The 144179-nt window shown below is 35.8% G+C and overlaps 5 protein-coding genes and 3 pseudogenes across 7 annotated transcripts; 2 read left to right on the forward strand and 6 right to left on the reverse strand.

Annotated features, from left to right (window-relative positions):
- Nucleotides 1–22812: 22812 nt before the first annotated feature.
- On the reverse strand, nt 22813–23611 carry LOC113273697 (annotated as a pseudogene).
- Nucleotides 23612–28902: 5291 nt separating this feature from the next.
- On the reverse strand, nt 28903–31274 carry LOC113272283 (annotated as a pseudogene).
- A 5682-nt stretch (nt 31275–36956) lies between these two features.
- Nucleotides 36957–37917, reverse strand: LOC113273698 (60S ribosomal protein L10-like). The gene is made up of 3 exons (XM_026523335.1): nt 37399–37917; nt 37182–37262; nt 36957–37096 (listed from the first exon to the last, which is right to left on the reverse strand). The coding sequence occupies exons 1-3, from the start codon at nt 37566–37568 to the stop codon at nt 37078–37080; spliced, it is 270 nt and encodes an 89-aa protein (XP_026379120.1). The 5' UTR covers nt 37569–37917; the 3' UTR covers nt 36957–37077.
- An 809-nt stretch (nt 37918–38726) lies between these two features.
- LOC113272284 lies at nt 38727–46124 on the reverse strand (annotated as a pseudogene).
- Nucleotides 46125–72684: 26560 nt separating this feature from the next.
- On the reverse strand, nt 72685–78023 carry LOC113275072 (uncharacterized protein C57A7.06-like). 2 transcript variants are annotated; one of them, XM_026524508.1, is made up of 11 exons: nt 77715–78023; nt 77508–77628; nt 76907–77385; nt 76330–76551; nt 75862–76194; nt 75285–75650; nt 74947–75030; nt 74454–74825; nt 74203–74334; nt 73725–73923; nt 72685–73008 (listed from the first exon to the last, which is right to left on the reverse strand). In XM_026524508.1, the coding sequence occupies exons 2-10, from the start codon at nt 77545–77547 to the stop codon at nt 73741–73743; spliced, it is 2211 nt and encodes a 736-aa protein (XP_026380293.1). In that variant the 5' UTR covers nt 77548–77628; nt 77715–78023; the 3' UTR covers nt 72685–73008; nt 73725–73740. The 2 variants fall into 2 exon arrangements, with proteins under 2 accessions (XP_026380293.1, XP_026380294.1); XM_026524509.1 differs by lacking the exon at nt 73725–73923.
- A 19990-nt stretch (nt 78024–98013) lies between these two features.
- Nucleotides 98014–104325, forward strand: LOC113275073 (LRR receptor-like serine/threonine-protein kinase ERL1). The gene is made up of 27 exons (XM_026524510.1): nt 98014–98429; nt 98693–98831; nt 98950–99021; nt 99119–99190; nt 99296–99367; nt 99469–99540; nt 99725–99796; nt 99899–99970; nt 100068–100139; nt 100225–100293; nt 100427–100498; nt 100602–100673; nt 100764–100835; nt 100917–100988; nt 101074–101145; nt 101226–101297; nt 101396–101467; nt 101546–101617; nt 101695–101766; nt 101872–101943; nt 102045–102116; nt 102196–102267; nt 102350–102423; nt 102517–102648; nt 102728–103066; nt 103180–103550; nt 103654–104325. The coding sequence occupies exons 1-27, from the start codon at nt 98333–98335 to the stop codon at nt 104011–104013; spliced, it is 2949 nt and encodes a 982-aa protein (XP_026380295.1). The 5' UTR covers nt 98014–98332; the 3' UTR covers nt 104014–104325.
- Nucleotides 104326–121035: 16710 nt separating this feature from the next.
- On the forward strand, nt 121036–123099 carry LOC113275074 (guard cell S-type anion channel SLAC1-like). The gene is made up of 3 exons (XM_026524511.1): nt 121036–121605; nt 121738–122543; nt 122627–123099. The coding sequence occupies exons 1-3, from the start codon at nt 121060–121062 to the stop codon at nt 123030–123032; spliced, it is 1758 nt and encodes a 585-aa protein (XP_026380296.1). The 5' UTR covers nt 121036–121059; the 3' UTR covers nt 123033–123099.
- An 88-nt stretch (nt 123100–123187) lies between these two features.
- On the reverse strand, nt 123188–128846 carry LOC113275075. Of its 2 annotated transcripts, none has more exons than XM_026524513.1 (17): nt 128354–128846; nt 127378–127536; nt 127019–127160; nt 126635–126743; nt 126462–126512; nt 126245–126342; nt 126077–126155; nt 125916–125978; nt 125722–125808; nt 125484–125542; nt 124852–124930; nt 124696–124761; nt 124532–124594; nt 124337–124411; nt 124181–124216; nt 123952–124055; nt 123188–123798 (listed from the first exon to the last, which is right to left on the reverse strand). In XM_026524513.1, the coding sequence occupies exons 1-17, from the start codon at nt 128571–128573 to the stop codon at nt 123780–123782; spliced, it is 1509 nt and encodes a 502-aa protein (XP_026380298.1). In that variant the 5' UTR covers nt 128574–128846; the 3' UTR covers nt 123188–123779. The 2 variants fall into 2 exon arrangements, with proteins under 2 accessions (XP_026380298.1, XP_026380297.1); XM_026524512.1 differs by having other exon boundaries at nt 124181–124225; nt 128354–128840.
- Between the last annotated feature and the right edge of the window lie 15333 nt (nt 128847–144179).

Genomic DNA, 144179 nt, shown 5'->3' on the forward strand with positions numbered 1-144179 from the left:
ACACTAAATTACTTGTCAAAGGTAAGAGTGTTCATGTCTCTGAGGATGATCAGTCTGAGGATGATTTTTCGATGAAGATCTTGACAAATCAGTCTCCTTGATCACAAGACAGTTTAGGGATCTTCTGTTGAAGAGAAGTAAACGGTTTTCAAGAGAAACCTAAGTTATCAGACAAACCTCACGGTCGCGTACCTCCTAAAAACAGGGATGCTGACGAGGCTGATGACGAGGACATGCCTCAGTGCTTTAAGTGTAAGGGTTTTGGCCATTTTTCTAACGAAATCCCAAATCGTAGAAAATACACTGGGAACAAAGGTCCATCTGTCACACTTGATGAAATATCTGAAACCTATGATTCCGATGAAGATAGGAAATCAAGTGTAGGTCTTCTTTGTGAAAACATCGATTTTGATACTTGTAGCAATACATATATCAACCTCAATGGGTTCGGAGAAGAGGGAAACCCAATCAAGATGGAAGATTCACTGAATCCGATAACGGGAAACCCTATCAGTGATGTTTCAGGATCAACTGTATGTCTAGCTGCTTGCACATCTCAGATGCCTGAATATTATCCAAGATTGACGTGCTCGTTTTGTTCGATGAAGGGACACGAACTATCAAGGTGTTACAAATACAAGTACCAAATAAGGCACGCCAGCAAACTTCAACGAAGAGCAGATCGATTAGTAAGAAAGCTGAAACTTTCTCAGAAGACCGTCGAGGTATGTAGGATCTTCTAAGAAGTTGGTTTCCAAGGATAGAATAAGACCATTTGAAAAGAAAATATGGTCAAATCGTTTTGATAGACAGATATCAAAGGGTTCCTCCCATGAGGAAAAATATGGACAAATCGTTATTCATCGCAACACAACTTGATTGTGTTGTTGGGAAAATCTTGTCTCATGTGCCTGTTCGAAAAGAGACAAGATTGAGTGCTGATCCAGGCTTCAGAAAAGTTTTTCCTTCTTTTCTTAGATTTGTTATTTTTTTGTCTATCAAATAAAAGAAGGGGTTATTATCGAAAATTCTACTCTTTATAGGGTTTTAGAGTTGGGCGTATACGAACCTGTCAATAGGTTTCGAACCCTACATTCTTTTTTTCCTTTTAACATCTTTTATAAGACTGCTTGTTGAGTTAAGTGATTCCATCACACAAATCCAATTGTTCATAATTGTTCTCAAAGCACTATGTCATCAGATGGAAAGGATGTCAACATAATTGTTAAGTCTTCAATCAAGGAAAAAGAGAAATCTCATGTTTCTAAGTCCCTGAAAAGAAAAAGAAGGAATACAAGAAAACCCAGGGATGTTCCTTCTAACTCTCAGAAGTTTTCCGATGTTCTTGATGAGTTAAAAGGAAATAAGAAGGGAGATTTATGAAATAAAGACGTTCGTGTCTAAATCTTTGGAAAACCCTAATTCGACCTCTTCAGCCAAGACAATTCGTGGGTATTGACACTTATCTCCGTGAACCTTATGTCCCGATGGTTGTCGATAACAAGGAGTTCGAGAATGATAAATAATTTCTCAAAGGAATTGTTGCCTAGTATGTCTTCTTTTTGGATTAGTTGGAAGAATAACTACTAGCTTTGAATAGCGAAGATTGTGACTACACATAGTTATTTTTGTTTTCATCTTCTTATGTTATTTTTTAGGTTTATTGGTTTTAAAATTCTAAAAATATTTGGAGGATGATATTATTACAGTATTAATTTGTTTTGAAGTATTGCAATATTTTTATGGGTTATGTATTGTTTGCGTCCGTGAACTTGAAGGTCCCATATTGTGTCAAAAGTAAAGTCGTTCATAAATTGATATTCGTATTGATGAAAGGACGAATGGACTTTTGATAATTACAAAAGTTATGCCTATGCAGTCATTTATTTGATGGAAGATAGGATGAAATCTTTTGTTTGACAAGGATAAAGTATATTATGTCGTTATGCAAATAGTGATGGAAAATAGAATAGATCCTTGTATGTTATCCACGGTATTGATCTTCATTGATCCATTTTGTTATGTTTTACCGTGAAGGCTCTATTGTGTATCTTATGTCGAGCATCTTACAACTATGTCGATTAATATTGGCCTTGTTGGTTGTTCCATGAGATGCTATATGTTGAGCATTCTTGAACTAAATTAATCATCTTGATTGGTTATTTAGTTATTTGCTCCGAAAGTCTTCTTTTGTCGAGCAAAATATTTTGACAATTAAATTGATTGTTTCGGTGATTAGTTTGGTTGTGTATTCTAATTAGATTAATTATAGGTTCTCTTGTAATTAATCTAGTTGAGTTTTTCATATATTCCACAAGTTCTTGTTTTGAGTATATGAACGACTATACTAATCATATTATATTGGTAGATGTAGTTATATGTTCCGTAAGGTTTTTCGTATGTTAAGTATTTGAACGATTAAGGTAGTCATCTCCATGTGGTTATCTTAGTCGTAGCTCCATGATTTTTCTTATGTTGAGCACAATCAATTAAATTGATCACTTTTATGGTTTGATTTAGTTGCGTATTCCGATTAAATTAATCATGGATTTACTTGTGATTAATTTGGTTGAGCTTTGGATATAGAAAATCATTTCCATGGTTTTTGGTGTCCAATTAAAAAATCCTTCTTTTCTTTCGAAATTAAGGTCGCTCTTGTTGTTCTTTCGGAAATGACATCAAATGGGGGAGAGTTCTTTTGAACTTGTGCTTAATGGTAATATCTTGCGGGGTGTGCGGCTGTGGAATTTTATAGAGGTTTTCTTGTATCTTAAAACTCCTTGATGAATGCATTTAGCTCCGGCTTTATGATTGCATCTAAATTAAGTTGGTATGTATTTTTCTTTTAGTCTATGAAATATCTCTTGTGGAAATTTCATTATGATCCCGTTCTTTTACCTTTGCCAATTTTATTGACAAAAGGGGGGAGAAATAATGTAGTTCACACTACAAATACATATGATTTTCGGATCATTGTGTAAGGGGGAGTGGTTTCCATGATCGAGATGGAGTATTGACTAAGGGGGAGTGATACATATCACCATAGTATTGTTGTTAAAGTCGTGATGCAATTGGACTTTGATGTTACATAATGATACTATGACACTGTATAATAATGATCGAAAATCTAGATTTCTCTCATTGTTATAGCTACGGATCTTCAATAACGGTGGTGCTAAACTTACAACCTTTGGGATCATTGGATTACTTGGAAGGACGGAGATTTCAAGGAACGTTGAAGATTAGACTATGAAATAGGAGCCACTAAAGTTTATCTTTTTTGTATTCCATATGTATTAATAGTTTTTCACTAAAATTGACAAAGGAGGAGATTGTTAGAGCATAGCTCGGTCGACCTCGCATGCATTGATATATCAAACATGTTTGTCAATGTTAGTGATCAAAACTATGAGTCTTGATTTCTAGTCTATTATAGCTAAGTCTCGAACTAGGATAGAAAAGTGTAGTTGAGATCAAGGAATTCATGGCGATTCATCATACAACGACGAAGATCTACTCAAGGAACCGTGGAACTTCATCAACAAAAAGGTATGTGGAGACTTGAACTTATCTATCACTCAAAAGTTTATCTATTCTATATCCTACTTCTTATGAGACAAAAAGTCGTATGTTATATAGACTGGATCATACACATTTGACATTTCGAGCTGAGTATTCACTACTTATCTTTTTCTCGAAATCGTGTGTTGGTAAAGCGTTTCGTTTTGATCAAGTTTATCTTCACCTAGTGACTAAAGTCATGAAAAGTCTCAATTACTTTGAGAATTGCTCTTACGTGAAACGTTCTGTGAATAACGGATATATAACGTCCTCTGAGAATGTCTCAATGATTGGAATGAGAGTTTAGATTACATAACCATGTATTCCTTAATCCGAAGTTTTCGAACTTTGTTGAATGAGAGAAACCAGAGGAATTGGCTTTGCCAAGTCCGCGAACTGATGGAAATTCTCTTACCGAGAATTTTTGTTGGGATTTTCCAAAAACTCGTTTACGTGTTTAGTCCGCGAACTCAGTCCGCGAACCTAGTCTGCGAACTGGCGGAAGTCTCTTTGCCGAGATTTCCTGCTGAGTTTGGAAAACTCTGCCGGTTGCCTTAACTCCGCGAACTTGTTTGTGAGCTTAAGTGGTTATGATCTAAAGATGTGCTCTGAACATGTAACCTAAATTACTAAGGAATGTTTTATGCAAACCGTGGCTATAAATTTCATGAGCCGATTCATCGAATCAAATCATCTTTGTTTCAATTGTGTCTTGTGCAGTTACATAAGATCTCATAGCAATTGAACAACTCTCTAACTAGTTCATTTGAGTCAATTGAACTAGTTACGGTGAAGAAGAACTAGGTTAATATGAATTGCTCATATGGTTAACCTTTTGGGTTACTATGTTGAACCAACATACACGTACACGTTTGGGCATGGTTTTCACAAACCCAGTAAACGTCTACCCAAGTGTGTGTGACAAGCTAAGTTTTCGATCTAACGGTTGAGAAATATTAGCTTGAATCTAAATCAGGTTTTCATCTAACGGTGAATATGGATTGCTTTGTAACTAAGGCAAAACCCTGATTTGAAGGCTATATAAAGGAGACATCTAGCATTGTGCAAAACTAATCCCCACACGTTTGTGTGATACTAGTGCGCTCGCTAGAGTCGATTCTCCTTAACCTTTGGTTTTCTTCTCTAAAACCAGGTTAACGACTTAAAGACTTCATTGGGATTGTGAATCTAGACCGATACTACTTTATCGTAGTTGTGTGATCTGATCTTGCATCTTCTATCGTACGAGTACAATCTTTGATTGGCTTGAGATCGTGAGAGTTCTCTGATAGGCAAGATCAATAAGTCACAAACATCTTCGTCTCACTGTTTGTGATTCCTCGACAAACCGCTTGTGTAGTCAAGAAGGATTGTTGAGAGGTGATTGATTAATCTAGGATGTTCTTTGGGAATATAAGACCGGATTATCAATTGGTTCCTGTTCACCTTGATTTTATATCTTAAGACGGAACAAAACCTAGGGTTTTTCTGTGGGAGACAGATTTATCCTTTGATAGACTTTTCTGTGTGAGACATATTTGTTTATTATCAAGTCTGCGATTTTGGGTTGCGGAAATTCTTAGTTGTGGGTGAGATCAGCTAAGGGAATCAAGTGCATAGTGTCTTGCTGGAATCAGAGGCGTAGGAGTACAACTGTACCTTGGATCGGTGGGAGACTGATTGGGGTTCAACTATAGTCCAGTCTGAAGTTAGCTTGTAGTAGGCTAGTGTCTGTAGCGGCTTAATACAGTGTGTATTCAATCTGGACTAGGTTTCGGGGTTTTTCTGCATTTGCGGTTTCCTCGTTAACAAAACTTCTGGTGTCTGTGTTATTTCTTTTCCGCATTATATTTTTTTATATAATTGAAATAATGCAGGTTGTGCGTTTGTGATCATCAATTGGAAATCCGACCTTTGGTTGTTGATTGATATTGATTGATCCTTGGACATTGGTCTTTGGTACCGTCCAAGTATTCCTTGTGTTTGATTAGGACTCGCTGATTTCTATTAGCTTGAGTAATATCAAAAATAAGAGAGAGATATTAACTCCTTGAGATACTTTTATCTAGATTGAGTCTGACTGTCTAGTTGATTCTCTAGCAAAGTATTTCGGAGTTAGTCCATATATATTTCTAAGCGAAATATTGGGTGGTGTTGTTAGACCCCCGCTTTTTCATCTTAGTTTGGTTATGTCGCAAAAAACATTTCCCAATCGAACCCTAATAGTTCGGTTAGTAGCAAAAAACATTTTCCAACCGAACCCTAATAGTTTGGTTAGTTGCAAAAACATTTTCCAACCGAACCTTAGTTCGGTTTATTTCTCAAAGATATTTCGCAACATAATAACAGTCCATTTACATTTCCAAAAACATTTCCTAACCGAACTAAGGGTTCGGTAAAGTCGCAAAAAATATTTCCCAACCGAACCCTAATAGTTCGGTTAGTAGCAAAAAAACTTTTCCCAACCGAACCATAGTTCGATTATTTCGAAAAATATTTCCCAACCGAACCATAGTTCGGTTACGTCGCGAAAAACATTTCCCAACCGAGCTAAGGTTCGGTTACGTCGCAAAAAATATTTCCCAACCGAACCTTTGTTCGATTTTTTTAATTGAATCTTGATTTAATCTTTCACTAATCATTTAGTTTAGTTTAATTTTTTTTTTAGTTTTTTTTTTTTTGATTTAATCTTGTATTAATCACTAATTATGTTAACCTAATGATACAACTAATCATTACACTAACTTAATTGAAATGGGTAATTTTTGTATTAATATAAATATTTAGATAAGGGGTGACCTAGATTTACTTCTAATTTCTTACCCAAAATAAAACAATGGTCCCCCAAAAAAAGGATGGTCCCTAAAAAACCGTTCTTCCTCAAAGAGAAATCACCCAGCAAATCGTCAGTGGTGGAGGAGGTATAACTGAGATCGGGGAAATCAGCCATGGAGGTTATGATTTGAACATGGAGGATGCTGAAAATGGAGGCAGAGATCCAATCAATGGGGCGTACCATCTTCTTACTACTGAATCAATCACTCGTACTGCGAATCAGGTTCCTTCTCAACTTCGATTTTATCTAATTCTCTTCTCAAACTCTAATCTTCTAAATTCTCCTGATTCTTTCCTTTTACTCTGGGTTGCTTTCTCTGTCAATTTCAGTTTTAGGGATTTGAATTCTTTAGGGTTTAAACACAACATCTGTAAGATTTATCTTGTTCATAGTCTTTCTTGTTTGATTGTTTGCGTCAAGAGCACTATTTTATCAACTGTAACTCAATTGCATAATCCCCAGACTATTCTTTATCTCGATTTCTCCCAAGTTGTGACTTGCTCTAGTTATTTTTTCAAGTGCAGTTTACTGTGTTGTAGAATAATTCAATTTCTGGTCATAAACCTAAGCAGCAAGTAGTTACAATTTACTTTGTTTTGATGAGTATTTTGTCTTGGAATTGCCAAGGTTTTGGCAATCCAACTACTAGGAACACTTTATGGAATTTGATCAGAGGTCAAAACCCTGACATGATATTCCTTTGTGAAACTAAAAATGAATCTTCTAAAATGAATCAATATCTTAGAAGATTCAATTATCCTAATTCTTGGGTTTTTCCCTCTGTTGTCCGTGCTGGTGGTATTTCTTTGCTATGTAAGTCTGGTTTTTAATGTGAAATTGTCTCCATAATACTGATAAGATGATAAATGTTTTAATCTAAGATAACCCTAGTAAACCTGAATTTCTATCCACTTTTCTTTATGGCTCTGTGTACCATGAAGAAAAGATGGAACAATGGAAATATATTGGATAAATAGGTGCCAGAATCGACCATCCTTGGGTTATCATTGGTGATCTCAATATCACCATGCATGCCCATGAACAGTCTACCTTCTCCACTCCAACCACTACTGAATATCCTGAAATTCAAGCTATTTTGGATAATGCTGATATTTCAGATTTACGATATATTGGTAATAGGTTTACTTGGAATAATAGACAATCTGGTGTTAATTGTATTTATGCTAGATTAGATAGGGAATTGGTTACATCACTATAGTACTACTCTGGTACACCATATTGATGTTATTGGCAGTGATCACATACCTATTCTTTTGGAGACAAATTTTGTGTCTTACCAAGGAAGAAAGCTCTACAGATACTTCAAATGTTGGAGTAGAGATCCATCTATTAGAGAAGTTATAAAAAAATGCTTACTCTAAAGATGTTAGAGGCTCCACCGCTTTCCAGTTTACTAATAAGTTGAGATTTGTTAAACATGATTTAAAGTTATGGAACATCAGCATTTTGGAAATATTGATCATAAGGTCAGATCCCTTAGTTGTCAACTCAATGATCTTAATAATCAATCACATTCTTCTAGTAATGTTGAGTTGATTAAACAAGTAGAGTTTGACCTAGAACACTGGCAAAAAGTACGAGAGGACTTTTATGCTCAGAAATCTAGACAAGAATTCTTTAATTCTTTTGACAGAAACACTGGGTTTTACCACAGTTATGCCAATAGAAGAAAGCATTTTAATCACATTAGTGCTCTCAAAATGAATAATGGACAGTGGGTTAATGACAGAGCTGATCTTGAAACCCTTTTGGTAAAGCACTTCAGTTCTATAGGAACTAGTTCTAATCCTTATAGAAACCCTGAAATTCTCAATTGTATTGAATTTTGTATTTCTAATAGTGATAATCTAAATCTTCTTAGACCAATTACTAAGCAAGAAATTATTGATACAATTAACCAAATGCCTCCTTGGACTGCTCCAGGGCCCGATGGTTTTTCCCCAGGATTTTATAAGGAAAACATAGATCTCTTAATAGATGATGTTTGGAAAAGTGTAAACAGTTTCTTTGATTCCAAGCATCTCTTAAAAGAGATGAATCATACTTTTCTATCCTTGATCCCCAAAATTAACAATCCTTCAAGTCCTACTGACTTTAGACCTATTTCTTTGTGTAATTCTACTAGAGAATGACCTGTGCCGTAACGGCCCAGGATTATGTTGGTAATAGTGCAAAATGGGATGTTATTTCACTCACTTACTATCTATTTTTGCAATATTTAGTAATAAAGTTTTCAGGAAAAAAAAATTCTCTTTTCCTTACCACCTTAGAGGTGATTTTTCCAGCGATAATCAAACTGCTCAGATTTGCTGAATCTTTATAGATCCGAATATATCTGGGTAGTAGCAGCAGCTTTATTATAGTTTTTTAGTTAGTTCTTCATAGATTAGCTAGATTTAATTTTAAAGTTTATTCATGGTTTATATTTTCACTTGCCGACTGGAAAGGTCTCTGCACTTTCGTGGTGCTTTTATCTTCACATTCATAGTGATTTTTTCAGGCATTAATGGGTGTTTTCGGTTGCCTATGTTGGCTTTGAAGCTCGCTGACAAAGATTTCTGGTCACCGAAATCTCCGTCTCTCAATTTAAGAAGAAAAATTGAGCAAATCACTCATTTGGAGCATCTCTTCCTCATGAGGACAAACAATCTAATGGTTGGATTATATTCCAAAAATAACCATCATTTCTCCGTTTCCATCGGCTCTCTCATATTTGTATTTGATAATCTCTGATATTCCTCTCTTTCTCTTCTCGGAATTCTCGGCATCAACTGATTACATTATGTTTATTTGTTATTTTCTTAAATTTATACTTCAACTCAATGTAACATTGATTCTTTATTAATGATTTCGCTGATGGGGAAAAAAATAATTAAGATTTTTGTTTTTTCTGATGGCCTTTTTTAACACACATAATGAGTCTGTACACACTCATTTCTTTTTACTACTTTACATGGGTTGTTAATATATATCACGACTCTTTGGTGCTTGCCACTTTACATATATATCAATTTTAATATAGAGTCTGACACCCAGAAAAAATCAAAAAACAACTATTGGGCACATTTCGACCGTTATATTTTACATAGCTTATTTTAATTATTGCTCAGACATATTCTTAGAAATGTAGGTAACTATACAGGGAATCAACATTTGTTTTTTGAATCTATGTATAGTTATGATTTCATGAACCATAATCGGCATAGTTATGATTCCATGAATGTTTTATCCTGTTGCAATTCGAATTTAAATAGAAAATTATCACATGAAGTTGGGTAAAATTTCATGTGATTCAGCAAACAGAATATACATTCCATGGTTGCTACATCGATCCATATGGTTGGACGAAAAATGAGCCAATAATGGGATTTTGCTAGGTGATCTCCGTATGACCATGTTACACCAAAAGAGTCATACAACCTGTTTCATAAATTAAGATAGTACATAATAAAGTCACCGATCATTGAATCTTTAGACAAAAATTGAAATTGCAGTTCCATTTAGAATCCTTAAATGACAAATCGGCAACCATAACACCTAGATGAAATCCCCTCCGTTTTTAAGGTGAGCAACATAATACCAAAGCTTCCTTCTTCGTAGCCATCAAATGTCCCAAATTATCCATGACAGCCGTTGGATTGTCTAGGCTTCAAGCCATTCGATTTGACTATTCTACCAAGACTACAAAGAAAACTTTTTCTTTCACCAAAATTACGAACATATCCTATTTTTTTATCCAACTGTTCACCGGCAGGAACCTCCCATTTTCTTCTTGTTGATAGTATCCTGGTATAGATTTTGGCCCAAGTCGATGGTTGTGTCTGGATGGGGATTAACGAAAAATGAGATCCCATGTTTACTCCTATGATGTGTGCCTCACGCCTCATACGTCTTAGCTAAAGCAGGATAGACAAAAAGTCACGGCATTCCCCAATTGGTTTTCAGATCCCACAACCATTACTACTTCTTTACACCTTCTATACCGTTAACGTTGGTTTATTGTCACCTCCACTCTGGCTTCAAGGTACAAACAGCTAAGGTTGAGCAAGGTTACGTCAGTCGAATTCGTGTTTGAACATTGCTATATAACATGGGGAAATGGTACTGCACACGCAGTCATCATGTTTGACTTGGAGTGGAAGGAGGGTTTTCATCTCTAGCATCACTTGCAATGGTGTTGAAAACACTAACTACAACACAAAAATACGTAACTCCTTCATTTGTTGTGGCAGTAAGGTGCCTTTGGAGACACCTGCAAGTGTACAAAGGTCGCAAAGAAATGAGATTAATTTTTTTTGTTAAAAATTGCCAAGTACTCAACTTCGATCTTATTATTTCTTAGCACTCAACTTCTTGGTAGAATTCTCCGCTGACATATAACATTCTTATCATTAAAGAACAATAATCAAATTAAGCTGGATAACCTTGGCGCTTGAGTTGTATTACAATACATTGGTACTTTATTTCATGTATTATTCTGTTATTCATAAGTGAGGGATCGGTTACATGGTTTGAAAAGCGATATCTAAGTTGTGGCATCAAGATGAAAAAAGAAGGGAATAACACTCAGAAACGAAAAACTCAATGCTGAAATAATGCCGGTGAAAAAGAAAGTGCCCAAGTCGGATTTCTTACTGAGTTGCTCCCTTGGAAGATGAACGTCATTCTCTGCCGTTTTCCTAGCGGCCTAAAATTTAGATGTTATGACCAAATGATATATTCTAATTTTATATAAATACTCCAATAATTTTATCAAGGTCCTAAATAATTTGTAGTCTTAATTTAGCTTACAAAATCTGGATACCATAGCAAGCCGGGCAACTATTGCACAATCAGCAAGTAATATGCAATAGATGGCATAGACTAAATACTATTTCTATCAAGTAGCAAGTATTATTCTCTTCCTACCAATACTCATCCCGTCCACTATCGTTCAAAATTATATGCTTCCACAGTTGCAGCAACAATTTCATTAAGCAGGTTCAAAAGTGCGGATCGGGGCTTTGTTATCTAGATTGTATACTCCCATGCCAATCATCATTGTATAAACCCTAGACTAAACAAAAAAATTTAATCAGTTCAACAAAATATACAAAAGACATGACGGTTTTTTCGAGTATAAAAAATTTCAGAAAATCATATGTTCAACTAATTTTTTCTTAGAAACATACTAAAACTTACAACGTAAAATTTGTGAAGCGAAGCCATATAAATGTCTAGCTGCTCAGGTGACGACATCCAGATACATGCATTCTACTACTGGACAGCCACTGATTTCGTAAAACCTGTATCCCGTAACCGACCACGAATCACATTTGAGCATAATGATGGTGCACTACAGTCTGTATGTTTTGCTGGTCAAGTTTTTTTCATAGAATCTGATACAACTCCTGAAAAGAGCTCGCCTAAAATCTCAAGTTTTCTGTCCTCGTTAAAAATAAAAAAATGTTGTCAGTATCCTAAATACAAATGAAGGATGATAACCCATTCGATCAGCTTATCTATAAGAAATGTCCAATTTAAACTTATAAACTGTCAGCTGAACATGAGCTTGCATATCTAAAGGTAGCGTCTTTCTCCATAAAGATATCGCTTAAGAACAATGGGTGCAGAAAATGTAATTGAAACTATGAAGCTGCCACGTCTGTGCTAGCATTTTATTTTAGCAATGTATGAGTATATATTTTCCCGAAAAGAAGCATCGCATATAAATTAAATCCTCTTAGGTTTAACCATTATTCTGGAGCCGAGCATTGATAAGTCCATAGCTGCACACTACAGTTGTTAATTCTTCCGATCCACCGAAGTCATGGCAATCTCTTGCAGAAAATTAAAGTTCATCAAAGTAGAAGAGGAAGTGAGCATAAATTTGTCAAGCAACTTGAGATAAAGAAACAAACAAAAAAAAAAATCAGCTTTCCCAACTGAATACATATAAACATAGCGTTTTTAGGGGCACTCAAAAGGAATTAGGGGCCAACAATAAAACAAAAAAGGTCACACAATCCTAAATTGTGTTCACCCCTTATCTTCCATATTTCGTAATGACAAAATTACCCTTCGATATTCGGTAGTTTGAGCAGGATTCGGGTGATAAAAAAATTTGAGGGATTTTTTTTTTTTTTTTTGCTTTTTCGAACTTTGGTACAACCATAATCGGTAGTAAAGTGTGTTACTTTAACTTCCGAATGTATATTGGTCCCAAAATGAGATTTTTCCAAAATCCTTTAATTTTCGACTTTGGTGCAACCATAATCGGTAGTAAAGTGTGTTACTTTAACTTCCGAACGTATATTTGCCCCAAAATGATATTTTGCCAAAATCCTTAAATTTTCGAACTTTGGTACAACCATAATCGGTAGTAAATTGTGTTACTTTAGCCTCCGAATATATTCATTTTTTGAATCTTAGTACTACCATAATCGGTAGTAAATTTGACTTCCGAATGTTTATTGTCCCCAAAATGAGATTTTGCCAAAATCCTAAAATTTTCGAACTTTGGTATTACCATAATCGGTAGTAAAGTGTGTTACTTTAACCTCCGAATATACTAAATTTTCGAATTTTAGCACTACCATAATCGGTAGTAAATCTAACTTCCGAACGTATATTGGCCCCAAAATGAGATTTTACCAAAATCCTAAAATTTTCGAACTTTGGTACTACCATAATCGGTAGTAAAGTGTGTTACTTTAACCTCCGAATATACTCAATTTTCGAATATTAGTACTACCATAATCGGTAGTAAATTTGATTTCCGAATGTATATTGGCCCCAAAATGTGATTTTGCAAAATCTTAAAATTTTCGAATTTTGGTACTACCATAATCGGTAGTAAACTGTGTTACTTTAACCTCCGAATATATTCAATTTTCGAATATTAGTACTACCATAATCGGTAGTAAATTTGACTTCCGAATGTATATTGGCCCCAAAATATGATTTTGCCAAAATCCTAAAATTTTCGAACTTTGGTACTACCATAATCGGTAGTAAAGTGTGTTACTTTAACCTCTGAATATACTGAATTTTCGAATTTTAGTACTACCATAATCGGAAGTGAATTGTGTTAATAAGTGATGCTTATTATCTGCCGATTGTGTTCATGGCCTCAAATTCAAATTTTCAAAACTTAACAAAAGTTTCAAAATTTTCTACTTTCACAATCGGTAGTTAATGATGTTCATTATCTATCGATTGTGCGTAACTTTTTGTACAGAGAAATTTAATTTTTAGAATCAAGAATAATCGGTAGATATCGATCAATTTACCTACCGATTATGGTTGATGTTCTTAAGAAACGAAGAACATCAACCATAATCGGTAGGTAAAGTAGATTATTATCTACCGATTATGTTTCTGCTAGTGTAAATCCAAGAACATCAACCATAATTGGTAGGTAAAATAGATAGTTATCTACCGATTATGTTTCTGCTACTGTAAATCCAAGAAAATTTTCGGATCAAATTTTTGATTTCAAGTAATCAAATCCTAATTTTGAATCACAACTACTATCATCTATTCGTTTTGTTTGTTGAACTCCTTTTTTTTTGATGTTCTAAGTTTCAACTTTAAGGTTTATGAATTTTGGGTTTTAATTTTAAACAATCAATCATAACATTTGTTTGATCGATGATCTTTGTTTTCAATCAAAATTAAAATGATGGAAAAAAATTTCAATGGGTGGAAAAGAGAAGAAGAAGTGGAATGATATGATTATGAAAATAAAGGATATAGGTTTAGATTTAGTATAAAGGTGAAGGACAATATAGATAATTTTTATTTTTAACACATCCCTTAACCTCCTTCAATGGATGGGAATAAAAAGGTGGCCCCTAATTCCTTTTGAGTGGCCCCTAAAAACGCTAGGCATATAAATACACCTGTGATGCTACACTAAACAAAAAAATTCGACCTCTTCCCTCTTGATAGCACAGTATGAATTGGGATTTATATAAGATAACAAATAGAAAAATGTAGAAGAAAGGTAAGGACGGAGATACATTAACGTGTAAGTACTGTCATTTTTGCCGATCTTATTTCCCAATGTAGAGAAAGATTGGTTTTAAATCATCTTTTTTCATATTGCAAAGAAATATAGAATCCAAAATCAGACATTGAGGAAGGAGCCACAAAAATACAGGATGACCATGCTCAATCAAAAACATGTTCATAGGTCCCAAGAAACACTTCGTATAGTCAACTGTGTTGATCTTCCCAGAATTCGATCCACAGTTTGGTCCATCACAGGTCACCATCATCCCAAAAGTTTACTTATGACACGCAGGGCAGGCTAGATACCGCGAACCATTTTCAATGTGTATTTAGGTAGCAGTCTCTATATGAAATGGCGTGGTGATCAAAATGCATGATATACAAACACTGAGCATATTTAACCTTCGTACCCTGAACTACTGTGCGCATGAATGTTATGAAATACTGCATTGTTTAAGCAGCAAAAATATGAAGAATCAACTTGAACATATAAACTGATCAAAAAAGAATGATTACACGGTTATTGAATTACATCTATCAAATAGTCATTGCTTGTGCAATTTTAAAGGGATAATTGCAGCAAAATGTCACTTATGAACCTCAAACCGAGAAATTTTTTCACATATTTGTGCCAAAACAAACATTCACTTGGAAAATCTAATTTATCTGCAAAAAGATGAATCATAACGGGAACCAAAGATATATGTATACAACAACTGAGAAAACAATGAAACAAACTATTTTTATATAAATAAGTAGACATCTGCACAATATATATGCACCTCATAGTATTCTATGGCATCCAAGTTCCAAGGTGGAGATGAGCTTTTTCATCACTGATTACTATGGCAAAGAAGAGCAAGGTGAAAATAGAGAGTTTTAAAAGTATTGTGAGAGTTTGGAATGATCATACCTCTTCTTTGATGGCTCTACCAATAAAAATTATAGAAAAACAATTGTCAACTGTTAACAACAACTAAATCAAATAAAAATTTAAGAAAAATTTGCAAATAAAAATCGTACATATTCAAACTTACAGAGAAGTGATCGAGTAATACCTTGACAGTGTATGACAACCTCTCTTTGAGGTTTATATAGTTGAACATATCCAGAGGGATTGATTAGCGGCAATACTGGAGCAGTTAATAGGAATTTTCTTTTAATTCGTAACGTATGAACAACTGATGCAGATTAGGTTGAAGGGTAAGTTCCTCTTTGGCAATTGATAAATACGGCATTGAATCGCAGATTTGGAGCTTATCTTTGGTAACTCCACCTTTATGTCACTATGCATGTAACGTATGGAAATTTATGACAGTGAACTCAAATTTTGGACGTTGGATGCAGGCGTCAGAAGGGGATGCATCCTGAGCCACGATTTATCTCCTACACTTTCTTGCATTTTGTGAGCAATGGGAGCCATCGATCGCCTTAGAAGGTCCAAGCAGAGTCTTCAGATGAGCAAAAACACATTTGTTTTTGTAAGATGGATTTACAAAATCATTTGTAAGATTCTTGTAAATAGAATGAAGCCTCTTTTGAGCAAAATGATTAGCCCATATCTGCTTATGTCCTAGGAAGACATATTCAAGATAATGTCATTATTGCTCACGAGTTGGTCCACACTATGAAAAGAAAAAGGAAAAAGGACAAATGGGGTGTCATGGGCCTTAAATTAGATATGTCTAAGGCCTTTGACAGAGTCGAATGATCTTTCCTAAGGGACATACTTAAATCCTTTGGCTTCTCTGAGCATTGGTGTGACTTAATACACCAATGTATCAGCACTACAAGTATTTCCATTATGTTAAATGGTTCGTCGTGCAAAACCTATAGACCAACAAGGGGTCTGAGGCAGGGTGATCCCCTGTCTCCATACCTGTTCATTTTGGTTATGGAATTATTTTCTCGATATCTTCTTCATGCTGAAAATTGTCAACTTATTTATGGTTTGAAAGTATATAAGGAAGCACCGAGTATTAGTCATCTGCTTTTTGCAGATGACTGTTTCATCTTTCCAAAAGCTTCTCACTCTGAAGCTCAAAATCTTTTGAGTCTTATTAAAGATTTTAGTTTAGTTTCAGGACAAGTAATTAACCTCCAGAAATCAGGTTGTTTCTTTAGTAATAATGTGCACCCTGAGCATGCAGTTTCTCTCATTAATGATCTCAAAGTTAAGAAGATAGCTTTAGACGAAAAATACTTAAGTATTCCTCTGTTCATATCGAAATCTAGAACTGATTCCTTCAATCATCTTAATGAACATTTTGATAAAAGAGTTGCTAAATGGAAAGGTAAACAATTTAATCAGGCAGGTAGGTCTGTGATGGTTCAAAATGTGCTAAAAACTTCTCCCATATATCATATGAATACTTTTACTATTCCTGATAATATTATCAATAGTATGGAATCGTCTCAAAGAGACTTCTGGTGGGTAAGTGATCGCTGTCGTATGCGTCAAAAATAATATTACTTTCTTACAACTTAAAATATAAAATATAGCAAGGGTAAGAAAGGATCATTCCCACAGAGAGGACTAGGTTGTCAATATGTTTCGGTTTCTTAGATAAACAAGGGGGGATTTCTGATTTTTATGTAAAGGAAAATAAACTAAAAGCAAATAATGAAATAAACAAGCAAATCAATAAGATGAAGATATTGGTCAAGGATTAGTCTTCATTCACAAACATGAATTTGTAACAGTAACTAGAATTGATATTTAATCTCAACTTTTATCAAAAGTCCTAGGATACCTTGATCGCAAGAATATCCCGTTAATTTCCTCTTGTCATCAACAAACACATTAAAAGATGCGAATGTGAATTCTTCCTAAAAAGCAACCTAAAGTGTAAAAGGACAATTAAGTTTAACTCCTTAAGAGCACTAAGTTCTATGAAATAAGACTAATCAATGCAAACGAACGTGTAAAAGCACTAATCCGTTTTAACAAAGGTTATGACTCACATGTGACTACTAGGATGTATTACTACAAGCAATAATCACAATCATGCTACTTGTAATCAGGAATCTATCACTTTTGCGTATAATAAATCCTAATCTAGCAATGGAGATGAACACAAAATCAAACGATTCGCGACTCGATCAAACAAGTATTCAAATCATAAGACAAGATAAATAGTGAATCATAATCGACAATATGGAGACAAAACTAATTTATTGAATGAAAACCCATAGTTGGAAATCCAACTTATTCCTTAACCAATAATAAAATTAAGTACTCATGGCATAGGAGTTCATAACAAGGAGAAAAAGAAAATTCATGTTTCTAACCCTAGAACCAAAAATAGAAGCCTCCCTTCTGGAGAAATCTAGGTTTAGAGAAAGACTTTTCTATTTATATGCTTCTCCCCTTCCAAAAGGATACTCTTTCCAATATTAGGTCTTCTCAAAACACATCTCCAAGTGGTTTACCAAGCCCATGTGTGAAAGTCTCTTATGGAAAATCTGGGTCCAAAAGTGGGTCTCCGGATTGCTGACGTCATCGCCGGAATCCGGCCATCGTCGGAATCCTGCACCGGAAACTGTCTCTGGCCGCCTTTGTCATCGGAAACTGTCACCAGGCAAATGTGTACTTCCAGCAGCTCATCCCTCCTTCTCTGCAACCCATAGGTTCACAAATGAATTTAAGCCAATTCCTTGTTCTTGCAAAAACATACCCAAAAGCGCGACTCCAAACTCATATATCCCGCGGCCAACTCTTGCGTCCGACTCATACCCCCTTCACGATCCAATGAAACATTAAGATTCCCACTTTCCTTTCCGAAATCCGGCAACCGGAACTAGTACCCTCGTCTTGCCATTCTAGCTGCGTTTTCGCACTGTCTCTGCAATTCTGGTTTAGGACTCTGTCACTTCTCAGGCCATAAACTCTCTAACCTAGTCAGTTTTGTGTATCTGCAAGCTACTCCAGTCCAACTGCACCTAGCATAACCTGCAACAACCACTTCAGCCATACACAACAACTGGACCTGACTTCTCACCCTTTCACAGCTGCAACATCACCTCTGCAAACTCATTGCATTCATTACGGCACTGCACTCCTACACATGCATCTATACTTCACACTACAACACCAATCACCTGCAATAGCTTGGAAACTAACAGAGCCAGCTTCAGTCACTGTACCTGCACAAGCTCAACATATCCACAACCTCCATAACTCAACCATACTGTTCCTTCAACTGCAACATTCATGCATCACACCAGGGAAGCAACACTCTTCCACCAGTTTCAGCTTCTCTTGACTGCAACAACAAATGCAACTCAACCTTCCAATCCCATCACTTGCAAAACACCAGTTTGCATCTCTCAATACTGCTCATAACTGCAGACACCCATCTCTGCCACTGTAATCACCAGAACAGCTTCACTAGCAGCCATTTCAACTTCACCAGAGACCCTCAGTATCACTAGTAACAGCATGGTCTTCTTAATCTTGTTACAACCACCAACCTGCAACTGCATCCACTTCTGAGCTGGCATCAACATCTGCCTGCAACTCGACTATTTCACATAGAAACAACCATCTCGATCTAACCACGACAACTGCATCACTCAACCAATTCCCCAGCTTCCATTCATCCTCTCAGCCCATGTAATCTGCTCTTCAGTCCACATTTCTTGTCCTCTTGCCATCGGAGCAACACCAGTTCATTCTCAGTCCAGATTATGCAACTCAACACCATAACATAACTGCAGCTGCAACCAATTCTCATAATCATCACTACCCATTCTGCAGCAGCACATCTGTTACTCACTATTCCATTGCAGCATTACGTGAGGCCACATCGACCATTCAACTTCTCCATCTGTAATCAACCTGACAGTATCACTTGTAATTGCACTTCACTCCCAGCTGCTCTATTGCAGCCAACGCTTCAAAGCCGTCAGCTACTCAATTCCTTGGCGGCAACAGCTCCAACTGCAATTCAGTTCAGCTCAACTGCACCTCAAACACACAGCGAACATCACCTGTCCCTGCTTAATCCTTCCTCGCCTAAAGTTACAACCATTACCCATAGCAGTTTCAGTACCAGCACAGTCCATTTCCAATTCAGACTCAATCACAGTTCAACCGCCACTGCTCAAGCATCTTATCTCCAGTTCAGACTTCATTTGCAACTTCATTCTGGTAGTGCAAGAATCACCTGCATAACCACCAGAGATTATCATTCTCAGTGAACATCTCTGCCATCAGACTTATCACCTGCAACTGCAACTGCTATTTCACATAGAAACACCATAACAGCTACCATACTTCCTTCAAGGCTCGAGCACCATCTCGCAAATCACCTGCAACATCTTCAGAAACCCAATTTCGAACCCTAATTCCTTCTCAGTTCAAAACCCCCTTTTCTCATTTAATCTTCATATAAATCCACCAGGTTCTTCCTTCAGAATAGAAAATCAACACAAACCCCTTGTTTCAATTCGCACCAGATCCCCTTTTCTCAACTCTAATTTCTTGATTCGATTGAATACAGCAAAACCCTAAGTTTCTTTATCTCAATTTCTTCTCGATTTGAATCACTCAATTCGATCTGATTTTCTCCTCCGCAACAGCTTCTTCTCGAACTCAGACAGCATCTTGTTCTTCCCTGCCCTTCTCAACTTCACAAGTTATCAAATCCCCATTTATCTCTCTTCATCAGCAACAATCAATAGCGCAGTCTCCCTCATTTTTCTTTTCTGAAATTCATGTAAGATGTAATGAAGAAGAAGAAAACGAGATGCACAAATTTTCTCTCTTTTGGTAGATAATGATTAAAACTGATATAGGCACCCAGTACGTCACATAAGGACCACCTCCAATTATTTTGGCTTGTCAGTCTCAAAAAACTGACCGTTCATTCTTCACTCCTTACGCAACATAGCCTGCTCCAAATATAACTCGCATAGTCACGTGTGAGTTGATCTTTTTTTTTTCTTTACACTCCAAATAGATGTTTTCTCATTCTTTTGATCATAATGACTCCATCGCACCTAATAAACTCAAAAGCAAACATAAGATACATAATTTACAAGAAAAGTAGCAAAGAAAGCACAAATACTAGATATAAAATTAGGTGTTTTAGACACCTATCAGTAAGTCCAGTCCGGGGGGAATTTACTTAAGGAGTTGACCAAGAATTTGTACACATAAATATCAGGGAGGTCTTGGATTTTGTAATCTTAAACATGTCAACCTTTCTCTTTTAACTAAGACTGCTTGGAATGTTATTCATAAACCTGATTTGCTTTGTGTTATCATCCTGAAGTGCAAGTACTTTAAAAACTGCCACCCCCTTCATAGTCCTAAAAAGGCTGATGTTTCATGGGTCTGGAGGAGTATTAGTCGAGGTCTAGAGCTCATTAGGCAGAATTCCATATGGAAAGTTAGGAATTGTGAAAATATTAATGCATTTACTGACAATTGGATCCCAAACGTCTGTGAACCTAAGTTTATCTCAAATCCCAATCCTAATTTTCTTGTTTCTGCTTTTATTGATGAAGACACGAAATCTTGGAAACCTGATCTTTTTAACGCTTATTTTACTCAACAGAATGCTAGGAATATTCTAGGTACTAGGATACCATTATCAGGGGATGACATGCTTGTTTGGCCACATACTAAAAATGGCATGTTTTCGGTGAAATCTGCCTATAAAATCATTTCTGACCAACATGAGTTTTTGAATAATTCACAGAATAGTAATCCTTTTTATAAATCTCTGTGGGAACTTCCTATTTTACCTAAAGTTCAAATTTTTGCTTGGAAATGTCATGAAAATATTCTCCCTGCCAAATCTGTACTTCATAGATACTCTAATGGTCATGATTCTTCTTGCAATATGTGCAACTCAGGTATAATTGAATCCCCTGAACATATCAGTATACAATGTGAGTTCTCTAAGTCTGTTTGGTCACTTACTCCTTATGCAGACATTATCGAGCAAGATAGTGCTTCAAATGTTAACTTGCAGGACTGGATTAGTAAATGGCTCTCTAATGACAGTTTAAAATCTAAAGCTGGGGTTGTTTTTACGATTGCTTGGAGTATCTGGAAAGAGAGATGTCTCAACACTTTTCAAGGGAAAAACCTTAATCACTATGTTACTACTAGACTGGCTCTTATGTTAGTTAATGATACAAATACCTACTTAAGTAATTCTGCACCTGAGAATAACCTTAGGACTATTACTGAAGAAGAGGATCTGAATAGTTTCATTAGCCAATTTCCTGAAAACTGCTATATTATCTTTAGTGATGCAGCTTATGACAAGAACTCTAACTTATCAAGAATTGGTTTGATTATGAATGATATTACAGGTGTATTCCTTGGATGCAAACTCAAAGCCGGGAATGTGAGGAATGCTGAGGAGGCGGAAAGTCTGCTTTCCTGGAGGCGGTGAAGTGGGCAAAAGAGAAAGATTTAGAAAAAGTTTGTTTTGTCAGTGATGTTAAAACAGTCATTGACTCCTTCAATTTCAATAATAACCAATTATTTTGGTATAATAACTCAGTCTTAGATGACTGTAAAACAATTATTCCCAGTTTTAGCTTTGTTAAGTTTCAATTCTTGCGTAGAAATCATATTGTACTTGCAGATCTTGCAGCAAAGTTTAGTAGAAGGTCTAGAACCTCTGGAGAATGGATGGGATTTATCCCTTAATTTCTCAATTCTACCATTTAATCCACTCTCTATCAATATATCATTTTTTCTAGAAAAAAAAAACTTAATTCCGCCACCATGGTACGGAGTCGGAGTTGTAAATTTGTAAAGACAAACTGATTTTGGCCGACCGAGTTAAATCGGTCTGGCTGACTGAGTTAATTAGAACCGATTCAGGTTCTGGATTAAATGAGTCAAGATTTGAATTGGTTTTGGCCTGAGCCATGTGCACTGGCGCATCACAGCTTCATTCCATCCATCTTGGCGCTTCACCAGGCCAGGCCATGGATTTCACCTGCAACACAAGCATTGAACCACCACATCTGCAACTGTAGCAGCAATTCCACACAACCCACAGAAGCTGCCTAGACATCTCCTATGTGAGCTCAAATCTCAGCTGCTTCACTTCATCGCAACCACTATCGCTTCTTACTTGCAGTCTTATTCTCTCATTCAATCACACCATTCGTTGCTCCAGTTCAGTTGTAGTGACCACCATTAACTCCATATAACACACCAGAACCCTTGCCTTCAGTTGTAATCACGTCACACCATGACCTGCAACATTCACCACCACCAGTTACACGCCTTGCTACACCAGCTGCAACTTCATATCAGTCATTTGAACACTGCAAATCCATCTCAACTTGCAACTCACTTCAATGTTCAATAAAATACAGCATCGCCTCAATCTCCAACCCATCAGATCAACGATTCTGTATCCATAGGGTGTAGGTAGGGCACGAGAATACGAGATACTCATAATAGCACTTGAAGGAGGTAAGGCACTACTGCCACTGCATCATTCTATTGAGAAAGCATGCATTAATCTTAGTAAACTGGATACTTGGACATCTCTGAAAACAAAATTGACGGGATATGAAAAACAAACCTTAGCACTGACATCGTCTGCAACGATTCTTTTCTCTGACTTCCATTTGACGTAGTCAATTCGGCTGAACTTTGTGAATCCCCTTGAGATAAATACAAAAACAATGGTTAATGATCACATCTACACCAGTAACAGGCCTAAAGATTTGAAGAGCTTTTGCCTCTCTTTACGTGTAAATTTAATTAATAAGCAGATGTCTTATTAATAGGAAAACATACCACTTCCTGCTGACAATGATCGTTTGACGTCCAGGGAACTTGAAGTTGGCACGACGAAGGGATTCCTGGGCATTGTTGTCATTGTTATCCTTGCAGCGAACTGACAAGAGGACCTGACCGATGCTAACTCTGGCACAAGTACCTAGGGGTTTACCAAATGCTCCTCTCATACCAATCTGAAGCCTATCAGCTCCAGCACATGAAAGCATCTTGTTTATACGCAAGACATGGAAAGGATGTACCCTGACTCTCAAATGGAAGGCTCCCTTCCCAGCAAACTTGGTCATGTACTTGTTACAGCTAATACGATCATCCTCCAAAGCTTCACTTGATATATTTTCCTTCTACCAACTCACCAAGTGGATACAAAATGGGAACTCATCAACTCCTTTCTTTTTCATTCCAACATCATAAATTATAATCTTTAGGTCACGTACACCACGACAGTACCTGGATTTTGGGTATGGCTTGTTCTTAATATGCCTGTAACATATATAAACTAATATAAGTACGCAATAAGTGATTGATTGCATAGACAACCCAGTAAATTACTAAATATTTTGTTTTATAATTCATAAGTTGTTGCATGAGGACCAAATATGCATAATGAAAAAGAATGAAAAATACTCATACAAAGAAACATCAGCTGCAAGGTTTTAGAAATCATTACCGACACGTTAAGCACTTATAATAGCAGGCGTTAAGTACCTTAAACAGCATCAGCTCCAACCCATCAGTTCTAGACTGCAACAGCAATACTGCAATCCAATTACCTGCAATTGTACCAGTGCCTCAAACCAGCTTACAGCACTTAAGCTTCAATTATGCATTTCCATCTCCAACTCAGGTTCAAGACTGAGCTTAATATGCTCGGCTTGTACTCAAGAACCACAACTAGTTTACAGCTTCATTACCAACACTTCCAGCCTTTTTCTCGAACTCGGACTGACCAGCCATTGGACCATGACTAATAGAAACAACACCTCCAACGCACAGTCCTTCTCTTTACTGATCTGCAACAACAAACCCCATTTTATGTTCTTCTGATTCTCCAACTCAGTCACAGTTTCACCTAAATCAGCCAGCATCTCAATCATCCTCTCAGCTTCACATTCCAACTCAAACCCCATAAGCAGAACCATTAATCACCACCATAAACAAACCCCAATCTTCTCCTCTCTGATTTCATCTGCGAATTTCTTCATTTCTTACTTAACAACACCAGATTCGAAACTTGGTTTGAAATCGAACCACTCTGTATTCCTGAAATCCGTCAAAACCCTTGAAGTTCATCTCAATCACCAACTCGAATCCTTCCTATAAACCCTAACTGTTTCAAACAGAAACAAACCCATCTTGATTTGCAGCTTCAATTTCAGAATCCTTTTTCCCATCGATCTGAACTATCAATACCTCCATCTCTTCTACAGCATCAGCTCTTTCAGGTGAAGAAAACCCATCACGGCATCTAACTCAAGTTAAATATTGTGCAATATTAGTTCCAAGTTTTTTGCACCACACTCATTGAAAGAAAGTAGTAGTAAAATCATTAATCGACACATTGCGGTCAAAATTATTGCACAGGTCACTGAACTGCCAAGGGATTTGGTTTCTAATAAGATAAACCAAATAAAATAAAATAAAAATAACCATTGAAAAATTAAAACTCTGAAATTTAAGTTATAAATGGTTCTCAAACGCCATATCATAATAAGTCTTACATTCTTAAACTTGGAATAAAATGAAAATAACCATTAAAAAAAAGAACTCTGAAATTTAACTCATAAATGGTCCTTAAACGCCACATCAAAATAACTTCACTACTAAACTCATAGTACTTTTCTTATGCTTAGGGAACAACTTGAAGACAACTATGTATGAGTGCACCATCTGATGACATGATAATGGCCACCACAGTACCCACTGTAACTGTGTAGTATGTGAGTTTTTGTTTCGCGATTGTGGAATACACTCTAGAAAGCCAACTTGATGTGTGCAAATTTAGGATGTCGCTCACATCCTTATAATGATACCTTGTCAGAGAGTGTGCCTTCGTCTTCACAAGGTCTTGGAATAGTTTACCACGGAAGAGTAATCCATACTTGTCACACATATCATAATTATTCAGTGGGCCCAGTACCAAATAAGGAGGAATAGGAAGTTTTAAAGTGCCCTGTCTTCATCCTCGGCAGGAGTCCTGAAATTCGACTTGTATATGGAAGAGTGAGTAGAGTGAGTAGGAATACCACGATGTCGATCTTTGATTCCTGTAATAATAACAAAAAAATGACTTAAAATTCTAATCAAATAACAATAAAAAAACAAAAAAAACAAAATCTGATGCTGACGTTTTGCTTTTGTTTTTCGCACCCAATGGGTAGATTTTCTTTTTTTTTCTCTAATTAATAACACAAAAAAGGAGAGACCACCAGATAATATTAACAAATCCCTAAAAGAACATCAAAAACATGATTGCTATCATATCATTGCTCATTCTATACAAATGGTACCCACTATCAATCTTAAAAACAAAAAGGAAAGTTCTAAACCCCATCCATAAATAATGGTCCCATTCATTAAAAGTTCTAAACTAATATATTTAATGAAGTAAATGAGAGCAAATCACTGTGTAGTTACTCCATTTAGACTTCAAGATGAAGAGGATACCAGCTGCCTGCAATCTGTCAAAATAGAAGAATTTTTCATTTTAAGTTAGATTTAGATCTACACATTTGAAAAAAAAACAAAGAAAAGAGAACGGTGAATAATCTAAGTGATTAAAGAGACGGAGAAGGAAGAATATCACACTTGTTCTGTTGCACAGCTGAAGATAGATGGAGAAGATGAAGAAGATGGGACGGCTGCGGAAGAACAATAAACCAGCCTCAAAAACAAACACAAGTGTTCACCTTCGATTTTAATTTAGGGTTTTTTCTTGTTTTAGTAAGAAACTTTTCAGAAATACAAGATTAATGGTGGTGACTGCTATCGTTTTCGGAAGAAAATTTTGTCCTCATTCTCTTTCACTTTTTGATTGTTTGTTATGGGTGTGGGGGCCTCTCCTAAAACGTTCACCATTAGGTGACCATTACTGAACCAGGTAAGCCAAGGCATAGGTCATGGAGCTATAGTGCATGATAACGTAGAAAACATGTATTTGATTTTTCCGAATCACATGTAGAATTGATGTTTTATTCTGATATATATATCGGGTTGGGTGTAATTATTGGGGCATAATTTTAGAAGGCTATTATTGGGGCGTCACACTCCATTAGAGGGCTTCACTTGAATTCTTAATGTCCATAAAAGTGGTTATGGGATATTCTAACACATATACAAAATGTCTAGATTACCCTTTAACTAGAAGTGATTTTACGTCCAGGTTTGAATTAATTCCAACCGTAGAATTTTATTTGCATGTAATTTTACGTCCAGGTTTGGATAAGTTCCAATCGTAGAAGCTCATTTTACGTCCAGGTTTTTTTAATTCCAACCGTAATCCGATTTTACGTCCCGTTTTCTTTTAATTCCAACCGTAGAAGTGATTTTACGTCCAGGTTTGTATTATTTCCAACCGTAAAAGTGATTTTACGTCCAGGTTTGAATTAATTCCAACCGTAGAATTTTATTTGCATGTAGTTTTACGTCCAGGTTTGAATTAGTTCCAACCGTAGAAGCTCATTTTACGTCCAGGTTCCTTTTAGTTCCAACCGTAGAATCAGATTTTATGTCAAGTTTTCTTTTAATTCCAACCGTAGATGTGATTTTACGTCCAGGTTTGGAATATTTCCAACCGTAGAAGTGATTTTACGTCTAGATTTGGATTATTTCCAACCGTAGATATTTATTTTACGGCAGTTTTTCTTCCCACAAAAACTTTGTCCCAGAATTCACCAAGTATACAACAAAATTCATTAATTTAATTTTTATGTAATTAAATTATATTAAAATTAACTAAATAAGGGTTGTTTAGTCATTACAAAATTATTTGAGATAAGGGTTTTTGATATTACTTATGGGTGACCCGTTTTTGTCCTATTGGGTGATGCCCCGCTAATAGAATGTGACGCCCCAATAATAGCCTTCTAATTTTAAGACTGATAATAAACCTGGTTAGTTTAGGGTCTAGTGTAATTATTTTGGTCCTATGACTATAAAACAAGAAGGACCATTAAAAAGTAATTTTTGGAAACCCCTTGTCCACCTGTTTATGTAGTAGTAATATGACTTTATTCATTAGTGATGATTAATTAAGTTAATTTAGTAATTTAGTTAACTAATGACATATAAAATTTACACTACGCGTGCACAGATGCTGACTCAGCTAACCGAGCAACGGATGGAAAAGCTAACAATGAGAGGCGACACTAATTTCAATCTTTTGGGGGAGGAAACGCCAATTAACGATCTTGGCAAGGGAGGAAACGCAAAATATAGTTAAATTAGTTAGTGTTTGAGTTTGATATAGTGTTATGATTAGAATAGAAATTCATTTACTCTTCTAAGGTTTGGAGGGAAAGAAGAAGTATTTGGAAAAAAAAAAAAACTAGGGTTTTTGATTTCTTAGCAAAAATGAAACTTTATAGTGACAATGAAGACTCTAATAGTGATGAAAAAGTGGGTGCATCAGATAATCTTGATTTGGATCCTACCGATTTGCATTATTTTTTGAATGAAGAAGGGAAAGTCAACCAAAGAATGATTTAAGATATTATTCAAGCACAAGAACAATATCACCGGGAAGATGAATGTGATAATGCTTCCAATCGTCAGGTATGAGTTGTAACGATCTACAAACATGTACTTATATGTCATGATCGCCCAAAAAGAGGAAAAAAATCGGAAATTTAACCCGGGATCGGTTTATGTGATAGCACCACTTAACCCAATTCTGGAAAAATCCCTAATTTAGGAACAATAATTGGTCGTTGTTTATCACCATATGATCCGGTTGTAATAAATTTTTGGCGCGATGGGTACGTGACGGAAATCAATAGTTGTTGGTGATGCACATATGCCGATCCTTCACTTGAATAATTATGTAAAATACACAAAGCTCACAATCAGGTTATTTACGTTTATACGTAATCTGATTATTCATAAGAAAATGAAAATCAGAGGTCTAACAACCACACCCAATGTTTCTCTAGGCAATATGTATGGAAAACACCAAGAGAATTCCAAGAGAATCAACTAGACAGTCAGACTCGATCACGAAAAATTATCCAAGAGTTATATCTCAATTTCTCAAATCAATCTGTAATTGAAAAGATAGGAATCTGTGAGCCTGATTGAATATGAGAAACGACTTGGATGGTACCAAACGACTTGAAGAAAATAACCTTAGGACTATTACTGAAGAAGGAATCTGAATAGTTTCACTAGCCAATTGCCTGAAAACTGCTATATTATCTTTAGTGATGCAGCTTATGACAAGAACTCTAACTTATCTGGAATTAGTTTGATTATGAATGATATTACAGGTGTATTCCTTGGATGCAAACTCAAAGCCGGGAATGTGAGGAATGCTGAGGAGGCGGAAAGTCTGGCTTTCCTGAGGCGGTGAAGTGGGCAAAAGAGAAAGATTTAGAAAAAGTTTGTTTTGTCAGTGATGCTAAAACAGTCATTGACTCTTCAATTTCAATAATAACCAATTATTTTGGTATAATAACTCACTCTTAGATGACTGTAAAACAATTATTCCCAGTTTTAGCTTTGTTAAGTTTCAATTCTTGCGTAGAAATCATATTGTACTTGCAGATCTTGCAGCAAAGTTTAGTAGAAGGTCTAGAACTTCTGGAGAATGGATGGGATTTATCCCTGAATTTCTCAATTCTACCATGTAATCCACTCTCTATCAATATCTCATTTTTTCTAGCAAAAAAAAAAAACTTAATTCCGCCACCATGGTACGGAGTCGGAGTTGTAAATTTGTAAAGCCAAACTGATTTTGGCCGACCGAGTTAAATCGGTCTGGCCGACTGAGTTAATTAGAACCGAGTCAGGGTCTGGATTAAATGAGTCAGGATTTGAATTGGTTTTGGCCTGATCCATGTGCACTGGCACATCACAGCTTCATTCCATCCATATTGGCGCTTCACCAGGCCAGGCCATGGCTTGCACCTGCAACACAAGCATTGAACCACCGCATCTGCAACTGTAGCAGCAATTCCATACAACCCACATAAGCTACCTAGCCATCTCCTATATGAGCTCAAATCTCAGCTGCTTCACTTCATCGCAACCACTACCGCTTCTTACTTGCAGTCTTATTCTCTCATTCAATCACACCATTCGTTGCTCCAGTTCAGCTGTAGTGACCACCATTAACTCCATATAACACACCAGAACCCTTGCCTGCAGTTGTAATCACGTCACACCATGACCTGCAATATTCACCACCACCAGTTACACGCCTTGCTACTCCAGCTGCAACTTCATATCAGTCATTTGAACACTGCAAATCCATCTCAACTTGCAACTCACTTCAATGCTCAATAAAATACAACATCGCCTCAATATCCAACCCATCATCTCAACGATTCTGTATCCATAGGGTGTAGGTAGGGCACGAGAATACGAGATACTCATAATAGCACTTGAAGGAGGTAAGGCACTACTGCCACTGCATCATTCTATTGAGAAATCATGCATTAATCTTAGTAAACTGGATACTTGGACATCTCTGAAAACAAAATTGACGGGATATGGAAAACAAACCTTAGCACTGACACCGTCTGCAACGATTCTTTTCTATGACTTCCATTTGAGTAGTCATTTTGGCTGAACTTTGTGAATCCCCTTAAGATAAATACAAAAACAATGGTTAATGATCACATCTACACCAGTAACAGGCCTAAAGATTTGAAGAGCTTTTGCCTCTCTTTACGTGTAAATTTAATTAATAAGCAGATGTCTTATTAATAGGAAAACATACCACTTCCTGCTGACAATGATCGTTTGACGTCCAGGGAACTTGAAGTTGGCACGACAAAGGGCTTCCTGGGCATTGTTGCCATTGGTATCCTTACAGCGAACTGATATGAGGACCTGACCGATTCTAACTCTGGCACAAGTACCTAGGGGTTTACCAAATGCTCCTCTCATACCAATCTAAAGCCTATCAGGTCCAGCCCATGAAAGCATCTTGTTTATACGCAATACATGGAAAGGATGTACCCTGACTCTTAAATGGAAGGCGCCCTTCCCATCAAACTTGGTCATGTACTTGTTACAGGTAATACGAGTAGCCTCCAAAGCTTCACTTGATACATTTTCCTTCTACCAACTCACCAAGTGGATACAAAAGGGGAACTCATCAACTCCTTTCTTTGTCATCCCAACATCATAAATTATAATCTTTGGGTCACGTACACCACGACAGTACCTGGATTTTGGGTATGGCTTGTTCTTAATATGCCTGTAACATATATAAACCAATATAAGTACGCAATAAGTGATTGATTGCGTAGACAACCCAGTAAATTACTAAATATTTTGTTTTATAATTCATAAGTTGTTGCATGAGGACCAAATATGCATAATGAAAAAGAATGAAAAATACTCATACAAAGAAACATCAGCTGCAAGGTTTTAGAAATCATTACCGACACGTTAAGCACTTATAATAGCAGGTGTTAAGTACCTTAAACAGCATCAGCTCTAACCCATCAGTTCTAGACTGCAACAGCAATACTGCAATCCAATTACCTGCAATTGTACCAGTGCCTCAAACCAGCTTACAGCACTTAAGCTTCAATTATGCATTTCCATCTCCAACTCAGGTTCAAGACTGAGCTTAATATGCTCGGCTTGTACTCAAGAACCACAACTAGTTTACAGCTTCATTACCAACACTTCCAGCCTTTTTCTCGAACTCGGACTGACCAGCCATTGGACCATGACTAATAGAAACAACACCTCCAACGCACAGTCCTTCTCTTTACTGATCTGCAACAAAAAACCCCATTTTATGTTCTTCTGATTCTCCAACTCAGTCACAGTTTCACCTAAATCAGCCAGCATCTCAATCATCCTCTCAGCTTCACATTCCAACTCAAACCCCATAAGCAGAACCATTAATCACCACCATAAACAAACCCCAATCTTCTCCTCTCTGATTTCATCTGCGAATTTCTTCATTTCTTACTTAACAACACCAGATTCGAAACTTGGTTTGAAATCGAACCACTCTGTATTCCTGAAATCCGTCAAAACCCTTGAAGTTCATCTCAATCACCAACTCGAATCCTTCCTATAAACCCTAATTGTTTCAAACAGAAACAAACCCATCTTGATTTGCAGCTTCAATTTCAGAATCCTTTTTCCCATCGATCTGAACTATCAATACCTCCATCTCTTCTACAGCATCAGCTCTTTCAGGTGAAGAAAACCCATCACGACATCTAACTCAATTGAAATCTTGTGCAATATTAGTTCCAAGTTTTTTGCACCACACTCATTGAACGAAAGTAGTAGTACAATCATTAATTGACACATTGCGGTCAAAATTATTGCACAGGTCACTGAACTGCCAAGGGATTTGGTTTCTAATAAGATAAACCAAATAAAATAAAATAAAAATAACCATTGAAAAATTAAAACTCTGAAATTTAAGTCATAAATGGTTCTCAAACGCCATATCATAATAAGTCTTACATTCTTAAACTTGGAATAAAATGAAAATAACCATTAAAAAAAAGAACTCTGAAATTTAACTCATAAATGGTCCTTAAACGCCACATCAAAATAAGCCTTACATTCTTAAACTTAAACTCATAGTACTTTTCTTATGCTTAGGGAACAACTTGAAGACAACTATGTATGAGTGCACCATCTGATGACAGTGATAATGGCCACCACAGTACCCACTGTAACTGTGTAGTATGTGAGTTTTTGTTTCGCGATTGTGGAATACACTCTAGAAAGCCAACTTGATGTGTGCAAATTTAGGATGTCGCTCACATCCTTATAATGATACCTTGTCAGAGAGTGTGCCTTCGTCTTCACAAGGTCTTGGAATAGTTTTACCACGGAAGAGTAATCCATACTTGTCACACATATCATAATTATTCAGTGGGTCCAGTACCAAATAAGGAGGAATAGGAAGTTTTAAAGTGCCCTAGTCTTCATCCTCGGCAGGAGTCCTGAAATTCGACTTGTATATGGAAGAGTGAGTAGGAGGGAATACCACGATGTCGATCTTTGATTCCTGTAATAATAACAAAAAAAAAAGCCAACTTGATGTGTGCAAATTTAGGATGTCGCTCACATCCTTATAATGATACCTTGTCAGAGAGTGTGCCTTCGTCTTCACAAGGTCTTGGAATAGTTTTACCACGGAAGAGTAATCCATACTTGTCACACATATCATAATTATTCAGTGGGTCCAGTACCAAATAAGGAGGAATAGGAAGTTTTAAAGTGCCCTAGTCTTCATCCTCGGCAGGAGTCCTGAAATTCGACTTGTATATGGAAGAGTGAGTAGGAGGGAATACCACGATGTCGATCTTTGATTCCTGTAATAATAACAAAAAAATGACTTAAAATTCTAATCAAATAACAATAAAAAAACAAAAAAAACAAAATCTGATGCTGACGTTTTGCTTTTGTTTTTCGCACCCAATGGGTAGATTTTCTTTTTTTTTTCTCTAATTAATAACACAAAAAAGGAGAGACCACCAGATAATATTAACAAATCCCTAAAAGAACATCAAAAACATGATTGCTATCATATCATTGCTCATTCTATACAAATGGTACCAACTATCAATCTTAAAAAACAAAAAGGAAAGTTCTAAACCCCATCCATAAATAATGGTCCCATTCATTAAAAGTTCTAAACTAATATATTTAATGAAGTAAATGAGAGCAAATCACTGTGTAGTTACCTCCATTTAGACTTCAAGATGAAGAGGATACCAGCTGCCTGCAATCTGTCAAAATAGAAGAATTTTTCATTTTAAGTTAGATTTAGATCTACACATTTGAAAAAAAAACAAAGAAAAGAGAACGGTGAATAATCTAAGTGATTAAAGAGACGGAGAAGGAAGAATATCACACTTGTTCTGTTGCACAGCTGAAGATAGATGGAGAAGATGAAGAAGATGGGACGGCTGCGGAAGAACAATAAACCAGCCTCAAAAACAAACACAAGTGTTCACCTTCGATTTTAATTTAGGGTTTTTTCTTGTTTTAGTAAGAAACTTTTCAGAAATACAAGATTAATGGTGGTGATTGCTATCGTTTTCGGAAGAAAATTTTGTCCTCATTCTCTTTCACTTTTTGATTGTTTGTTATGGGTGTGGGGGCCTCTCCTAAAACGTTCACCATTAGGTGACCATTACTGAACCAGGTAAGCCAAGGCATAGGTCATGGAGCTATAGTGCATGATAACGTAGAAAACATGTATTTGATTTTTCCGAATCACATGTAGAATTGATGTTTTATTCTGATATATATATCGGGTTGGGTGTAATTATTGGGGCATAATTTTAGAAGGCTATTATTGGGGCGTCACACTCCATTAGAGGGCTTCACTTGAATTCTTAATGTCCATAAAAGTGGTTATGGGATATTCTAACACATATACAAAATATCTAGATTACCCTTTAACTAGAAGTGATTTTACGTCCAGGTTTGAATTAATTCCAACCGTAGAATTTTATTTGCATGTAATTTTACGTCCAGGTTTGGATAAGTTCCAATCGTAGAAGCTCATTTTACGTCCAGGTTTCTTTTAATTCCAACCGTAGAATCCGATTTTACGTCCCGTTTTCTTTTAATTCCAACCGTAGAAGTGATTTTACGTCCAGGTTTGTATTATTTCCAACCGTAAAAGTGATTTTACGTCCAGGTTTGAATTAATTCCAACCGTAGAATTTTATTTGCATGTAGTTTTACGTCCAGGTTTGAATTAGTTCCAACCGTAGAAGCTCATTTTACGTCCAGGTTCCTTTTAGTTCCAACCGTAGAATCAGATTTTATGTCAAGTTTTCTTTTAATTCCAACCGTAGATGTGATTTTACGTCCAGGTTTGGAATATTTCCAACCGTAGAAGTGATTTTACGTCTAGATTTGGATTATTTCCAACCGTAGATATTTATTTTACGGCCAGTTTTTCTTCCCACAAAAACTTTGTCCCAGAATTCACCAAGTATACAACAAAATTCATTAATTTCATTTTTATGTAATTAAATTATATTAAAATTAACTAAATAAGGGTTGTTTAGTCATTACAAAATTATTTGAGATAAGGGTTTTTGATATTACTTATGGGTGACCCGTTTTTGTCCTATTGGGTGATGCCCCGCTAATAGAATGTGACGCCCCAATAATAGCCTTCTAATTTTAAGACTGATAATAAACCTGGTTAGTTTAGGGTCTAGTGTAATTATTTTGGTCCTATGACTATAAAACAAGAAGGACCATTAAAAAGTAATTTTTGGAAACCCCTTGTCCACCTGTTTATGTTAGTAACTAATATGACTTTATTCATTAGTGATGATTAATTAAGTTAATTTAGTAATTTAGTTAACTAATATGACATATAAAATTTACACTACGCGTGCACAGATGCTGACTCAGCTAACCGAGCAACGGATGGAAAAGCTAACAATGAGAGGCGACACTAATTTCAATCTTTTGGGGGAGGAAACGCCAATTAACGATCTTGGCAAGGGAGGAAACGCAAAATATAGTTAAATTAGTTAGTGTTTGAGTTTGATATAGTGTTATGATTAGAATAGAAATTCATTTACTCTTCTAAGGTTTGGAGGGAAAGAAGAAGTATTTGGAAAAAAGAAAAAACTAGGGTTTTTGATTTTCTTAGCAAAAATGAAACTTTATAGTGACAATGAAGACTCTAATAGTGATGAAAAAGTGGGTGCATCAGATAATCTTGATTTGGATCCTACCGATTTGCATTATTTTTTGAATGAAGAAGGGAAAGTCAACCAAAGAATGATTTAAGATATTATTCAAGCACAAGAACAATATCACCGGGAAGATGAATGTGATAATGCTTCCAATCGTCAGGTATGAGTTGTAACGATCTACAAACATGTACTTATATGTCATGATCGCCCAAAAAGAGGAAAAAAATCGGAAATTTAACCCGGGATCGGTTTATGTGATAGCACCACTTAACCCAATTCTGGAAAAATCCCTAATTTAGGAACAATAATTGGTCGTTGTTTATCACCATATGATCCGGTTGTAATAAATTTTTGGCGCGATGGGTACGTGACGGAAATCAATAGTTGTTGGTGATGCACATATGCCGATCCTTCACTTGAATAATTATGTAAAATACACAAAGCTCACAATCAGGTTATTTACGTTTATACGTAATCTGATTATTCATAAGAAAATGAAAATCAGAGGTCTAACAACCACACCCAATGTTTCTCTAGGCAATATGTATGGAAAACACCAAGAGAATTCCAAGAGAATCAACTAGACAGTCAGACTCGATCACGAAAAATTATCCAAGAGTTATATCTCAATTTCTCAAATCAATCTGTAATTGAAAAGATAGGAATCTGTGAGCCTGATTGAATATGAGAAACGACTTGGATGGTACCAAACGACTTGAAGAAAATAACCTTAGGACTATTACTGAAGAAGAAAATCTGAATAGTTTCACTAGCCAATTGCCTGAAAACTGCTATATTATCTTTAGTGATGCAGCTTATAACAAGAACTCTAACTTATCTGGAATTAGTTTGATTATGAATGATATTACAGGTGTATTCCTTGGATGCAAACTCAAAGCCGGGAATGTGAGGAATGCTGAGGAGGCGGAAAGTCTGGCTTTCCTGAAGGCGGTGAAGTGGGCAAAAGAGAAAGATTTAGAAAAAGTTTGTTTTGTCAGTGATGCTAAAACAGTCATTGACTTCTTCAATTTCAATAATAACCAATTATTTTGGTATAATAACTCACTCTTAGATGACTGTAAAACAATTATTCCCAGTTTTAGCTTTGTTAAGTTTCAATTCTTGCGTAGAAATCATATTGTACTTGCAGATCTTGCAGCAAAGTTTAGTAGAAGGTCTAGAACTTCTGGAGAATGGATGGGATTTATCCCTGAATTTCTCAATTCTACCATGTAATCCACTCTCTATCAATATCTCATTTTTTCTAGCAAAAAAAAAAAACTTAATTCCGCCACCATGGTACGGAGTCAGAGTTGTAAATTTGTAAAGCCAAACTGATTTTGGCCGACCGAGTTAAATCGGTCTGGCCGACTGAGTTAATTAGAACCGAGTCAGGGTCTGGATTAAATGAGTCAGGATTTGAATTGGTTTTGGCCTGATCCATGTGCACTGGCACATCACAGCTTCATTCCATCCATATTGGCGCTTCACCAGGCCAGGCCATGGCTTGCACCTGCAACACAAGCATTGAACCACCGCATCTGCAACTGTAGCAGCAATTCCATACAACCCACATAAGCTACCTAGCCATCTCCTATATGATCTCAAATCTCAGCTGCTTCACTTCATCGCAACCACTACCGCTTCTTACTTGCAGTCTTATTCTCTCATTCAATCACACCATTCGTTGCTCCAGTTCAGCTGTAGTGACCACCATTAACTCCATATAACACACCAGAACCCTTGCCTGCAGTTGTAATCACGTCACACCATGACCTGCAATATTCACCACCACCAGTTACACGCCTTGCTACTCCAGCTGCAACTTCATATCAGTCATTTGAACACTGCAAATCCATCTCAACTTGCAACTCACGTCAATGCTCAATAAAATACAACATCGCCTCAATATCCAACCCATCATCTCAACGATTCTGTATCCATAGGGTGTAGGTAGGGCACGAGAATACGAGATACTCATAATAGCACTTGAAGGAGGTAAGGCACTACTGCCACTGCATCATTCTATTGAGAAATCATGCATTAATCTTAGTAAACTGGATACTTGGACATCTCTGAAAACAAAATTGACGGGATATGGAAAACAAACCTTAGCACTGACACCGTCTGCAACGATTCTTTTCTATGACTTCCATTTGAGTAGTCATTTTGGCTGAACTTTGTGAATCCCCTTAAGATAAATACAAAAACAATGGTTAATGATCACATCTACACCAGTAACAGGCCTAAAGATTTGAAGAGCTTTTGCCTCTCTTTACGTGTAAATTTAATTAATAAGCAGATGTCTTATTAATAGGAAAACATACCACTTCCTGCTGACAATGATCGTTTGACGTCCAGGGAACTTGAAGTTGGCACGACAAAGGGCTTCCTGGGCATTGTTGCCATTGGTATCCTTACAGCGAACTGATATGAGGACCTGACCGATTCTAACTCTGGCACAAGTACCTAGGGGTTTACCAAATGCTCCTCTCATACCAATCTAAAGCCTATCAGGTCCAGCCCATGAAAGCATCTTGTTTATACGCAATACATGGAAAGGATGTACCCTGACTCTTAAATGGAAGGCGCCCTTCCCATCAAACTTGGTCATGTACTTGTTACAGGTAATACGAGTAGCCTCCAAAGCTTCACTTGATACATTTTCCTTCTACCAACTCACCAAGTGGATACAAAAGGGGAACTCATCAACTCCTTTCTTTGTCATCCCAACATCATAAATTATAATCTTTGGGTCACGTACACCACGACAGTACCTGGATTTTGGGTATGGCTTGTTCTTAATATGCCTGTAACATATATAAACCAATATAAGTACGCAATAAGTGATTGATTGCGTAGACAACCCAGTAAATTACTAAATATTTTGTTTTATAATTCATAAGTTGTTGCATGAGGACCAAATATGCATAATGAAAAAGAATGAAAAATACTCATACAAAGAAACATCAGCTGCAAGGTTTTAGAAATCATTACCGACTAAGCACTTATAATAGCAGGTGTTAAGTACCTTAAACCATCAGCTCTAACCCATCAGTTCTAGACTGCAACAGCAATACTGCAATCCAATTACCTGCAATTGTACCAGTGCCTCAAACCAGCTTACAGCACTTAAGCTTCAATTATGCATTTCCATCTCCAACTCAGGTTCAAGACTGAGCTTAATATGCTCGGCTTGTACTCAAGAACCACAACTAGTTTACAGCTTCATTACCAACACTTCCAGCCTTTTTCTCGAACTCGGACTGACCAGCCATTGGACCATGACTAATAGAAACAACACCTCCAACGCACAGTCCTTCTCTTTACTGATCTGCAACAAAAAACCCCATTTTATGTTCTTCTGATTCTCCAACTCAGTCACAGTTTCACCTAAATCAGCCAGCATCTCAATCATCCTCTCAGCTTCACATTCCAACTCAAACCCCATAAGCAGAACCATTAATCACCACCATAAACAAACCCCAATCTTCTCCTCTCTGATTTCATCTGCGAATTTCTTCATTTCTACTTAACAACACCAGATTCGAAACTTGGTTTGAAATCGAACCACTCTGTATTCCTGAAATCCGTCAAAACCCTTGAAGTTCATCTCAATCACCAACTCGAATCCTTCCTATAAACCCTAATTGTTTCAAACAGAAACAAACCCATCTTGATTTGCAGCTTCAATTTCAGAATCCTTTTTCCCATCGATCTGAACTATCAATACCTCCATCTCTTCTACAGCAGCTCTTTCAGGTGAAGAAAACCCATCACGACATCTAACTCAATTGAAATCTTGTGCAATATTAGTTCCAAGTTTTTTGCACCACACTCATTGAACGAAAGTAGTAGTACAATCATTAATCGACACATTGCGGTCAAAATTATTGCACAGGTCACTGAACTGCCAAGGGATTTGGTTTCTAATAAGATAAACCAAATAAAATAAAATAAAAATAACCATTGAAAAATTAAAACTCTGAAATTTAAGTCATAAATGGTTCTCAAACGCCATATCATAATAAGTCTTACATTCTTAAACTTGGAATAAAATGAAAATAACCATTAAAAAAAAGAACTCTGAAATTTAACTCATAAATGGTCCTTAAACGCCACATCAAAATAAGCCTTACATTCTTAAACTTAAACTCATAGTACTTTTCTTATGCTTAGGGAACAACTTGAAGACAACTATGTATGAGTGCACCATCTGATGACAGTGATAATGGCCACCACAGTACCCACTGTAACTGTGTAGTATGTGAGTTTTTGTTTCGCGATTGTGGAATACACTCTAGAAAGACAACTTGATGTGTGCAAATTTAGGATGTCGCTCACATCCTTATAATGATACCTTGTCAGAGAGTGTGCCTTCGTCTTCACAAGGTCTTGGAATAGTTTTACCACGGAAGAGTAATCCATACTTGTCACACATATCATAATTATTCAGTGGGCCCAGTACCAAATAAGGAGGAATAGGAAGTTTTAAAGTGCCCTGGTCTTCATCCTCGGCAGGAGTCCTGAAATTCGACTTGTATATGGAAGAGTGAGTAGGAGGGAATACCACGATGTCGATCTTTGATTCCTGTAATAATAACAAAAAAAATGACTTAAAATTCTAATCAAATAACAATAAAAAAACAAAAAAAACAAAATCTGATGCTGACGTTTTGCTTTTGTTTTTCGCACCCAATGGGTAGATTTTCTTTTTGTTTTTCTCTAATTAATAACACAAAAAAGGAGAGACCACCAGATAATATTAACAAATCCCTAAAAGAACATCAAAAACATGATTGCTATCATATCATTGCTCATTCTATACAAATGGTACCCACTATCAATCTTAAAAAACAAAAAGGAAAGTTCTAAACCCCATCCATAAATAATGGTCCCATTCATTAAAAGTTCTAAACTAATATATTTAATGAAGTAAATGAGAGCAAATCACTATGTAGTTACCTCCATTTAGACTTCAAGATGAAGAGGATATCAGCTGCCTGCAATCTTTCAAAATATAAGAATTTTTCATTTTAAGTTAGATTTAGATCTACACATTTGAAAAAAAACAAAGAAAAGAGAACGGTGAATAATCTAAGTGATTAAAGAGACGGAGAAGGAAGAATATCACACTTGTTCTGTTGCACAGCTGAAGATAGATGGAGAAGATGAAGAAGATGGGACGGCTGCGGAAGAACAATAAACCAGCCTCAAAAACAAACACAAGTGTTCACCTTCGATTTTAATTTAGGGTTTCTTCTTGTTTTAGTAAGAAACTTTTCAGAAATACAAGATTAATGGTGGTGACTGCTATCGTTTTCGGAAGAAAATTTTGTCCTCATTCTCTTTCACTTTTTGATTGTTTGTTATGGGTGTGGGGGCCTCGCCTAAAACGTTCACCATTAGGTGACCATTACTGAACCAGGTAAGCCAAGGCATAGGTCATGGACCTGTAGTGCATGATAACGTAGAAAACATGTATTTGATTTTTCCGAATCACATGTAGAATTGATGTTTTATTCTGATATATATATCGGGTTGGGTGTAATTATTGGGGCATAATTTTAGAAGGCTATTATTGGGGCGTCACACTCCATTAGAGGGCTTCACTTGAATTCTTAATGTCCATAAAAGTGGTTATGGGATATTCTAACACATATACAAAATGTCTAGATTACCCTTTAACTAGAAGTGATTTTACGTCCAGGTTTGAATTAATTCCAACTGTAGAATTTTATTTGCATGTAATTTTACGTCCAGGTTTGGATAAGTTCCAATCGTAGAAGCTCATTTTACGTCCAGGTTTCTTTTAATTCCAACCGTAGAATCCGATTTTACGTCCCGTTTTCTTTTAATTCCAACCGTAGAAGTGATTTTACGTCCAGGTTTGGATTATTTCCAACCGTAAAAGTGATTTTACGTCCAGGTTTGAATTAATTCCAACCGTAGAATTTTATTTGCATGTAGTTTTACGTCCAGGTTTGAATTAGTTCCAACCGTAGAAGCTCATTTTACGTCCAGGTTCCTTTTAGTTCCAACCGTAGAATCAGATTTTATGTCAAGTTTTCTTTTAATTCCAACCGTAGATGTGATTTTACGTCCAGGTTTGGAATATTTCCAACCATAGAAGTGATTTTACGTCTAGATTTGGATTATTTCCAACCGTAGATATTTATTTTACGGCCAGTTTTTCTTCCCACAAAAACTTTGTCCCAGAATTCACCAAGTATACAACAAAATTCATTAATTTAATTTTTATGTAATTAAATTATATTAAAATTAACTAAATAAGGGTTGTTTAGTCATTACAAAATTATTTGAGATAAGGGTTTTTGATATTACTTATGGGTGACCCGTTTTTGTCCTATTGGGTGATGCCCCGCTAATAGAATGTGACGCCCCAATAATAGCCTTCTAATTTTAAGACTGATAATAAACCTGGTTAGTTTAGGGTCTAGTGTAATTATTTTGGTCCTATGACTATAAAACAAGAAGGACCATTAAAAAGTAATTTTTGGAAACCCCTTGTCCACCTGTTTATGTTAGTAACTAATATGACTTTATTCATTAGTGATGATTAATTAAGTTAATTTAGTAATTTAGTTAACTAATATGACATATAAAATTTACACTACGCGTGCACAGATGCTGACTCAGCTAACCGAGCAACGGATGGAAAAGCTAACAATGAGAGGCGACACTAATTTCAATCTTTTGGGGGAGGAAACGCCAATTAACGATCTTGGCAAGGGAGGAAACGCAAAATATAGTTAAATTAGTTAGTGTTTGAGTTTGATATAGTGTTATGATTAGAATAGAAATTCATTTACTCTTCTAAGGTTTGGAGGGAAAGAAGAAGTATTTGGAAAAAAGAAAAAACTAGGGTTTTTGATTTTCTTAGCAAAAATGAAACTTTATAGTGACAATGAAGACTCTAATAGTGATGAAAAAGTGGGTGCATCAGATAATCTTGATTTGGATCCTACCGATTTGCATTATTTTTTGAATGAAGAAGGGAAAGTCAACCAAAGAATGATTTAAGATATTATTCAAGCACAAGAACAATATCACCGGGAAGATGAATGTGATAATGCTTCCAATCGTCAGGTATGAGTTGTAACGATCTACAAACATGTACTTATATGTCATGATCGCCCAAAAAGAGGAAAAAAATCGGAAATTTAACCCGGGATCGGTTTATGTGATAGCACCACTTAACCCAATTCTGGAAAAATCCCTAATTTAGGAACAATAATTGGTCGTTGTTTATCACCATATGATCCGGTTGTAATAAATTTTTGGCGCGATGGGTACGTGACGGAAATCAATAGTTGTTGGTGATGCACATATGCCGATCCTTCACTTGAATAATTATGTAAAATACACAAAGCTCACAATCAGGTTATTTACGTTTATACGTAATCTGATTATTCATAAGAAAATGAAAATCAGAGGTCTAACAACCACACCCAATGTTTCTCTAGGCAATATGTATGGAAAACACCAAGAGAATTCCAAGAGAATCAACTAGACAGTCAGACTCGATCACGAAAAATTATCCAAGAGTTATATCTCAATTTCTCAAATCAATCTGTAATTGAAAAGATAGGAATCTGTGAGCCTGATTGAATATGAGAAACGACTTGGATGGTACCAAACGACTTGAAGAAAATAACCTTAGGACTATTACTGAAGAAGAGAATCTGAATAGTTTCACTAGCCAATTGCCTGAAAACTGCTATATTATCTTTAGTGATGCAGCTTATGACAAGAACTCTAACTTATCTGGAATTAGTTTGATTATGAATGATATTACAGGTGTATTCCTTGGATGCAAACTCAAAGCCGGGAATGTGAGGAATGCTGAGGAGGCGGAAAGTCTGGCTTTCCTGGAGGCGGTGAAGTGGGAAAAAGAGAAAGATTTAGAAAAAGTTTGTTTTGTCAGTGATGCTAAAACAGTCATTGACTCCTTCAATTTCAATAATAACCAATTATTTTGGTATAATAACTCACTCTTAGATGACTGTAAAACAATTATTCCCAGTTTTAGCTTTGTTAAGTTTCAATTCTTGCGTAGAAATCATATTGTACTTGCAGATCTTGCAGCAAAGTTTAGTAGAAGGTCTAGAACTTCTGGAGAATGGATGGGATTTATCCCTGAATTTCTCAATTCTACCATGTAATCCACTCTCTATCAATATCTCATTTTTTCTAGCAAAAAAAAAAAAACTTAATTCCGCCACCATGGTACGGAGTCGGAGTTGTAAATTTGTAAAGCCAAACTGATTTTGGCCGACTGAGTTAAATCGGTCTGGCCGACTGAGTTAATTAGAACCGAGTCAGGGTCTGGATTAAATGAGTCAGGATTTGAATTGGTTTTGGCCTGATCCATGTGCACTGGCGCATCACAGCTTCATTCCATCCATCTTGGCGCTTCACCAGGCCAGGCCATGGCTTGCACCTGCAACACAAGCATTGAACCACCGCATCTGCAACTGTAGCAGCAATTCCACACAACCCACATAAGCTACCTAGCCATCTCCTATATGAGCTCAATTCTCAGCTGCTTCACTTCATCGCAACCACTACCGCTTCTTACTTGCAGTCTTATTCTCTCATTCAATCACACCATTCGTTGCTCCAGTTCAGCTGTAGTGACCACCATTAACTCCATATAACACACCAGAACCCTTGCCTGCAGTTGTAATCACGTCACACCATGACCTGCAACATTCACCACCACCAGTTACACGCCTTGCTACTCCAGCTGCAACTTCATATCAGTCATTTTAACACTGCAAATCCATCTCAACTTGCAACTCACTTCAATGCTCAATAAAATACAACATCGCCTCAATCTCCAACCCATCATCTCAACGATTCTGTATCCATAGGGTGTAGGTAGGGCACGAGAATACGAGATACTCATAATAGCACTTGAAGGAGGTAAGGCACTACTGCCACTGCATCATTCTATTGAGAAATCATGCATTAATCTTAGTAAACTGGATACTTGGACATCTCTGAAAACAAAATTGACGGGATATGGAAAACAAACCTTAGCACTGACACCGTCTGCAACGATTCTTTTCTATGACTTCCATTTGACGTAGTCATTTTGGCTGAACTTTGTGAATCCCCTTGAGATAAATACAAAAACAATGGTTAATGATCACATCTACACCAGTAACAGACCTAAAGATTTGAAGAGCTTTTGCCTCTCTTTACGTGTAAATTTAATTAATAAGCAGATGTCTTATTAATAGGAAAACATACCACTTCCTGCTGACAATGATCGTTTGACGTCCAGGGAACTTGAAGTTGGCACGACAAAGGGCTTCCTGGGCATTGTTGCCATTGGTATCCTTGCAGCGAACTGATATGAGGACCTGACCGATGCTAACTCTGGCACAAGTACCTAGGGGTTTACCAAATGCTCCTCTCATACCAATCTAAATCCTATCAGGTCCAGCCCATGAAAGCATCTTGTTTATACGCAAGACATGGAAAGGATGTACCCTGACTCTTAAATGGAAGGCGCCCTTCCCATCAAACTTGGTCATGTACTTGTTACAGGTAATACGAGTAGCCTCCAAAGCTTCACTTGATACATTTTCCTTCTACCAACTCACCAAGTGGATACAAAAGGGGAACTCATCAACTCCTTTCTTTGTCATCCCAACATCATAAATTATAATCTTTGGGTCACGTACACCACGACAGTACCTGGATTTTGAGTATGGCTTGTTCTTAATATGCCTGTAACATATATAAACCAATATAAGTACGCAATAAGTGATTGATTGCGTAGACAACCCAGTAAATTACTAAATATTTTGTTTTATAATTCATAAGTTGTTGCATGAGGACCAAATATGCATAATGAAAAAGAATGAAAAATACTCATACAAAGAAACATCAGCTGCAAGGTTTTAGAAATCATTACCGACACGTTAAGCACTTATAATAGCAGGTGTTAAGTACCTTAAACAGCATCAGCTCTAACCCATCAGTTCTAGACTGCAACAGCAATACTGCAATCCAATTACCTGCAATTGTACCAGTGCCTCAAACCAGCTTACAGCACTTATGCTTCAATTATGCATTTCCATCTCCAACTCAGGTTCAAGACTGAGCTTAATATGCTCGGCTTGTACTCAAGAACCAAAACTAGTTTACAGCTTCATTACCAACACTTCCAGCCTTTTTCTCGAACTCGGACTGACCATCCATTGGACCATGACTAATAGAAACAACACCTCCAACGCACAGTCCTTCTCTTTACTGATCTGCAACAACAAACCCCATTTTATGTTCTTCTGATTCTCCAACTCAGTCACAGTTTCACCTAAATCAGCCAGCATCTCAATCATCCTCTCAGCTTCACATTCCAACTCAAACCCCATAAGCAGAACCATTAATCACCACCATAAACAAACCCCAATCTTCTCCTCTCTGATTTCATCTGCGAATTTCTTCATTTCTTACTTAACAACACCAGATTCGAAACTTGGTTTGAAATCGAACCACTCTGTATTCCTGAAATCCGTCAAAACCCTTGAAGTTCATCTCAATCACCAACTCGAATCCTTCCTATAAACCCTAATTGTTTCAAACAGAAACAAACCCATCTTGATTTGCAGCTTCAATTTCAGAATCCTTTTTCCCATCGATCTGAACTATCAATACCTCCATCTCTTCTACAGCATCAGCTCTTTCAGGTGAAGAAAACCCATCACGACATCTAACTCAATTGAAATCTTGTGCAATATTAGTTCCAAGTTTTTTGCACCACACTCATTGAACGAAAGTAGTAGTACAATCATTAATCGACACATTGAGGTCAAAATTATTGCACAGGTCACTGAACTGCCAAGGGATTTGGTTTCTAATAAGATAAACCAAATAAAATAAAATAAAAATAACCATTGAAAAATTAAAACTCTGAAATTTAAGTCATAAATGGTTCTCAAACGCCATATCATAATAAGTCTTACATTCTTAAACTTGGAATAAAATGAAAATAACCATTAAAAAAAGAACTCTGAAATTTAACTCATAAATGGTCCTTAAACGCCACATCAAAATAAGCCTTACATTCTTAAACTTAAACTCATAGTACTTTTCTTATGCTTAGGGAACAACTTGAAGACAACTATGTATGAGTGCACCATCTGATGACAGTGATAATGGCCACCACAGTACCCACTGTAACTGTGTAGTATGTGAGTTTTTGTTTCGCGATTGTGGAATACACTCTAGAAAGACAACTTGATGTGTGCAAATTTAGGATTATAATGATACCTTGTCAGAGAGTGTGCCTTCGTCTTCACAAGGACTTAGAATAGTTTTACCACGGAAGAGTAATCCATACTTGTCACACATATCATAATTATTCAGTGGGTCCAGTACCAAATAAGGAGGAATAGGAAGTTTTAAAGTGCCCTGGTCTTCATCCTCGGCAGGAGTCCTGAAATTCGACTTGTATATGTAAGAGTGAGTAGGAGGGAATACCACGATGTCGATCTTTGATTCCTGTAATAATAACAAAAAAATGGCTTAAAATTCTAATCAAATAACAATAAAAAAACAAAAAAACAAAATCTGATGCTGACGTTTTGCTTTTGTTTTCGCACCCAATGGGTAGATTTTCTTTTTGTTTTTCTCTAATTAATAACACAAAAAAGGAGAGACCACCAGATAATATTAACAAATCCCTAAAAGAACATCAAAAACATGATTGATATCATATCATTGCTCATTCTATACAAATGGTACCCACTATCAATCTTAACAAACAAAAAGGAAAGTTCTAAACCCCATCCATAAATAATGGTCCCATTCATTAAAAGTTCAAAACTAATATATTTAATGAAGTAAATGAGAGCAAATCACTGTGTAGTTACCTCCATTTAGACTTCAAGATGAAGAGGATATCAGCTGCCTGCAATCTGTCAAAATAGAAGAATTTTTCATTTTAAGTTAGATTTAGATCTACACATTTGAAAAAAAACAAAGAAAAGAGAACGGTGAATAATCTAAGTGATTAAAGAGACGGAGAAGGAAGAATATCACACTTGTTCTGTTGCACAGCTGAAGATAGATGGAGAAGATGAAGAAGATGGGACGGCTGCGGAAGAACAATAAACCAGCCTCAAAAACAAACACAAGTGTTCACCTTCGATTTTAATTTAGGGTTTCTTCTTGTTTTAGTAAGAAACTTTTCAGAAATACAAGATTAATGGTGGTGACTGCTATCGTTTTCGGAAGAAAATTTTGTCCTCATTCTCTTTCACTTTTTGATTTTTTGTTATGGGTGTGGGGGCCTCGCCTAAAACGTTCACCATTAGGTGACCATTACTGAACCAGGTAAGCCAAAGCATAGGTCATGGACCTATAGTGCATGATAACGTAGAAAACATGTATTTGATTTTTCCGAATCACATGTAGAATTGATGTTTTATTCTGATATATATATCGGGTTGGGTGTAATTATTGGGGCATAATTTTAGAAGGCTATTATTGGGGCGTCACACTCCATTAGAGGGCTTCACTTGAATTCTTAATGTCCATAAAAGTGGTTATGGGATATTCTAACACATATACAAAATGTCTAGATTACCCTTTAACTAGAAGTGATTTTACGTCCAGGTTTGAATTAATTCCAACCGTAGAATTTTATTTGCATGTAATTTTACGTCCAGGTTTGGATAAGTTCCAATCGTAGAAGCTCATTTTACGTCCAGGTTTCTTTTAATTCCAACCGTAGAATCCGATTTTACGTCCCGTTTTCTTTTAATTCCAACCGTAGAAGTGATTTTACGTCCAGGTTTGGATTATTTCCAACCGTAAAAGTGATTTTACGTCCAGGTTTGAATTAATTCCAACCGTAGCATTTTATTTGCATGTAGTTTTACGTCCAGGTTTGAATTAGTTCCAACCGGAGAAGCTCATTTTACGTCCAGGTTCCTTTTAGTTCCAACCGTAGAATCAGATTTTATGTCAAGTTTTCTTTTAATTCCAACCGTAGATGTGATTTTACGTCCAGGTTTGGAATATTTCCAACCGTAGAAGTGATTTTACGTCTAGATTTGGATTATTTCCAACCGTAGATATTTATTTTACGACCAGTTTTTCTTCCCACAAAAACTTTGTCCCAGAATTCACCAAGTATACAACAAAATTCATTAATTTAATTTTTATCTAATTAAATTATATTAAAATTAACTAAATAAGGGTTGTTTAGTCATTACAAAATTATTTGAGATAAGGGTTTTTGATATTACTTATGGGTGACCCGTTTTTGTCCTATTGGGTGATGCCCCGCTAATAGAATGTGACGCCCCAATAATAGCCTTCTAATTTTAAGACTGATAATAAACCTGGTTAGTTTAGGGTCTAGTGTAATTATTTTGGTCCTATGACTATAAAACAAGAAGGACCATTAAAAAGTAATTTTTGGAAACCCCTTGTCCACCTGTTTATGTTAGTAACTAATATGACTTTATTCATTAGTGATGATTAATTAAGTTAATTTAGGAATTTAGTTAACTAATATGACATATAAAATTTACACTACGCGTGCACAGATGCTGACTCAGCTAACCGAGCAACGGATGGAAAAGCTAACAATGAGAGGCGACACTAATTTCAATCTTTTGGGGGAGGATACGCCAATTAACGATCTTGGCAAGGGAGGAAACGCAAAATATAGTTAAATTAGTTAGTGTTTGAGTTTGATATAGTGTTATGATTAGAATAGAAATTCATTTACTCTTCTAAGGTTTGGAGGGAAAGAAGAAGTATTTGGAAAAAAGAAAAAACTAGGGTTTTTGATTTTCTTAGCAAAAATGAAACTTTATAGTGACAATGAAGACTCTAATAGTGATGAAAAAGTGGGTGCATCAGATAATCTTGATTTGGATCCTACCGATTTGCATTATTTTTTGAATGAAGAAGGGAAAGTCAACCAAAGAATGATTTAAGATATTATTCAAGCACAAGAACAATATCACCGGGAAGATGAATGTGATAATGCTTCCAATCGTCAGGTATGAGTTATAACGATCTACAAACATGTACTTATATGTCATGATCGCCCAAAAAGAGAAAAAAATTCGGAAATTTAACTCAGGATCGGTTTATGCGATAGCACCACTTAACCCAATTCTGGGAAAAATCCCCAATTTAGGAACAATAATTGGTCGTTGTTTATCACCATATGATCTGGTTGTAATAAATTTTTGGCGCGATGGGTACGTGACGGAAATCAATAGTTGTTGGTGATGCACATATGTCGATCCTTCACTTGAATAATTATGTAAAATACACAAAGCTCACAATCAGGTTATTTACGTTTATACGTAATCTGATTATTCATAAGAAAATGAAAATCAGAGGTCTAACAACCACACCCAATGTTTCTCTAGGCAATATGTATGGAAAACACCAAGAGAATCAACTAGACAGTCAGACTCGATCACGAAAAATTATCCAAGAGTTATATCTCAATTTCTCAAATCAATCTGTAATCGAAAAGATAGGAATCTTTGAGCCTGATTGAATATGAGAAACGACTTGGATGGTACCAAAGACCAATATCCAAGTGTCAACCAATTTCTATCCAACTGACAAAGTCGGATTTACCAATTGATTGATCTACACACACCTGTGATATTTCAATTATATAAAAAAATATAATGTGGAAAATAAATAACACAGACACCAGAAATTTTGTTAATGAGGAAACCGCAAATGCAGAAAAACTTTGGGACCAAGTCCAGATTGAACACCACACTTTATAAAGAAACTACAGACATTAGCCTACTACAAGTTAACTTTAGAGTGGAATGTAGTTGATCCTAACTCCCACCGATCAAGGTACAATAGAGTTCCTTACGATCCTGAATCCCAGGAGGACTCTACGCACTTGATTCCCTTAGATGATCTCACCCACAACCAAGAGTTTCTACGACCCAAAGTCGAAGACTTATAAACCAATCTGTCTCTCATTGAAAAGTCTATTCAGATAAATAAATTTATCTACCACAGAAATACCTATGAAGTTTTGTTCCCTCTTATGATAAATCAAGGTGCACATAAACCAATTGATAATCCGGACTTATATTCCTGGAAAACAGCCTAGAAATATCAATCACCTCACAATAATTAACTATACGGTAGTAGAGCAAGTTATTGCGGAATCACAAAGGATGAGACGAAGAGCCCTGTGATTACTTTTTATATCTTACCTATCGGAGATAAATATAGAGCAAATCTTAAGGAAGATAGTACTCAATACGATCGAAGAAGTAAGATCAGAATACGCAACTACAGAGAAAATAGTTAGATCTAGATTTAGAATCCGAATGAAGTATTTAGGTCGTTAACCTACACGGTTTTGGAAAAACTTAGGCTAAAGGAGAATCGACACTAATTGCAACTAGTATCACACAGGGGGTGTAGGGATTAGGTTTCCCAATTACTAGAGTTCTCCTTTATATAGTCTTCAAATCAGGTTTTGCTTAGTTAGCTTAGAAACAAAGCATTCATTATCCACCGTTAGATGAAACCTGATTTAAGATGCAAGCTATTTTTTGCTTTAAAACCAAAGCAATATCTCTCCACTGTTGGATGGACTTAGCTTGGCAGATACAAATGAAATATACTTCATTAATTTAGATATGGGTAACCGTACCTAAACGCGTGTATTTGGTGGGTTGAATAATGTTAACCAAAGTTAGCCATATGAACATTTTTGTATAATCCACATTCATCTACACATCTAAATCAACTATAATGATCAATTGTAGAATATAATTGTGCTACTCCTAGAGTTGTTCAATTACATACTCTCACAGAAGTATATAAGACACAATTGAAGCAAAATCGGATTGATCCAAAAGAATCAATTCACAAACATTTAAACCCACGATTTGCAAAGATTGCATTCATTATTAAATAAATATATTTTTTCATGAGTATGAAAACATACTTTGCCGATTTTAGAACTTAAACCACCCAAATATGCAAACGGGTATGCATACTCAAGTTCCGGACTTTGGTCTTGACCAACAGTATGCAAACGGGTACGCATATTGTCGTACCGGACCAAACTCAGGTGAAGTTGTTTGCAAACGGGTACGCATATTTGGTTTCCGAACTTTCACAGTTAAAACCGCTTGCGAACGGGTATGCATACTTAGTTTCCATACCTAAATCTTACCAACACAGTTTGTACATTAAGTACGCATATTCTGATGTTTTTCCAGATAAGGGTTTTATCTCTAAACTCCAATTTCAATCATTTGAAACATTCTGAGAAGACTGTAATGGTTGTCTTACACAAACCATTAGCTAATAGAAATTTTCAATTAATTGAATGATCATTATGAGACTTTCCAAGTCGATATCAAATGATTGTCTCACACAAATCATGTAAGATGTTTCAAGGCGATTATCATATGATCATATTTTGACCTTTAGTTTTCAACAAATAAATTGTCTCCAACTAACATGACAAGAAAGATGATGAATGTAGCTAAGACAGAAAGCCAAAACCACATATTTCGAGAAATAGATAAGCGAGTTAAACTCAGCTCGAAATATCAAATATGTATAATATAAAATACTATATTATACGAATTTTGTCTCAATAGGAGATATGTAAGAATAAAATAGACTTCTGACTGATAGATAAGAATTAGTCTCCACATACCTTTAGTTGATGAAGTTCCTCCGAGTTCTTCAGTAGATCTTCGTCTTCATTTTTAAGCGTCGTGAAGTCTAAAGATCGACTACACTATATATCTATCCTAGTCCGAAACACCTATTGGTAGACTAGAAATCAAGACTATAGTTTTGATCATCTAAACTTGACAACCAAGCTTGAGATAGCAACGCTTGCGAGTTCGACCGAGCAATGCTCTAAAAATATCCCTTTTTGTAAATGTTAGTGATAAAGCTATCAATACATATGGATTATAATATAAATAAAACATTGTAGCTTCTCATCTATCATGCTTGATTTTCGTGGTTCTTTAACGTTACTTGAGTTCTTCGCCGCTCCAAGTACCAATCTATTCTGAATGTGTTCGACTCAGCATCGATCATTTTTGTTGAAGATCCGTAGCTATAACAATACAAAAACGGTTATTTTCAAATATTGTTATACAGTGTCATAGTATTACTACACAGCATCAATGTTCAATTGTACCACAAGTTTGACAATAACACTATGGTGATATGTATCACACCCCTTATTCAATACTTCATCTCACAATGAAAACCACTCCCACTTACATAATGGTACGTAAACCATATGTATGTAGTGTTAATTATAAAATAATTCTCCCCCTTTTATCAATATAAATTGGCAAAGGTACGAAAACTAAATGCATTCATCAAGGATTTTATAAAGATACAAGATAACCCCTATAATATTCCGCAGCCGAAATTTTCACAAAGATTTGTCAATTAAGCACAAGTTCAATTAAGAAGTCTCCCCCATATAATGGCATTCCCGAAAGAACAGCAAGAGCGACCTTACTTTTACAAAAAAAATAAGGATTTCTTTAGACATTAACAAATTACATGAAACATGAATTTGTATCCAGAAAACTCAACTAAGTTAATCCACAAGGAATCTCATAGATTAATTTAATCGAAATTACTCAACATAAGAAAACTTACGTAGCCGTACAGTACTTTCACATAGAAGTGGATCAAGGAAAGATCAATGCTGCGGAATATCCAAAAGTTCATTCTATTTTCCATCAATATTTGCATAATGACACAATAGACTTAACTTTCGAGCATATACGGAATAATCACAGTTCACGGACGTAAACCACATATCCCATACCAAATTATTTTTGCAATATATAAAACCAATAAAGATTAATACTGCAGAAACATATATATATATATATATATATATATATATATATATATATATATATATATATATATATATTAAAGATTTTCAAATCAAAATAAGAAACACAACTAGAAACTTCTAAAATTTCAAAGCACAGAAATATCAAAGTTATTACAACCCAAGAAGTTCAAATAGCATAAAAATAAACCACGATAACCTAATGGCTCATAATAAGCACTGGAAATTCCATCAATTTTTTCAATCAGATCTAGATGTTCTTCTTTAGCATACTCCAACTGCTTTTCCAACTTCTTTCCGAAGACGGATAATCTCAGAATTTGCAGCTACTAAAGTACTTATTGAGGGTCTAGTTGAAGTTAGCTTCATCTTTTCGATGCTTGCCTTGGTCAAAACATTTGGTCATCCAAGATTGGTTCCAAAAGCAATGATGCCGAAATGACCGCGAATCCTTGAAATGAAACAAGGAAAGCCTGGAGTCTTCTTCGAAGTATGTTTCACACTTATCATCTGACAAATGATAAGACCACAGAAATCAATGTCTCTCCCCTCAACAATGTAACAGACCAATTCAGCAAGAAACCTGGTCCATAACATCTTGTTAATTATACTCGGTATCATGTTAGCCACAACCAGTTTTCCGGAAAATTTTGAAAAACAACTCAGCACCATGAACATCAATCTTTCCATCTATTAGAGACTTGCTCGGTCGAACTCGCAAGCGTTGCTATCTCAAGCTTGTTTGTCAAGTTTAATTGTCAAAACTATAAGTTTTTATTTCTAGTCTATATACGATTAACTCTCGGACCATGATAAATTGTGTAGTTGAGCTCTATAGCTCACGGCGTTCATCGATTGAAGACGAAGAATTACTAATGCGAGCTTATGGAACTTCATCAACAAAAGGTATGTGAATACTTGACTCATCTATCACTCGGAAAGTCTATTTCTACTCTATCTCCTTTTGAGACAAAAGTCGTATAAGTATATAGTTTTCAGTTTACCACTTTTGATATTTCGATCTGATTTTAACTCTCTTACATATTTCTCAAAATATGTGTTGGTAAGCTTTTGCTTTAACCAAGTTCATCTTATGTTCTTGACGAAAGTAAAAATATGATCATGTGAAGATCGCCTTTTAACATCTTATATGATTTCTGTGAGACATTCATTTTATGTAGACTTGGAATATTTCGTATTGATCTTTCGATCACTTGAAAATAGCTTTGAAGCTAATAGTTTGTGTGAGACAGCTATTCCCGTCTTACGAGAATGTTTCAATGATTGAAATTTTTTTTTAGAACGATTAACCATGATTGGATATAGCATAGTATGCGTACTTTCATATATGTTGCCCATATCCGAAAACCATGGTATGCATACTCGTATGCGTACTGCTTGGTTTAGTGAATAAATCTGTCTCCCACAAAAACATTCCAGTCCGAAGTTATTTTGAGTAGGCTAGTGTTTGTAGCGTCTTAATACAGTGTGGTATTCAAATCTGGACTAGGTCCCGGGGGTTTTCTGCATTTGCGGTTTCCTCGTTAACAAAATTTCTGGAGTCTGTGTTATTTGTTTTCCACATTATATTTCTTATATAATTGAAATATCACAGGTTGTGCGTAAGTTCAATCAATTAGATAATACAACCTATGGTTGTTGATATAAATTGGTTGACACTTGAACATTGGTCTTTGATACCGTTTAAGTTATTTCTCTATATTCAATCGGGATCGCAAACTCATATTTGTTTGATTGCGGATTGAATTGAGAAATTGAGATACAATTCTTTGATATGCTTTTCTTAAGATGAGTCTGACTGTCTAGTTGATTCTCTTGAAAGTATATTGGAGTTTGTCCATACAGATTGCTAAACGAATTATTGGGCGTGGTTGTTATACTCCCGGTTTTTCAATTGGTATCAGAGCAGGAAAACACGTTTAAGACCTCATAAATCTTTGTTTGTGGCGATCTGACTCTATGGATGATAAGCACGTAAATGCTATATTTTATATTCATATTTATATTAGCTATAACTCATATTTTGGCTAATAACATTATTTTAATGTATTTGTAGAAAATACAAATGAATTCGATCATTTGAGGAATAGACACTTAAGTTGCAGCTTAAATGGCATTTGCGACAACAATGAGCAAAGTCATTCAAAGCATAAGAGAAGCCAGTTCAATCGTCATGCCAACAGCTCATGTGCCGCACTTCCTAATCAAGAGTAACATGTGTAGAGCGTTAGGATGCCAAGTACTGTGCACCTAAGGACTGACACTGTTCAACCACTTTGAATGATACATAGCCTAGTGGAGTTTATACTACCTAGTCGTACAGAAAGAATACTTATTCTTTTCATTTCATCATTTGAGGCCTGACCACGAGAAGATACTAATAATCTCAGGCACTGGTGGTGGCCGTGGCAGTAAACGGAGAAGGTATATACGCTGAGAAGATGGGGTTGTTGTTCGATTGAAGTGAGAGTTTCACAATTCTCAGCTCCATCGGATAAGGTACCAGTGGAGACGGCAACAAGATGGAATTGTGTGCAAAGACAGAGCTGTGATGAAGGAGATGGGTATACTGACTTCGACATAGGGGGTTTAATTGGTTTTCATTTCATGAAATATAGACAGACAGAATGCTTGGCCGGACTTGAGAAGGAACTGGTGGAGATAGAAACTTCATGGTATGGTATAGATGGTGATTCAGACAGATGGGTTCGATGTGGTGTCTGTGATGGATTCTACTTGAATTCGTGAATTGGAGTTGGCTGTAGAGATGGTGCTCATGGTTTGTGGCTGGAAACACCATCGAGATGAGAAAAGAAAATGGAGGTTGCAGCAGACAATCTGTGTGTTTGGATAATGGCTGTGAATTCAATTTATGAAGCTTGGCATTATGTTGGTTATCGTACAACACTCAGAGATGGACTGGAGAAGAAACTTAGCCGGGAAACCAGCTGAACTGATGCTGCCGCTGCCGTTAACTGGTTGGACGAATGGAGAGGATTGGGAGCTTGTTTTGTGTCTGATGGGAACGAGGAAGAATGGACGATGATGCTGACGCCGAGTTTGATTTATACTGAAGGTGTTAGAAGGCATGAAAGGAGATGGCATCATCTGTTCGAAGGCGATGGAGTTTCGGAAGAGTTTAGCAGTTGAGATCATGAACGACGGCAGCTGCTGGCAGAGACTTCGGGATTGTTAAATGGGAGTTTTTCTTAGCAAAGGAGAAATGGAGATGGCTAGATTAGTCGAGAATAGATGGTCATTGCAGTGGGTGCTGGATGATTTTATTATGATGCCAAGAAGTGATGTCTGTGCTGATTAGAAGAGAAGAGCAAGGAACTGGTGGTGTTGGTCGGAGTTGAGATGGATCTTGTCGGTGGACTTAGTGGCTGGCAAACGGACAAAAATCATAAGAAAGTGTTGTTGGTTCGAGTGAAGATAGAAACTGAGTGAATTGCTTCTCAGCTGGTGGAGTTTAAGTGGCGAGAGTGTAGAAGATTTGGAAGAACAGAAACTGGTCGGTAATTGGACTTCGGAAGTCGGTTGGTATTGGACTGGGCCTATGAGGAAAGCACTGGCTAGGTTATATTCGATTTCTGAGACACCACCGGTATACTTTGGAATGAGAGAAGAACAGAATGAGGAAGCCGGCGAGGAGGAGGATACAGAGCCGAAAGAAGGAGAAACAAGGGTTTGCAGTTCTGATTTTATTTTCTCCATGGTTTGCTAAATTGTTTGTTAGGATTTAGATAGAAGCCAATTTAATTTTATAAACTCTACGATGATATTTCTAATAATAATTCATTGACTTGTAATTTCTCTTCATATAGCTTGGTATTTAATCGATTATGTGATTTTCTTGATTATTTATGCTTTTCAATTGATATTTCGTGCTTTGGTTAAATCCATTGACATGATATGCTTTAGGATTGATATATAATGCTTTAGAATCACTACCCATGAAGCGAAGGAAATTACACCTGAGAAACTATATTTTAGAATTTAACATATCATCTTCCGAGACATGAGATTGATTTCGAAATTTGTCTTGAGTAATAAATAGAGATTAGTAGAGTTTCATATGATTGAATTGGTGGAAATTGAAGATCCTGATAACCCACTCCTACTTCGTGTATTTTATTTTGTTCCGAGTTCTGAAAATCATTAAAACATCATCTAGTTTTTGGTATTAGTTGGTAAATTATTTCACACTCATCGTGGGAACGACCTGTACTTGTCATTGTCTACTAGTTAGACATTGTGCACTTGCAGTATTTTATTGTAGGTTTCCCAACCTATCAAGTTTTTAGCGCCGCTGCCGGGGAGTGGTTGTAGAATGCTCTCTGATTGATATCTTTTTGTACATAATTTTATTTTATTTTTCTTTCAGATTTCTTCTGGTTCTTTTTACGCGTTTTATTTGATTTTTTTTAGGTACCTTATCCTGAAGCGTTGTGGGCGAAAAGAAAGTATGCACTTGCAAGGCTTTTGCAACAGCCACTCGGAAGATCCATTAGAGGTTTGCTTAGCTCATTTTGGGTATGATTTTGATGATGATAGTGTTATTTGTGAAGTCAATGCCTTATTAGACTCCACACCACTGCTAGACACTAATATATGGAAGCCCAAACTAGAACCTCTAGTTCTTCCCGAGTTTTCGACTAGTTCTATCAGTCGATAAAGCTCCAACTTTGACTCATCTTGATAATATTTATAATGAAACCGTTGTAAATGATAGTGGGTCTATGAGTAATTATATCATTGCTCCATTGAGCCATTGTTCAACGAGTGAATTTGAGCCAATACCAGTCACGAAAATTATTTTCGCTGATCTAGAGCCTGATTTAGGGCGTGCACCTCAACAAGAAGCTATTGAACAATTTTTACCTCTTTGTGTGAATGATTTACTTATCCTGACAATGTCCGACTTGAGTATTAAGGATTGCTTTGTATGGGGAATGGAATCACACGTATTATTGGATGATTGTAGTGTTTGCAGGTGCATGTTTCCAGCTGATAGAATTAGTTGGGTTGATCCCCAACTTTTCAGACTTTATATATATGATTGGCAGCGTACTTTGGGGTACCAACCTCACTTTGTTTAAGAACGTGCTATTGGCAAATAGGGAAGCAAATACCTTTCGCTTCATGGGAGTCAACCCATCAATGGACAGCAATGTTATCTCTGAAAACGCAACACCATTTCAGAAACATTATGATTCAGTTCATAGTTTTGAGTCATATGAGAAATCTCTCACTTCTTCTTCCTTGTCCGAAACTGTGGTCAACTAGGAAAAACTCGTAGATGAACAATTGGATGATCTTTCAGATGAAAGTGATTCAGACGAGGAACCAAATGTGGATGAGGAAGTCTCACAATATATCAATCTTTTTTACCATCTCATCAAGAAAAAGAATTCAACAGCTTGCTTGGCTGAATTACTGACTCCTCTCTGTCGAGAAAACAGGAAATTGAAGAAGCTCTTTAAAGGATATGATTGTGGTTATAAAATATTACAATATCTTCTTAAAGATCTCGAAGAAGATATGCGTTCAAATATTTCTAAATGTGAAAATATTAGTCGAAATCTCTTTGTGTTGAAAGAAAGACTTGCAGAAACTGATGCAAGATATGACTCCCAACAGAAATTTTTTAATGACAGAGAAATCATCTTTCTCTCCAAGGAGAAAAAAAATGGAGGATGATCTAGTTTTTGCTGTTAATAAAGTAAAATCACTAGAAGAGAATCTGAAAAGATTCAGTGCTAGCGCTACAAAATTATCTTGAGTGAAATACAGATGTACCCCTGTTTTTTTGTGCGCATACAAATGTACCCCCGTTTTTTTCACTTTTACAATTGTATCCCGGTTTTGACCGTTTTTTTGAAAAAACGGCTAACGGAAAGTTATCCTCCATGTCAACAAGTTATCCTCCATGTCAGAAGTTATGTCATGCTAAAATCGCTTAGTGTAGTAATGACCTGTTCTGTACACGTCTGTTATGTACACGTGGAACTTCTTAGGTGGTCCCACATTTCAACGACTAAATTTTTTTTCCTTCTCTCTTCTATCTCTACTTTTTCGTGATTTTTTCAGATCTAAAATGGGTGGTGTGGATGTTTCGAAAGCCTCAACTTCAAGCAGTAGCAGCAAAATCATGTGCTTCATTTGTGACATAGAATATGATCATCAAACCAAAGAAACACTCGAGGGGAAAGTAACTGAAAAATCTACAACTGTTACCGCAACCATCTTTAAATAAAGACTGTCTATGTAACAAATGCTTTGTGTTCTCTTAACATAAGTCACATAACGAACATAAATTGTCTCAACATAAGTCACATAACAAACAGAAAACAGAGTCATCACAAACACAACCATCTTCTTGCTTGCAGACTGACTTTGGTTCTTCTTCTTAGATAGTCTAGGACTTCTTCTTGTAGGAGCTTGCTTGATTTTGCTCACTGGTTTCTTTGGCATTGGAGACTTTGTTGGTGTCAAATACTTGTGTGGAGGAGCTATCTCTGTTAATTCAGAAAGAGCAGCATACTCATGGGGAATGATAACTTGCATATGCAGTGTAGTCCAATGATCATGTACTTCTGCATTATCCCAAAACCTCCAAAATTCTTCTTCAGTAAACAAGGATTCTGGTGAACATGGGTCACTAAGCCATACTAAGTCCACTTCCTCATTAGGCTGCAATCTAATTAGGGGCTTGATCTTTTCCTTCAATTGAACAAGACCCATATCTGCTCTAGCCAAACCTTTGAATTCAAAACTCATCACAGTATTCATAACCTTCACCTTTATGTCTCTCTTAGCATACTTGTCTTCAACTTCATTTCTACACTAAATGAACAAACATAGTATTGGTTCAAGCATACATATACAGAAACACATACAAACAAAATATAGGTAGAGACCATCTAAAATTCGACTTAACATTCTGTAACCCTTTTTGTCAGTGGCAGATTTACTACAATTCTAGTGTCAACATCCAGTCAATACCAAATTTCGTAGTAAACTTAATTCCAATTCTATGTGGGATAAAAAAAATCCAGTCAATACCTAGCAAGAGGGGACAACAGTTTGTACATAGGTTTGATGATAAGCAACATACATCAGGAACAATATAACATTGAATCAACAATACATGGCAATGACTGAGACCATCGTGATTCTGGTTCCCTGTCTATTAAATTTGATGCCCGAACTTAATGCGACTCAATACACACAATCACAGATATCCCAGAAGGAAATATTAAGAAGACCCATTGATCCTCAGATTCTCATTCAGGCATTACTCCAATAGACCGGAATCACAAGCCTCAATTCACAAATGACAAATGAATTGCAGTAATATAATATGCCAGCAACATCATCAAACAGTACGATTACATAACCACATTGGACTAACAAGACAAAACTGAACAAAACCCATGCAATTTTACACATCAAATTTAAGAAAATCCCCTGTGAAACTTGAAAACATCTCTATTAGAGTTACAAGAGAGATGAACGATGGAAAAATACGTTGGAAGATATCATATTACCTGCATACGAGAAAATGAGGATAGCCCACATAGAATTGGAATGAATACATCTAAGTATGGCATCACATTGTATACCAAATTAATGTCAGTAACACTAAACTAATGTCATCACATTGGTACCTAACTAGAGCACTGCATCATCTAACCTAATTTTTAAGCTCATTTGCATCCAATATCAAAAGTTAAATACAAACCTAAAGAAAAAATGCTACTCATGAACAAGGATTTGGTAGCCAACAGTTCTGACCTTATTAGCTAGTTTCAATTTATTCCATAAAGCAACAACATCAATTTATTCCATGAAGCAACAACAATAAGTGCTAAAGCATATCAGTCATTCAACAATCGTATACATTTCTCAGTCTAACTATCAGAAACCTCATGTTACTAAACATACAAGGATTACAATACATATACAAAGATTACAATACACATAGACAAAACCCTACCAATCAGAGAACCCTATATCAATTTACTAAACATATGAAAACCAAATGATGGAATATGGACAAAACCCTACAAATCAATGAACAAAAACAGAAAACCTAGAAAATCAACAAACCAAAAATCATAGGAATCAATTACTCTTACTTCAAAAAACCGGAAACCCTAAAATCAATTTCGTATTATGAATCTATTCAGTAATCGAATTTGGATTAAAACAGAAAACCCTAAATACATACATCTACTTTTCCAAACATACTCGGATAACCCTATAATCGAATTCAAGCAAAACCCTAGAAATATACCCTAAATCGAACAAATACAGATACTCTCTAAATGATCAAAACAATTTACAGAAGACCCAAAATCGAAAAAAAAAAATAAACCCTAAAAAAATAGTTTAATCAATCGAACCCAAGGATGATTTTCACTTACCTTTCTTCTTCTGGTTTCTTCTTCTCCTTCTTCTTTCCGCGTCTTAACTTCACCATATTTAACTTTGTTCTTCTTCTTCTTTGTTCTTCTCTCTTCACAAACAGAGAGAGGAAAATCAAAGTTTCTATCTGAAACAGAGAGAGGAACATAGAAGAGGGAAGAACAACGGAGAGAGAAAAGGAGGGAAGAAGAAGAAAGGGTTTACGAGATTATGACGGTTCTCTCTTCTTTCCCCCATCTTCATCTAAAACTTTTCAACGCATACCGTTAATTTTCATAGAGATGTGCTAAAATTTAGATCTGTGGTCATCACACATCCACGTGTTGCGGAGAAAACTAAGTAACTACACGTGTGGCGGAGAAAACTAAGTAACTTAGTCGATACCATCAGATTTCTTAGGGATATCCTTGACCTAGATGTGTGTCTGAGATCTGTGACACGTCATACTAATGATAACAAACATGTGACATCATTTTCACAAATACGTGGCATCATTTTTTCATCTCGGTCAATGATAAATTGATCATATGACCGAGAAATTGACTTTTCTAACTTTTTTGGATGGAAAACATCCAACAGAGGCATATTTGTAAAAGGGAAAAAACAGGGGTACATATTTAAATCGGATGTAAATATATGGGTGCATCTGTTTATAATCCAATTATCTTCTATGCTAGGAGCATGCATGTAAAGAACATCGTGATACACGTGGTCTGGGATATAAAAGAATAGATGCTCCAAGTACTAGTAAGATCAAATCTGTCTGTGCTAATGACAATTCTCTATGTAAAAATTTCACTGACATCAAAAGTGAAAAACCACCTTCAGCAGCTGATCTTCCCATGAACAAAGATTGTCAACCTTCAAAAACAGGTCACATGAGAGCAGTCAAAAAAATTCCTTTCAATTGTTACTACTGCGGAAACAAAGGTAACCTTGAAAGGAGATGTCGTTTTCGAATAAAGAATGAAAAACTTCATAACATTCTTGTATGGATGTCTAAAGAAGTAATCAAACCTGTTTCCCATTGTGCTAGAAGAGTTCTAGTCTCCAGCCAAGAAAATGGTTGTGATGAGCCAACTCTTGGTTATGAAAATGACACTAATTTTGTTTACAATCATAAAGGGGAAAATGTCATATGGACGACTAACTCTTTTGATGGTTCTGTGAGGAGAAAAGACCATCAAAGGAAGAAGAAAATTTCAAACTCCTTGTCTCTTACTGAAAAATGTGTTGCGTCCAAAGTGTCTGATCCTGATTATATTCACATCAAAAATCGTGTCTCGGAGCTCAAGACAAGTATCAATAAACTCAAACGCAGTATAAAGAAGGCAAGAAAACTGTTGCATCAGGTAATACTTCTTCTTCTCTTATTAATTCCCTTGAAAAATCTTGTGATGTTTCTAATGATCTTCAAGAAAGAAAAAGGGAAAATGTCAATACGCTTGTCAGATTACAACTTGACTACTTCTATGAGAGCATCCTCTGTGAAACCTATAGAGGATGCTCAAAATTCTCGAGGAACTTTTTCTTGAGATAATGGTTTTTGTTGTATCGGTTTTTGACTTAAATGATCATCTTACTGTTGAGACCTGCTCTGGTTAATTATTACATTTGTAATATTTTTGATCAGTCATTCTTAGGAAGTTGTTTCTTGTTGATTGCCATGAAAACTCTTGTTTTTCTTCCTGATGACGTGTGGAACTCGTCTAAATTAGGCTCATGTACTCTTTTGATTATTGATTCTGGGTCATAACCTTGAGCGTACATGCACCCGACCATTACCAAACGTACGAGTAATACTAGGGTTTCCCAATGAAGCACTCTTATATATATATATATATGTACCATGGTAGTTCTCTTCTCATGATACATACACATTCTGTAACGAGAAAATTTCTCTTGAATATTTGCGGTGAAAAGGGAAAGATTTACGAGTTTCACGAGGACCCTGTTTTCATAAATTTCTATCATGTTGTTGATCATGAAAACAATCTTCCAGTTTAGATGTCATCTCAATTGGTAGGAAATCTTCTTCGAGATTTTGAGTTCGTTCGTGAACAACTTTGAATTGCAATAAAGAATCTTGATTTTCTGAAAAACAAACTAAAGGAAACAACTGGGGAACTTTCTTGTGTTCGATCTCTAGTTACTGGTCATGTCTGATGACTTTCAATTTTGTTCTTCCTATGAGTTATATTTCTCTTTGTCTAAGAAACTTCTTATGAAAATTTTATTCTTGTGTTTTTAAGAAGGATAACTAGGGTTTGGAATAGCAATGATTATGAGTACACATAGCTATTGCCAACGATTTTCATCTTGAAATGTTTTTAGATTTATTTATTTACATTCTAAAGTTTATTTGGAAGATGATTTTGCAGTATTAATCTTTATTGGTTTTACATATTACAAAAAAATTGTTATGGGATATGTATGTTTGCGTCTGTGAACTATGATTGTACCATACCAAAAGTTAAGCCTATTGTGTCATTATGCAAATTTTGATGGAAGATAGGATTAACTTTTGATTGCAAAGATTAAGTCTATGAAATCATTATGCAAATATTGATGAAAAATAGAATGAATCTTAGAATATTCCACAATATTGGTCCTTCCCTAATCCAGTTTTTGTGATATACTGTGTGGTTCCATAAGTTCTCTTATGTTGACCATTTGCGATTCAATTAATCATGGATTTTCTTGTGGTTAATTTAATTGAGTACTTTGGATTATAAATTCATGTTTTCATGGTATTTTTTAGTGTCCAAAGAAATCCTTCTTTTCATTCAAAAGTAAGATCGCTCTTGTTGTTCTTTCGGGAATGACATTATATGGGGGAGATATCTTAATTGAACTTGTGCTTAATTGCCAAATCTTTGTGGAAAGTGCAGCTACGGAATATTATAGGGGTTATCTTGTATCTTTATAAACTCCTTGATGACTGCATTTAGTTTCGTCTATATGATTGCATCTAAACAAAGTTGATATGTTTCTTTCTTTTGGTCATGAAGTGTCTCTATGAAAATTTCATGAGGATCCCACTAGTTTTCGTACCTTTGCCAATTTTATTGACAAAAAGTGGGAGAATTAATGTGTAGTTCACACTACAAATACATATGGTTTACAGATCATTATGTAAGGGGGAGCGGTTTTCATATTGAGATGGATTATTTACTAAGGGGGAGTGATACATATCACCATAGTATTGTTGTCAAAGTTGTGATGCAATTGGAATTTGATGTTGTGTAATAATACTATGACACTGTATAACAATACGAAAATAACTCATTTTTATATATTGTTATAGTTACGGATCTTCAACAAAAATGATGCTGAGTTGAACACGTTCAGAATCACTTGAGTACTTAGAAGTGACGAAGATTTCGAGTAATGTTGAAGAACCAAGGAGATCAAGCATTTGGATGAGAATCTACAAAGTTTATTTATTTTGTAATACATATGTATTGATAGTTTTATCTCTAAAATTAACAAAGAGGAAGATTGTTAGAGCATTGCTCGGTCGAACTCGCAAGCGTTGTTATCTCAAAATTGTTAGTCGAGTTTAGTTGTCAAAATTATAAGTCTTGAATTCTATTCTATATACAATTAATTCTCATTCTAGGATAGATTGTGTAGTTGAGCTCTAGACTTCACGACGTTTATGATTGAAGACGAAGAACTACTAAGGTGAGCTGGTGGAACTTCATCAATAAAAGGTACGTGAATACCTGAAGTCATCTATCACTCAGAAAGTCTATTTTTACTCTATCTCCTTCTTGATACAAAACTCGCATAAGTATATAGTTTTCAGTTTATACACTTTTGAAATTTTGAGCTGAGTTTAACTCGCTTACATATTTTTCGAAATATTGGTTGGTAAGCTTTTGCTTTAACCAAGTTCATCTTATGTTCTTTACGAAAGTCAAAAGATGATCATGTGAAAATCGCCTTGTAACATCTTACGTGATTTGTGTGAGACAGTCATTTGATGTAGACTCGGAATGTTTTGTATTGATCTTTCGATCACTTGAAAATTGCTTTAAAGTTAATATTTTGTGTGAGACAGCTATTCCTGTCTTCCGAGAATGTTTCAATGATTGAAAATGGAGTTTAAAACGATTAACCATGATTGGATATAGCATAGTATGCATACTTGCATATATGTTGTCCATATCTTTAAACCATAGTATGCATACCTATATGCGTAGTGCTAGGTTTGGTGAAAATCCGGAACCCTTGGTATGCATACCTGTACGCATACTGGTTGGTTAGTGAAGTCTGGGAACTTAAGTATGCATACCGGTCTGCATATTGGCGTAAGTTTCAAGTTCCGGAATTCTACCGAGGTTAGTAGTTTGCGTACCGATATGCGTACTGGCGAAGCCAAACTCAGTCCGACCACTTAGGTATGTGAACCTAAGATGGTTAAGTTCTAAAATCGATTATTCATGAACCAATACATACATATATATATATATATATATATATATATATATATTAAGGAATGCAATCTTTTACAAACCGTGGCTCTAATGTTCATGAATTGATTCAAGTGAATCAAAATTGATTTTGCTTCATTTATGTCTTGTATACTTCTATGAGAATATAAACAAATTGAAAAACTCCATAACTAGTTTCATTTGAGTCATTTGAACTAGTTATGATTAAGATGAATAAGGTTGAATAGAAAGTGTGCATATGGATAACTTCGGTTAACTATTTTTGAGCCAACCGTGTGCACATGTTTAGGTACGGTTACCTTTATTTATATGAGAGAACATTTCATTTTTGTATGACAAGCTAAGTTCGATCTAACGGTTGAAATATATCATCTTGAATCTAATCAGGTTTTCATCTAACGGTGAATATTGAATGCTTGGTTACCAAGGTAACTTAGATTGCAAACCCTAATTTGAAAACTATATAAAAGATAACTCTTGCAACTGGGAAACCCAATCCCCATAACTCTTGTGTGATACTAGTTGCGACTAGAGTCGGTTCTCCTTTAAATTTAGGTTTTTCCCAAAACCTTGTACGTTAATGACTTAAAGACTTCATTGGGATTGTGAAGCCAGACCGAACTATTTATTCTGTAGTTGCTTGTTCTGATCTTGCTGTTTTCTATCGTGTTGAGTACTATCTTCTCTAATATTTGCTTGAGATTTATTATCTGATAGGAAAGATAAAAAGAAGTCACAAACATCTTCGTCTCATCGTTTTTGATTCCACAAAATCTTGTTTCGTTATCATACGATAAAGATTATTGTAAGGCGGTTGATATTTCTAGGCTGTTCTTCGGGAATATAAGTCTGGTATATCAATTGGTTCATGTTCACCTTGATTTATCAAAAAACGAAACCTAAACTCTTGGGTATTTCTATGGGAGACAGATTTATTAATATCGATATACTTTTTCTTGTGAGACAGATTTGTTTATTAAATTCTTCAACTTTGGGTCATAGCAACTCTTAGTTGTGGGTGAGATCATCTAAGGGATGCAACTATACCTTGAATCAGTGTGAGATTGATTAGGATCAATTACATTCCAGTCGAAGATAATTTGGAGTAGGCTCTGTAGCGGCTTAATACAATGTGGTGTTCAAATATGGACTAGGTCCCGGGGTTTTTCTGCATTTGCAATTTCCTCGTTAACAAAATTTCTGGTGTCTGCGTTATTTCTTTTCCGCGTTATAATTCTCATATAGTTTAAATATCACAGGTTGTGCGTAAGTTCAATCAATTAGATAATCCAACCTTTGGTTGTTGATATAAATTGATTGACACTTGAAAATTGGTCTTTGGTACCGTTCAAGTTATTTCTCTATAATCAATCGGGCTCGCAAATTCTTATTTATTTGACTGCAGATTGAATTGAGCAATTGGGATACAACTCTTTGATATATTTTTCTTAAGATTGAGTCTGACTGTCTAGTTGATTCTCGTGAAAGTATATTGGAGTTTGTTCATACAGATTGGTAAGCGAATTATTGGGCGTGGTTGTTATACCCCCGGATTTTCACTATCTTTCTGGGAAACGTCTTTATTAAGAAGACGATTCGACATCACGTCTGGAGACAACCTTTCATGCTCGGGCGGTGGGAATTGGAATTTACCAACTCGGGTCAAATTCAAAAGATATGCAACTGGTAGGCACTTAAAGATGTGAAAATAAGACAATAAATGGATGCCTACAGTGATACCTGCAAGTGCACAGGGTCAGTTGTAGCTTGTGTGTAAGAACAGGGTCATTCCACAGGGACTTGGGAGTGTGCAATGAAGTTACACTATGCTGATAATTGATGCAAAACTAAATGCAAGGTCACAAGGCTGCAGTGACAGTGAAACAGAGATGGTAAAACATCTAACCAAGGCTATGAGCCAAGGGCAGGGAAGGCAGTGCACTGATTTCAGTGCACAGCAAGATGTGAAGTGCAAAAGCTAAATAAAACAGCAAGGAAAACTCAACTGAGCAATAAGAATAACAGAATTGGAGTTGCAAGTGACTGTAAAAACAAATTGTGGGCTAAGCTACGGCTTTGAATCCACCCTTGTGACCGAGCCAAATAATGTAGTTCTAGGTTGAATCCCTAATGGAACTAAGTGACAGTTAAGGCCAACTTAAGATCCTAAGCATACAAAAAGGGAATAGCAAGATAATCAGCTTGCTCAACTGATGTGCTCCTAGTATTGACTGTCTTTTGACAGTACAATCAATCACAAGCACTAGTGAGCAATGATTTCTCCCATTGCTCAATCAATTCAGTGAACTAAGGCTTCTAACCTAACATTCCACTACCTAACAGTCCACTAAAGCTTCATCTGAGCCTCAGCTAGTGAGACTTAGCTCATGACTAACATGCTAACACAAACATACATCATACAAGATAATTGAAACATGAATTCAAATATTGAACATAAACAGAGCATTGAACTACAACCCTTGAGACACTGGCTATTCCAGTGCTCTTGGGTGACACACTGGCTAGTCCAGGCATACCCCCTTTCACACACATCACAACTCTATTTATAGTTACACCCAATTCTCAAAAATACCTAATTTACAAAATTAGGGTTTATCCAAAAAAAAATCCCAAAACAGTGAATTTAGGGTTTCGATTTCACCTAATTTGATGGGTCAAATCTTACCCACAACGTCGACCCAATCTTCCTCTGACTTCACTGCTTCATTCCCACACCTCAATTTCTTCTTTAGCTTCACCTAATTCATCAATCTCTAACCTAGGGTTTCAGAGATAGGAAAGGTGCGAGATTGATGAAGTAGGCGGCTAGAAAGATGGGGGAAATGATGGGTTTCGCTTTTAGGGTGGAGTAGAGTGGTTTGGGGGTGTCAGGGAATGGTGGTGATGATGGAGAAGGTGGTGACAGTGGAGTAGTTGCAGAGGGAGTGGAAGGAAGAAGATGGGTTCGATGGAAAGAAGGAGGGGAGTATTTGGCGATGGGTATAGGTGTAGGTTGTTACAGTGTGAAGCGGGTGTAGCCAATTCGATGTCCAGCGAAGCTGAGCCGTGGGATGCGGAAATGATAGATAAATCTAACGGCTACAAGTGAAGAGGCTGGTATCGACCGTCGGATGCGTGATACAACGAAACTGACGACTCAAGATGGAGTTAGGTGCTGTAGTGTTAGACAGGAGCTTCAGACTTTGATGTACTGGCGATGCTGCGACCATAGGATGCTGAGATGATCCAATCTGACGGCTAGAAAAGGAAACGGGTATGGATATATGAAATGGATTTGGGTGAGGGTTTTGGGCCTTGGGTATGCCAAGCCCATATCTTCTTTAAGAACAATTCTTCCTCTTCAAGCCCACTTCTAGCCTTTTGGTCTTGTGCACAACATTCTTCGCGGCTTCCTTGTGTAATTCCTCCCGGCTTTTCACTACTTTTCTGCTCTTTTCGCTCCGCTATTCATCCAAACTTTATTTACTACCTAAAAATGCAAAATTAGTTAATAAAAATATTTATTCTTGAAAACAAAGAAAATACAGAATATGGGATAAAATGTAGAATTAATGCACAAAAGATGAGTTAAATGCCAAGAAAAATATATAGAAATATGCACTTTTTAGCACTCATCAGCAACTACATGACGATCCAGAGAAAAAAATTTGATTTCCTACTATAGTCTTAAAAGTCCAGTTGACAAGGTATGGATCATGAAGGTTTGCATAAAATTGAGCAGTCATTTCAATATGCGCAGTTCCCATAGGTTGATGAATTAAACCCCATGTACGATCTTTAAAAAACTTAGACAGGTTCTCTATACTGATTTTTGAAGAATCATAGTACCTTTCCATAATAGGTTATTTATTCTTATACTCCAAAAAGAGGTCGCGAGCCTCTGGGTTATCAAACCTAGCACGCAGACAGGGATCATAGTAGGTATTATCACCAACTTGATCACTTTAGATCCTATTGTGACTTAACCTCTTCCTAGATGCCATTGAAGAAAAAGGGAAACACAAAGGTAGAAGATGAACTTACTTGGTACGCGAACTGTTGACGATGGTGAAACTCCAGAACTGAAGAAATAAGGAAAATAGTGACAAACCCGTCGTGTAATTTTTTTTGTGAATCAAACGATGCCAAGAACACTCAAAACAATTGAGAAATAGGGTTTGGAGAATCAAGAGTTAGCAAATTGTTGAGTTTTTCTTCTTAAGAGTTCGAGAGCGAGAAAGGATGGAGAAGAAAACAAGAAGAGAGTTCCTTTTTAAATGTGTAACCAACCGAACAGTTCCTGACCCGGCTAGGATAGTTCTGGTACAAGAACCAACCAGTTCTGGTTAGAGGCCGCAAACACACATGTGACTTGCACACACCGGTCAAGAACTAAATGGGCTTATTTTAAACCCATTTAGATAAACTCTGAGTACAGGGATTTAATATCTTGACCCCAAGAGAGAGCATCTTTCCAACAGCTATTGCATCTATCTAGGTTACGGAACATCCAAGGATTTTTCTTTTTGAGAGACTTACAAGATTTTAATGAATCTCAAAAGAATTTTTTATAACTTTGACATCTTGTTTTGTAATTTTTTATCAGCGGGGAATGAATATGATAATTTGCACAACTTAAGGGAACTTCAATGGAAAAAGAAGACATCTCAAGGTTGTGATCAACACATATCATTCTGCTTTGATGACAAACATTTTCCGGAATAGATTTATGTAATGAAACTTGTTTTATTGAGATATTCTCAGTTGAGTAAGGCTTATGCTCCTTTTGACTTACTTCCAATACAGTTTCAGTATTTAGAAGAATAAGTACTGTGCACTCATTTATCAACAGATCAATTTCTACCTTAACAAGAACATTATTCATCATAACATGATTTAATCTGTCAAGTGAGTCTTGTTCTTTCTGAAGAAAACTCTTAACATCAAGGGAGAGATTATCAAGATGTTTTTCAATCTCTGCAAACTCTTCAAGATATTTTACTCCGGAAGGAGGAAGAGATAGAATATTTTCAACAGATAAGATCAAACTAGTCATGGAAGAATATTTTGAGTCTCCGGGGTCAAGTGGTACGTCAGAGATATTACTTCTGTCCATAAAGTCAGATTGCTGCAAACACAGACTTATAAGGTCTTTAACGTGTTTTTCTGCTCTGATACCAATTGAAAAATCAAGGGTCTAACAACCACACCCAATATTTTGCTAGGCAACCAGTATGGACAACTTTAATACAATTCCAAGAGAATCTACTAAACTGTCAGACTCGATCACAGAAAAGTATCCAAGAGTTTTATCTCAATTTCTCAATTCAATATGCAGTCGAACAGATAGGAACATGTGAGCCTGATTGAATATGAGAAATAACTTGGATGGTACCAAAGACCAATATCCAAGTGTAATAATCAAATTTTATCCAACTGACAAAGTCGGATTTACCAATTGATTGATCTATGCACAACCTGTGATATTTCAATTATATAAACAAATATAATATGAGAAAGAAATAACACAGACACCAGAAATTTTGTTAACGAGGAAATCGCAAATACAGAAAAACCCCGGGACCTATTCCAGGTTGAACACCACACTGTATTAAGCCGTTACAGGCACTAGCCTACTACAAGTTAACTTCGGACTGGAATGTAGTTGAGCCATAACCAATTTCCCCTTATCAAGGTACAGTTGCGTTCCTTACGCTTCTGAATCTCAGCAGGACTCTACGCACTTGATTTCCTTAGTTGATCACCCACAACCAAGAGTTGCGACGACCCAAAGTCGAAGACTTATAAACCAGTCTGTCTCCCACTGAAAAGTTTATTCAGATAGATAAATCTATCTCCCACAAAAATATCTATGAAGTTTTGTTCCGTCTTATGATAAATCAAGGTGTACGTGAACCAATTCATAATCCAGACTCATATTCTCGAAAAACAACCTAGAATTATCAATCATCTCACAATAACTTAACTATATGGTAGTAGAACAAGTTATTGCGGAATCATATGCGTATTGAAGTTAGGTTTACCGACTGAGTGTTTCTGTGGATTTTGAAGTTAAGTAGTTCATACATTGCCCAAACTTCTGTCCCTGGGAACCCTCCCTTGAATGATGGCTTGGGAGTCAAGGACTGCACGGTGCTGCTTTGTTGCTTGCTCCTTATTTCCTGCCCATTGATGTCTCTATTGTACTAAGAGGTCCTCATAGTTCACTTCTCGGAACAGTTCGATCTTTTTTCTTTTCTTTTTTCTGCAAAGAGCTTCCATCTATATATGTGCAAGTTACAGTTCAGTTTCTACTGAACATACTATTATTGATGAATAAAAGCAAATGAATGTATTTGTTCCTTTTTAGTTCGAGGTTATAAATGAAGTGAGTAAAACAATTGTACCAGGTATACAAGGGTATTTCATATCCAAAAAATACAGCCATTTGAGTCAGGTCTGACTCACAAAACAAACACATTTTATGAGTCAGACCTCACTGAGTCAGGTCCAGATGAGTCAGGTGATTTCAGTAAGATTCAGACGACTCGGACTCAGATGAGTCAGACGACTCAGACCCAGATGTTTGTTCGCAGCTGACTCGTCTGAGTCATCTGGGTCCGAGTCAAATACAAGTAACACAAGCAATCACAATGATCATGGAACCGGACATAGAAGGAAAGCATAGTTTTTTTCTTTTTTTAATACGAAAGAAATAAATTTTTTTGAATGAAAGAGGTTACACTGGTATGCCTTCGTGAATGCATAAAGCTGGCCAAGAGGGGATACTAGATGTCGATTCCTCTTCATTATAGATATTCCTTGCGTATTTTGCTAAAGAATCTGTTACATGATTAATGTCTTTGTGCACATAAGTGCAATTCCAAGACTCAAAAGAAACTAGTAAACTTAAACAATCTAAAATAATGTTTTTAGTAGTCCATTTTATGGAGCTGAAACTGCCATTTAGAGCTCTTATTACGTTAGAACATAGCCTCCTTCCATATGCAACTTCCTTATACCATTTCTCTTAGCCCATGATATTGCTTCAAGAAGAGCTTTCGCCTCTGCTTGTTCCGGATCTAATGCTCTTGTGTGCCACCATCTACTTCCATCACTGTTACCTGTAAAATCCCTCATTATTAGTCTCACTCCAACATCCTTAGTAAGTTCTTTGAAAGAAGCATCAAAATTTATTTTTATGACAATATGTTCAGGACGTGTCCAATTACTGACGCTAACAGGAGCATTATTAGTATCTCTGATGCCTAGTCTATTCCATTCTGAAAGGTTATATTAGCAATTTCATTTTAGCAATTTCATTTAACAGATTGACATCCACACAAGACCAAATTGCTTTAGCATAATCACACTCCGGAAACAAATGTTGCATAGTTTCATAACTACTATTACAATTAGGACATATAGTATTGTTGTTTGGCAGAATCTATCCATCTGATCACTGGTTGGCAAACATTGAGTAATACATTTCCAAAGGAAGTAAAGTATATTCTGAGGCAATCTAGTTTTCCAGAAAATATTCCAATTTACAGATGTGTCAACAATGAAACCATTAGCAGTATTAACCTCATTTAGAATGACTCTATATGCAGTTTTAACACTAAAATCTCCATTAGAGTTAGGTTGCCATCTTACATGATCATTTCCTGTGAGAGGAATTCTAATATCTAGGATTTTACTAACAGTTTGATTATCAAAGAGACTATTCAACAAAGCAACATTCCAGGATTTAGAATCACCATCAATGAGTTGAGACATATTTTCTAGATTGGCTGAAAAGAAATGAGAATCAGCAGTGGTATCCAAACTAGGTATCCACCTATTTTTCCAAATCTTTATATCCTTAGTGTCAGCAAGGTTTTTGTCTTTAATTTTTTAGTGTTGCGAACACTTCTGCCATTGTCAGATTTATTCTTCTTCGGCTGTGTCTTCCCTATTCCCTTGTGCTCTGATTTTTCATGGGGATCCACTTCTTCATGCTCTATGGGCTTTATAATTACACCTGGTTTTTTTACCACCTGAACCAATCAATCGGAAGAAAAAGATATGATGTGAGACGTGAAGGCACAAATCTAACCAACTGGCCCCTAAGCTCTACAGGGAGGAACTTAGAAAAATTCAAGATTTTCTTTCTATTGTACTGCACGAACTTTAAAGTTTCAAGTTTCAACACATTCTTCACATTAATAACATTTATCCAGCAGGAAAGAAAAAAAGAAAACGTATGGAATTCAGTATATAAAACTTTGTATGACCACTCACTAATTTTATACTAGTATTATATTCATGAGACTTACTTCAGGCCGGATAAGTGCTCCAACTTTTGTGGCTGGGTTGAATTCGGGTCCAAGAGGCACACGAAGAGTTTTTTCATAATCTTCATTGGATGTGTACGGATGTGGCAGTGTCGCTGTATGTAGCTTCTCAGCCTGCCCAAACACAGTTTAGGATTTTCAGATTAGAATACCAGGCATTAGTTACATGTCAGATGCAGAAACGCTCACAACTAAACATGCTGACATATAAGTCATACGTGAATATTACTCACCTTTTTGTCAAGCCTCTCAGAAATAATAACGTGCTTAAGATGTGAATCCTTTCTCTCTTTAAGCGCATTTTCCCTTTTCTTTTGTGCAATTGCATGCTCTTCGACCATCCAAGAAGGTAAACCTTTCTTCTTTTGGATATAAGTCCACTGACCCCAGCCTGGAACTAGAGTCGGCTTCTCAGGCTCAGGATTTTCCCCATTCAGAGCTTCTAATTTTTCCTTCTCAAATTCTTCCTCCACATCATCACCAGCAAAAGCATTGTGTATAAGGTCTGCCTGAGACGGAAGCTTATAATCTTGCTTAGTACCAGAAGTAAGAATTCCATCCACCATATCTTCACCACTCTCACTACCATTATCCTCGTCTTCCTCCTTCAAAATTTAAAGAGAATAGAAACAAAAGGTAACATGAAAATAACAATGAACAAACATGGCTGCAAAGAACAGGAGAAACAAAACACACATTCAAGTTAAATAACTAGGGAAATCAAACCTTGGTCTCTTTAAGTGGCAAAGCAGTGTGTACCACCATTGAGTTCTTTTTATCGGCACTGGACTTCTTATGTTCACTCTTCATCTACATGTATGATTACAAATGATTAAGTAACACCAGAAGGTTCATCGGTTGAAATAATTGATACGGAGTAAAGGTAACCTTCTTGAAGGAGTTTGACGCAAAACTAGCAACATCATATATTCATATGTAGTCTTCGGGCCAGGATATCCAACAATATCATTAAAACTCTGTTATAGGCAAGAAACTAAGAACCCCGCATCCAAAGAAAAATAATCAGCAGAATATAAGAAAGAGATTAGGTCAAATGTTGATACCTTAAAAAGAGGTTCTTGGCCAGTGTTAAAACTTCCACTAAGTACACCACTAGGATCTATTTGAACAGTTTTCTGTGAAACGACCATATTTCTGTCGGATACAGCATCACCAAAACCTTTTGATGCAAATTCATCTTCACTGTCACTACCCCTATCCACCATATTTGGTTTAAACTTACTACTCATTTCATCAGCCTGATTTTTAGCTGCTGTGCTGAAAACCCGTCTACCACTTGACGCTGCTTTCTTCGAACCTTCTGCTTCATCCGAATTCTCTTGCAGCTCCATCAATGATGAGTCATACTCTTTAAGTGCAAGCTTAGCTTCTTCATTAACTGCCCTTTTTCTCCTTTCATTTCCACGAACCTAGAAGATCAATGATAGGATTGGCAAACATTTAAATGCACTGCTGGCTCATACGTAACACTCAGTCCCGAAGATGGTGATTGAACTATAAGGAACCATCCCAGTCACATGATTTGCAAATATGGTCAGAATGGAAGCTAACAACAAAACAACTAAGATGAATGTATACTTAAACTTCAGACATCAGAATGTTAATACATTAAAAGCATACCATGAAAGGTAACGAAAGCACTCCTGATGTTGGTGCTTCATCCTCCTCCTCTATAATTTTGAGGGTTTTCTCTTTTGCTCCGGTCACCAATTTCAAAGGCCCGTCCTGTTCTGTGACAGCTTCAAGATCGTCATCGTCCTCAACATCACTACTTGCATCACTACTACTACTACTACTGTCCTTCATACTGTTAATTTTTCTGGTTAGAAGTGCATGTTGATTAAGCTGATTAGAGATAGCAACTCTAGTTCCTTCATCCAGGGTAGCCAAACCACGCTGTCTCTGTCGTTTTGCCCACCTGGAGTTGTATTTGTGTCTCAATGCCATACGTTCCTACGATTAAAATTGAAAGAAAAGCATAATATCAACAACAGGTGTTTGTTAACAAAGACAAACAAAGCCCGGCCAACTAGGAGTCAACTGGTAGGAACCGAAGTGATGATGAATAAGCAGTGAGGTGTCAATCACCTCAGCTCGTTTGAACTTTTGCTTCAATGCAAGTTCTTTAGCTGAATCAGGATCCATTTGCTCGTCAGAAAATGATGTCTTCAGTTTGTCCTTGTTCTTGAGACGATGATAAGTTCTAGACTTGATTTTTTTGATGTGTTTTGACTTCACTTCATGCCGAAATAAAAGACTACGCATTTTTGCAAGGTGATTCTGGCGGTCCTTCGCATCCTCAACAGATATCTGCCAAGTGTTGACAACAACGCATAAAAGGAGCTTAGTGACTTAAAATAAGACGAAGCATGATTGGTTAGCCAGTCAAATGCCTAACATGAATCAAACTGGAGAACTAAAGAAGTGGAAAGAGCCACCAAACAGCACTTCTACAACATTTCTTGTAGGTTACATAATACAGACAGAAACTAAATCCTCGTGTACGAGTTAGACTTGAAATTAGCAATTGTAGGTAAATCAGGTACTGTGGATCCTTAGACATTAAGACGTTCAATGAGATACTGATGACAGTTGTAAATCAAATTACAGCAAACCCTTGGTTTTGGAAATATGTATATTTTGCACAACCTCATGAGCAACATACCATGTTGAGTTCAAGAAGCCTCGCACCATCCTTCATGTGTGCATCCTCGACCTCAGCATCCTGAACAACTGAAGCCATTTGCTTTTCAAATTCGGTTCTAGGAGTAAATTCAGATGCTATTGCTCCTACAGTAGCGAACCCCACATCAGTTTGTTCCCCAAAGAAGATGGTAGGCGCCTCCCTATTTCTCTTCATTAATGGCTCCCGTTTAGTAACTTCCTTCTTTGCAAATTTATAACCCTCGATCCTGTCTATCCTATCCTGATCAATTTTTGCAAGAGGTGTACTGATCGCCGAGGATTTTTTCTCCAGTAGACTAATTATCTTGTTAAGTGCATTATACCAAGCAGTTTCACGAAGTGGATCCATTAGATCTTTCATACCAATCTGACCACTACCATCCAATGTATCTCGGCTAGGATTAAATTCAGATTCAGCGTATGCCTCACTTACAGTTATATTCTTCTTAATCGCTTTACCTAAAATGATACATCATCATCATATGAGATTACTAACAATTTAATCACTTAAAAACAAATGTCTAGTGATTATAACCAAAATGCAATTTAATCATGAAAAAACAAATGTCTAGTCTAATTACCAAACGCCTCGGATGGCATTCCAGTGATTCTTTGCAACATCCTAGCATGCTTTTCATCCTCCTGTTCAGAATCCTCATTTCCTATACTTCCATCATCGTCATCTGATAGTATATTCTCATCCTACACAAACAATATAACACCACCAGCATCAAATTCATCCTGTCATTCAAAATTTGAAAGAAAAAAAAAATTTGCTTAAAAGATACCTTAAACTGTTCAGGAAGTTGATATTCGAGATTATCAACAGGATCAAATCTCCGATTCTTTTTAGATTCTTCTTCAGGGATAACTTCTTCGTACTCGTAGAGATCATAATTGATATGTAAACCTCCATCTTCATCATCTGAATGAATAGGTTTGTTATTATGGTTTAAGAATTCAATTTGTTCGGTAAACGAGGTCCGCTGTGTTTCTCATCTTTCTTATTCTTCCTCCTCTTCTTAATATTAGAAGATGATGATTGGATAGATTGTTTTCTTTTTCCTCCACTATTATCAATTCGTTTTGCTTCTGCCATTTTTGTGTTTCTTTTTACGCGGCTGGAGAAGATAAAAAGAGGAACGAGGAAGTCAAGCGAGAAGTTGAAGATTTTTTGCTACGGCACCGCCTAGGTCAAAGTGTATTGACTAGAAATTCAGAGTCCGTATGAAATACGGGTTTGTCCACACGTCACGGGCCAGGAAAGAGTCCTGTTTTTAGAAGAAACCTCGCACAGGGCTTCTCAAAACATTAGGGGTCTGTTTGGGAGATAACATACTCTAAGATAACGTACCTTAATTTAATTTATGATAACTGTGAGATTGGCCGATTTGTTTTGGACTGACTCGATTTGTGTTTGTTTGATACTCAATCCAACAGCAGATTAACCTTGAGATTGATCAATTTTGACTCAACTTGTGCAAACATATCCAGAAAAACGAGTAGGAATAAATGATAAAATAAACCTAATTTTTTAGCCTCCGAAAACGAATGACGGATTAGCTATCTTTATCTCAACTTGGAACAAAATGAAAACAAACACTTTTTTACTGTTTTTTCTGTGACAACCCGACCTAGATATCTCAGTTCCCAAACACAACCTAGATTGCTTATCCATAATTCCTAGTTTGATGGTTAGGATGTGTCCTAAGAGCAACTGCAGTGGTATGAGTAAAACCAAATACTAAAAACCAAAAAAAAAATTAAAAAATTAAAAAATTTGGGTTTAGTCCGCGGTGCTACACTACTGTAGAGGACTAAATATAGTCGAGCGTTAATATTTCATTCGTCTCAACGGGACGAGCTTATAATCATCGCCTATCAACAGACATACATATTAGCATATTCTTGTTGGGCGTACTTTATATTCACGCCTAACTGAAGTTCACATTATATATACGCCTCATCAACCAGGCATGGAATATACATCCTCCTATTAACAAACGTAACTTATACATACGCCTATTAACAAACGAACATTTAAAGTTCGCTCGACCAGATTTGGTTTTGGTCCGGGATCCAGACCAAATATAGTCTGATATTTGATCATAGTCTGGTTTTTAATCTTTAATCTGTTCGACTGCGTGTGGTTTTTGGACCAAAATTTTGGTTTTAGTCGTCCATTGTGGATGCTCTAAGTAATAGAAAATGTCTAGATTACTCTCCATCAAATAAAAATGTAGAAACCAAAAACCTGATTTTTATTTCGCTTCTTCTCATCTTCCTCTCCTCCACCATAGACCTTAATCACTAACAGCGTCCGATCGTTGAACATCACTAATATAATTAAATAAACCAAGATAATTTCAAACCCTCAACAACAACATAAATTGAGATTGACATAAACCCACTTTTTACTTGTTGTTATCGTATTTGAAGTAGGTCGGATTTATTCTAACTAGTGCAAAAATAGGGTTGTTGAGGTAGTTACGGTTGGGAGTTCTTTATTTCCTACTCATAAACTCATCCTCTGAATCCGTTACGGTTAGGAATTAAAGAAATCATATCCGTAAATCTCCAATACATTTGATTTGCATGTGAATTCAAAGTTAGGTTTTCTGGCCGTAATGATTTTGCGGTTTGGTTCGACTTTGATAAAATATAATTGTAAATAATTTTGGAATTCCCTTATTTTTGCAAGTCCAAATATGGTTAGTTTAGGTTGTCCAAACCCAATCGTAAACCCCTGCACATAATGAATAATGGTCCGGCTTGAAATGCCAAAACCCCACCGTGAATGTGTTACGATTGGGTTTTTCCCAATTTTACCCAGTTCGAGCTAAGAGTTTATAGTTTCCCAGTTATAAAACTTTCTTACAATTGGGCATTTGGGAAAAACCCAACTGTCAATACATCTGAAAAGCTAAAAAAATTAAATTGTTTTACATACTTTAACCAATTTTGAGCAATAAAAGGACACTGGAGCTAAGTTAGGAGTATGGCTGACTATTTTCAGCCATTCATTATTCACTTTGTCAGTTTGTTTCTTCATCTCCTTTTTTTTCCTTTTGCTCTCTTCCCTTAAAAAAATTAAATCTATTTTTCTATTTAATAACTATAAATAAAGCACTTAATCTAATCTAATAAAAAAAATTGACGAAAAGGTTAAATGTATTCAAGAAGAAAAGGACAAATAACAACCATCACATGTTACATGTGCCTTTTAATAAGCAACTGCATCCCAGTTAAACAAGACATAATCAATTGGCACCAAGCGAAAACTGTTCTCATTGAAAGGCCATAAAATTACAAGAGATTTTAACTCTAAAATCAATTCGTCACTTTTGTTTGCTCTACCTACAAATATTCCATAGTTTCTTTTTTTCCAATTGACTCAAGTTATCGTATATGGGAGGAGATTCCATACTTTTTTTGTTTTTCTGTTCATAGGATTGTATCTCCAGGCATTCAAATTTCTAGATAAGAAACTGTTGCATTCCCCACGAGATCTTGAAAAATTTGATGAAGTAGAAACAAATGTATCTAGCATATGTGCAATGAAAGAAAATATGATCTTCGTCTTCTTTTTCTAACCCCCCCCCCCCCCCCCCCCCAAATCTGCAGATGTTATCTTGTATTGAGATTATTATGTATTCTAAATTCTTCAAGGTAGGCATAGAATTGTGAACGCTAACATCAGAACATATAGACCTTTGGAGGGGGTGCCTTTCTTCTATTAAAAATTCGAGAACTCCTTTGCATAAGCTTCATAAGTTGGGTTAATCTAATAACTAATACTAGATTAATGTTTTATTTGTAGTTATTACATAGAGAAATAGATTTAGTTTTGGTTTTTTTTTTTAGGGAAGAGAAGTAGAAGGCATAAAAGAATGAAAAATAATTGATTTTGATTTACTCTTCCAAAATGAGTGACTCCACTGACAAATTTGAGGTGGGTGAATCCTTATATGACGGAGAAACAAAATTTTACATACCTCATGATGAAGATCCGAGGATCACTGATCTACTAAAAGGTATAGAGTTTATAACCCAAAGTGATGACGAATCTCAACCAATTGAAGAAATAAACCGACAAAGTGAAGAATTAATGGTTGAATATTGTCAGGTACACCTCTAACTTAGCTTCAATGTTTTTTTATTGGTGAAAGTACGTAAAAAGATTGATACTTTTAGTTTTCAAACATGTTTACGGCCAGCTTTCCCAACCATAAGATAGGTTTACGACTAGGAAACTATGAACTTCCAGCCATAACTGGGTAAAACTAGGGAAAACCCCAATCATAATTTATTTGCAGTTCGTTTTTTGGAACTTCAGACCTGGTCGTAACTCATCATGTGCATGGGCTTATTTACTATTATTTATTGCATCAGCTACGACTAGGTTCAAAAAGGAAAAAAGCCAGCTCTAATATTACTTACGGCCAGTATGAGTGAATCATGTCCCAAACCGTAAATAACCATGTGTACTGGTTTTAGTTTTTACGGATAAATTATGGTTGAAAACTGAACTTACATCTGGGCTCGATGTTCTTTAACCTAGCCCTAAGTTCTATTTTATGTCTTTATTTAGACTAATATTGTGATATTTTGGTTGATAAATCATGCATGTACCTCACCCAATGGATGATCAACCTATAACAAACGATATTCTAACAGTAGATACTAGATACCCATCAATATTTGAACGACTTGGTAGCTAGGTTTGCATTTTAATGAAAAGATACGTCGTTCAATTCTTTGGACCATATCGATAAAAAAAATTATTTTAACTTTGTCTTCTTGTACCATACATACGTTGTAAATTTCCCATAAGAGTGTGTTCATCCCAACATGTGAAGTTTGGGACTCCCATGTTGGCAAGTGATGGCCACGTACGTAATCCCAATTAAAGATGTTGATCCTTTTTGGCAACAACTATGCTTCAATGGACCAATAATCAAACAAGATTTTGGCGCAGTGTTTGCTGATACCTACATTGGAAAAGCACGGGCCGAGTAATATTCTATATTGTATCGGTCGCTAAAGAAAATAGGTTTGAGTAACTTCGTGTTTCCGGTGCCTAGGTATGATGTCAAGGAACACGAAGAGGAAGAGAACAGGTAGGCGTCCTATAAAAGAAAACAGGTCAGTAGGGTGAAATAAAAATGAGGAAATTGTTGGAAAAATCAAAGTAAAGAGATCCTTCCGATTTTAAACGATTGTAAAATTTTTATGAAGCAGATGATGAGAAGGAAGAGGATGTTCACGTTAGAAATGAACGAAGCAAAATTTAAACAGAAGAAGGAGGGCCAAGCCGTCAAGATGTTAAAGTAAAAGGCCTCGATTTTCCCTCTCAAGAAAATTCAACAATCAGAGTTAATATTAAAAAATTAGAAAGAAGAAAAGTTGATATTAGACAATTAACAAGAGGTTAAGTTGATGTTAGAGGAAAAGGTATGACAATTCTCTTAAGAAGCAACGTTGAAGTGAAGAAAAAGGCACGGTGGTTGGAAATCCGCAAATGACTCCATCGTTAGGTGAAAAACAGACGATTCATATTGCAAAAGGATTGACGCGAGCACTCCATAAAGATGAGCAAGGTAATTTTAACGACCATATATGAAAATTACTGGCATTATTTTGCTTATTTTAGTCGCGACAAAATCAAGGCCACCGACGATTTTGATAGCGATGAGAATTGTGTTTCCATGTTTTCGTGGGAAAATTTATACCTTTTTGATTAGTGAAAAAATGTGGTATATAAGAATACACTTATGTAAGAAAAAAGTGCTTGATAAAACTACATGGTCACCCTGATTTTTACAAGCTAATGATGAGATCAGGGAAGAAGGAGAACAAGAGTTCGATTTAAATGAGAAGTTTATTGCATTTGAATGACGTTTAGTATGTAAGACTAGCTTGACAAGCGTTTATTGGATGAACATGACAATAATTGGACAACTAATCGCCAACTCATTCAATTGTGTCGTTAATTATTTCTCACTATTGTATTTAATGTTATATCCGCACCAACTAGAACAACTTTTGTCAAACAATTTTCTAAAAGAAGAATTGTGAAGGGGATCATACACATATGCCATTTTATCGACCTGCAATTGAAAGAAGAAAGCCCATTACCTCTATTAAGAAGATGATCGATACGATGGATTAATCCCCATGCTTGTATATAAGTAGTACTTGATTATTATTATTTTTATGCTTCTTCTCTGCACTATGCCTTGAACCGGTGACTTCACTGTTATGTGGTATCATTTATACCACTGAATACATGGAGGCGTTGGTGATTATTTTTTTTAAAGCATTTATAAGTAGTACTTGTTGTTGATCATATTTGAGATGTATTTATTTATGTAATATTGCTGAATTTTGACAAAAATTTTGTTTTTTCTAATCATTATTTGAGATGTATTTACTTATGTAATAATAATAATGCTTGATTTTTGCAAAAATTAAGTTTTCATATCATATGGATCTGAGATTTTTATTTACGTAATAAATAATACTTGATCTTAATAAAAGTTTTATTTTTTCTATCACAGATCAGAGATATTTATTTACGTAATAATGCTTGATTTTAGCAAAAGTTGTTATCTTTTTTATATTATATTTATTTACATAAAATAAACTTTTTTTAATATATAGTATTTTTCTAATATATTTTATCTGTTTTGCAAACCCGTACTGATTACAGAGATGCAGGATGTGATACGTTGCTACCCCGAAACCAATTCCCCATTAGTATACATAGACTTCTTGTGTGTAGCCATGATCCTTAGAGATGGAAATCTCTTACTCAGGGATGAGCTTTCAAGGCTCCTCCATCCAATACTGTCTATGATAAATCCGCTCCTTCATTACCAACCACCGTATACTTGAGCTAATCTGTACATATACAATCCATAGAGCAAATGCACCTGCAACTCTTCCAGAAAACCACATTGTTCCTTAGCACATTCCATGTTGTGGTCGAATGTCGGTTAATTCTTTTAGAGATGGTGGTAAATATAAGTAATACTTGTTAATATATATTATGCAACATTATGTACGTGAACATGCTCTTAATCATTTCTATTGATATTTTATAATTCTGTAAAATATAAAATAATTTTTTTATATATATTTTACAGATTACAACAAAGCGAAGCCGGTATAAATTGCGGTAAATATTAGATACTATATATAAGTAGTACTTGATTTATTTATTTTTGAAGCAGTTATAAGTAATACTTTTTAATACTGATCATATTTGAGATGTGTTTATTTATGTAATATTGCTGGATTTTAGCAATAATTTTGTTTTTTTGAATCGTTATTTGAGATGTATTTACTTATGTAATAATAATAATGCTTGATTTTTACAACAGTTCGAGTTTTTTCGTGTCATATGGATTTGAGTTTTTTATTTACGTAATAAATGATCTTAGTAAAAGTTTTAATTTTTTTATATATAGTATGATCCTCAGAGATTATGCACGTGAACATGCTCATCATCATTTCTATTGGACTAAAAGAATAATATGACCCGCAAAAGATGACAAACTTTTTTTTTCTTCAGAATTCCAAATTAAGGTTTGTTAGAGCATAGCTCGGTTGAACCCACCAAACGTTGGTATGCCAAGTTTGGTTGTCATATTTTAGTGAATCAAAACTCATCTAAGAGTCGCTTGATTATGTACTAGAGATAACTTTGTATAGGTTGGACTAGAAAGTCTAGGATTATGAGACATACAAGTATTACTCGAAGACCTGAAGAATGTGAAGAAGTAACAAGCTACAACGACGACATCATCCTTCCTCTTGAGGTTGATTATATTGACTTGAACTGTTTCATTACTAATGTATCTTTCAAGTCGTGTTATATTGAAAACATAAATGCGAACCTGTGGATGATTATACTTTAGTAGTGAGACATGATCACATGATCATAGTGTTAAGGAATTAGAATATGAAGTATAACGCTTATCTTTTGAACTTCGTATATATGACATCGACATAATCGTATGAATGCTATTGTGATTATGTGTATGGGTAAAGGTGAAGATTTCATCCTATGAAACAATGTTTACATTTGTTTAAAGGAAGTACATTCATGAACCTTTTTTATGAATCGAAAGGGAAATCGCTAGGCTTATTGGTATTGTTATTAATTGCATATCTTTGTACCAATATGTGTGAGATAGTAGAACCGATCGTAACTTGTTATGTATCTTGGTATAACTAATCACAATGCCTGACTTACGATTTGGTATGATTGCTTTTATTAATTAGTGTAACCAGTCCTAAGTAATCACCTGAGATGGTATGATCGATATTTGTAATTGGTGTGACCGATCCTAGTAATTGATGTGACCAATCACAAAAGTATTGTGTAATCGATCCTTGTAATTGGTGTAACCGGTCTGAGTAATTGGTGTAACCGATCCTGGTAATTGGTGTAACCAATCCTAGTGACTTGTGTAACCGATCACAATCAATACCATGAGTATATGGTAACCGGTCCTGGTAATTGACATAACCGATCCAGGTAACTAACGTAACCGGTCCTAGTAACTTCTGTGTTCGATCACAAGTAATCCATATTAAGGTATAACCGATCCTAGTGATTGGTACAACCTATTGAACCCATGATTGTTATTTGATATTCGAACAATCACATAGTTGTCTTGGAATACAGACGAACAAATTCTAATCTTGTTTGGAAGTGTGGTATAATCGATTCCAAGATTGTAAATATGAAAGAGGATTTACAAAGAAAAGATGTCAACATACTTTGAACACGAACAATAACTCTTATCTTTTATTGTTCAAAGTTATTCCTTAATTACTCAAGGAGATCCCGGTCCGAAATAAATTAAGTATCTTTTAATTAAGGTTGCTAGTTTTATATGCTTTAATTATCAACAATTAAATGCATATCTCTATAAAATAAAAATTGGTAATGTGCATTTACTAATTGGAGATTTTCAGTTGAGAGATTCCGGAAAATTTTGGACAAAGCATTTCCAGGAATTATGAAATCCGATATGGGCATTTATTGCATATCTTGAGAATATTCAGTTTTGGAAATTCCTTGGTGTCCAAACATCCTTGGTTTATAAATACATAAGTTTGCGTTTCTAACAAACTATCCTAAGAGACAGGAAAACTTCATCTTTCTTGTTAATTCTGGTGGAGCCGTTTATCCGGAGAGGAAAGTACCCTAATTAGGTGAAATCTCTTACGACTGCTCGTTTATAGACTTCTGTGGGATCAAGTAGCTCTACGAGTATCGTTGGTGGGAAACTAGATAATTGCAGTTTATTAGTTTTCGATTGATTTGATTGAATAATGGTTGTTGAACTTTGATGTCACCTGGTTTGTTTATTTTTGAGAATCTTCTCTTCTGATATAAGATTCACTCAAACTAGATCAAACTGTCGACGGTATCTTTAGAACTGTTTGTAGATCTAAAGACATCTTTTGATAATCCATTGTTAACAGACTCCGTTCTGTGTGTGATTGATCACAAGAGATTCAAGTGGTGTTGTGCAGGTTTAATTGAAGATTAAAGAAGATTTGAAGACAAAAAAAGATTTCTTATTGGTTTCTCATATCTTTGTGTAGCACAAACCTTGATCGGCTGGGATCCAACTAGAATCAGATTTATTCGATTAATTAGTTTCGTGAGATCGACATCACTTTATGGTTCCTTGATTGGGTTCTATACTGATTGATTGCAAATCTGAACTCTGTTACTTCGGTAGTTGTTGGATAGATTGATCTAACCAGGCAAATGAGTTTATTAGTTTAAACGAAAGAGCCTTTACATATGACTTGAGATATGTTTTACTGGAAAGAATCAATAGAGTTGTTACCAAACAGATTTTTTGTTCCTTTACTATTTGGAATACGATCCAACGGAATTGTTCCAATGCGTGCACTTATTGAATGTCAGAAGCGCAGGGATACTGAAGAAACTGAGTGAACTATATTTAGTTGCTTGGTCTCAATTATACGAAGTTTTGGTTTAAATTTTGTATAACGGATTAATTCTGAGAGTATTCAATTCTTGACTTGGTCCCGGGGTTTTTCTACATTTGCGGTTTCCTCGTTAACAAAATCTTGTTGTGTCATTTACTTTTCCTTTCCGCAATTATAATTGTTGTTATTATAATTTAAAGTAAGTTAACTCCAGTTTACTTGACAGTGATCCTATAGAGTTTGGTTAAGTCCGAACCTATTATCAAGTAATCACACTTTGATTGTTGTATTATCTCGATCTCGTATCCGTAGACGATCACACAAAGTGTGAATATCGATTTGTCATATTGTCTCGACTTTGTCCATGGACAATCACTTTCGGTAAGAGGACTTATAGGTGGATAATTTAAAGATTATGGTGTATTTGAGTACCCTCGTCTTTTAAAGGTTCAATATCTTTTTTCTTTTGCATTTGTCGCGAGTTAAAATAATTTCTCCAACGAGGCCCACCTATTTCACTGTAAGCTTTCACTGAAGTTGAGCTAGCGATATGGGTATATTACGTTTGCCATGTGATATCTCATGTTGTTGTTATTGTCGTTGACGATGAAATTTGCATTAGAAGTGACTAGAACACATGAAAGTGCTGGGATTAGGTTTTCCAGTTGGTAGAGTTCTCCTTTATATAGTCTTTCATATCAGGGATGCTTTCAATCAAAGCTAAGATAGATTAATAACAAAGCATTCAATAATTCACTGTTAGATAAAATCCCGATTTAAGATTCAAGCTAAGTCTGCTTAGAAATTAAGCACTTAATCTCCACCGTTAGATGGTCTTAGCTTGTTACACACAATATACCTATATTTAGATATGGGTAACCGTACCTAAACGTGTATATTGAGTTGACTCAATAACAGTTAATCGAATTTAGCCATATGAACACTTTTGTCTTAGTCGTATTCATCTAACACTCCTAAATCAAATATGATGATTAATCAATCATGATAGATAATCAAATGAATTTAATTGTGTTTCATATAGAGTTGTTCAAGTGCTCACTATCTCATTGAAATATATATGAACAAATCAAAACAAAATCGGATTGATTTATAATCGTACAAAGTGCTTATACAAGAATCAATTCATGAACATTAAGCCAGGGTTTGCAAATATATGCAGTCCTTAAATCATAAATATTTTAGATCATGAGTATAAAAATCGATTTTAGAAACCACTGTGTTCGCAAACCAGGTTCGCGAACAACAGCTCCGGACCTTGGTCTAAACAAGCCGTTCACAAACTGGGTGCGCGAACAACTGTTCCGGACCCAACTCAGGTAAAACCGTTCGCATACTAGGTATGAAAACAAGGTTCCCGGACCTGAATTATCACAATACAGTTTGCATACTGCGTATGCATACCGTGTGGTATCCAGACATATGTAATTGTTCTAAACTCTCATTTAAATCATTGAAAAATCCTTAGAAGACGACAATGGATGTCTCACACATACAATTTACTTATAAGTAATTTTCAAGTGATCGAATGATCAATACGAAACTTCCCAAGCTAACACCAAATGACTGTCTCACATAATTCATGTAAGATGTTCAAGGCAATTTTCACATGATCATCTTTTGACTTAATATTTAGTTTCCAACAAATAAATTGTCTCCAACTAAACTTGTCAAGAATATGATGAACATAGATAAAGCAAAAAGCTTTCAACACATATTTAGAAATAAATACGCAAGATAAACTCGGCTCGAAATATCAAATGTGTATAATGTAAAAGTCTATATAGCTATACGACTTAGTCTTATTAGAAGATAAAATAGAATAGACTTTTGAGTGATAAATAAGTTTTAGTCTCCACTTACCTTTTGTTGATGAAGTTCCTCCAAGATCCTTAGTAGATCTTCTTCTTCAATTGGTGAACGTCGTGAAGTCTAAAGCTCAATTGGACATTATATCCTAATCCGAGACATATATATAAGTAGACTAGAAATCGAGTATATAGTTTTGATCAACTAAACTTGACAAACAAGCTTGAGATAACAACTTTTGCGAGTTCGACCGAGCAGTTCTCTAACAATCTCCCCCTTTTTCAATTTTAGTGACAAAACCATCAAATACATATAGATTACAAAATAAATAAACTTTGTACCTTCTCATCCATCATGCTTGATTTCCTTGGTTCTTCAACATTCCTTGAATTCTTCGCTACTCCAAGTACTCCAACGATTCTAAACGTCTTCAACTCAACATCATTGTTGTTGAAAATCCGTAGCCACAACAATAAGATGTTGTCAATCATTGTTATACAATGTCATAGTATTATTATATAGAATCAAAGTCCAATTGCATCACAACTTTGAAATAATACTATGGTGATATGTATCAGCCCCCCTTAGTCAATACTTCCATCTCACAATGAAAACCACTTCATCTTACATAATGATCCGTAAACCATATGTATGTAGTGTGAACTACCAAATAATTCTCCCTCTTTCTATCAATATAAATTGGCAAAGGTACGAAAACTACGGGATCATAATAAAATTCTCAAAGAGATAATTCATGACTAAAAGAGAACATATAAACTTTGTTTCGATGATTTAACATAGTCGAAACTCAATGTATTCATCAAGGAGTTTATAAAGATACAAGATAACTCATACAATATTCCACAGCCGCAGTCCCTACAATGATATGGCAATTAAGCACAAGTTCATTTAAGAACTTTCCCCCATTTGATGTCATTCCAAAGAGAACAATATGAGCGACCTTACTTTTATGAGAAAAGAAGGATTTCTTTGGACACGATTTGTTAATGTCCAAAACATTAACGATTAAATTAATCACAAGAGAACCTTTATAATTAATTTAACCAGAAATCACTCAACATAAGAAAACTTACGGAGCCATACAATATTTTCACATAGAATTGGATCAGGGAAAGATCAATACTGCGGAATCTTCAGAAGTTCATTTTATCTTTTATCAATATTTGCATAAAGACATAATAAACTTAACTTTTGAGAATATATGAGATAAGCACAGTTCACGGGCGTAAACACATATATATATCATAAAAACTTTTGCAATATATAAAACCAATAAAGATTAAATACTACAAAATCATCTTCCAAATAACTTAGAATTTTAAAAAATAAATCTAAAAACATTGCAAGATGAAAATCGTTAGCAATAGCTAAGCGTAATCACAATAATTGCTATTCCAAACCCTAGTTATCCTTCTTAAACATAAGAATAAATTCTCATAAGAAGTTTCTTAGACATAAATAAAATCAAACTTCTTTGGTAACTTCATACCTTTCTATAACTCCATCATAAAAAGTATCATTGATATCCTTTATTTTCTTGACCTTGGAAACTCCATGTTTGTGAGTTAGAACATTCACCTTCCGATTAAGAATGCCAGCAAGTTGCCTGGCCTTGATGCAATCAGAGATAAGCTTCTTCTGTTTCCGTATCAATACTTTTTTTCCAAGGATTTTGGTCTGTCCATCAATTAATTGATTTATTTGCAGTTGAAGATTAGTAAATTCGACCTTTGAGTCATTGATAATGAATTAAATCCTTGACAGATCCAGCAATCCATGAGTTACACTCTTTTCTTCCAATCATCTTTTTCAAAACAAGTTCTTGAACCGAGCTGTATCATTTGATGTCTTCTTCCATATCAAGTTCCACAACTTCCTGTGATCTTGAAGAGTTCTCCATAAATTTTATTTAATAATAGGGATGAAAACCAATATATATATATATATATATATATATATATATATATATATATATATTCGTGAACAAGAGAAGACAGGAATCCCTTGTTGTAGAAACCCTATAAAACTCTTAAAAAAAAGAGTTCACGGATGCTTGTGGACCGGTTACGGAAAGTTAATGGGTCAACACGGATCCAAAATAAGGAAATACACTGTATTATTATTATTATTTTTAATCTCATAGATTTCATAGCTCGATAATTGAAAGATTCACTTTAAATTAGAGCACATGAAATAAAATACATCAGTTACTATGAGTCAAGATATGACTCAACATTCACACGATGAAGCAAAAAAAACAAAGTAAAAACACCAGATCATAAAGTATCATACAATGAACTTGAGTATCCCATAAATATCATCCTTGCAACTCTCAAGTTAGAGACAAGTATGAATTTACCTAGAACTAGGTAACAGAGTGAGATGTAATCCACTATGAAAATTGAGGGAAGAGTTGTAAATGCCTCCTTAGTGTTTCTGTCGTGTATTCTTTACCTTTCTTCAGTTATATCTTATTCCATTAGAATTGGACATTGACATTTTTGAACTTCCACCAGAAGAATTTTTTTGAGGATTAAGTCTAGGACCTCTTGAGATCCGTTCCAAAGAATAAAGATTACAAGAATCCCATTTCCTTGACTTAGACCTGCCAAACTTATTTTCATAACCATTGGGAACGTGTACATGAGTGGTGAAAGAAGTTGCACCATTATGAAGAGCACGGTTCCAGTAAGGATTTCTAGAGGAATTACCTTGGAAACCCTTTTTTATGAGATTTATGGTTCTATGCAGGAATGTTATTCATTGTAGATGTGATTAGACTATTTACTCTGTCAACTGTAAAAAGAGGCAAATTTTGAAGATCAGAAATCGGTTTCTTTCTAGCAAAACAATATAGAACATTATGATTCCTTTTCCCGAAGAATGAACAGGATCGTGGATAAGAAACTTTTGATGAAGTCCCCTTTTGACTCATAGCCTTTTCAGACATCTACAAGTTACGCAAACATTCCTTAGCGGATAATTCCTTAGGAGTAATTTTCTCTATGCCTAGTAATACCATACGAGTATTAGGAACATGCACAGAAGAAGATATACTCACTAAAACAAAGTTTTCTTTTTCCTAGGAGTTACACTGTTCCTGGGCTAGTAAAAGAGATGCAATAAGTTTTTCTTTTTTCAACACGATAACGGTTCAATTCTGGTGAATGAGACTTGATTAAACGTTCTTTTGTAGTTGAGTCTTCTCTAAAAGTATCTTCAAGCATACTAATCTTTTCACGCTGTAGAGTAGTTTCTTGAACGAGGTTTTTGATATTGTTAGAAAAAGACTCAGTGACACCATATAGTTCCCATTCTCTATTAAGGCTTCTCAAATTCATCAGTGAGCTGAGCATATTTATGTTCAAGAGATCTAACTTTAGAAGCTTGAACATCAATGATCTCAGCAGCCTTTTTAAAGGTTCTGGTGAGTTTCATCTTAGATTCTGACATAATGTCATCTGTCATTTCAGAGGGAATGTTATCAGAATCTGATAGCATAAGTTTTCTACCTCGGGATTCAAAAGAATATGATAATGAGTTATCCTTTGAGGTAATCCTAAGACATTTGACATAATCAAAAACTTTGGAAGACATTACAATGTATATTTGTTTGAGATAAACTTCTGTCCACATAAATTAGACTGCTACAAACACATAATTGTCTTAGCGTGTTTGCCTGCTCTGATACCAATTGAAAAAGTGGGGGGTACAACAACCACACCCAGTAATTCGTTCGACAATCTGTAAAGATCAAACTCCAATATAATTCCGAGAGAACCTACTTAAAAGAGAGCTCAATCAAGAAAGATATCAAAGAGCTTTATCTTTATTTCTCAATACAAATAGCAAATCAAACAGATATAAATCTATGAGCCTGATTGATATGAGAAATAACTAGGACGATGCCAAAGACCAACACCCAAGTGTCAAACATGAGTATGAAAAATCATACATAACCGATTTTAGAACTCAAACACTGTGTTCGCGAACCAGGTACGCGAATAACAGCTCCGGACGTTGGTCTAAACAAGCCGTTTGCAAACTGGGTCCGCGAACAACTGTTTCGGACCCAACTCAGGTAAAACCGTTCGCATATTAGGTACGCAAACAAGGTTCCCAGACCTTTTCAGGTAAAACCGTTCGCATACTAGGTACGCAAACAAGGTTCCCGGACATGATTTATCACAATACAGTTCGCATACTGGGTATGCATACTGCCGTGTTGTATCCATACACAGGTAATTGTTTTAAACTCTCATTTCAATCATTGAAACATCCTTAGAAGACGACAATGACTGTCTCACATATACCATTATCTTATAAGCAATTTTCAAGTGATCGAATGATCAATGCGAAACTTTCCAAGCTAACATCAAATGACTGTCTCACACAAATCATGTAAGATGTTCAAGGCAATTTTCACATGATCATCTTTTGACTTAATATTTAGTTTCCAACAAATAAATTGTCTCCAACTAAACTTGTCAAGAATATGATGAAGATAGCTAAAGCAAAAAGCTTCCAACACATATTTTGAGAAATAAATACGTGAGATAAGCTCGGCTCATAATATTAAATATGCATGTAGAATGTAAAAGTCTATATAGTTATACGACTTAGTCTAATAAGAAGATATTAGATAATAGACTTCTGAGTGATAGATAAGTTTTAGTCTCCACATACCTTTTGTTGATGAAGTTTCTCCAAGCTCCTCAATAGATCTTCTTCTTCAATTGGTGAACGCCGTGAAGTCTAAAGCTCAACTACACCTTCTTTCCTAATCCGAGACATAGCTATAAGTAGACTAGAAATCAAGTTTATAGTTTTGATCAACTAAACTTGACAAACAAGCTTGAGATAGCAACGCTTGTGAGTTTGACCGAGCAGCGCTCTAACACTTAATTAGCTAGAGTATGGGCAACGATGTCCCCATCTCTTTTGTTATCAACAAATTTTACTTCAGTCATTTTCCTTTCCTTGGCTCTAGTTTGAAAGATTAACTCACGTAATCTCGAAGGGATATAAGCTTTTTCCTCAATCAGTATCTTGGCTACCTACCCAGCATCACTTTCAATTATAACTCGTTGCATCCGTTAATAATACCAAAGTCAGTCGCCAACATAACATCCTGGTTTCAGCTTCAATGTGACTCAACACCTCGAAAAAAATTGGTTCCAGACCCTTTAAACTTAATTTCATAGACTTTAACCACAACTGCCCAACCTGCCTTAAAGTTATCAAACGCAACATCCATGTTCAACTTGATCCAATTGACTTCAGGTGGTTGCCATTTAGTTGCACTTTTTGTAGCTTGAATACAATGGGTCTGAACTTCATCCTCTGGTAGCACTAGAATGGAATAATTAAACCAGAACACAACTTCCTTGATGATGCTTTTAATTGAATGACTCTTGGAGTTGAATACTTTGTCATTTCAATTTTTACACAAAACCGACATCAAATAACTACCCATTTTAAAGACTTCATGATTCCCTTTATCAGCAAGCCATCCAACAATAATTTGGTTCCAACTCATACCATAATAGTTTTCTGTTCTGCAACCAAGAGGGGAGCCAAGAAAAGCGGTTGCAGCTACTGGGCAATGGAAAAAGATGTGCTCAAGATCTTCAATAACTGCACTGCATAGTCTGAATTCTTAGTTTAAGCCTGTGATGTGTTCCCATAGGTTCTTGAACATGGCTAGACCCTAGTGAATAGCTATCCATATAAACATGAGTAGCTTTTATATTCCAAAATATTTTTCAACGAAAAATACCATTATAAGCATTAGAGGAGCTAGGTTTTTTATCTTTGAGGATTTATATGAAAAATTTACAGGAAAACGTACCATTTGGGTGAGGTTTCCATATTAGGCTTAAACCAAGTGATATTTGGGCTCGTCTATGAAGTTTCCACTACATAGCAAAGTAGCATGCTTGTTTTACGTGTGAATCGTTAGCCGTCTGTCCATTGTGACGATGTTATTAGTGTATTGAAGAACATTGAAACATTCACGAGCAATTGTCGGAGAGTAGTTACTAGTAGTGTGTAAAGAAGCTGATTCCATTTCGGGTTCTTAATTTGGCCACAATTGGAACATCCAGATCCTGGTACCCAGACATGTGCACCCTTAAATAAGTAGCTGGTACACTTTAGGTATCAGTGGTCCTCAACCTAGCCGTTTAAGCTTTCAATTTGAGTCCCAAAATGTAGATATTAGTCATTCATTTTGAATCTTAATTAATTTTGACGGCAATGTTCAAGTCATATTAGTGTTCAAAAATCAAGCATCTGTCTTGAGTTTTATGTCACCATAAAGCCGAAGAAGATAATGAGATGATCACTATGGACTTATTATGGGACCAATAATTTCATCTTTTAAACTCAAAAAGCAAAATCTAAATGCACTTACAAGAACCTCGTGAGCTTTATGCCCCATCACATATAATGATGGCCCCAATCAATACACATCCTTTAACATCCTCCTCCTTCATTACACTCTTTTCCGGTCCAACTATCCACTTATTACTACTTTTGAATGAATCCACTGTTTCCATATTGCCATAGCAAACGCTATCGCTACCGATCACCCACCGGAAAATGAAATATCACCGTTAAGGAGTAAAAAGCTGAAACTTAATTGCTAACCACGTAAAGTTTGCTTAAATGCATGCTTGCTGGTCCAACAGACAAAGGTGACGAGACCTGTAAAGAGAAGAACAAAGACAATGACGCCGTTCTATTGACCGGGACCAACCCCGACGTTGACGGCTGTAAGACGAGCAACTCAGCGTAGAAACAGCCGGTTATGTTTTTGCTTGCAAAAAGCAGCATAAACACACTTTTCCTCTCTTTGGAGTAAATATTTTAATCATTTTTACCCTTGTCTACTTAAACGACGACACGTGTTCCGATTTGATCATAATACCCGTATAAAAAGTTCTGAAAAAAGATGGGGATGATTTATTAAAAGTACGAAAATATCCTCTGGGATTTGATTTAGGTTGTCGATGGAAAACCATTACGGTTGAGATGTTGACAGAAAATTAAAAGGCGTGTAGAGATAGTGGTAGGGGTAAAATAGAGAAGCTCCGGCAAAAATGGTATCGGGAAGGTAAATTTTAGTAATTTTCTCCAGAATCAACGCTGCTTGCTGCATGTCATGATGGATATAGAAGCTACTAAACATCTATTGGTCTATTCATATTTACTGTGGTAGTTCTTAATATCCGTATAAAGATGGAAAAACTGTTCAATTCCATTTTTAGCTTGACTAGTTTTCGTTTGAATGTTGTTTTTCCGATCCAATATATGTTGCTTGTATAGTTAGGCAAAATGATTTTGATGTTCCACCTTAAAATCCAATTATGAATCATTAATTATTGTACAGTATATCATAAGCTCATCATTTCATGATTTATAAACTTTTAACCGAAGTGTGTGTATATGGGACCAAATCATCATTTTATTCAATCAGCCGGTGGCCGGGACTGGGAGCTAGCTCACATGACTCACACCTTTTAGCTGCAGCACACGGTTTTGATGATGCTTCTCAAATGAAACTCATGTGACACAGATTATGTAAATGATTACTTGGGCAAAGTGGATTAATTAGTTCTTTTTTTTCCGGTTTGTATTATTAGACAAGTACTGTCCATGCATGAAACTTTCCTGAAGTGCAATTCTTACAGCTTGCCAAATTTGATGATACTTGATCTTGTGTTGCTGAGAGAAAGCTGTCCGAATGGAAAGACCTTGTTTGCATGTAACTTGATCTCATCAGTTCATCATACAAAAACAGATAAGGTAAAAGATATGTTTATGAACCCAAGAAGAAACAAGAAGCTTGCAACTGAAAGCGGCATAACATAACACGAACCCTATAAATAAAAATGATTAAAAAAAGTAAAAAATGTTTACAAAAATCTAATGACATAAAAGAAAGAAAATTAAGCAGACACCATATTGATGAAGCAACAGTGGAGTGGTAGCAGGGAGCTAACCACGCTTTTATGCCACTCTCTCTTTCCATAGACTGTGTCTCTCTATGTACCTTGTCTATCTTTCTTTCAGTATAGGGTTCACAGCTCAGTCCACTGTACTGTCCTTTCCTGCTCAACAACATTTCTCTCTCTCTCTCACTAACTTTATTCTTTGGGATAATAGTATCTTACCTAGACCAACTGTGTGTACTGAAAATCTCCATCATCATCACACCTCAGTTTGAATCTCTAGGATTTTCCTTTTTAGAGTTGTGGTGGGGATTATTGAGATCAATAAAAGTTAAGAAAATGAAATTGTACGGTTAAGTAACAACCTCCACTATAAGAAAAAACAAAATATATCTATCTACTTGTATTTTGGTTCACTTAAACTTGATGTGGGTAAATAAAACCTGCAATGAGGAAGGCAGATGATGAGAGATGACTGTCTGTCCCTGCAGTTGAATGGAAATTGAGTTAAGTTAACCCACATTAAGTATCATATTTCAAAGGGGAGATTGGTCAAAGGCAAAAAAAACAAATTGAGTTCCAGAAAATGTTTCAGTTCTTTCCTCCTTGGGGAGCAAGTAGTTCTAGGACATTTTGTTCATTCTGCCTTTGAAGACAAGATTTGTTTGCTGCTAAATGCTAATCATAAATTTTTCAAATTTTAAGCCTTGGCAAATGGTATACATTTTCAAGGAGAACTAGCAAGAAAATGGTCACATAGTGAGTTTGCTTTCTACATTTGGGATCAAAAGATATCCACTTTGCTTTGAAAATAACAACAATTTATTTTACTCATTATTGAAATTATAAACACCTAATGTAACACAAATGTCCATTTAAGATGGTAAAGAAGTGTAATTATCCTCAAAAAGCACTTATTTATACTTTATCCAAGCCCAATCCCGAATTAGTTAGATTTTTGCCACTTTACCCAAATAAAATAAAATGGACACAAACCACTACTTTAAACAACAAACAGATTAAGACTTCACTAGATGGTATCTTAATCTTGATTTTGCCTACTTAAAGCATCTACATACTTATAGATTTCTACCTACCTAACCGAATTTTCTTTCTTTCTTTGTTCAAAAGACCCATAGCTATCAAATTTCTCAGTAAAAAGTACGGCTGACGGCTCCGTTTAGTCTCTTCTTTGTTCTTCAACTTTTCTATCTAACGTCTCTTCACCGCCGTTTACTCCCTCGTCTTCTTCTTCTTATCTCTCATCCTCCTTGTCTTCATCTCTCTCTTATTTACACTACAACACACTCTCTCTCTTTCCTTACAGTTCACGCCAAAAGCCTGCTCCTCTTCCCCTCTCTCTCTCCTTCTCTCTAAAAACTGTGCATCAACAGCGGCAGCAGCAGCAGCAGCAGCAGCAGCAGAGAGAAGAGACACACTGATAGAGTGATGGAAATAAACCAACACTTCTTCCTCTTCTTCATCTCTTAACTTCTGCATTTCCCCTTCTTCAACTTCAACTCTGTTTTCTTTCTCTTTCACTCTTCATCTTCTTTCTCTTAGTATTTTGCTTTCTTTACATTCAGCCTCTGAAGCTGATTCTAGTACTTTTACTAGTAGAGATGAAGATACACATTAAGAAGTTGATTCTAGTAGTACTCTTCTTTACTGTAACTGCAAGTTTCTTACCATTTGTGACTTCGTCCTTCTCTATTGAAGGTTGGTTTCTCTTTTCTACATTAGCCCACTGTTATTTTTATTTATTTTTCCCATTTTTAGTAACTGTTTTTAAAGTTTTCTGCAACAAAACGGATAAACTTTCTGTGTTATCGGTCTATTAACAGTACTGCTTGAAATGGTGTTGTTCATGATCATGAGATAGATGCTTTTCTTTTGTTTTCGAGTTCTTTGTATGATTATTTTTTTGCTAGTGATTTCTTAGGGTTTTGATTTCTGATTGATTAGGTTTTTTTCTTGTGCAGGACAAGCGTTAAAATCGATTAAAGCATCACTGAGTAATTTTGCTAATGAACTGCTTGATTGGGATGACGAGCACATTGGAGATTACTGTTCTTGGAGGGGAGTTTACTGTGATAATACTAGTCTCTCTGTTGTTTCACTGTAAGTCTGTTGTTTTCTGGTCCTTTTAGTTTTGTTATTTCTAGTCTATTTTAGTATTAGTACTTGAAATTGTTTAGAATACTAACATAAGTGTCATTTGTTTATTATTTGATAATAGGAATTTGTCGAGTCTAAATCTTGGCGGGGAACTTTCACCTGCTATTGGGGATTTGAAGAACTTGCAGACTATGTAAATTTCTTTTCTTCTCTCTTCTTTAATTTTATTTGATTTTGGTTGTGTTTCTGTGTTTTGATTATAGCTGATTTTGTGTTATTATTTTGGGCAGAGATTTGAAAGGCAATCGGTTAAGTGGTCAAATTCCAGATGAGATAGGGAATTGTTTAGGGTTGCAGTATTTGTACGAGCTCTTATCTCTTGTATTCTTTATAGGATGTGTGATTTTTTATCTTAAGTTTGATTTTCTTAAATGTTTAACGTGCTGTTGTTGGTTGACATTTTGTAGGGATTTATCTGCGAATGCTCTATATGGGGATATTCCGTATTCCATTTCTAAGCTCAAGCAGCTCGAATTATTGTAAGTCATTTGGTGATGTCACTTTTCAGTCTTATGCATGGGTCATTGATCAATAGTATCTGTTTTGAGTTTTACTAAGTTTACATGGGTTTGTAATGCAGATCATTGAAGAACAACCAGTTAACTGGTCCTATTCCTTCGACGCTGTCACAACTCCCTATCCTGAAAACTTTGTAAGTTTCAGTAATGGTAGCCTGAGTACTTTGAGAGCAGTGTGGTTGATGGGTTAAGAAGCAGTATTATAGCATACACCATGTTTACAATCCCTTTAGCTTTACCCTATTGAAGTGCTAATTGTATTTACAAATTTCTCAAGTTTTTTTTTTTTGTCAAGTTGCTGATTTGGTTCTATATCAGGGATCTGGCCCAGAACCAGTTAACCGGAGACATTCCTAGGTTAATCTATTGGAATGAGGTGCTGCAGTATTTGTGAGTACATTCCCGCCTTAGAATAATCTTGTTCGATATAGCTAATTGTTAGTTGGTTATATCTTCGTGCTGTACTCATCATGAGAGTCTGATCTGTTGCAGAGGCCTGAGAGGGAATTCTCTAACTGGTACACTATCTCCTGATATGTGTCAATTGACCTGTCTCTGGTACTTGTAAGTATATCAACTGCTTTTTTTATGTAGTGAATCTTATTCTTCTTTTGACTATGTAAGTGAATCTGATACATGACTTCAACGCTACCCATTACAGTGATGTGAGAGGCAACAATATAACTGGTACAATCCCTGAAAACATTGGAAACTGTACAAGTTTCGAAATCTTGTAAGTTCCTTTACCTCTACAACTTTTTCAATCTTTTCTTCATCTATATTACCGTTAATGACACATTGTTGAATATGGCTTTCAGGGATATTTCCTACAATCAAATCACAGGGGAAATTCCTTACAATATTGGCTTTTTACAAGTGGCTACCCTGTATGCATTCTTTCCTTGCTTGTTTCATTGACTTGGCTTTTTTATTTGATACATCTTTTTGAAGTTGAGGTCCCACAAATGTTCTATTCTGATAATTCTCATTTTCCTGGCTAATTGGGTGTTCATTCACTAGGTCGCTTCAAGGTAACCGGCTGACTGGAAAGATTCCTGAGGTGCTCGGTCTGATGCAAGCCCTTGCTGTGCTGTAAGTATCATTACCCCTGCTTTTGAAAGCATAACTGAACTTGCTTATGTGTGCTTGTTTTGCTGGCAACATTCTAAATTATTGTGTCTTTGAATACTTACAGTGATTTAAGTGAGAACGAACTTGTTGGACCGATTCCTCCGATTCTTGGCAACCTGTCTTACACTGGAAAACTGTGAGTTATACTACATTCGTTGTTGTGTGTCGTTGTATGTATCTTTTTATGGCATTTGGTCTGATAAATGGTGATTTTCTTTTTGTGTAGGTACCTACATGGTAATAAACTCACTGGACCAATTCCTCCAGAGTTGGGAAATATGTCAAAACTCAGTTACTTGTAAGTGTTATCTTTCAGTATGTAAGGAATTCAAGTTTAGCGTTGATGTAGGTGTCACTAACCAGTTAGGTGCATTAACAGGCAGCTGAATGATAATCACCTAGTTGGTGGAATTCCAGCAGAGCTTGGAAAGCTAGAAGAATTATTTGAACTGTGAGTATACTTTGTGTTTCATTCGGGGATTAGATTTGATGTGCTTATATAAGACAGTTCTAAAATATGTTTGTTCTTAACACAGGAATCTTGGGAACAACTTTCTTGAAGGCCCTATCCCAGAAAATATCAGCTCTTGCACAGCACTGAATCAGTTGTGAGTTTTATTGTTTTGGCAAATGTGTTTTACCATTTTTGCTATATAGGTTTCTCATTCATGTTATCTTCTGTTTTCAGTAATGTTTACGGCAACAAATTAAATGGCTCCATCCCTTCTGGATTCAAGAATTTGGGAAGTCTAACTTACCTGTAAGTATTTTAAAGCTATCTTAGCGTTCTTCTCTGTATCGTATTATCGCCCTTTGGCTCCCTGTTCGTTTTTCACAGCTGTCTTGCGCAATCTGCAGAAATCTCTCTACAAATCATTTTAAAGGACAGATACCTTTGGAGCTTGGGAGAATTATAAATCTTGACACACTGTAAGTCTAAAGAGCCCAGATTACTTTTGGTTTTCCTAGGAAAATTCTCTAAGCTAACTTATTAGTTTCTGATTGCAGTGATCTTTCAAGCAATAATTTTGCTGGACGGGTGCCCTCTTCCGTTGGTGATCTGGAGCATCTACTTACCTTGTAAGTAAAACTGCCTTGCTCTGAAGTTATCTTGTGCACTTGTCCAGGAAAATAACTTGTGCATTTTTCGTATCTAGGAATTTGAGTAAGAACCATCTCAATGGTCCCATGCCAGCCGAGTTTGGGAATCTCAGGAGTATCCAAATTCTGTAAGTTGCATTCAAACAAATGTGTTTCTCATATGACTTTCTTTTTGTTAATCCATTCCATCCTTGTCAAAACTGATCCTAGAGTTACGTCTGAATATCTTATAGGGACATGTCATTCAACAATCTCTGTGGAAAGATACCCGAAGAGTTGGGTCAGTTGCAGAATATCAACTCTTTGTAAGACACTAATTTTTTTTGTCTTGCGGAAACTAGAATTGCTGTACAATAAGTGTTCTGGATTATGGTGTTTTGTCTCAATTCTCAGTGTTGTTCTGCAGGATTCTTACTAACAACAGTTTTTATGGGGAAATTCCATCACAATTGACCAACTGTTTCAGTCTAAATAACCTGTAAGTAATTTTGCTATCAGTTTAGTGCATTGTGGATCATCTGAAGTTCTCTTCTAACTCAGTTCTTGTGTGGATAAAGGGATCTCTCCAACAATAACCTTTCAGGACTCGTTCCTCTTAACAAAAACTTTTCAAGATTTCCAGCGGAAAGGTATGGTACTTTATTCCATTAATAGGAGATTTTGTTTGATTTAAGTTGCTTAATGCTGACAGTTTGTTTGCTTTGTCTTTAGCTTTTCTGGCAATCCCTTGCTATGTGGCAATTGGTCGCGTTCATGTTTTGGAGCCTATGTTGAAGGATCTAAAGGTATACCATGATAGTTTTGAGAATGTATTGAATGTTTATATTCTTTAATCGTCTACCGTTTTGTTGAAGTTAGTTTTATCTTTTCATTTACAGGGCTTGTATCCAGAGCTGCAGTTTTGTTGATAATATTTGGCTGTATCTCACTACTATTGATGGTTATAGTTGCAATTTATCGATCCAATCAACAAAGTCTGTTTTTAAAGGGGTGTGATAAAACACTTGAAGGCATGTCTCCACTTCCTTTTGTATTCTCCTGTTTACATTTTTCATCTGTGTACTTGTCATTAATATTCTACTCTTTCAGGTCCACCAAAAATGGTAATTCTTCACATGGATATGGCAATACACTCCTATGAAGATATCTTGAGCATGACTGAGAATTTCAGCGAGAAGTACATCGTTGGTTATGGTGCATCGAGCACAGTTTATAAATGCGTGCTGAAGAACTCCAAGCCGATTGCCATCAAACGTCTCTATACTCAACATCCACACAACACGAGGGAGTTTGAGACAGAACTTGAAACAATTGGCAGCATCAAGCACCGGAATCTTGTGAGCCTACATGGATATTCACTTTCACCCAATGGAAATTTGCTCTTCTACGATTACATGCAAAATGGTTCCCTCTGGGACCTTCTTCATGGTTGGTTTGCTTTCCTTTTCTCTTGCGCAACTTAGTTCTTTTGCTTGTCAGTTTGTAATTTGATTATTTTCTTAAGCAGTAATTAGCTTACTTTATTACTTATTTTGCAACAGGAGCGGGCAAAAAAGTAAAACTTGATTGGGATGCAAGATTGAGAATAGCAGTTGGAGCTGCTCAAGGACTGGCTTACCTTCACCACGACTGCAATCGGCGTATCATTCACCGCGATATCAAGTCTTCTAATATTCTCATTGATGACAACTTTGAAGCCCATCTCTCAGATTTTGGTATTGCGAGATGCATCTCATCTTCAAAAACCCATGCATCAACTTATGTGATGGGAACAATAGGTTACATTGATCCTGAGTATGCCCGGACTTCTCGACTCACCGAGAAATCTGATGTGTACAGTTTTGGTGTTGTTCTCTTGGAACTACTCACTGGCAAGAAGGCTGTTGATAATGAATTCAATTTGCATCAACTGGTTAGTAATCTTTGGGCATTTCTTCCTTGTACCTTTTTAAGTTCCTTGATATCCTTCTGTTGATTGATCAGGATCAATACTTAAGCTACTATTTTTTTGTCAGATATTATCCAAAGCCGATGACAATACAGTGATGGAGGCAGTTGATCCTGAAGTTTCTGTTACTTGCATGGATTTGAACCTTGTCAGAAAGACATTTCAACTTGCATTGCTCTGCACAAAGAGGCTTCCTTCAGAAAGACCCAGCATGCATGAGGTAGCACGACTCTTGGTCTCTTTACTTCCAGCTCCTCCACCAAAGTCATCTTTGGCTGCTCCAAAACCAATCAGTTACACTCAATTAGTGGCTACAGCAGAAACCAAACAATCGCAGCCACAACAAGAAGGTAAACGTGACAACAATTCATCTGATGCTCAATGGTTCCTAAGATTTGGTGAAGTAATTTCTAAGAACAGCCTCTAATCCCAACTTACGTACATTATTATACAAACATAACAAAATTAACTACAGAATCTGTGAGATCCCAAATTTTGTTGCAAGTTGGTTGTTTTCTCTACAGTATGGGCGAATAGAATGTGGATGGGTAATCACTGCTAAGTTTTCATATTTTGGTCTACATTTTTTTTTTGTTGGGAGTAGTTTTTAAAATGACTTCAGTGGAAGTCATTTACAGAAAGGGGAAAGTAGGGTGAAATGGTATGGTTACATTTTTGTACAAAACGTTGTCCTTTTTTGTTCTTTTATGAAATTGGACTCTTTTGAATTGTTGTTTTACTAGTACTATTCCCTGTTGTTATTCATTTCCTTTGATTGTAGTTGCATGTTTTTTAGTTGGTTGTGTGAAATTTACTGAAACTTGTCAGCTTTTTCTTGTCATAAAGAATATCACAAGACATTGCTGTAGCTCCTTTAGTATGGTGGGGACTGGGTATCATGGTTCAGATGTAGTCTTTTATTTTATTCTAGCAGTTGGTCGCTTGTCATGTTGTAGTTGTGACTAGCGATGACAATTGGTAAGTGATAGTAATAAATTGATTATCAATCAGTGGTTTTATCTCTGCAAACCACTTTGTTGGTCCATCTTTGGTGAGAAAATAAATGTGTAGAAAGCCTAGTCGTGGACTCGTGGTCCATCTCTATGGTCCACTATAAATAAATGTATGTTCACTCTTTAATAGTACCATTTTGCATAGTTGAGTTTTGAAGTTGGTTTTCACTTTTGGCATTAAATTTTCGGTGTATGCTTTATAGTGCTGAACCAAACAGCGTGGGAAGAATTACTCCCTTGAATTTTTGATGGGGAAATTAGGGGGAGACCCATATAAAAAAATATTCTCATTCTCAAGCTCATAATTAATTTTGGGTACTGTGACACCCATAATTATTTCCGTGACACCCATAATTATTTCCGTGACACCCATAATTATATGAAATTATTAAAAACTTCTGCACGACGGATTATACATATGCATGACTGAATTATGCATCAGGGGTATAATTGGCAACTCAACTTTGACATAACATATCTAAAAATCCGGACCTTAGAAATTTACAAATTTTATATGGTTGGAAATCCTTTAAAGAGAGCTACGCAACGAGTACAAACAACAATATCAAATTTTTGTTTTTCATGAAAAAATCGGAGGTGATCATCGTTTTAGGCAAAATTTTCGAAAACTTGATACATAACCATTATGCAGCCACCAAAAAGGATGTATAACGCATTATGCAGACGCATAATGAATTATGCAACCATTTTCTCGACTGCATAACAAAGTTATGCATCTATAACAAGTCATATACCCATTGTTTTCGCACCCTTCTTGAGTATAAAAAATTGATGCATAATGCAGTTTATATCCATATTTACGATTGCATATCATGTTATGCATCTATTTTCTCGATGCATAAAAGATTGTGCGGCAATTTTCTCGATGCATAATGCATTATGCAGTCATATTTTCGGATGCATAACAGGTTATGCATCCATTTTCACGACTGCATAACATGTGATGTAGATATTATTGTAGGTGCATGACAAGTTATGCAACCTTATTTTTTGTTGGTTTCAATACTAACAAAAATGTTGTTGTATAACGTGTTATGCAATCATTTTTCGGACTGCATAACACGTTATGCAACAAATTTTGTAGATGTATAATAGGTTATGCAACCATTTTTTCAGCTGCATGATAGATTATGTAGTCACTTTTGTATCTGCAAAATAAATCATGCAATCATTTCTTTAGACACAACAGAATTTTGGACATATTAACTGACCCAATCGTCACTGAACCAAGGTTAATTAAGAATATGACTCATCCAAATTCATCGCACTAACACAATCAGGTAAGCCCATGCCTTCTAACCCCACTGGAATTGTTGTAACTTTATCTCTTCCATCAATTACTCGAACACCAGCAGCAATAACTCAATCCCAGTCCCTGGTTAGCAGCTGAAACATCATCTAAAACAAGCTGTTAACCTTTAGAAGGAAGCCAGTAGCAACATACATCTTTCACTGCCATAGCTCAACCAAATCACTACAGTTTCAGACCTCAGCTCCTATCTCTGCCATGAACATCATATCACCAACACAGACCCATAACAACACACGTTCTACAGCTGAAAATTAGCTCAACAACTTGCAGTATCTCCTCCTAACCAAACCAGTTCAGTCTGCGAAAATCATCCCACCAGAAACCCTGTAAAACAGACCACCAGCACCATTGCAGCAGCAACCATTGTAGACAAACTCAACTAGCATCAGATGAGCTTGAAGGCCTTTTCTCGAACGTGTTGTGTGCCTAAACTGGTAACTGCAATTCCTCATTCATTCACAACCCATAAACACACTCCATTCAATCCCCTTTATCAACATCAACATCATTATCTTCCCTGGTTCAATTAGTCTTCAGAAATCATTCACAAACCCTTGAAATACACATAAATAACAAATTATTAAGAATCAATACACGTTCTCCATTTACGTCTGCAAATCCCCCTGACAGCCACCATTATAACCTAACTTTGTATTTATAGTTGTAGAATGAGTTCATATCTGTACCAAGCCTTCTCAAATTTTATGACGTTGCTGACCGTTTCTTTGTTGTGCGATCGAACTCGAATGTTCACATGAATCCATGGCAGGGGAACCTTTCTTCTTCACTTACTCAAACCATAAATGTTGTAACGATTCAGCCAATTTCATCTCATGCTGCCATTAATCTCTTCCAGCAACTTGACCACTATCTCAGGAAATTCCATCGTGAGTACCAGCAGATTCAATCCAACAAATCTGTGACCATCAGACCGTCTTCATTCTCATCTCAAGAACTGTATGCAGCTACCATTCACCAACACCAATTTCGTAGTTTAAATCCCCATAGATCCAGCGATGATGATTTCCCTTGTCATTAATTTCGTCCGTGAAGAGAAAAGCCCTGAATTAGGCTAAGATTATCAGTGTTTTGTGAAAAAATCTTCAATGAGTTTGAAGAGGAAAGTCTACTGATCGTAAATTTGTAACACAAAATCATCTTTTATCAAGATTTTGAAACAGATCGGACTTGTATTGAAGAACAAGCCTTTGTTTTGAAATAGATTTTTCTGAAATTATTGTTCTAAATCTAGTAGATCTGAAAATGAAGAACAAGATAAGAGAGATAGGAAGAAGAAATTCGTTTCCCAGTTGATGTTGATGGCAGCTGATTTCAGTGCTTGAAAAAATAACAAAACAAAATTTTATAAATTATGGGTGTGAGAACAATTTTTCCCCAAAAAATGGGTGCGCGCCTTCAGTTTTCTGCCCGTGGATTTCTCAGTGGAAAAATCTGGGAGAATGGTTCTCCCTGTAGTTTTCACATTTTTGATGCAATATAAAAAGAAAAAACAATAAAATGCAACTTTGAGCCCCGGCCGTAGTTTAATTACAACAAATACATTCTCATGTTTTTCGCCATCATTAAGCTAGCGCTCAGCAGCGCGTTGGGCTTATCCTAGGCTCGATTTGGGTTGCAAAATGCTTGTTCAAAATGTCCACGTGTAAGTGTCCTAAAACTGCAAGGAACGTATCTCGCTCGTTTGGCCATACCAACAAAATACTGTTGGTTTACCTGACTCTATATAAGGTGTCGAAACGTGCATAGAAAGAAACATCGTATGATACCTAAATTCCGTAAAAGGACATCTAAAAAGACATCTCGTTTGGCCATGACCTAACTCTTCGTTTTCTGTACAGCTTTACAGGATTGTTACTCTTGATATTGGGAGGCGTAGCTTCTGATTGTTCAAATTACAGAGATGTCAACAAGGTAGTATATTTATCATGAACCACTAGTTTTTAGTATTCCCAAATTTTTTTTTAGCGTAATCTCTGGTTTTAATTTACGTTCATGAGAGAAATAAAATTACAAGTTTTTATATCATGGCTATATCTGTATTTATTTCAATGTATCTTGATATGTGCTCCTGTTGTATGTATGTAGAGGAGAGTCTTCTGGTAAGACCTTTGCAGATAAATGCTATAGGCAAGATTCAAAAGAAGGTAATCCCTCGTCAGTGGGCTCAGACAGCAGCCATAATCATGCAGATGACAATGTTTCCTTTAAATTTGATCCCCTCGGTTTGCAAAAAGAAGAAGATGATGCCTCGTCGGTGGGAACACTTAACGATGAATCTGATTATGACGGCGACTTGGGGAAACACAATTTCTGGCTAGGGAATTGGGGGGAAAGTAAAGTTTTGCGACCTAAATGCAGATAATTTTTGCGAGATAAGAGATAAGCTGGAGGAGTTGACGATTGGATGTGTGCCTACTGTATATAATAAAGAAAGGGATGACAGGTATAATATTCACATTTATGGATATTATCGTAAGAGTAGAGGATATGGTGGATATGGTATTGTTATACGGCACGTCAAGTCTAGAAGATACGTAGGTGCTTACTATTTGGCCTCCAAAGGAGGGTCATATCTTTATCACCTTCTGGTGGGAATAAAGAGATGCTTAGAGATTGCTGCTGAACGGGGACTTAATCGAGTTCATATGTCAACCAATTCAGAAAGAGCCAAGGACTACTTTGAAAATATTTTCAGTCGTCCCATCTGTCTAACTAGCTACTTTCATTACAAACGTGATGTTGCTGATATGAATTACTGCAAGAAGTGTTTGAAAAATGAAATGCGTTTGACTGATGAAAGTTTCGAGCTGTTGGAACAGGTTATTCGAGCCATCCTAAAGCTGCAATATGAAAGCAAGTTCAGATATAGTCACTGTTCTGAACTGAACATTGTGGCTGCGAATTATTTTGCAAAATTAGGAGCAAAAGCACTTGAGAGGAAGATGGAACTCAACTGGGCGTAAGTACAGATGAGGTGGAAGAAATTAAGTTGAAGATGGAAGAAGTAGAAGCACTTGAGTTTAAAGATGGACTAGGCGTGAAGTCCAGAATTGGTGGTGTGAGAAGTTATGGTGAAGAACTGAAGATTGAATAACTTCCACAATATAGTATTAGAGACGGAAGTGCTTGCTTACTCAAGTTGTAGCAGTGGACAGGGATCTACTGCAATAAGTTCTTAGCAACTTATGAGTAGCTAGCGTATATGATATTTCAAGTTCAAATAATGCTACGGATGCAATATGAAAGCAAGTACAAATATAGAGGCTTCTGTTCTCTACGGCACCTTGTGGCTGTAGCCTCGTTGGGTGGCTCTGATACCATGTTAGATTACGGGCATCCAACTCAAAACCAATTGGCAATGAGTGGAGAGGCCCTAAAGGGTTATAAACCGAAGGATCTTAGATTGTCCAACAATGTTGGACTAATAATCTCAACACAGAGGCCAAGGATCTACGGCAATATGTTCCCTCTTTTGTTAGTCCCGTATGTTTTCTGGCCTAAGGTGTTTTGTGTTTGCAACATCTTAATTCATCTATGTATTCTTTTGGTTCTTGATGTGGTGAGGTTCTTAGCAGTATAAGCATTGGCCATTCGCCCTTGCGAATTCAAAAAAAGTGAAACGAACACTTGATCTATTTGTTAGTTAATACTTCCAGCTAGGAGAACTTTAATTAGTTGCACATAAGATCTGGTTTTAGTTGAACCTTAGTTGCGCTTTATGGACATCACGAGTAAAACCAGGCGATAACTGTTCAAATTTTAGAACATTTGCATATATGGCCGAGAACTCGTTTTTCTGGAGAACCGGCAGGGGGGAAAAGCTTCAGTATCAAAATCGACTCTTAAAACTAGCCTTACAACCCCAGCCTAAATATTAAGTAAATTAAAGACACAAATTGGGTTGCTTTTGCCACTGAAGAAAGTGAGCATAAGTTAAGTGTTTATCAATATGAATCGTGTAATACCACAGCTTAGAGACTGGCGCCACAAAACTGGAACCGTATTTCCTCCACTAAGAAACTATGAGGAAGGTACTTTTTTCCACATGCAACCAGGTGATTCATGCTCATCGTCGTCACTAATGTCATAAATAAATTCAAACACTAGTGTAAGAAAACGTTGGAACGTGCATCCATAAGATCTCTCCGCAAGTTGAGAAAAGCTCTGCTAGTGAGCTCCGAGCCTTCGAGTCTGGTCACCGTTTTAACAGCCCAACAGGAGTAAAGCCAACTCACTTCATCAGTTGCATACTTTATATGGAAATTACCCCTAAATTCTCCATTTTTAATGAAGCGAAACGCAAATTTGAATGTGTGTATCCAGGTAATGCAACGCAAAATAACAGTTCGAAATGCAAAAGGAAACCTTAAATTGAAGCTAAAAACGACTAGGAAAATACCTCCCTCGTCAAAAACAGAAAAAAAAAAAAAAAAAAAAAAAAAAAAAAAAAAAAAAAAACACGTAGTGTTTGGGCCGTTAAAACGGTGTAACATGACTGTGATAATCGTTTTGTCAAACTTTTTTCGGCTCTTCCTATAAAACGTCTTTTACCCGAACCGTTATCTTCCTACGAAAAATAGTCACGAACTCGTGTATCTCCCTTTTTTCGAACCTTGCTTAGTTAGAACTGAAGTCATGAACATGAATTAAGGTTGCCACAAGAGATCTTTTGATTCAACAAGATCTGTTGGGTGCAATAATCAAAAACAAAGAAAAATCAAATAAGCAAAAGTTATTGATACTTAGCTCCTTTATAATGGAAGTGATTGCTTTGACGAAACGAACAAGCTCCCCGTATCTCCGCAACAGCAACAAGGCAAAACTTTGGAAAATAGAGTGAGTCACGTGTTCAACACGCTGTCCTTAAGACATTAGCGCCCGGATACACTCAGGAGTGATGCTATAGCCCTCACAGGACGGATATCTCCAGGATAAAACACCCTAATACACCTACTACTAGCATATGTAGTAGATGCTCAACTTGAGCTTGGCAACTCCGAAAAAACCGTTAAGGAAAATCGCGAATGCTTAAAAACCGCTATAAAATATTTTCCCTTAGGGGTCCCTCTAAAATATAGAGCAACCCCTTTCCCATAGATTTTACAAAAGTAGTGAATTTCTTTATATAATTGACAAATACAACTTAAGAAGAAAAACTCCCCGATGTGGGACTAAAAGGTTTATATAGTTTCTTAAAACTACTAAAAATTGGAAACTCCACGATGTGGGACTAAAAAGTTTCATTCACAAAATAAAACAATAAATTATAATTTTTTATTAAAACTTTAAAAAATTATTTTTTTATTAATCGTTTTCCAACAATCCCCCACATGAATGAAAACTCAATAAAACATGAAAACACAGATAGATCTTGGTAAATAAACATCCCAACCTCACGATCCAAACAGACTGATCGTGCAAGTGTTGAAATCATACTAGTCATTTCTACGTCCTCTCCCTCACACAAAAGTGTGTTGACCCCAGGGTCATACTATGGATTGCATAAATCATATAGTATTGAGAGCTTTCATCTTTAATTCTCACATGGTGAGACTATAGGTATCTTTCACCAAAGTGAAAAAGCATGAACTAGTGAACCCTTAGTGACCTTTAGGTCCTAAGTTCCAGTAATACCAAAACCATCAAAATGAAAATCACATAAAAAACGCAGGAAATACCATTTTAGGCAGAGGTGTCCATGAGGTCTTGAACCTTTGCTTAGTGAGATATTACCAGAATTACTTGCTAGAGACAGTGAACTATGTCTTGAACTGCTAGCATTTGATGTAATTCGTGATAACAACCACGGGTGATATCTCCAAGATTGCTGCCAAGCTCGTGCCGTTTTGTCCGTTTTGGCCCTGGACGTATCCTGTTTCTCAGAATGCTCTAGAGAATCAGCTCATATTCTCACAGGAAGCGACCCACTTCCTCATTCAGATAGGTGAGTTTCCATAAAGAGTGTTACTGCTACACCCCACTTCAATCTTAAATTGAAACTATAGAACTCATTAAGACTTATTAAAAAGTCATCCTCCACATGCAGTCACACTATCACGTCTACACCATAGGGAAGGGACAGAGAATGAAAATCTCTGATAGTGTTTACCTTTACCCACCACAAATTAGTTGTCTCATTCGAAACCTTGATCATGGGATCTCCAGTCAGCAAGGTTGAGTATCCTTCATGGCAAGTTTAATATATGAGCTTAAGCCCCAACCCCCTCGATGCATTTTTAACTATCTCTTTGTACAAACCTTTCGTCAAAGATTGCGCGATATTCTCCTTGGACTTTATCCAATCAATGGAAATAACGCCGATTGAGATTAGTTATTTCTTAGCTTTAACTATTATAGCTTGGCTAACACAATGTATAGATATAGCTGGCACAGGCCTATGCCAAAGAGGAATGTCTTCTAAAAATCATCTTAGGCACTCGGCCCCCTCTCATGCTTTATCTAACGCAATACTCTCAGATTCCATAATGAATTGAGCGATATGTTTGTTTGGAAATCTTCCAACAACAAACCCACATGTTAGAGTGAAACCATATCCACTCGTAGACTTAGACTCCTCTGAGTCAACTATCCAGTTTGCATCATAAAGTCCCAAGGACAACAAGATACCTTTCATAAATCAAAAGAGTATTTTAGGTACCATAATACTCTACTCAGTGCATCTGAATTCTCTTGCTCTGGACTACAATTATATCCACTTAACTTACTATATAGGCAATGTCTGGACTCTTACAGTTCATTAAATTCATCAGACATCCTATAACTTTTGAGTATTCAAGTTAAGATACTCCACTACCCTTATTTTTCTTGAGACTACAAGAATAATCGTACGAAGTACAAGCAGGTTTACAATCAGACTGATTGTATCTCTTAAGCACAACTCAACATAATGAGAACGACTAAGACTTATAAATGTTTGATTATCTTCTAATCCTCATCCCTAAGATTACATCAAAAGGGCCCAAGTCTTTCAAGTCAATGTTCTCATTCAGTGCATGTTTTTAGTGGAATTGATCACATCTATGTTTGTATCAAGCATATCATCAACATACAAGCATACAATTACACAGACATCCTTAACAAGTTACTTGTAACATACTTGTCAGATTCATTAATTTAAATCCACTATCCATTATCACATGATTAAATTTTCCATGTCACTGTTTACGTGCTTATTTGAAAACCATACAAAGATTTTTCAAATTACAAACTTTGTATTCACAACCTTTCACTACAAAGTCTTCAGGTTGATCTATGTAAATTTCTTTACCTAATTCACGGTTTTAGAAAAAGCTGTCTTAACATCCATCTGATGTATCTCTACGTTCTTTATGGCAGCAATAACAATTAGTATCTCAACGGAAGTAATTTCCGTCACAATTGAATTAGAATCAAGGAAATCTACACCTTCTTTTAGTTTATAGCCTTTAGCTACCAACTTAGCTTAATATTTTTCCACAGTTTCATCTACCTATCGTTTCCTCTTAAAGACTCATTTACATCCCATGGTCTTACAACCTGGAGGTAAACTAGCAAGCTCCCAAGTCTGGTTCCAACGGACTGAGTCCATTTCACTAAATGAAGCTTCTTACCAGAATGGGGTTTCAGTAGATATAAGGCTTCTTTACAAGTCTGTGGCTCAGACTAAGCTAGGCATGTTATGAAGTCGGTTTCATAAGAAGTCTCAAGTCTAATTATTTTACTTCTCTTAGGCTCAACATCAACTTCATCTTCCTTTAAAATAAGTTCTGACTATTTGAAATAAATCTAGGGGATCAACAACACATCTCTAATGAGGTACAGGTTTAGAATAAACATGTTCAAAGAACTCAGCATCCCTAGATTCCGTAATAATATTCACACCAATGTCAGAAAAAATCAGAACACACAACCAAAAATCTATTTGTAGAAGTATACTCAATATACCCTATACGAAAACACAATCAACATTTTTGGTTTCAATCTAGTTCTTTTAGGAAGAGGAATTACAATCTTAGTCAAACGCCCCCACACTTTGACACATTCATAAGAAGGTCATCTACCGTTCCATAAACCATATGGAGTTTCATCTGATTCTTAAAAGGGTACTTTATTCAGGATATACTAGTTAAGAGGACTGCCTCCCCCCACAAGGCCGCAGGTAATCCTGAACTAATCAACATGGAAATTATCATCTCCTTAAGGATACGGTTGTTATGTTCAAGGCTTCTAATTGGTTTCCAACTTCAAGTTTATACATCTTAAGGCTTCTAAGGCGTCATCCTTATCCTAAGCAAGTATACAAGATAGTACCTCGTACAATCATCTACGGAAGTTATAACCATCTTTTACCACAGTTTTTGGGTTGAACTCATGTCAACTAGGCCTAACTGAATTAATTCTAAAGGCTTAGAATTACTCTGAACATTTGTGCTAAAAGATTTTATAGCATATTTTGATTCTTCACAGATTTCACTTTTGTGTTCAAAATCCAAACTAAATTTGGGTACGAAGCCTATGCTAGCCAGTTAAGCATTGACTTATAAGTTTACGGTTCCAAGTCTACCACGTAAAACAATCAATCACACAAAGATATCACAAGAATCAACTACGTTCACATCATCAGTTTTTCCGTTAAGCTTATATAGACCCAAAGTCCTATAACTCTTGCTTAAAAAATCACTGCCTAGTTACAACAAGTTTTCCAGATTCAATTAAGATCTTAAATATTTTTCCATCTACAACAGAACAAGATACAAGATTTTCGCATATGCTCGGAACATGAAAACTTCATTCAATGTGAGAATATTACAGATATGAGCTTCTGCTCGACCTTTTCCTTTTATGCAACCTCTATTGCATATGAGTTACTCAATAAGAGTTTCTCGACATCCCCTATCCTATGATAGGAGGTGAACAGGTCTCTGTTTCAACAAACATTCTTGGTGGCTCCAGAGTCCACCTACTGGTCTCTCACATTGGTTATTAAAATAACTTCCGACATCATGCCACCAAACTCGTTCTAGTTTGTTTCAACTAAATTAGCATTAACTTTCTACTTATTAAGGTTTTTATGTTGTCTACAATTTACTGCCGCGTGGCCAGGAATTTTACAAACATAACACTCACCCTTAACTAAAGTAATTCGGATTCAGGTTTACGAAATATACCTTTATCATGAAGACCATGCTTAGAGTTGCGTTCGATGTTCTCACCTTTGCCATCTTTGGAAGATTTGTTTCCAACCACATGCGGCTATTAGCCATGTCCCTCGGAGATGACACCTTTAACAAATCACAATTCCAAATCAGAAAGTAAAATATGAGTTTTGAAGATAACATCTATATATACAAACTTCGTTTGAATCAGCGTTTCAAAAAACTCATGGTTACCCCACAAAAATTAATTTAGTTAACAACAATTTTCTGCTCGTCAGAATTTTTCAGAAACGTTTTTCTGTTTTGTAAAATATCAAAAATACTTTTACAACTCCAAAAATTCTGAAATTTTACGCGGGTAACTATCAGGATGTCTACTACGTTGTGTCAAAAGGGTTCATCGAAATTCCTTCTATATTAAAAGATAAAATTGAAACTCTACAGCTGACCAGAAATTCGTTTTTGTTTTTCACTCCACAATTAACATCCATGATTCACAAACCAATCAATCGTTTTCGATTATTACAAATAATGTCTTAAGATTGTTGGGTGCAATAATCAAAACAAAGAAAAATCAAATAAGCAAAAGTTATTGATACTTAGCTCCTTTATAATGGAAGTGATTGCTTTGACGAAACGAACAAGCTCCCCGTATCTCCGCAACAGCAACAAGGCAAAACTTTGGAAAATAGAGTGAGTCACGTGTTCAACACGCTGTCCTTAAGACATTAGCGCCCGGATACACTCAGGAGTGATGCTATAGCCCTCACAGGACGGATATCTCCAGGATAAAACACCCTAATACACCTACTACTAGCATATGTAGTAGATTCTCAACTTGAGCTTGGCAACTCCGAAAAAACCGTTAAGGAAAATCGTGAATGCTTAAAAACCGCTATAAAATATTTTCCCTTAGGGGTCCCTGTAAAATATAGAGCAACCCCTTTCCCATAGATTTTACAAAAGTAGTGAATTTCTTTATATAATTGACAAATACAACTTAAGAAGGAAAACTCCCCGATGTGGGACTAAAAGGTTTATATAGTTTCTTAAAACTACTAAAAATTGGAAACTCCACGATGTGGGACTAAAAAGTTTCATTCACAAAATAAAACAATAAATTATAATTTTTTATTAAAACTTTAAAAAATTATTTTTTTATTAATCGTTTTCCAACAAGATCTACTCATCAACAATTCACACGTGATACAGCTTCATAAAAACCTGCCTTTCGTTCTTCTGTGGTTAACAAACAAATCAATGTAAACCAAAACCATACCTTACAACCACCACCGTAAGAGCAATGCTGCCAGTAATGGTGTTGATTGTTCTTTTCATGACCATCATAAATGATGTCCGGGGGCTTCTTTCATCTTAGCTTCAGCGTCTTCAAAATTGTTCAACATTAATTGGTAGTACTACAAGCTCCAGCAGTGATTTCCTAAATAGGCATGCTATCTCGATTTGAGAAGCCATACAAACATTAAAACTCTCCTCCTACGCACTCCTGTATACAAAATAAATACCGTTGGTTTAATGTATTCTACAAAATACCTACAACTTTTACCATAAACTACTCATGCGCGTGTAGTTGAAAAGATATAGATACCATGCTTTTCCAAAAATAATATTTACCTGACTCTATATTAGGCAGGGGTGTTGAAACGTGCAGAGAAAGAAACATCGTAAGATACCTAATTTCAGTAAAAGGACATCTACAAGGATACTTAAATTCCCTTAGACATAGTATATATACATATCTTCTGCAGGACTAATAAGTAGCAACTCTTCGTCTTGTGCACAGCTTTGGGGAGGTGTAGCTTCTGATTGTTCAAATTGCAGAGATGTAGATAAGGTATTTTTTTTTAGTAATTCCCAAAATATGTAGCGTAATCTCTAGTTTTAATTTACTTCTCTGAGAGAAGTAAAAATTGCAACAAGTTTTGTTTTTATTCTTCAAATATATCCTGCTATACTGATATGTACTCTTGTTGGATGTATCTGCAGAGAAGAAGAAGAAGATGATGCCTCATCAGTGAGCTCACTCTATGATTCTCATACAGATGAAGACGATGAAGAAGAAGATAAAGACGACGATGACGACGAGGTGGAAGTTTTCGAACCGAAAACGGAAGACGTAAAGTGTTTTTTTGCGACATAAATGAAGATAGTTTTGAGGACAAGGTTGAGGTGGTGAGGCAGTTGAGGAATGGTTATGTGCCTGTTGAATGTAAAGAAGGGGGGGAGGACAGGCATAACGTTCACATATATGTTTATTATCGTAAGAGGAGAGGATATGGGGGTTATGGTATTGTTATACGGCACGTCAACTCCAGAAAATACATAGGTGCTCATTATTTTGCCTCCAAAGGAGGGTCATATCTTCATTACCTTCTAGAGGGAATTAAGAGATGCTTAGAGATTATCAACGAATGGGGATTTCATCGATTCACCGAGAGCTGCGGACTACTTTAACAGCATTTTCAGTGATCCCACCTGTCTAACCGAATGCTTTCATTACAAACGCGATATTGCTGATATTAATTACTGCAAGACTTGTATGAGAAATCAAATGTGGTTGACTCCTGAAAAGTTTGAGCTATTGGAACCAGTTATTAAAGCCATTTTAAAGATGCAATATGAAAGCAAGTACAAATTTAGAGGCGGCTGTGATCTACAGTACATTGTGGCTGCGCAGTATATTGCAAGATTAGGAGCAGAAGCACTTATGTGGAAGATGAAACCGGGCGTGAGTCCAGTACTAGAAGTTAAGGTGAAGATGGAAGAGGAAGAAATAGAAGCACTTGAGCAGGAGACGGGACTGGGCGTTGAGGACAGAAAAGGACTCAAATGGTAGTGGTGGCCCCTATCTGCGGCAATATGTTCTCTCTTTTGTTAGTCCCGTATGTTTTGTGGCCCAAGGTTAGGGTTTTGAGTTCATCTATGTATTCTTTTGGTTCTACTATGAAATTATGGGGAAGGTACTTCTTTCCACATGCAATTAGGTGATTCATGCTCATCGTCGTAACTAACTTGATGTCAAATATAAATTCAAACGACTAAAATTAACCATACAGCCTTGCCAACATACAGTACAGGTTAATCATCATGAAATTTAGTTTTCTTTCCTGAAGGAAAATGGTAGATGTTTCCACTTCTTCGTATGCCAGCACCACCACAACCTTTGTCAAGTAAGTATCTGAAAGGGATTATTGAGCCACCGCCGTAAGGACCAACAGGTCTTCCGCGAATTTTCTTTCTGCCACCCATCTAGCATCAAGTCACAATAAAAGCTAGCCATCACCCGGGGCCGGGGAACACTAGTACAAGGAAACGTTGGAATGTGCATCCATAAGATATCTCCCCAAGTTGAGAAAAGCTCTGCTACTGGGCTCCGAGTCTGGTCATGTCAGTATCAAAAGAAACCTATTTTGAGGCATACTCATTTTTTTAGAGGCATACTCATCCATTATATTATCTAGGGTGGGTTTATAAGGGGTGTCTAAAGGTAGTGTAATTACCTATATATCTCTAAATAATTTCAATTTGTCATAGTGTCCTTATCCTCAAAAACCTAACATTAAAAATCAAAATAAACTTTAAACTTAAACATCTAAGACTCCAATTCAATAAAGAAATTAATCAAACAAAGGAAACACGAATCGAAGTGAGCGATGTTGGAATGCGAAATCCAAATCTCAATTGCTCTTAGATGTATTTTAGAATGTATGCGTAACAAACCCATCTTGTTTTTGATTGATTTTATTTTGTTTGATCGGTAGAATATGATTTCAAAGATGAAACTAGGGTTTTCAGAAGATCAGTTCGGCTGATCTTGCAGTATCAATTTTGAGCCGAACTTAGTGTATGATTTAGAGAAACACTATGTTCGGCTAATGCGACTTTACAATATTTTCATCCGAACCTCAATTTTCCAGCCGAACCTCAATTTTCCTGCCGAACCTCAATTTTTCAAGCCGAACCTAGTGGATGATTCAGTTTATGAGTGAAGTTCGGCTCAAAAGTTATCAGCCGAACTGTTCATCTGGTCAGCAGATCTGGGTTTTAAAAGTTCAATTTTTTGGCAGATTCAACTTATAAAAGGAAATTAAACCTCGATAGAAGTTTACCTCTGATTTGAATCACACATTTTGGTCACTTCTAATCACTAAAATCTCAAAAGTCAAAACCCAAGCTTTTTTTCTTCACTTCTTCTTCTTCCTCTCAAAAATCCCAACTCTCTCACATAAATTTGATTTTTCTACTAATTCACCACTAATAATTTAATGTTTAATCAATCCTTGAAATTCATAATTAATCAATTCTGATCATAATCATTTACACTAATTATATAAGGGTAGTTATGCCATTATCAAAAATGGTGGATGACGGGTGATATTGTTTTTTATTTAGTGATCCTATTTTGACATTATCTATTATGCCTCAAAAAAATCTAGTATGTCTCAATAGGTTTCTATCAAAACCTCGAAAAAATATGGTTTCAGGAGCAAAGCCTAGTGCAACAAGACGGCCCAACAAGTATTCGCCATTCAACTCAACTTCCGTTTTTGCAGCTTCTTCAGTTGCATGCTCGATATGGCAATTTCTTCCGTTAAATGAAGTAAAACGCACATCAACAATTTCCCTAGCCTGTTTAAAGAACTCAATTAGATCAGACATATTCATGGGAAATGGTAGGTTCCTGGCAACAACTGTTCTAGATGCTGCAGTGCTCTGCACTTGAGGTGCAGGAGGAGTCAATATTGGCTCTTCCCCAGATTCCTCTTTATTTGTAGCTGATGCAGCTGACCAATGTCGGGTTTCTCGCTACATGGTGCTAACCAATTTCGGCATTCAGAATCCGTAAAAGGTAAATCATTTTCGTTGCTCAACTCTTGCATATCGTTTTCTTAATGTCTGCATATGTTCTTCGCCAGGCAATTCGTCATCGTGAAACTCTTCATAGTTGCTGAAATATTTTCAGAAAGTGTATACAAGTCTATCAGAATATATAGAGCGTACCTGCTAACTGCTGTGTGGATTTTGCTATTTTTCTTCGGCCCCTAGTTCTTCGTAGTGTGGTAATTTGTGCGCCTGTGCGGTGTCTACAGCTTAGGAACGCCGTAAGGAGACTACATGGGCCACTAAGTGTCAACGGGCTTTGATATGCCCAATTCTTGTTAGAACTAAAGTTCGGAAAACAGCTGTGAAAATAGTCGTTCTATCGTGCGCATTAGTGCATAATTCAATTAGCATGCACCTTTCTGTCATGATTTATAAGGCTGATACCAGCTCTATTAGGGGTGATACCAGTCCATCGATCCAATGGTCAGGATTGTCAGGATTTTTTTGTCCTATATGGATTGGTTGGTATCAGAGCTGGTATCAGATTCAGCCCTTATAAATCATGCTTTATGTCGTTAGTTGGCATCAGTTTTGAAAGCACCTCTATATCTTAGACCAAGCGCGTAAGCATAGTTAGTCAAATTTCACTACAATCTAGCAGTGGTTTTTTCTAGATTGTAGTAGGCAACAAAAGTCATTTTTGCGTGAAAATTACCGTATTGATGTGTGCGTCAAAAGATCTATGGTGACTCGACTTGTGTATTTTTTGCTTAGCAAGAACTAAAAGTCATGACTCATGAAGATGAGTTTAAGGTTGCCACCACCACAAGAGATATTTTGATTCAACAACAATTCACGAGATACAGCTTCATAAAAACCTGTTTTTTCTTTCTTTTCTTTTATTTTTTCTGTGGTTAACAAACAAATCAATGTAAACCATACCTCACAACCACCACCACCATAACAAGACGTTCATTTCTTTCATCTCGTGATGATACACATCCACCATGCAAATTGACACACATGCATACATATCTAGCTCAACCATTATATTCACCACCATAACAAGACGATCAGAAAACACTTCTGTTTTCTTTTTACAGCAAATGGCCATGAAACCAACTTTTGGTGCTCATTTTCTGGATATTCATGAAGATGTCCCAGAAGAAGTTGAAGAACAAGCACGAGATGGAACGGAGATGTCGAACATAGTTGGTAATACTAATAAGCGTGCAAACAAACCACCAAAACCTAAACAACACAGGAGCTTTAATCGACAAGTGTCTCTTGAAACTGGTTTTTCAGTACTGAACAAAGAATCCAATGCTAAAGATGATAAACGGGCGATGCTTTCTAGTGGTAAAAGTTTTGGAGGGTTCGGGTCGACTAGTAGTAGAGAAGGGATTAAGAAAGGAGATTTTAGTATGTTTAGGACTAAATCAACTCTTAGTAAACAAAATTCTTTGTTACCCACTTTGCGGAAAGATCACAGCAATGCTGCTGGTAATAATGGTGTTGATTGCCATAAAACGGATTTTCATGGTGGCTTAGGAGGAGGCGAAGGAAGTTTTGACGATGAGTCTGTCAATAAAAGTGTTCCTGCTGGAAGATACTTTGCTGCCTTGAGAGGAGCTGAACTTGATCAAGTCAAGGTAACTTCAATGATATATTGTGTCTTTATATTATACTCCCTCCGTTTCTGGAAAAAAAAGTTACTATTGCTTTTTCAATTTGGCCAATTTTATCTTAAGATGAATTGTAACGCAGTAAAATTTATGCAATAGGATTCTGAAGATATACTTCTTCCCAAACATGAGCAATGGCCATTCCTCCTGCGATTCCCTATTGGTTGCTTTGGTATTTGTCTAGGCCTCAGCAGTCAAGCCATCCTATGGAAGTCTCTTGCAACAAGTCCAGCTACTAAATTTCTTCGTATTCCACCTCATATTAATCTCATAATTTGGATTTTCGCAGTTGCCATTCTCTTGTTAATCTCCACAACATATGCACTTAAATGCATATTCTACTTTGAGGCAGTGAGAAGAGAGTACTTTCATCCCGTTCGTACGAATTTTTTCTTTGCTCCATGGCTTGTTTGCATGTTTCTAGCAATTGGTGTACCTCCCATATTTGCACCACAACCACTGCATCCAGCAATTTGGTGTACTTTCATGACACCAGTTTTCTATCTTGAGCTCAAAATCTATGGACAGTGGTTATCTGGTGGAAAACGGCGTCTTTGCAAAGTAGCGAACCCTTCTACACATTTATCAGTTGTTGGAAACTTCGTCGGGTCAATCTTGGCAGCGAAAGTTGGATGGCATGAACCTGCAAAATTCTTATGGGCAGTTGGGTTTGCACATTATTTGGTCGTGTTTGTTACTTTGTACCAGAGATTACCAACAAGTGAAGCTCTGCCTAAAGAGCTGCATCCAGTTTATTCCATGTTCATAGCAGCTCCTTCTGCAGCAAGCATTGCTTGGTTTACTATATACCATGAGTTCGATGGGTTATCAAGAACATGCTTTTTCATTGCACTGTTTCTCTACATTTCACTGGTTGTTCGGATCAATTTCTTCAGGGGATTTAGGTCAGTTTCTACACATCAATTTAACTTTGTATTTGTAGCTTCAATGAAATACCAATGAGTTTGTTTTATTTGTTTCTTTGCAGGTTCTCAGTGGCTTGGTGGTCTTATACTTTCCCAATGACAACAGTATCTTTGGCAACTATTATATATGCAGAGCAAGTCCCTTGTGTTTTAAGCAAAATCATTGCGCTTAGCCTCTCCTTCATGTCTTCTGCAATGGTATCTGTATTATTCGTCTCCACTCTCCTTCATGCTTTTGTCTGGAGCTCATTGTTCCCAAACGACCTTGCCATTGCCATAACAAAGAGAAGAACCAATGAAGCTGCTAAAGTTTTCAACAAGGTAAAGAAGCCACTGAAAAAATCGTTTGATATACGGCGTTGGGCAAAGCAACCTCCTCCCTCTTTCGTTGATTCTTCAGTTTCAAATCATAACACTGTAAATGAAGATTCTGAGGGAGAGAAAGAGATGTCACTTCACTTGCCCTAAAGTTGAGATAGTACTATACATCCAAAACAATGTGTAGTGTGTCATGGCCAATTCATGAGCCATATTTGTACTGAAACAGTCCTAGTCGACCCTGATGCAAAATCAGCGGCCAATCTAGTAGCACATTCAAATACTGTACTGCTTACTCCTGCATCTCTAAACATGAGAACCCTGCTTCATTTCATAATAATAGTACAGAAGCTACGTACGACTCGTGTACTCTATCAACCCAGTATCAAAAGGATCCCAAATGGAAATTAGTAGTATGTTGAAACTTTTAATTGGAAAATTTTGAAGTAACAACAGAGAGATGTGTCACATATAGAGGGTACCGTTACTATCTGGTGTAAATCTACATTTTTAATGATTTCTAGAAGAAAAAAAATGCTATATGTAAAAGATTAGAGACCTTCAAAACTGTACAACTCCGGGCTTTCTACATTTCTATCGAGTTCCATCTCCAAGTGAGGTTCAACCATGTTCTCAGATTTCCCTTTTTAGCAACCATTCAATAAAGACCTCACAACTTACAGGAATCCAAGTCAAGTCATGACATGTCTTCCCTTGAAGATCAGTTCCAAGAAAAATAATCATCGGTACTATTGACTTCACGTTAATTCCATGTACATGTATACCTTTGTCATTTGTTGAAAGAGAGAGACTTTGATATGTTGATTTGCTTCAATCTCCAATCAAAGTAAGTTCAAAAAAGAACACCTGTCAAGAAAGTTTGCACTTCTGTAAGTCTCAACGAATGTCCAAAGTCCTGCAGAATGACAAAGTAGAAGAGATTGCGTTAAGATTTTACATTTGGGTAATACATGCTCTTATAAGATCAATTGACTGCTATGTGAGAAAAGAAGGAATTTAGAGTCAATGGCAAATTGCACAAAAAAGTCTGGAACTCAAAATAGTGTACCTGCTCATGTTAGCTCTCGTTCCAATTCCGGATTCTAGATCACCTCCACATTGATTTTGTTTTACCCCAAAGATCTGTGCTTTATCTTTAACTGTTTGGATTGTCTTCAAGTTTTAGAGTATAAAAACTGAAAAGTTAGAAGTATGAACCCAGAGAGGCACCCATTTAAGAGACTTCTAAATAAGCATATAACATTGCGAACAGACTAAAGGTTGAACTCGAAACTCACCATATTTCCTTGTTGCAGCGAACCTACTGCATTCTCCTTTGACCCCTTACATCAAATCACACAACCACTCACTGTAAGTACTGGGAAAACTACAATGCACAAAAGACAAAAGCACAGAAAAGAATTCACATCTCTTTAAGCAGGAAAACTACTCACCGTAGGTATGCGAGCGGGCCGAGGCAATCTTGGCTGAGGAACAGCATTCTGCCGTGACTCAGTTGTGAGGGAGAGCTAATTTTAAAGGAAAAAGAAGAAGAGAGGTATAAGTGATGAGGCATGCACATGCTAAAGGGTTATACAAAATACAAACTATAACAAACAAGTACTGGCTTTACATCTGTCCAAGTTTACCTTGTCAAAAAGATCTACAGGTGGAATATGATTGAACCTCTTATCTGTGGGGAAATTGAATTCCTACGAGAAAGTGAAAGAATCATATTAACAAATAATGAACTCACATATTCAAACTGAAAATTAATATCATATTCAAGGATCACTTAGGTTCACTTTATTACCATCGGTATTGTTGGCTCCCGCTTGGTATTACGGAAAACACCAATGTCCCCTTTGCTTGAAAATATCTATATTCACATGACCAATTCAGAGTTTGCTTATAGTTAAGTTAACCATTGAGGAGCAAGATGAACACACTACTATAAATTTTACTTTACCTTTCTATTTAGTGGTCTTGCTTTAAATTTGTTTGTAATTTCAGATGCTTCCTGCCTTGGAATATCAACAATACTAGGCCTGACAAATGAACAGCAATGTTAATATATTCCAGACATAGCAAATGGATATTTGAATAAAATATAACACCAAATTCCAATTATTATTCGCATAAAATAAAATACTTAAAGTCTACATAGCTTGGGTATTGAATCAAGGCTAATAGTTGATCACCAGTATTTTAATATATAGGCTACTTAAAACATCTAGGTGAAGAACAAACACGATTGTTAACATTAAGGAGTTCTACAAGACTAAGTTTATGGAATGAGATACAAACGGCAGGTAACATTATAGTAGGATGATTAGATCATGAACTAGCACAACTTCAACACACCCAACCTTTAGTTATTGTGTAAATCCCCTGACTTCACAAATGAAGAACCACATCAGGAGTTTTACAAATTATAACAGTTGGATGATTGGGATTAAGAGGGTCGAATTATATTTGGTCAAACTGTAGGACCATAGTCTAAAAACCCTTAATCCTTCTGCAAAATGAACTAGAGAGAAAATGGACTCCAAGTACATTTTTAAGCTTAGTATGGTGTAAGATCAGTAAGATAAGTCTCACCTTTTGGAGTCTGTGGTTCCATTCTGTACCGTGGAACTAGCATTAAATTTGTGCACCACCTGCGGTAACAACATGTTAGTAAAGATACTTGGTTACAAGCCATTGATAGTATTACTCGCATGATGAATGGAAACTAGCCACTGTGCTTTTATACATAAATCAATTCCAGAAAGCTAAATCTTATGTATGCACTAGAATTGAGAAATCAAGATTCAAAAAAAAGTTTTGGATGATCCACCTTAACAGTTTTATCACAAGGAGGAGAGGATGCTGAAGCAGCAGATGTATGTTGAGTAGCTCTTTCCGATGTCTTTAAGTGAAATACCTAACAGTTGGCATATGGATAGCTTTATTTCACAGAAATCATTGTGATGTGATACACAAAGTAAAATGCTGACTGGAAACAGGAAAGGCCACATTAATATTGCTTACTTGAAACTGGGGCAACTTTGGTGTGCTCTTTTTCCGAAGCGCCAACGTAGGAGCTTCGAGAATCTTCAAAAAGAAGAAGAAACAAAATGGCTCATGAGAAGATGCAAGGATAAATAAATATGTTTGAAATAATATCCAATTAATTGACTGAAAGTACCAACTTTTCTGTTCAAGGGGAGTGCTTTAAATTGATGTATAGTTGGTTTGGGTTCTTCTCTTAAATCTGTACCATTCTTGGACCTGAAGTTAGAAAAGAAAGTTTATTATGGTCAGTCGTAGACGATGTGAAGATGTGACAAGCAATAAACATTAATAAGAAGAAAGTGTACCTCAGTCTCCGTGCCCTATGTGCAGTTTCCAGTTCAGGCTCTCTTGGAATGGTAATTTTCATCTTAGCATGTGTAGAGATATTAGAAACAGGACCATCCTGCATAGCAGTTAAAATATAAGTAAATGTTCAGCAAGATACTGATAGCTATGTATTAAAATCCGCAACAAAAAGGCAGCAGTGCTCTGCAGCTCAAGAAGCAACCAAATGAAACACACCTTTTTAGGTGCTTTGTGTGTCAAGCTGTGTTGCTGCTTTGTTTCAGCTACCTGTTTTGCAAAATAAATAGATATTGTTGGGATGACCTTTGCAAATTAAAACAATGCACTAATATTTTGAAGATGTAAACTTAAGTAGAGAAATAGAAGGATCGAAGGGAACTAAATTCCACCTTATGCAAGTGACCTCCCTCTAACTTCTGTCTCTTGGGAGCTTGAGTTCCAATTATGGAAACACTATCCGTGCTTCTATCACTATTTGGAAGTAATGGCTTCTGAAACCTATCAAACATATTTAAAATGGATAATGAGGTTAGTCGTAAAGAAAAAAAATGCACATATTTCAAGATGGAGACAAGGCTTAGAACAGACGAATGGAAAAAACTATGAAGATAAAAGGCTGAAGAGGGGGGGGGGGGGGGGGGGGGGGGGGGGGGGAAACAAATCCAAGTAATTGTTGTGTAACCATGTGCCATATGTCATGGGTAAACTATCTTCAATTGTGACAGATTAAACTTAAAAGGATAGCTAAAGAAGAGAGATGGAGAATTTAAAACCTATTCACAAATTGGTTTTGCTTGGCCAACTGACTAGCTGTAGGTTTCATTAAAGTCGAGCTCCTTGGAAAAGATTTCTTGTTACCAGACTTCAATTTGGCTTTTGTAATATCTTTCTCCATGTGATTATAAAATGTAAGCCCTGCAAATAAATAAAATCATGACATGAGAAACGGAACAATTTAAAGTTAATTTCGGAGAAACCACGTCATTATAGGTTTCCAACCAAAACAAAGATGCTAACCGAACATTATATTTCATCATGGAACGTCACCAGACATACAAATTTCTTTAATGTTTGCTGCTTTGAAATTGAAAGTGGCGGGATTCATGCTTTAGAGATTGAAAGCAAATAGTACCTCTGCATCTCTCATCTAAAACAGATAGCTCTATCTCTGGAGCCATATCCATGTCCGAGTGAGTAGAGGTAGATTCTTCGTCCATATCCTCATGTCTGGAACAGGTGCTTGCACTATCTCTACCCATATCAAGCCCCAACCTCAATTTTGCTACAAAGGCTGGAACCATAAAATTTTGTTAAACATAAAAATTACTGCACCTTCAAAATAATATGCTAATCTGCATAGGCAAGAAAACTATAACAAGCATGACTAATTCATCAGTTCTACAAGATGTCCGAATCATATAACAGAGACATTGACGCAAACAGTTTGAAACCATGAACTCCATTCTAAATTCCTGGTTAGTCATATTTACTGCACCACTAGGCCATAAAAGTTTCAACCAGAATTGAGACCATGACCACCATTAATACAATCATTTTTGACTGTTCTTGGTAATTTTCCAACAACCATGAAAACAACCCTTATTAGGGTTGAACAACATAACCTAAACTAGGTGCTTTTCTTGTTCCCATAAAAAATTTCCCCTCATTATTTTGCTTCCACATTTCCAACATTTTATAGTCTACCCTTAAAAACAAAACACCTAAATTTTAATATCAAGAACAGTACAAATCAAAGACAGGTACAAAATTTCCCAAATAATCCAATAATTTAAGACTACATTACTCCCTCCAAAACCCAATCAAATCTTAAAAAAAAAACAAGAATCAATTTTACCATAAACAAATCCCAATCCCATATCAAGAACACAAAATCACCCCCATTTCTTATACCCCCCTGAACAAATCAATCTCAAAATCACATTATTATCAAAACCCATTTCCCGCAAGCTCAATAAATCAATCAATCTCCCCTTTTACAAAAAAACCCATTAACCTAAAATTAATCAAACAAACAAAAACCCTATCCATTCGCATAATAAAAAAGAAAACCCAGCTCAAACAATGAAATGCAAAGAAGAAAAACTCACGAGAAGGAGGATAATCTCCAGCTCTATCAAACCACATTTCAGCATTTGCAGCTTCAAACTCCGTTTCTTCTCTACTAAAATCAAAATATTTGGTAGCATCATACTCATAATCTAAATCTATTTTCACTTCCACCGCATTCCTTCCATCATATTCCTCATCCTCTTCTTCTTCTTCAACAACAACAAACATTTCCGTCTCCCCCATTTCTTCATCCTCCATTTTTTTTCTCTTCCTCCTCTATCTTCTCCCTCCCTCTGCAAGAGAATGAATACTACTGAATTTTTTCTGGGTGAAAGAAAATCTCTTTCTTTCCTTATAACAAAATCTCTGACAAGAAAAAAAAATCAGAGGAAAAATAAATAAAAATAAAAATGATTTTGTTTGTATTAGTAAATATTACAGCTCTGTGATTAGGGGCAGGGCAACCCTAAATATGGAAACAGAAAATAGAAATTTTTTGCCTTCCTCGAATTGAACGGCGCGGATCTCGTGAAGCACGAAGGTGTTTGTAAGAAAGGCGCTGTGGAAAGGCGGAAAACAACTGACAAAAGGAGGTTTTTTCTTTGTTTTTATAACAAGGCGCTGCTGATGGGGTTTTAGAGATGAAATCCGAAATTTTTGAATCTGTGGGTCCTACTGTATATTGATACAATATATTATAGACGTTCGGAGGAGAGAACGTTTTTTCGAATTTTTGATAATGACATTTTTACCCCATTCTTTGTTTTGTGTTGATAGGCCTAGAGTCCTAGACTAGTAGACTACTGTTTACTGTTCTTGTAGATAACGACAGTAAAATATTTGAATCTTTAGGTGGATAAAGACGTTTTCTATAGTGGCTTTTGCTTTGATTTTTTGGGGTATTCATGGTATGGATTCTGACTGTAAAGAAAATTTCTTGAGGCAAGATAAATATTATCCAGCTAGTTGAAATGAAAATAAAAATTACTTGAGAAAAAAGTGAAAACTTTATTTTTGCTCGTAATTTGTTTTAGTCAATGTAAGTGAAAATGTAAAATAGAAAGTAGAAATGTGAAATTTAACAAAAAGAATAACAAATTTGTGACTTTTAGGATTCCTATCATAAATTTTTGAGTTTAGGACTTTTCTATAAAGGATGACTCGTTGTAGTTATGAGGTAGTTGTTTGTGTGTTCATGTTACTGTGTTTTGGTCGATGTCTTTATCTGTATTATAATTTGCTGTGAGCTTTCATCGAATGAAAATGAAATAATAACTGGTTTTCAAAATAAAAGAGTAAAATATAAGTTTATGAAAAGATGAACAAAATCTTAATTATATTGAACGATATTCATTATCAAAGCAGTTTTTACTTGGTTTGAAAAGAAAGGATTTGTAGATTCATCCTGGTGAGGTTATCTGATATCTATATTTTTTTTCCCTTTTCTTAAGATAGTTGTACGAGCTAGATTTATTGAAAATGTCCAAAGAAAAAAAAACACAATTCACGAATTAATAGGATCAGGGTTGATGAAGTGACCGAAAAATACAAGACAATTTAGAATTGATTTTGCTTTTTCCCAATTAATAATCTGGTTTACATGTGTATTTTTAAAAACTCACTTGTTTTCAAACAAGGATAAGACTATTACAGAACATACAAGATGCACTAGCAATAGCAAATTTAAATTAAGCTAATGTGAAATTTAGTGGAGTATTTTTTTCTTCTAATAATCAGATTGCAGAGACAGTTTAACTCAAAAGAGTTGTAAGTGTTTGTATCATGATAAAATTGTGACATATTGGACCAGAATGTTACTTGGACCACCATTTAACTGTCATTCAAGTCTGCCATGAAGTCAGTTGTAGTTCAATGGTTAAAGTCAACCATTGGTTAATGGTCAAAGTCAATATCAAGTGGTCAAGAACAATTTTCCGCCCAACTCGATCTGGCGGTCCATTTTGTCCGGCTCTTCACCAGTCCAGTTCGTCCGACCCGACTCGAATCATGGACTCAATTCTCGAGGTTCGGTCCATTTATGCTCCAATCTATATTTCAACCATGCTGTCAGCCAGTCTACCATCCAGTTTACCTAACATGCTATCAGTCGTGCTGGCATCTACTCTACAGTTCAGTTTTCTAACCATGCTGCCAGCCATGTCGCCAACGAGTCTGTCAGCCCGTCAAGCCAGCTTGCCAGCAAGCCCTGCCAGTCAAAACTCGGCAGCCGCAGTCAATATCCAACCAACATTAAAAAGTAAACCCTCCGTTAAAGTCTAGGCTCGCCAGTCAATTCGTTGTTTCATGACAGTTTAACACGTATCCAGATCCAATGTCGGAATCTGCCAGGAAAGTTATCGAAGTTTTTTGGACTGCTTGTTGACCAGTCAAGTCGCTGCGGAGGAAATCAGGAATATTCCAGATGTCTTGCTGGTCAAGTTACTTGGATATGAAGTTTATCTCGCAATTAAGGTTTAACTCATATGTTTAATTATATAAATAAAAGGTAATTTCATCCCTATCGGAACACGCCAAAAATACAAAAAAAAATACACCAACAAACCCTAAAAGGGATCGCAAAGTCATTGTAACCAATAGATCAATAAATTATCTCTCCCTACAGAGGTTCATCCGTGAATGTAGGCAAAACGTAAAATTTGTGTCTCTATTCTTTATGCTTGTTTCGTTTTATTAATCCTAATTTACATCATCATCATCAAATCGATCATGTTATGGGCTTGAAAGTATTTTCTGGTACAGACGGTAAGTTATAACACTAGATTATGAAATCTTGGGATATAATACTCCTTCTGAGAAACAAATATTCACTTGCTCAGACGCACTCTCCTGCCCAATATTTCTATATAGAGAAAAAATCTAAAGTGGATGATCAAGAAATCTCTGAGAATTGGGATGCTGGACATTTTAATTTTGTAAGTTTAGTAGATTATTTTGTTATCAAATTCAATCATTAGAATTTCTAAATACTCACCTTTCCTTTGGGATATATTGGGTCATGTGGGATATCCCTATGTTCTCCCCTGATCGGACTATCCTATGTTTCACCCAAAAAGATTGATTAAGCCATTAATAATATGAAGCTTAAAATACAATCGGAGTAATTTATTTGAGGTTTAATATGAATATTTCAGTTAGACGATTTTATGGTTGGTTAAATAAAATGAACTATCCATTCTCCGTCCAATCTTTCTAAATCTTCACTAAAAATCTATCATGAGGGTGACCTCGTCACAGCATGACTCCTAAAGGATTTCTATACTAGTAAAATTTTGAGTTATCAGATATTGAATCCATCAGATATTTACTTTTAAAATTTTTCTAAATAATAAATCATTGACAATATGTCGTTACGTGGATCAATATGATATCGTAGGAACCTTACTTATATTTTAATATGTTTTCATGAAGTACTTCTCATTCTTATATATACTCAATGGTGAAAAAAAGTAAGGTTATGGTATTCTACAAAATAGCTAGGATACCAATATCCTTACCTAGGTTAGGCGGTTATATAGGTAGTTATTTTCATTTTTTTATTAATTTTTATATTTTTATATTTTCCTCCATATAATTTTTTTCTTAATATAGGACTATTTTGTAAAAATATGGGGTTAGAGTATGGTGAGACAAACATAATATATAATAAACCTGTGATGGATACAATAGAAGAACAAACAACATCTTTACTAATACATCTTATGATAACTCTAGTCGAGTTAGAGAAAATTCTTCCCTAGCTAAGTTTTATGTTGTTAAAGTTCCCAAACATGGCCGTAAGGTTCCTCATTCTCATATACTAACTAATAGCGTTCGTACAATTTTATAGTTCATTATTTCCAAAAGCGAAAATCTGAGAGTTTGAGTTTGAGTTTGGGAGGAATTTATTTACATGTTCGTATTGAAATTTGAAGAACTCTTTATAATTTGTTATGTACTATAACATTTTCACAAGACTTTAACCTACTAGTGTTGGTACATCTACCCTCCTTTTTACCGGGTCCATTTCTTGTGGGAGGTTGGGGGAATTATCCATCGAAAATTTACTGTAAACCTCTGAAAGGAATTTTACTTACCTAACTCAATGTTCAACAGTTAAAAGGAATTTTAATTGGAAAAGCAACCAAACTCCACTCTCAATTGTGGCTCGAAATGCCAGCCGGATCAGGGACAAAAGATCTGCCTTCATTTAAGGCCATTTTTTAGGCTTCAGTGAGCTGACATTCACCTAAAAACTGTTTTCCACCACCATTGTAATTAAGGCGTTAATAAATGTAGTAATAATAAGTTAAAAGATTTTTTTCAAAATTTAAATTAAACTTCATTTTTTTAACTTTTACTACTAGTATAAGCCATAAGGATGGTGTCGTCATTTAAGGAATCGAAGAATTTCTCTCTTGTCCTTTTTGGACACAAAAATCCGTATTTATCGGTCCAAGAGCTACATATCGGTACCATAAATCCTGTTGTAAAAGAACTGATATTTCGGCCCTTTTCTGTTGTTCTAATTTCTGTCACCTGTCATCTCACCAAAAATGACGATATTACCCCCGTCAGAAATCCACTCCCAAGGGCAAATTAATCATCATGAAGGACCCAAAAGGGTCCGTACGACAAACGCTCCTGCGCAGTATTTCAAAAGTTGACTACTGATTTAGTAAGATTATAGCCGTTGGATTCGTTAATAAGATTAAATAATAAACGACGATAATACCCCTAGACAATGTAGTTGATGTGAAAGGTAAAAAGTCCTGAAGAAAGTAAAAGGTGCGTATAGTCATTTTCAAAAGTGGGGTATGAGGAGGAGAATTTTTGTTCGCTTTTTCATTGAAGCTCCTCCTGTGACCTCCAGTGGGTCGGATTTTAAGATTCTCGTGATATTGAGAAGCCTAAAATGGTGTTCTGTAATGGCTTTTACAGAAGAGAATATCTAAGTTTTGAAGTTTCTAAATGAAGAAGGGAATTTGTGGATGGAGAGTAAATGTTTGACCTTGGATTCTTTTTTCTTTGAGGGAGACAGTGGATTGAATTTGGTCAAAGAAATATATGGCCTTGGGAGTTGGGTTGAGGGTCCATATTGGGAAAATGAGTTTACTGTTGTTGTTGTTGATATAAATGACTTCCATGTGGACCATTTTGCTTGTGTTGCTGATTCTCAAGGTAAAAATAGCTTTTCATAAGTAGCTTTTAGAGTCTAATCTTAGCAAGAGTTGGTACAATAATTTCACCGTGGGTATGCTCAATATAGATTGCTACAGGACTTTGAATTCCCTTGACACCACGGCACAGGCGGTATTGTAGTCTGCAGAGGTGTATCTATCGGGGATTTTTGCTGTTGTTGTTTATTATTTGTTTTTACTTCTTTGACTCGTATTAAATTAAAATTTTAGTTGCCATGATGAAGGGGTATTGTCTAGTATCTGATAATTTGCTAGCACGTGAGTTTTTGGCAAATTTGCTAGCCGGCTCCCAGACCAGACCGATAGTTAATTTAGTTGCTGGAACCGGAGCGTGAATATGTTTATTTCTATAACGCATTTGGATATCAGAATTAAAAGTATTTCTGCTTTTCCAGAATCAGAAATCAAATTTAAAAGTCTGAAAAGAAACGTTTTGCTTTACAATGAGTTATCTTTTCTGCTTCTAAAAATTATTATGAAACTGTATATCCAAACTAATTTTTAACTTTTTTGCTTCCAGAAATAAAAACAAATTTCTGGTGTAAACAGATGTTGCGGCTGGAAACTTCAGAGTTTGCATATCATCAGCCGGCCCTAAAACCAGACATTTGAGTCTCCTAGAACTTGGATACAACATCCATGTAAATCCAAGCTTTTCATTGGATTCTCTTCGTAGCTCCACGAATCCTTCCTTCCTTCCTCTGGACAAGTTGGACTCAAAACTCTCTACGGTTTAATTCGAGGCTCCACAGTGTACCTAAAAGTCAAAAAAACAAACAAGTACCGTATTAAATTTCACTACAGCAGTTTTGAGTCACATCGGTTCGGCAGCTATGATTATATATTGATCATCAGTTCTGTTAAAATGAAGGGTACTACAGTACTGTTTTCATCCCGGAATTGATAACTTAGACTCGTCCTTGTGATATCATTTCGCTGTTACAGTTGGAGTTTTCTGCAAAAAAATGGTTCTAATTCATGATGCAGTGCTTGTCTCTTGAATTGTCTTTGTAATAGTAATGCTAGTATATACGTAACACGCAATTGAATTTATTGCAGTGGGATCTCGTCATGCATGCGGGTTTTTCTGTACCGGGTTTACTGTCGACAGTGGAAAATCTGTTCCGACTAGAATAGAAATTTGTTGAATATCTATAATAAATGGCAGCCCTATTGATTTGAGAAGAGGAAACCAACATTTTTTTGAATTTTGAAACTTGCAATATCGTTTACAGTTTGTCACATCACACTGTTTGAATGACATCTTATGTTTAGTACTGTTCTCTTTCGTTTTTTTTCTTCTTCATTCATTCACGGTGACACAGGATTTATGTGTGACACTAGGTAACCTGATTTCGAAATTTATCAGCATTAAGTGACTGTCTGTAGGATGATTTTTCAGTGATTTTTAGTAGGAGAGTGCACTTATTTTATTTTTCTGGGTGGAATGCTACATTTTAGTGAAGCACATGCAAATAAGTTGACGTATCCGGTCTGCAGAGCCTGCATTTGGTGCTGATTATTCTTTTGTCGAATTCAGAAAGTCGTTGCAGGAAGTTACCAAATTCAAATTATGTATTTAAACAATTGGCAAGAAGGAGCATGTGCAAATTTATACATGTATTTTTATGTAGCTGTTTATATGTTCTAAAACAATGGACAGTTGCAACTGCTAAATGCCATTAGAATAATGAGATTTCTTCGAAAGCAGAATCAAACTAGGAGTTAGTCATCAATAGAGCAATTATTATAGGTACTTAGCATTTTTAGTGTGTAGAAACAGATGAGGTCTTACTTTAATAAGTTTGAAAGATTAAATTAGTGCTCGCTTGTTATGAAAAGACTAAACTTTTGCACTCTTATGTGCATTATTATGAACACTGAACAACAATTTTACATCCTTTTAAGGTCTTAGGACCACAAATATTTCATGCAACTAAAAGTGGGAATGAACAAAAAGAAGGCAGCTAGAACTATATATCTTGTACAAAATAACAAGCAATATCTATACTTTCATCATCATTTTGGGCTTGTCTCCTATCATTTTTTTTTATAGGTTGACAGGTGTGTGTTGCCTATTGTAGGCTTAAAACCAAACACAAGTCAATATTTCAAGGAAGATTACATCATCTTTTGGATGAAGATGATTGTAGCAAAATTGGGTTTGTTTTGTTCTTTGGCCTTAAGTGAGTTCACATGGTTTGATATTATAAGCTTCTTATATTTCAAAATTTGAAAGGTCAGAATTGTGTTATTAGAGGCTTTATGATCCAATGGAGTGGTACCACTTGGATCTTGAACCACCTGAAAATTTGGGACTTGGAACACTAATTAATTAATTAAGTTTTTAATTATCATTGTCGTTGTTGTTTTGAATCTGTTTAACGGTTTGCTAGTGAGCTTCAGCTCAATGTTGTGTGAAACCCGAAGCCCGGTTATGAGTGGTATACTTCGAAGCAGTGTTATCAGAGGACTGGCCTGCCATATTTCTGGTCTCGTTCGATCTTCACCTAGTGGCTTTGCCAAAAAAACGTTTTAGATTTTGCGAACCGGGTGAACTCTCCGTTCCATTGCTAAACTATATGACCCAGTAAAGTTAGAAATCTTAATTACCCAATCTCGCAGTACTATTATAAAATCCATTAAAAAAGTATTTGTCATCTTATTACCGAATCTTCTACAAGGAAGCTCAAGTTTCCTTCCAATTTCAGCATAGGAGATGTTATACTGACGGAAAACTCTCCCAAAGATTCTCCCGATACACACAACTCCTGGGGCCTATACAACAGAAATATAAGGGGTGGGTTTTGGATCCCACTAATTTGTGTGTGGCGGAGAGTTTTCGGGAAAAACTCTTCTGGACGTGAACCATTATTGTTTCAATATTACAAACCGAGACGTGGTATTTTATTTTGAAGATTGAAATACAAGTGATGTTTGAGAAGTATAATAAAATGGGATATTAAGGATTTTAGAAACAAGTCAGGCGTATCCTTCACTGGAGGATCTGAAAGGACCAATACTTCTTAAGGGACTGAAAATGTAAAGTTGAGTGTTCTCCACGGCTAAATTTTTAGACTCCCGAGGCCCTATTAGATCACGATGACAATAAAAACTGAGAAAATTTTGGATGGGGGCGTTTTCCGATACAAACAATTATGATAAGCAATATTTTTCTCCAAAAATACATTTCTTTTATATTTTTGGACACAAAATTTGTTAGAAGCAATTGATTGGAAATACACATGTCAACATCTTATTTATCTCATAAAAACCGGCAATCGAGCAAAAACTTCACCCAAAAAGAGGTAACAGAATATCTGTCTTTCAATCTACAGTGAGACATTCATGGCCTTCAACCTGTCTAGAGTATCCTCCCTGTAAGAAACAGGTGAAATGAATTAGAACAAGTTCAATCAACATTTCATGGGAACTGAAACCTACAAATATTATTATGACTTTCTCACTATTTAAGCAACATTGTCGCTTCTCAAGCTTACATGCCTTAACTTGTGAAATCATGGAGGGTTCAAAACCATGTATCGCAAAATCCCGAGGTTTATCGTTATTTTTCATCAAGTATATGAATCATCAAGTTTCCTTTCAAAGATTTGAGTTTTCTTTTTATTACCATTTGTCTTTTTATATTATTAAGATAATAAAGTTTGACGATCATATCCACATTTAGAATTTCGATATAACTTTGACTCAGAAACGAATTGGAGTTGGACTTCATGGAAAAATTTACAGGTGGGTCTCGTGTCTGAGAAATTAAATCACATTCATGTTTGGCTTGAGGGAAAAAAACTTATAGGTGAAGGAACTTTATCAGTTTGGCACTCGAATACATGACAAACAGTATGAATATTGAAATATTACAGATTCTTAGTTTCTTATCTATTTGATCCATTGACCTGGTTAACCACTAGTTGAACCATTTGATCCTGACCCAATGACTTTGCTAGTTCAGTGCCCAACCCTGTTATTAAAACATTGATCTAAAGAAAAACTACCCAACTAGGAATTCGTTCTTTTTTTCCTGAAAAAAGAGGATTGCATTTATGATATAGACGCACATACATTTCTAAGGAATATTTTTATATTCGCCTATTACAATCTTTTGAACTACATGATGGGAAATTGTTTAATGTTATTCCATTATATGGCTGGCAAAGTCACATGCCTCTTGGTTTGCTTCTCGACATGCATGTTCCAATTTTATATTATGGTATTTGGTCCGTTTTTTTTGCATATTTCTGTTAACATGTTGTCCAGGTACCACGGATTTGATTTCTTTCATTCAATAAGTTGTACCACTGAAAGTCACTCATCCTCAAACCATGCATGGTTCCAGAATGAAAGTAAAAAATGATCATCATCTTGGCAGTCCTCTCAATAAGAAGAGTGATCGAGAGTCTGGGGAAGAATCTATGCGAGAATAGTGACTTGTAGTTAGAGCGGGTGCGGGAGAAATAAGGATTTCTAGGGTTCAAATGGGAGAAGCTATAATTCATGATGTTCTTCATGTTCTTGTCTAAAGTCAAAGCAACCATGGCGATGGAGGTTTATGGAAGAAGAAAAACAAAGGAAGAGGTAAACTCTTCGTAATGTGTTTTGTTTTTCTAAGTCGTTTATCGTTAGTGGCTTACATAACTAGTTGATGATATAATGTGTGTCGATGTAATAACTTGTTATGATAATGAAAGATTCTCGGAGTGAGTTTTGGCTGTGGATATAGCCTACAAAGGGTAGGTGAACCACTTAAGCTTTATGTCGTGTGTGATTGTCTATTATCGTAGTCGTTATATTCCTGCTAGTTTTATCAATCATGTAAATCTGAAGATATAAGTAAAGGATTTGAGCTAGGTTATCTAAACTATAATGTTTCATGGAATTTACTCCAATAAAAACATGCCAGTTCGATATGAACGTCTCGGTTTCCAGACAATTTATAGCTCTGCAAACCCATAATATATATCCAGTGAGGATAAGGTGTAAGATAAACACATCCTCCTTAATCTCAATAGTAAAACAGGATAAATCAAAGAATAAGTCTATCATACGAAGTTGATTCCTCTGGCCTGGCTATTAGTGATTTAATGACTCAAGATCTGTAGATAGAATGTTGATCAATCAATGTTATCAAACTATGTTCTGTAAGTGTTGATCAATAGTGGAATAAAGTTTTTTGTGTAGTAATTCTTTGAATATTAAGACTTTTCTTTAAAGAAGATTATATCAGAACTATGGTATACATAAACTATATAAATAAGCAACTATACGAAGACTTTTGGGATTCAAAGGAGTTACTATCTTCATTATCTAAAGGAGCGTAAAACAGGATAAATCAAAGATTAAGTCTATCCTACGAAGTTGATTCCTCTGGCCTGGCTATTAATTCAAGATCTGTAGATAGAATGTTGATCAATCAATGTTAACAAACTATGTTCTGTAAGTGTTGATCAATAGTGGAATCAAGTTTTTTGTGTAGTAATTTCTTTGAATATTGAAGACTTTTCTTTAAAGAAGATTATATCAGAATTATGGTATACATAAACTATATAAATAAGCAACTATACGAAGACTTTTGAGATTCAAAGGAGTTACTATCTTCATTATCCAAAGAAGTTGAGAAGCGAAAGTCTTCACAACGGGTTAAGGAACTCATGATAGTGGACTCGGCTTGGGATTCACGTGCGCTGGGATAATGAAGAAACTGTGTAACGAAGAAGTATTTACTTGGTCTTAACTATACAAAGTTGTGGTAGTCAACTTGTATAGCAGTTTAATTCGAGAGCGTTCGAAACTGGACTAGGTCCTAGGGGTTTTCTTCCAGGCATTTTTTCTCGTTAACAAAATCTTATGTATCGTGTGATTTAATTTTACTTCCGCATTATGTGTTTTATCTTTATACCTTCAAGTAAATACACTTGTACGCTAATATCCACTTAGTAATCGGTCCCATAGTTAGTTCATTTTCGAACTTCGACTATTTACCAAGTTACATGTTTTTGAAGTAATTCTTTGGCCATTATTGTTTAGGTAAAATTACAAAAAGTGTGTATGTATAGGTTGATATTGAAAAGATTTTGGTACTCAGTATTTTCGTCATTTCAGTGTAATCCTCAATTTTCACTTTTCAAGGATAAATTTGATTATGTACTCTACTATTCAAACGTAATTTAGTCTGAAATAAACTTTAGTAGACTAAATCAAGAGTTCCTTTTGAAAAATACTTTTGACAACTGACTTTAAAAATCAACGCCAGTGGATTTAACCGCTCAATGCTCTATCATACACTAAGTTGCATTCTAGTCAAGAGTATAACGGATTAATGATGAGAGTATTCAAAGCTTGGCTAGGTTCTGAGGTTTTCCTATCATGCATTTTTCCTCTTTAACAAAATATTGTGTGTTTGTGTTGTTTATTTTATTTCCACATTATAATTAAATTACAAACACCCATACATTGGTTGATTTAATAATATACTCCTTGTTGAGTGTACGTAGTTATATACAAATATACAAAGTGTGTCTTAATAGATTAAACAAAAAAGAAGTTGTGTTGTACTCGGTACCCTCTTCTTTTCAAGTTTCATTATACCACTTTGAATCTTTGTAATTTTAAGAAGATTTTATGATTTGTTCTTAATTTGTTCATAATCTGGAGGTTGAAGACGAGCAAGAGAGAAAGAAAATCTGAAAACGAAAAATTGTTAATTCCTAAACCAATTAGTAAGGGTATAAGAAACATAATTAATTATATTCGCAAATATTTTTGTTACAGTTCATAAAACATGGGTCTGTAACATGTATGTTATGTCACATATACCACATGTATCATACATGTAATTTTTGCAACACAACTAAAATCATAAAACCAGTGCTTGTGTATCTCATGGTCAACAATATAAATTCCTATGTATGGTTTCAATGTTTGTATGATATTTTCATTTCACTCTCATGATAATGAATTGAGAGGCGATAATAGGTATAAAACAAAGAATAAAAATATAACGGGGTTTTACGACATGGGCGTTAGCTAATTACTGTCCTGTAGCTGTCAAGTTTTTGAGTGAAATTAAGGTTAGAATTATAGTTAATAAAATCGTTAATTGGTGTTATTATGAAAATTCTGTTCGAATAGTGAAAATCTCATGTTGAATGAAATTATTGCAAAATGTAATCATATGCTTCCAAGTGTTTATGGTTGTATCCATATTATCACACTTGGTCTGACATCATTGTACGAGTTCAGTATATATGCGATTAACGTCGAACCAGGCTGATTTTACAGTGGGCCTGCAGTGTGTTAAGCTTCTTGATCTTTACAAAACTCGATCACTTATTCATCAAACGTTTTTCTTAAATACGTATATGTTTTACTTAACGATTTTATAACTAGCAATTAAGGATAATTATTGACACATTAAGATTGTTGATTTTGACTGCAGTTCCTTTAAAATCATATTGAAGCGGCCGGGGAAGATTATACCTTCTTGCAGACACTTGTTCCACCAAACGTGTCTTATAGAATACTTTTATGATAGGTTGAAGCTAGTAGAAATTGTGATTTACATAGGTAACCAATTGTAATAATTCTTCAGACAATATATTATAGTTGTAGATTGGTACTTAATAAAAAGAAAACTTTATATTTTATTTGGTTGTAATTTGTTTTTTAGAAAATTTTCTTTTATAAATACAAATATCGTAAAAATTTGTTAATAGAAAATTTTATTTAATATTTTAATTCAATTTTTACTATTATTAAGGGGTTATTTTTTACTGAACACGTACGACTCGAAAGTGCCAAAATAAGTTAGGGTTAAACTTGATAATTTTTTATCCTTAATCTTCTCACCACTTGCGTGCAAAACAAATACAAAAAGTCATATTAACTCGCATCCCGTTCAAATATATATATATATATATATATATATATATATTAACTCGCATCCCGTTCAAGAATATATATATATTCTTGAACGGGCATGGCTCCACAACTTGATCAAGGCTCAACAACCTACACTCTAGTATACTTAGATAACTAACAAGGAGATTCCACCCTTAAATCGCGTTTACCTCCATAGATTGGGGGATACGAACCTACTGGTCTATTATGTGGTTCTTACACTAGTAGTATTATTATTAAAGAAAAATCAGGGGATGTAATTATTATAGAAAAACTATTGAGAAAATTCTAGTCCTTTGTTTTTTCAAACATAAATCATTCAACAAGGCTTCTGAAATGAAAAAAAACCAAAGGTAACTACTAAATAAAATAGAAAACAAAATCTTTTTAACTTAACTCTGTCTCTTGCACGTTCTCTTCAACCATAACATTTCTCATAATTCCAAAAGCTTCAAAATTGAGCTCGGGTGACTTGATTTGGTTTAACGTAATCTTTTTGCACCATTTTCGTTGACATTCATGGTGTAGTTTCTTGAGTTAAATATTATTCCTTTTTTCAAAGAGTGACTTTAATTTTACTATTGCAAATTTATACCTTAGTAAAGATGATTGCAATATTGATCTTCATGATTATATATTATGTATCGTTTGATTACCATGAGGTAGTTCTAAATAATCATTCTGTGGTCCTTGATTAGAAACATGATCTCATGATAAACTTTTGATGATTGATTCTTAGATTATATATTCTTGTGATATTGTTAAAATCCTTCTCTTTTAGGGAAAGGTCGCTTTTGTCGTTCTCTTTGAGAATGACAACAAATGGGGGAAAATTCAATTATTAACTTAATTATGTTTAATTTCTATATCTCTATGGGGAGTACGACTGTGGAATTTTAGAAGAGAATTGTAAATTTAAAATATCTATTTGGTGAAGATGCTAAGTTACTACACTTAGTGGAATCATCTCAAAAATTTGATATGTTATCTTTTGTCTCGATAATATCTTAGGTTAGTTCCTTACGATCCATATTCTCCATAACTTTGTCAATTTGTGAAAAAAATGAGAGAATTATTTATTAGTAACATACTTAGACATATGGTCTTCCAAAGCCATGTCTAAGGGGGAGTGAATTACTTGTACGTGTAAGAGGCAATTTGGAAAATAAAGACAAGTAAAAACTAAGGGGGAGAACATGTCACAATAGTATATATTTTAAAGTTTTGGTACAATGAAATCTAAGGTAAGTAAGATATATACTACTTACTGGATAACAATTCAGACTGAAAATCTTATCATCCATGCAAATTCTAAGGGGAGTTTAAATGTAAAACTTTTATCGAAACTGAGGATCTTCAACATCAAGTGTTTCAACGATCATATGCTGAAACAAATAAGAAATAATTTGAAGGCGCTGAAGAATCGAGAAGCATAGTGGAAACTAAAGCATAATGTTTATATCTCTAAAAGCCCATATATAAAATGGTTTTGTCACTAAAATTGACAAAAGAGGGATATTTTTAGAGTATTGTTAGGTTGAATCCACTAGCGATGGTATGTAAAATCAGTGGCCAAATTTAGATGCCTAAACGGATTGTAGTCTACTAAAGTCAATTTCAAACAAAATTAGGTTTAGGCAACAGAGTGTTAAAGATATCCTTGAAGACTACATGAAGATGTATATGAAAAACTTCACTAAAGGTTAGCGAATACTTGATTCTTTTTGGAACTTTTGTTTATTCTACCTTTATAGCTATCGATCCAAAGTGCTAACTCCTTAGAACAATTTATATGACAGTAAATATACATTTGTGTATATACTCAAGGAGAATTTTAGTAAGAACGACTATTGACCTTGAAAAGGTCTCTATGTTTTGGTGAATGAAAAGAAGATTTCATCAAGCCAAAAATCACTCAATTCCGTTGTATAACGAAAAAGTTACGAGTGAAACACTATAACTGAAAAAAGTATGGCTAAAATTTGATTTCGGGATTTAGAAAACAAAAAGGTTCTTGCACCTTTATTTTAGACTCAGTTTGCGAACCAAGACTAAAAAATGTGATTAAAGTCTATTATAGTCAACTTTTTGATGTTTCCTCTTCTAGGCTACATAGCTAGTCTTCCGCACGTAATCCATTGTCGTATTTGTCTAGTTTTTTAAACTAAGTGATGTTTTTGTTCCTTCCTAAACTAAATTGTAGTTAATCTTATTTTGTTAAGAGATATTATAACTTTTGTAAATAAAATTTATACTAGTAATTATTTATTTGATTACCTAAGCAAAATATTGTACAACTGGGAAAAGATTCCCAATGTAAGAAACATTGAGATTGCTTGGGATCAAATTAATTTCTAAACTAGTTCACAAAATTGATTTGAATTCAACCAACCTAGCCTCGGTCATTCACTATATATAGAGGATTCATGTAACTACACAAACCATATCCTTTGCAAAATTGTGTATGTGCTGCGTAAGGTTGTTTTCCACCTATTCCATTTTTCACGAACAAGGGTCAGATTTTGAAGACTTTACTTTAGGATCGTAAAGAACATGTCATCTATCTTGTTATTTTATGGTCATGAACCTGTATCTAGGTAATTATAATAATCCTTGTCTATTCAAAGGTCCCCCTTTCTGCTATAAGGCCATTCAAGGATTATTGATAATTAACCCTAGATTTGATAGATTTTAACGAAGTTCGTAGTAGTATTTGTATAACGACTTAATTATGAGAGTATTAAAAACTAGA

Source organism: Papaver somniferum, chromosome 4, assembly GCF_003573695.1.
Source record: "Papaver somniferum cultivar HN1 chromosome 4, ASM357369v1, whole genome shotgun sequence".
Taxonomy (NCBI): domain Eukaryota; kingdom Viridiplantae; phylum Streptophyta; class Magnoliopsida; order Ranunculales; family Papaveraceae; genus Papaver; species Papaver somniferum.

Excerpts from the sequence above, each read along its gene's own strand:
- LOC113275074 (XM_026524511.1), top strand. The coding sequence starts at position 121,060 with ATGGCCATGAAACCAACTTTTGGTGCTCATTTTCTGGATATTCATGAA. Across the intron at positions 121,606-121,737 it reads CTGAACTTGATCAAGTCAAG|GATTCTGAAGATATACTTCT; the intron begins GTAACTTCAATG and ends TTTATGCAATAG. Across the intron at positions 122,544-122,626 it reads AATTTCTTCAGGGGATTTAG|GTTCTCAGTGGCTTGGTGGT; the intron begins GTCAGTTTCTAC and ends GTTTCTTTGCAG.
- LOC113275073 (XM_026524510.1), top strand. The coding sequence starts at position 98,333 with ATGAAGATACACATTAAGAAGTTGATTCTAGTAGTACTCTTCTTTACT. Across the intron at positions 99,368-99,468 it reads CTCAAGCAGCTCGAATTATT|ATCATTGAAGAACAACCAGT; the intron begins GTAAGTCATTTG and ends TTTGTAATGCAG. Across the intron at positions 100,140-100,224 it reads TGTACAAGTTTCGAAATCTT|GGATATTTCCTACAATCAAA; the intron begins GTAAGTTCCTTT and ends TATGGCTTTCAG.
- LOC113275075 (XM_026524512.1), bottom strand. The coding sequence starts at position 128,573 with ATGGAGGATGAAGAAATGGGGGAGACGGAAATGTTTGTTGTTGTTGAA. Across the intron at positions 124,762-124,851 it reads CAAGACCACTAAATAGAAAG|ATATTTTCAAGCAAAGGGGA; the intron begins GTAAAGTAAAAT and ends ATGTGAATATAG. Across the intron at positions 124,595-124,695 it reads GGGAGCCAACAATACCGATG|GAATTCAATTTCCCCACAGA; the intron begins GTAATAAAGTGA and ends ACTTTCTCGTAG.
- LOC113275072 (XM_026524508.1), bottom strand. The coding sequence starts at position 77,547 with ATGTTGCAAAGAATCACTGGAATGCCATCCGAGGCGTTTG. Across the intron at positions 75,651-75,861 it reads TGCTTTCGTTACCTTTCATG|GTTCGTGGAAATGAAAGGAG; the intron begins GTATGCTTTTAA and ends TTGATCTTCTAG. Across the intron at positions 74,826-74,946 it reads TGCCACTTAAAGAGACCAAG|GAGGAAGACGAGGATAATGG; the intron begins GTTTGATTTCCC and ends TAAATTTTGAAG.
- LOC113273698 (XM_026523335.1), bottom strand. The coding sequence starts at position 37,568 with ATGAGAGGAGCATTTGGTAAACCCCTAGGTACTTGTGCCAGAGTTAGA. Across the intron at positions 37,263-37,398 it reads ATCATTGTCAGCAGGAAGTG|GGGATTCACAAAGTTCAGCC; the intron begins GTATGTTTTCCT and ends ATTTATCTTAAG.